The sequence below is a fragment of the Rhinoraja longicauda genome, chromosome 26 (genome assembly GCF_053455715.1).
Source record: "Rhinoraja longicauda isolate Sanriku21f chromosome 26, sRhiLon1.1, whole genome shotgun sequence".
Taxonomy (NCBI): domain Eukaryota; kingdom Metazoa; phylum Chordata; class Chondrichthyes; order Rajiformes; family Arhynchobatidae; genus Rhinoraja; species Rhinoraja longicauda.
The window spans coordinates 29690613-29834791 of record NC_135978.1 but is presented as its reverse complement, the minus strand read 5'-3'; the positions used below and the strand labels follow the sequence as shown (position 1 = coordinate 29834791).

At 49.3% G+C, this 144179-nt stretch overlaps 1 protein-coding gene across 6 annotated transcripts; it reads left to right on the top strand.

Annotated features, from left to right (window-relative positions):
- Positions 1-23951: 23951 nt before the first annotated feature.
- Positions 23952-142889, top strand: cluha (CLUH binding protein of NUMT mRNA a). 6 transcript variants are annotated; one of them, XM_078422779.1, is made up of 27 exons: positions 26505-26552; positions 30330-30396; positions 55333-55523; positions 68769-68940; positions 71015-71158; positions 76624-76751; positions 78656-78810; positions 81089-81214; positions 84568-84715; positions 86455-86547; positions 92105-92799; positions 94886-95037; positions 95557-95661; positions 98322-98422; positions 99513-99665; positions 101020-101082; positions 104089-104333; positions 105292-105376; positions 108828-108981; positions 111991-112130; positions 114553-114633; positions 117001-117126; positions 120919-121040; positions 121648-121741; positions 129010-129144; positions 138431-138504; positions 141232-142889. In XM_078422779.1, the coding sequence occupies exons 1-27, from the start codon at positions 26514-26516 to the stop codon at positions 141392-141394; spliced, it is 3951 nt and encodes a 1316-aa protein (XP_078278905.1). In that variant the 5' UTR covers positions 26505-26513; the 3' UTR covers positions 141395-142889. The 6 variants fall into 6 exon arrangements, with proteins under 6 accessions (XP_078278907.1, XP_078278905.1, XP_078278908.1 ...); XM_078422781.1 differs by lacking the exons at positions 26505-26552; positions 30330-30396 and adding an exon at positions 23952-24217; XM_078422782.1 differs by lacking the exons at positions 26505-26552; positions 30330-30396 and adding an exon at positions 42826-42932.
- The last annotated feature ends 1290 nt before the right edge of the window (positions 142890-144179 follow it).

Here is a 144179-nt window from a genome sequence, read left to right as displayed (position 1 = left end):
TGGGTCCCGACCCGAAACGTCACCAGCATTTTGTGTCCACAGGATTTGCGGATGCTGGCTTATTTTTTTAAAAAGACAGAAAATGCTGAACACAAAGTGATGTGTCTCCAACATTACCCCTCCTCTTGGACCCCCCCCCCACCCCCATCCCCCACCGGCCTTCTACACTCCCTGGGCCCTTTCATTTCCAGCTGCCAACACCACATCAGCCATCTTGACTTCTCTACCCCCCCCAGACACTTGAACCTCACCCAGTATGAACACACAGAGTCTGCAGAAGAGTCCCGACTCGATACGTCACCTATCCGTGTTCTCCAGAGATGCTGCCTGAGCCGCTGAGTTACTCCAGCACTTTGCCTCCTTTTCACAGAGTGACTCAGTGGGTCAGGCAGCATCTCTGGATTTGAATTGAATTGAAACATGGAAACAGGCACTTTGGCCTACCGGGTCCAAGCCGACCATCAATCACACTAATTCCATGTTCTCCCACTTTTTCATCCACTCCCTACACACGAGAGGCAACTTTACAGGGGGCCAATTTAACCTACAACCCCGCACGTCTTTGGGATATGGAAGGAAACCCGGAGCACCCGGAGGAAACCCACGCGGTCACAAGGGGAACGTGCAAACTCCACACGGACAGCAACCGAGGTCAGGATCGAACCCGGGTCTCTGGCGCTGTGAGCCAGCAGCCCTACCCGCTGCGCCACTGTGTGTCACTTTTTACCTTTTAACCACTAGTTACAGTATCTTCACGTGATATCTGGTGACCCATCAAATCCTCTCTCAACAAAATGAATCACTTCCAATGAAGAAGCAGCTCCCTGATAAAGGAGCACTCCACTGGTCGAGAGTTTGTGCCAGGAACTTCTAAACGCGACTTGAAGAGGGGACAAGCTAACCCAAACAATCCCTTCAGCTTCCGTTAACATCAGGAGAGCAGCCAGAAAGAAACCTCACCCTTTATATGATGGAGACTATTTCATCTTTCTCACACACACACACACCTACACACGCCCATGCAAACACACACACATGCACGTACGCCCACACACATACACACTCATGCATGCACGGACACACACATACGCATGCACACACACACACACACACACACACACACACACACTGTTCTTTGTGTCTAAGACCATGTACAAAATCATGAGAGGAATAGATCTGGCAGTGTCTCTTGCCCAGATTAGGGGAATCGAGATCCAGAGGACACAGGTTTAAGGTGAGGGGGGAAAGATTTAATAGGAACCTGAGCGGCAATTTTTTCACACAAAGGGTGGTGGGTGTATGCAACGAGCTGCCAGAGGAGGTAGTTGAGTCAGGGACTATCGCAACGTTTACGAAACATTTAGACGGGTACATGGATAGGACAGGTTTAGAGAGATATGGGCCGAACGCAGGCAGGTGGGACTAGTGTAGCTGGGGCATGTTGGCCGGCAGGGGCATGTTGGGCCGAAGGGCCTGTTTCCACGCTGTATCACTCTACGACTATAAAGTTATTTTTAACTACTTTCTTATTTTGTGCATTTATTGCAACCAACACAATGCCTTATTGGTTTTTTTCAAATTATTTCCAAACAATTAAGACCATGTATATTAATTAATATGATGACAATATCAAATGGGATTCACAGAGGGTGGTGAATCTGTGGAATTCAATGCCACCGAAGGCTGTGGAGGGCAAGTCAATTGATATTTTTAAGGCAGAGACTGACAGATTCTTGATTAGTACGAGCGTCAGATGTTATGGGGCGAAGGCAGGAGAATGGGATTGAGAGGGAGAGATAGATCAGCCGTGATTGAATGGCGGAGTAGACTTGATCTTAGACACAAGGAACTGCAGATGCTGGTTAACAAAAAAGACACAAAGTGCTGGTGTAACTCAGCGTGCCAGGCAGCATCTCTGGAGAACATGGACATGGACTCCAAAGACGTACAGGTATGTAGGTTAATTGGCTGGGTAAATGTAAAAATTGTCCCTAGTGGGTGTAGGATAGTGTTAATGTACGGGGATCGCTGGGCGGCACGGACTTGGAGGGCCGAAAAGGCCTGTTTCCGGCTGTATATATATGATATATGATATGATATGACAGGTGACACAAGAACACAAGAACACAAGAAAATAGGAGCAGGGGTAGGCCAACCGGCCCCTCGAGCCCGCTCCGCCATTCAATACGATCATGGCTGATCCCACCCCAACCCCCTTCCCACTATCGCCCTTCTTCCCACCCAAACGAACCGTGTGATCTCCTGGGAGAGGCGAAAAACCGGATAAAAACCCAGGCCAATTTGGGAAAAGAATCCGGGAAATTCCTCTCCGACCCCAAGCTAGGCGATCGAAACTTGTCCAGGAGATTACTCAGGTTTGAAGTTGGGACTTTTCTTAAACTCATGTGTGCAGTGAAGGGGCAATGCCCTCAGTTTTATGAGGTACTTATATTCAAAATTTTACTCGAGAATGCATTTGTGTTTTTCTTTCAGATGAGAAAATGTACCACGGAACTCCAATGGATAAAGGGGCAACATTTGCCAGGCCGAATGGCCTAATTCTGTGCCTAGAACCTATGGACTTATGGACTTATGAACTTATGAACTGAGAAGCTAGTTTTGTAGTGTTGTAGATTGTATTATTAATTCTGTCAGTTGGTCAGCCAGAGGGCATTGTACCATGTCTCCTGGAGAGGGTGCTCTCTCCACTGAACTCTCAGCTCTATGGTACACTAGACCAAGTGGACCCGTTGGGCCCAAACCTCTCCTGCATTGGTGCAGCACCCTCTCCTCCTCCCCCCCTCTCTCCTCCTCCCCTCCCCTCCCCCACCCTCCCCTCCGTCCCACCCCCTCCCTCCTCCCCCCTCCCTCCTCCCCCTCCCTCCTCCCCTCCCCCACCCTCCCCTCCCTCCCCCCCTCCCTTCTCCCCCCCTCCCTCCTCCCGCCCTCCCCCCTTCCCATCCCTCCCCCTTCCCATCCCTCCCCCTTCCTCTCCCCCTCAACCCCCATTATCCTCCTTCCATCCCCCTCCCTCCCTAGGAGATAGATTTAAACTTTAAAATATGAATAACTCGAAAATTATAACACCGATTTCAATGAAACGTCTTCCATTAGCACCAAAGGGACGACGGTGAGTAAGGTGGGCCAAAATTGTCACGTTATCGTGTACCATTTTGGCTGTAGTTCAGAAACAAACAAACAAACAAACGAGAGTTTCAGTACATAGATAGAAACCAAAATGCAGATCTATCTCAGGGAGATGGAGAAGAGCTTCACATGGTTTGGTTGGGGAGATGAGAACTCTTCACAGATGAACTCTTTGCGTTCCTAACTGCAAAGGCATCAGAGCCCAATGCAACCCTTATGACCCAGGGGAAGGTTCCTCTCCCTGCCGACTCTAAACTCCAATGGCGGCACGGTGACGCAGCGGGTCGAGCCGCCGCCTCACAGCGCCAGAGACCCGGGTTCGATCCTGACCTCGGGTGCTGTCTGTGTGGAGTCTGCACGTTCACCTTGTGACCGCGTAGGTTTCATCCGGGTGCTCCGGTTTCCTCCTACATCCCTTACAAATACTCAGGCACTTCAGGTTAGTTTTAGAGATACGACATAGAAACAGGCCCTTCAGCCCGCCGATTCCATGCCGACCAGCAATCACCTGTTCACACTGGTTCTACCGTATCCTACTTCCTCATCCACTCCCTGCAGACCCGGGGCAATTTTACAGAGGGCCAATTAACTTACAAACCAGCACGTCTTTGGGACATGAGAGGAAATCCATAACACCCTTATTAATCAAGAATGTGGCAATCTCCACCTTAAAAATACCCACTGACTTGGCCTCCACAGACGTCTGTGGCAATGAATTCCACCACCATCTGGCAAAAAAATATCCTCCTCGTCTCCTTTCTAAAAGTACGTCCTTTTAATCTGATGCTGTGCCCTCTAATCTTAGACTCTCCCACTAGTGGAAGCATCCTCTCCGCATCCACTCTTTCCAGGCCTTTCACTATTTAGTAAATTTCAATGAGGTCCCCTCTTCATCCTTCTAAACTCCAGTGAGTGCAGGCCCAGTGCCGTCAAACCCTCATCGTACATTAACCCACTCATCCCCGGGATCATTCTCGTAAACCTGCTCTGGGCCCTCTCCAATGCCAGCACATCCTTCCTCAGATATGGGGCCCATAGACGTATTGAAGAAACGTTACGTTGGGCACATGGATAGGCAGTGAATGGACGGATATGGATTATGTGCAGGTAGATAAGAGTTGGTCTTGGCATCATGTTCGGCACAGACATTGTGGGCCGAAGGGCCTGTTCCTGTGCTGTACTATTCTATGTTCAGTGTTCTCTAACATTGGGATCAGGCAGGATTTCTCCCCCATGTTTGACAATATTGAATTTTGTCATTTTAGTACATCTACGTTTCTATTTCCAATTTCCAGCATCTTCAATATTTTACTGAAAATACTGGGGTGGCAGGTGGTGCAGCGGTAGAGTTGCTGCCTTACAGCACCGGAGACCCGGGTTTGATCCGGACTACTGGGGTGCTGTCTGTACGGAGTTTGTACGTTCTCCCCGTGAACGTGTGGGGTTTCTCCGAGATCTTCGGTTTCCTCCCACACTCCAAAGGCATACAGGTTTGTAAGTGAATTGGCTTGGGGTTGTATACTTGGTATAAGTGTAAATTGTCGCCAGGTGTGTGTAGGCTTGTGTTGGTGTGCGGGGATCGCTGGTCGGCGCGGACTAGGTGGGCCAAAGGGCCTGTTTCCGCGCTGTATCTCTAAACTAAACTAAACTAGAGTAAACAGGCCTGGCTCGCCGCCCGCAGAGGAACCGCGAACCCGCCCAAAGTGGGAAGCTTTTCACTGTACATCGGTACACGTGACAATAAACTAAACTGAACTAAACAGCCGTGGACCCACCCAGAGAGGGAAGAGAGAGAAGTTGGCCCAGCCCAACAACAGGCCCGGGCTCACCGGCCACCGCGAGACGAGGATGGAGCGAGACGATGGCGATCGATGGACAAACGGTTCAGTTCTACAAACCGGTGGGGGTGGGGGGGAGGGTTCTTACCCTCACGGTCGCCCCCACCCCAGGGAACAAGGACTGAAGAGGCCGTGCATGGAAAGGACATCGGATCGCGGGACGACTGGAAGGGAGGTGGCGGAAGTGACGGGCCTTTGCGCCCGGCTGCAGCTGGGACTGTAAAATGACACCAAAATGGCGGCTCTTGCATTTGGACTCAGTGGGCTACTCTGCAAAATCCGGTCTGGCCAGGGGATTGTGCATATATATTGTGATAGTCTTGCTGAGCTAAATGCAATAAAAGTATTTCGCCATACCTTCGTACTCGTGATAATAAATAAACCATTGAGACATCAAGGTCATCGGTGTAACGTGCAGCTCACTGCCCTAGCTGAAGAAGGGTCTCAACCCAAAACGCCACCCATTCCTTCTCTCAGAGATGCTGCCTGTCCCGTTGAGTTACTCCAGCATTTTGTGTCTATCTAGCAGAAGGTAGAGTGAGCTTGCATAATGGTCAATTTTACTAGGTCATCACTTTGAGTACATGTTTCCAGAACCTCATTTGCGTTATTTAGCTGTGAACATTGGCAGTTCAAGGAAGTGTAGACTTGCAAATTATTTCTTACTTTCCTGAATATATTGAAGAACAAGGTAACAGGAATGGCACAGAATGCTGGAGTAACTCAGCGGGTCAGGCAGCATCTCTGGAGAACATGGATAGGTGACGTTTCACAGAATGCTGGAGTAACTCAGTGAGTCAGGCAGCCCCTCTGGAGAGCATGGATAGGTGACGTTTCGGGTGGGGATCCTTCTTCAGACTGATTGTGGGGGAGGAGGGTGTGGGGATCTGGAAGAGGACAAAACTGGGACAAATCGGCCCGGCAACAGATGACCTCAGGCAAGGAGGTTCCCTGATCGAGGAGCTCACAGTCTCGGGTTGAGACCGACGTCGGGAAGCTTCAAAAGTCGCATGAAGTTCGACTAGCCCCGACCCGGGGTAGATCGCCCGGCGTGTGGGGGGGCTGAGATTCCCCCCCCCCCCCTCCCGATGCAGGAGCTGGATCGCCCCGACGAGGAAGGCCCGACCGCTGGCTACGGGAGTCAAGATCGTCCCGTCAACGGAAGGTTCGATGCCCCCGACCGCTGGAGGACAAAGAAGGGAAGAGACTGAACTTCTTTTCCGCCTTCCATCACAGTGAGGAACGCGGAGGAGTCACTGTGGTGGATTTTCATGTTAAAATGTATTTTGTGTGTTCTGTTGCTTTTTATTGGTACGACTGTATGGCAAATTAAATTCCTTGTGCGTTGCAAAACACACTTGGCCAATAAAGTAGGATTATGATGAAAGGCCAATTATTGGCTGGGGACGGGGTGATCCCAAGAGGAATATACCGTTCCCAACTGTGGAACTGGTTAATGGACTTTTAGTGGAAGAAAATGGGAGGGGGGAAAGGGGGGAAAGGGGGGAAAGATGGACGGGAATGGGAGGGATGTACTTGTAGACATTAACTAAAATTGGAGAATTCAACATTCATACTGCTGGGTTGTACGTTGGCCAAACAAACTATGAGGTGCTGTTCCTCCAGTTTGTGTGTGACCTCGTTCTGGCCATGGAGGAGGCCCAGGACAGAAAGGTCAGTGTGGGAATTGGAAGGGGAGTTAAAATGGTGAGCAACCGGGAGGTCCAGTGGGCCTTGGCGGACTGAGCTTAAGTGTTCAGCTCAACGGCCAACGTGTCTGCGCTTGGTCTCGCCAATGTACCACAGAGGCCCCAACGGGATCACTGTATACAGCAGATGAGGTTGGAGGAGGTACGTGTGACCCTCTGCCTCACCTGAAAGGACTGGCGGGGTCCCTGGGTGGTGGCGAGGGAGGAGGTCCAGGGACGGGTGTCGCATCTCCTGCGGTTGCAGGGGAGGGTATCCGGGGAGGGGGATGGTTTGGGGGTGGGAAGGAACGAGTGAACCAAGGAGATGCGGAGGGAGCGGTCTCTGCAGACGGTGGGAAGGGGTGTGGATGGGAAGATGCGTTTAGTGGTGGGATCCCATCAGAGGTGGCGGAAAAGTTGGAGGATGTGGAGGTTCGGATTGAAGAGCGCAACTTGGCCACTCATCAAAGGCAGGGCATGAAACATCAGAGAGGTACAAGAGTTGAGAAGGTGGAATTGGAGGGCTACAGATCTGATGGAGGTTGCATACAGGTCCCTGGTGAGACCACATCTGCAGTACTGTGTGCAGTTTTGGTCTCCTAATTTGAGGAAGGACGTCCTTGCGATTGAGGCAGTGCAGCGTAGGTTGACGAGGTTAATCCCTGGGATGGAGGGACTGTCATATGAGGAAAGATTGGGAAGACTGGGCTTGTATTCACTGGAGTTTAGAAGGACGAGTGGGGACCTTATAGAAACGTATAAAATTATAAAAAGGACTAGACAATCTAGGTGCAGGAAAAATGTTCCCAAAGTTGGGGGAGTCCAGAACCAGGGGACACAGTCTAAGAATAAAGGGGAGGCCACTTAAAACTGAGGTGAGAAGAAACTTTTTCACCCAGAGTTGTGAATTTGTGGAATTCTCTGCTACAGAAGGCAGTGGAGGCCAATTCACTGGATGAATTTAAAAGAGAGTTATATAGAGCTCTTGGGGCTAGCGGAATCAAGGGATATGGGGAGAAGTTGGGCACGGGTTACTGACTGTGGATGATCAGCCATGATCACAATGAATGGCGGTGCTGGCTCGAAGGGCCAAATGGCCTCCTCCTGCACCTATTTTCTATGTTTCTATGAGACCGCTCTGTGAATTAAATGCCTGAGAATTTGGAGTTATAGTATTGTAGGTATAAATTCAAAGCAACTTCTGTTGGATCATTCAATATTAAAAAGAATGTGTTTTACTTTATATTATTCAAAACTATTATTATTGTTTAACAGTGCTATTTAAACTGTTTTGTTAATAAATTAATGTCTTTCAATTGTGCAATTAAGCATATTTTAAGCATAGGAATAGTAGAATTAGGCCATTCGGCCCATCGAATCTACGCCATTCAACCGTGGCTGATCTATCTTTCCCTCCTAACCCCATTCTCCTGCCATAACCCATAACCCCTGACACCTGTTTTGTAATAATGCCAATATGTTCACAGACCCAACATAAAAAATCATTCTTCCTCTTAATTTCACTTACAAAATAAACTGTTCAAAGTTCATATATTTTCTTACCTATTTTGTATTGTTGATGTATTTTAAGCGTTGCTTTCCAAGCCACAGTAATTATTTTAAGGGTTGTAAGTCATCAATTGGAGTTTAAAACATTTTGCACACAAGTTGCAAAATAGAAAGGAAATTGCTGAGAAAATAAATCAATCTCTTCCAGTTTGTTCTGTTCTCTCCGCTGCATCTGATCTAAAGGTGAACAAATAGATGGTACATGGATAGGAAAGGTTTTCGAGGAATATGGGCCAAACGCGGGCAAATGGGACAAGCGAAGATCGGGGGCATCTTGGTCAGCATGGATGAGTTGGGCCGAAGAGCCTGTTTCTGTGCTGCATAATCCTATGACAATATAACTCTACAAGATGTGTGGGAAAGAAAACTACAGATGCTGGTTTAAATCGAAGGTAGACACAAAATGCTGGAGTACCTCAGCGGGTCAGGCAGCATCTCTGGAGAGAAGGTATGGATGACATTTCGGGTCGAGACCTTCGTTGAAATCCTCAGTTTAGGGATTACAATGTAGAGAAACTGAACTCTTGTACAGTTATAGGTAAACACAAAATGCTGGAGGGTCTCGACCCGAAACGTCACCCATTCCTTCTCTCCAGAGATGCTGCCTGACCCGCTGAGTTACTCCAGCATTTTGTGTCCACCTATAACTCTACAAGAGTTCAGTTTCTCTACATTGTAATCCCTAAATTGAGGATTTCAAAGAAAAAGATTTTGATTTCAATACCACCTTTAAGAGTTGTCATGGGTTATGGGGACAAGGCAGGAGAATGGGGTTGGGAGGGGAAGATAGATCAGCCATGATTCAATGGTGAAGTAGACCTGATGGGCTGAATGGCCTAATTCTGCACCTATCACTGAAGAACATGAACTCATGAACTTAATACCATTGTAAACATAAAGCGAATGGTACTTTGTACTTTAACATATGATTATGCCTTTTGGAACTTAATAGTTTATGCATTAAATGCGAGGTTGTCTGCAGATTTAGACACTGCACTTAACACTGCAGAGCTATAATATAATTGTCACTTGCTGAGAATGTACATAGTGAGGCAGCTGGTAGAGCTGCTGCCTCACAGCGCCAGAGACCTGGGATCGATCCTGACCTCGGGGTGCTGTCTGTGCGGAGTTTGCATGTTCTCCTTGCGACTGAATGGGTTTTCTACGGGTGCTCTGGTTTCCCCCCCAACGCCTCATTTTTTTCCAGAGATGCTGCCTGACTCGCTGAGTTACTCCAGCACGTTGTGTTCTTTTTTTGCTATAAATGTGAGGTTTTTGTAGGGAGGTGGTTCAGACTTCTGCCCAAAATTAATAACATAGCAGAAACAAGCAAGTGCAGAAGCTGGTTTACAATAAAAAATGCACTAAACGCTGGAGTAACTCAGCAGGCCAGTCAGTCAGCATTCTGAGGGAACATGAATGACCAGGTGACGTTTTGGATTGGATTGGGGGGAGAAAGCTGGAAAAGAGGTGATGCAGCACTGTGTGTGAATAAAACTATGAAGTATGACACAAAATGCTTGAGTAACTCAGCAGGTCAGGCAGCATCTCTGGAGTAGTCAAGAGTATTTTATTGTCATATGTCCCAAAACGGAACAATGAAATTCTTATTTGCAGCAGCACAACAGATTTGTAAACATAGTACTCTGTAAAATCATTAATACAATACAATACAATATATCTTTATTGTCATTGTACAGGGGTACAACGAGATTGGGAATGCGCCTCCCATACGATGCAATAAATTAATTAGCTAGTCAGTATTAATTTAAACAACCCAATGAAACAAATTAGAACAGTTTTAAAACAGAATAAAACAGAATAAAGTGCAAGTAGATCTGTGCCGGTTCACTGTGCGATGTGACCATCCGGCTCATAGCAGCTATGGCCCTGGGGATGAAGCTGTTCCTGAGTCTGGAGGTGCGGACGTAGAAGGCCTTGTATCGTCTGCTTGATGGTAGAAGTTCGAACAGACTGTTGCAGGGGTGTGAAGAGTCTTTGTGGATGCTGGTGGCTTTTCTGAGGCATCGTGTGTTGTAGATGCCCTCCAAGGCTGGTAGCTGTGTTCCGATGGTCCTCTGAGCTCTATGGACTACCCGCTGAAGAGCTTTCCTCTCTGCCTCCGTGCAGTTGAGATACCACACAGGGATGCCATGTGTTAGGATGCTCTCTATGGTGCAGCGGTAGAATGTCGTCAGCAGCTGTTGGGGTAGACCAGACTTCTTCAGTGTTCTTAGGTAGAACAGTCGTTGCTGTGCCTTCTTGACCAGCGCAGCAGTGTTATTAGACCATGTTAGGTCCTCCGAAATGTGAGTGCCCAGAAACTTGAAGCTGGACACTCTCTCCACACTGTCCCTGTTGATAAAGATCAACGTATTCCCCGTTAAGTGACCTACGGAAGTTGATGATCATCTCCTTGGTCTTGGTGGTATTTAGGGACAGGTTGTTATCAGAGCACCAGTCCGCCAGGTTCTGCACCTCCGCTCTGTATTTTGTTTCATCACCGTTGGTGATCAGCCCGATCGAATGCAGGAACACAGTCGTGTGTGAATAGGGAGTAGAGCATGGGGCTCAGAACACAGCCCTGTGGTGTGCCGGTACTCAGGGTGATAGTGGAGGACAGGTGCGGGCCCAGTCTCACTGCCTGCGGCCACTCCAGCAGGAAGTCCAGGATCCAGTCGCATAATGACGAGCTGAGGCCTAGCTGGTGGAGTTTGGTGATGAGCTTGGTGGGGATGACCGTGTTGAAGGCAGAGCTATAGTCAATGAATAGCATCCTCACGTACGTGCCCTTTCTCTCCAGGTGAGTCAGGACAGTGTGAAGAGCCAGAGAGATGGCGTAACTCAGCGGGACAATATAATAGATAATAAATAACAAATAAGAAGTTATATATATATATATATATGTGTGTGTGTGTGTGTGTGTGTTATATCTATCTATCTGAAGAAGGGTCTCGACCCGAAATGACACCCATTCCTTCTCTCCAGAGATGCTGCCTGTCCCGCTGAGTTACTCCAGCATTTTGTGTCTACCATATATATATATATATATATATATATATATATATACACGCAGTATATATATATGAAAAATACACACACACACACATATATGTATATACTGTATATACATATATATTATACATAAAACGTTTTCTACACCAACCAGCGATCCATGCACACTAACACCATCTTACACACCCCAGGGACAATATACAATTTTATTCCAAACCATTTAACCTACAAACCTGCACGTCTTTAGAGTGTGGGAAGAAACCGGAGCACCCGGAGAAAACCCACACTGGTCACGAGAAGACAGTAAGTACAAACTCCATGCAGACAGCCGTATGGCACGGTAAGGCAGCAACTCTACCGCCACATAAATGTGTCCAAAATTAATAACACTTCCCTATTCAATGAGCAGTGGAAAATAAACGATTCCAGATATATATAAATGCATTGTGAGTGAGTAACATTACATTAGACACCCGAACAGCAGCTGCAATGTCCATTTCAAAGCAAAAGAAGTAGGAGAGCTATAAATGAAGAGGGATAAATATCTTGTTGCCGGGATGTGCAATTATTTTACACTGAAAATATTCACTCCACATCAAAGTCACTGCCTATAACGTCCAGCTATCTGAGGATGAGCCGACACTTAATGGAACTAAATGTGAACAGCAACTCTTTATAGGAGGCCGTTTTGTTCCACCGTATATCACCTGGCATCTTTTCCTTGGAAATAATCAGAGAATACGTCATTTGCTGCAGCCTGCGGGTCACCAAGGCAGAGATTTACTTGAGGTAATGTATTGTTCTTGCAGCCGATTCCTCTCCCTGAAGCAAAAGCATCCATTTTATATCGGGGACATTCCTGTCTCAGTTATATAATGCAAGTGGAACACATCCCATGTGAAAAATGTAGCCCTCTGGAATGCAGTCAAGCCTTCCAATATCTGAATGGTCCTCGACACAAAGAACTGCAGATACTGCAATGTTGTTTAGTTTAGTTTGGAGATACAGTGGTGGTGCAGCAGTAGAGTTGCCACCTTACAGCGCCAGAGACCCAGGTTCTATCCTGACGATGGATGTTTGTCTGTATGGAGATTGTGCCTTCTCCCCATGACTTGTGTGGGTTTTCTCCAAGATCTTTGATTTCCGCCCACACGCCAAAGACATATAGTTTTGTATAAATGTAAAATTGTCCCTAGTGTGTGTACGATAGTGTTAATATGCGGGGATCGCTGGTCGGTGTGGACTCGGCGGGCTGAAGGGCCTGTTTCTGCGCTGTATCTCTAAAATAAAATAAACTAAAACAGGCCCTTCGGCCAACCTGGACTGTGCCAACCAGCAATCCCTGTACACTAGCACTATCCTACACACACTGGGGACAATTTATGATTTTTACTGAAGCCAATTAACCTTCAAACCTGTAGGAGTGTGGGAGGAAACCGGAGCACCCGGAGAAAACCCACGTGGTGACGGGGAGAACATCTTATCTCCTCGCGGCGGCGAACGAGGACCTGCCGCTGCACGTGGATTCAGGCGGCCCTCTCTGCCAGGTCCTCCCTCGTTCTCAATGGCCCCCCTCGCTCCCCCGGGTTGTTCAGCTCCGTGGCGCATCTCAGGAGCCTTCTGCCCTCCTTGAGTAGACTCTGTTTTCTGCCTAAGTTGACTTTGAGGTTAATGAGATCACTTGCTGTGAGCTCAGACACACCCTGCCCCTTCTCCAACTCACTGGCTGACATGTTGCTGTCAAGTTACATGTTGTCTTTCAACATGCCAGCTCTCGATACCATTTCAAGTCAACAATCTATTCAGGGAACATAGGCCAGTACAGGGATGTGGGTTCACTGGTTGACCCACACGGAAGGCGATGACTTGAGGCCCTGCAGCAGCCTGGGGCTCGCCTGGAACAGGCACCACTCAGAAAAACTGGAGCGTGGACTGGACTCTGAAAATGACGCCATAACATGGCCCTTTTTGCATTCGGGCTTAGTGAACTATTTCTGAACAATTTGCTAATCGGGATGTGCTTAGGTATGGCGATACAGGACACTCCAGCCACACCAGCTAGACACGTACGTCAAGAGTCATTGGGTAGCACGTTGGCGCAGCGGTAGAGTTGCTGCCTCACAGCGACAGAGACCTGAGTTCGATCCTGACTACGGGTGCTGTCTATAGGGGGCTTGTACGTTCCCTCCGTGAACGCGTGGGTTTTCCCCGGGTGCTCCGGTTTCCTCCCAAACTCCAAGGAAGTATGGGTTTGTAGGTTAATTGGCGGCACGGTGGCGCAGCGGTAGAGTTGCTGCCTTACAGCGAATGCAGCGCCGGAGACTCAGGTTCGATCCTGACTACGGGTGCTGTACTGTACGGAGTTTGTACGTTCTCCCCGTGACCTGCGTGGGTTTTCTCCGAGATCTTCGGTTTCCTCCCACACGCCAAAGACGTGCAGGTTTGTAGGTTAATTGACTGGGTAAATGTAAAAATTGTCCCTAGTGTGTGTAGGATAATGTTAATGTGCGGGGATCGCAGGGCGGCGCGGACTCGGTAGGCCGAAGGGCCTGTTTCCGCGCTGTATCTCCAAATCTGTATCTCTAAATCTAAACAAATTGTAAATTCTCCATAGTGTGTGTAGGATAGTGTTCGTGTACAGGGTGATCGGCTGGTAATACATGGAAATACATGGGAGCCCTAAAATTCAAATGTTTTAAACGACAGCCTGGTCGCCTGTAGTCGACTAAAAAATCGCCTAAGTGGGCCAGGCCCTTCAGGATCACCAACCCAGTGAGTGCAGAATGCATGGAACAGCCCACTGAGTCTAAATACAAGTAAAACAGGGATTATTCCATTTCTCTTTGCAGCAGTGAAGTCAATTGTAGTTTTTCTGAGTCATCCACTGAGTACATTTGATGGTGACTGATGGGATCACTTCACCATGATTACAGGGCAGGTCAGTGTGATGGAGTGAATCCTTTCTCCTGTCTGCTCTCTGAAGTCTATTTCAATTTCTGCTCCATTCCAACCGTGCAGGAACAACAAGACATCAAAGCAGCAGAACTCTGTGTCATGTCCTGAGGTTCTTAGTCAAAAGATGCCACTTTCCAAACAGTCAGGAGCCAATAATTGTGTAGGAAGGAACTGCAGATGCTGGTTTACACCCAAGGTAGACACAAAGCGCTGGAGTAACATCTCTGGAGAAGAGGCCAGAGGATTTCGATGATATCCAGCTCCTCATCTCCACCAAGTCAATCTCCTCCACCACACACTCTACACTGACAAACTGCATTACTGAAATAAAATCTTGGCTTCAATCAAACTTCCTCAAACTCAATTGCAACAAATCTGAAATCATCATCATTGGTCCAAAAATGCTCACCAAATCCACCCAAAACTTCATCCTCAACATTGATGGTCTCCTAGTATCCACCTCACCTCACATCCGGAATCTTGGAATCATCCTTGATCAAACCCTCTCCTTCGACAAACACATCAAACACATCACAAAGACAGCCTTCTTCCACCTCAAAAACATTGCCCGTCTCCGTCCATCCCTCTCCTCCACAGCTGCAGAAACCCTCATCCACGCCTTCATCACATCCCGTCTGGACTACTGCAACAGCCTCCTCTATGGCGCACCCTCAAAAATCATCAATAAACTTCAATACATTCAAAACTCCGCTGCCCGTCTACTCACACACACCTCGATCCGTGACCATATCACCCCCGTCCTTTATAAACTCCACTGGCTCCCCATCGCCCAGAGAATCCAGTACAAAATCCTCCTCATAATCTACAAAGCCCTCCATAACCTGGCCCCATCCTACCTGACCGACCTCCTCCACAGGCACACTCCCACCTGCACCCTCCGTTCTGCCGCTGCCAATCTCCTATCCCCCCACATCCGGACTAAACTCAGATCCTGGGGGGACAGGGCTTTCTCCATCGCTGCTCCCACCCTATGGAACTCACTACCCCAAACCGTTAGAGACTCCCCCACCATCACCACATTCAAAACATCGCTGAAGTCTCACCTGTTCAGTACTGCCTTCAACCACTGAAGGTCACCTCACCTTCTGTCTCCTTTCTCTGTTCATTTATTTATTTACTTATTTATCTATTTATTCATTTCCCTATGTTCTCAAAATCTCTGTAAAGCGTCTTTGAGTATATGAAAAGCGCTATATAAATAAAATGTATTATTATTATTATTATTAAAATCCTTCTTTGGATTGAGAGTCAGAGGGGAGAGAATCTAGAAGTATGAAAATGTTCAGAACAAATCAGAGCCGGCACCAATGACCAAGAAAAGGTGGAGTCCATTCATTATTGGCTGTGGAAGAGGTGATAACGAAGAGATATATGGATGTGAACAGTGGAAGTGGCAGGACGACTGAGGTGTGGGAGGGACCGAGAGAGGGGGAATGCAAGGGTTACTTGAAATTATAGAAATTAAATCGCATACCACTGGGTCGTGAGCTGGCCAAGCGAAATATGAGGTGCTGTTCCTCCATTTTGCATGTTGCCTCAGTGGAGGAAGCCCAGGACAGAAAGGTCAGTGTGAGTATGGGAGGGAGAGTTAAAGTGTTTGGCAACCGGGAGATTGCGGATAATTGTTGGGCTACAGAGGGATATCAATAGACAATAGACAATAGGTGCAGGAGGAGGCCATTCGGCCCTTCGAGCCAGCACCGCCATTCAATGTGATCATGGCTGATCATTCTCAATTAGTACCCCGTTCCTGCCTTCTCCCCATACCCCCTGACTCCGCTATCCTTAAGAGCTCTATCTAGCTCTATCTACTCCTGCACCTATTTTTCTATGTTTTCTAAGTTTCTATGAAACAGGCCCCTCAGCCCACTCTGTCAAATGCCGATCATCAATCACCCGTTCACATCAGTTAACCTTGCACACATTTTTACTGGTGTCTCTATCCCAAGGCAGAAACCAATATCTTTGGTAAAGGACAGAGGGCAAAAGAAACACTGTAGGGACATACGGATTAGCGGGGGTGTCTCGAACCCTCGATTGGGCTAACGAGTCACGAGATGCGGGAGCGCGAGGTATAGTTGTGTCTGGCGACCAGCTGGAGAGATGAGATTAGATTGTATTGGCTAGTTAAGTAGTGTGTGTCCAAAGTAAGCAGTTGCAGTTTGTTACGGTTACCTACGAATAAAGACCTTTGAACAATAACGCTCGTTTTGGACTCACTACATTGGTGACCCGAACGCGAAGAACACGCAGAATGTCGCAAGTGGGAGCGAGCGCGGGCGAGGTTCACCTACCGCCGTTCTGGGCCCATCAGCCGCACCTGTGGTTCGTACAGGCGGAGTCGCAGTTCCATATTAAAAAGGTGGATAGCGAGCTGGAGAAGTTCCACCACCTCGTGAGCTGTCTGCAGGCGGAGGTGGCGGCGAGGGTCAGTCAATATCTGACCAGTCCACCCCAAACGGAGCAGTACGTGGGGCTCAAGAGGCTCCTACTGAAGAAATTCAGCTGGAGCCAGAACCAGCGGGCTCTGAGGCTGCTCCATCTACCAGCGCTGGGGCAGCGGCTGCCGTCCGAGTTGATGACGGAAATGCTGACCTTGGTGGGCGACCATCAGCCGTGCATGATGTTCGAGGCGGCATTTCGAGAGAAGCTACCCCAGGACGTCAGGCTGGTGTTGGCCGACGTCTCGTTTGACGACCCGGAAACGTTCGCCGAGAAAGCCGACGTGCTCGTCAGGGAGCGGCACACCCGGGACGACTCGGTCAATCGTGTCTCGAGGCCCAGCGGCAGTCGGGGGAGCGGCCGGGAGAGCGACGGCTCGGCCACTATTTCGCAGTCTGCCAGGCAAGAGGAGGCTGCAGAACATGTTTATTGGTCGCGGGCGCAACCAGCACGGCAGAATAAAAGCGTCTGGTTTATCTTCCATCGGCGGTGGGGCAGTGACGCCCGAAGTTGCAGAGCCCCGTGAACGTTTCCGGGAAATGCCTGGGGGAAGGGGGCCGCCCCTTATTGCAGTGAACGGTAGCGCCATCCGCACTTACGGTAAGAGGACTATGTCCCTGTCCTTTGGGTCTAGGACCTACCGTTGGAATTTCATCGTGGCGGATGTGGGCCAGGCCATTTTGGGTGCAGACTTCCTATGGGCGTTTTCGTTGGTCGTAGACGTCCACGGTAGCGGCCTGCAGCCCTCGGCCGACGTACGGCCCCGAAGTACGGGGCCTGCGGCCCCTCCAAGCGCCGCCCCACACAGTTTAGCGATCCAGGCCATCACGGCCCCCGGTCAGTTCGATGCGGTCCTAGCGGAGTTCCCGCAGCTCCTCGTTCAGCGGTTCGATGCACCTTCCGAGAAGCATGGGGTGGTGCATTTCATTCCGACCGAGGGCCCGCCAGTTTTTGCCCGGGCACGGCGCCTCCCACCCGAAAAGCTGGCCATGGCTCGAGAGGAGTTCTTGAGCTTGGAGAGGCTGGGAATTGTGCTGCCTTCAAGTAGTCCGTGTTCCTCACCCTTGCACATGGTTTCCAAAGCATCTGGGGGGTGGAGACCATGTGGGGATTTCCGACGACTTAATGCGGCAACACGGCCGGACCGCTACCCGATTCCGCACATACAGGACTTCTCAGCTAGCCTGGAGGGGGCTACAATTTTTTCGAAGTTCGATCTGGTGCGGGGGTATCATCAGATCCCGGTCCATCTGCCGGACATCCCAAAGACGGCTACCATTACTCCGTTCGGATTGTTTGAGTGGTTGCGCATGCCTTTCGGCCTTAAAAACGCAGCTCAGGCATTTCAGCGTCTCATGGACCGTGTGGGTCGAGGTTTGCCGTTCGTGTTTATTTATCTCGATGACATTTTGATTGCCAGCCGTTCGGTCCAGGAGCACTTAGTCCACCTCCGCACTATATTCCAGAGGCTGCAGGACCACGGCCTGAGTCTGCACCCGGACAAATGCCAATTCGGCCTGTAGGTGGTAGATTTTTTGGGTCACCGGGTTACATCGGCCGGAGCCACCCCTTTGCCAGCTAAGGTGGAGGCGGTCCGCTCTTTTCCACGTCCTACTACCATCAAGGGATTGCAGGAATTCGTAGGCATGGTGAACTTTTATCACCGGTTCGTGCCCGCAGCAGCTCGGGTCATGCGCCCCCTTTTTCTATGCCTCGCGGGTAACCCCGCAGAGTTGGTATGGTCCGCATCTGCAGAGACGGCTTTTGTCGCGGTCAAACAGGCCCTCGCCAACGCCACCATGCTGGTGCACCCGCGCTCCTCCGCCCCCACGGCGCTGACGGTGGAAGCCTCAGACGTGGCGGTGGGTGGGGTTTTGGAGCAGCAGGTCGAAGGTCAATGGCAGCCCCTGGCGTTTTTCAGCCGGCAGCTCTCGCGAGCCGAGCTCAAATATAGTGCGTTTGATAGGGAGCTCCTGGCCCTCTATTTAGCAGTCCGCCACTTCCGCTATTTTTTGGAAGGCCGTTCTTTCGTTGCCTACACGGATCACAAACCTCTGACATTCGCTTTTGTTAAGGTTTCTGATCCGTGGTCAGCTCGCCAGCAGCGGCACCTCACCCTAATTTCGGAGTTTACCACCGATGTCCGTCATATTGGAGAATAGCAAATGTTATCCCACTTTTTAAGAAAGGAGGGAGAGAGAAAACGGGTAATTATAGACCAGTTAGTCTGACATCAGTGGTGGGGAAAATGCTGGAGTCAATTATAAAAGACGAAATTGCTGAGCATTTGGATAGCAGTAACGGGATCGTTCCGAGTCAGCATGGATTTACGAAGGGGAAATCATGCTTGACAAATCTACTGGAATTTTTTGAGGATGTAACTAGGAAAATTGACAAGGGAGAGTCAGTGGATGTGGTGTACCTCGACTTTCAGAAAGCCTTCGACAAGGTCCCACATAGGAGATTAGTGGGCAAAATTAGGGCACATGGTATTGGGGGTAGGGTACTGACATGGATAGAAAATTGGTTGACAGACAGAAAGCAAAGAGTGGGGATAAATGGGTCCCTTTCGGAATGGCAGGCAGTGACCAGTGGGGTACCGCAAGGTTCGGTGCTGGGACCCCAGCTATTTACGATATACATTAATGACTTAGACGAAGGGATTAAAAGTACCATTAGCAAATTTGCAGATGATACTAAGTTGGGGGGTAGTGTGAATTGTGAGGAAGATGCAATAAGGCTGCAGGGTGACCTGGACAGGTTGTGTGAGTGGGCGGATACATGGCAGATGCAGTTTAATGTAGATAAGTGTGAGGTTATTCACTTTGGAAGTAAGAATAGAAAGGCAGATTATTATCTGAATGGTGTCAAGTTAGGAGGAGGGGGAGTTCAACGAGATCTGGGTGTCCTAGTGCATCAGTCAATGAAAGGAAGCATGCAGGTTCAGCAGGCAGTGAAGAAAGCCAATGGAATGTTGGCCTTCGTAACAAGAGGAGTTGAGTATAGGAGCAAAGAGGTCCTTCTACAGTTGTACCGGGCCCTGGTGAGACCGCACCTGGAGTACTGTGTGCAGTTTTGGTCTCCAAATTTGAGGAAGGATATTCTTGCTATGGAGGGCGTGCAGCGTAGGTTCACTAGATTAATTCCCGGAATGGCGGGACTGTCGTATGTTGAAAGGCTGGAGCGATTGGGCTTGTATACACTGGAATTTAGAAGGATGAGGGGGGATCTTATTGAAACATATAAGATAATTAGGGGATTGGACACATTAGAGGCAGATAACATGTTTCCAATGTTGGGGGAGTCCAGAACAAGGGGCCACAGTTTGAGAATAAGGGGTAGGCCATTTAGAACGGAGATGAGGAAGAACTTTTTCAGTCAGAGGGTGGTGAAGGTGTGGAATTCTCTGCCTCAGAAGGCAGTGGAGGCCAGTTCGTTGGATGCTTTCAAGAGAGAGCTGGATAGAGCTCTTAAGGATAGCGGAGTGAGGGGGTATGGGGAGAAGGCAGGAACGGGGTACTGATTGATAGTGATCAGCCATGATCGCATTGAATGGCGGTGCTGGCTCGAAGGGCTGAATGGCCTACTCCTGCACCTATTGTCTATTGTCTATTGTCTATTGTCTATATTGCGGGTAGGCTTAATACTGTTGCTGATGCCCTGTCCCGGCCGGCCATTCCCTCCGTTGCCGTGGTAGGCGGACAGGTGGATTTCCAGGAGCTAGCGGAGGCTCAGCGCCTGGAAAAAACGGCCGAGGTATACGCCTCCACAGCCTCGGGACTGCGTTTGGAGCAGGTGGCGTATGGCCCCACAGATACCAAGTTGTGGTGTGACGTTTCCCTTCAACGCCCTCGCCCGGTGGTGCCTGCCGCCCTGCGGCGTAAGGTTTTTGAGGCCATTCACGGCCTGGCACATCCGTCCATCAGGGCGACTTCGGCCATGGTGGCCGCCCGGTTTGTCTGGCATGGCCTGCGGAAGCAGGTGGCGGCCTGGGCACGTGCCTGCATTCCGTGCCAAACCTCCAAAGTTCATCGCCATGTCCAACCCCCATACCAGAGTTTCGAGGTTCCCCCAGTCCGTTTTTTCCACATCCACGTGGATTTGGTGGGTCCATTGCCCTATTCCAGGGGTTATACTCATCTCCTGACGGTGGTGGATCGGTTTACACGTTGGCCGGAGGCGCTCCTATTGTCGGACACCTCGGCGGCCTCCTGTGCACGGGCCCTGGCGTTGCATTGGGTGGCCCGTTTCGGCGTACCGGCTATCATCACCACAGATCGGGGAGCCCAGTTCACCTCCTCCCTCTGGGCCGCGCTGGCACAGTTGTATGGGTCTCACTTACAGCAGACCACCGCCTACCATCCCCAATCCAACGGGATGGTTGAGCGCTTCCATCGGCAGCTGAAGGCGTCCCTCTGTGCCCGACTGACCGGCCACGATTGGGCTGACCAGCTGCCTTGGGCCTCCTCGGCATTCGTACGGCCCCAAAGGCCGAGCTAGGCACATCCTCGGCCGAGCTCGTCTACGGTTCGCCCCTGCGGGTACCAGGTGACAGCCTCCCTTCCGCCCCCGCTTTGCCGCCACCTGTTACGTCGGTGTTGGGTTCCCTCCGGGCACGGGTAGGTTCTCTGGCTCCAGTCCCGACCTCCTGGCACGGAAGCGCGGCGGTCCACGTCCCGTCGGACTTGCGGGACTGTGATTTCGTGTTCCTGCGGAAAGATTCCCACCGCCCCCCTCTTCAGCTGGTTTATCAGGGCCCGTTTCAGGTACTGAAGAGAGGGGCTGTCACTTTTACCTTACAGGTGGGTAATCGCCAGGAACTCGTTTCCGTATCCCGGCTCAAGCCGGCCCATTTGGCCCAGCCGCCGCGCAGGGGCCGGCCTATGGCCTATGGCCGCCCCCCTGGTGCCGCCAGCGGCGCCTTGTTTGCCACCCCTCAGCCCCCCGCCGCCTATCGTTGGGCCCGGGCCCCCGTTCCCGATCAAGCGCTCTCCGTCGCCTACGCCCTCCGCTTCCGGGGGCCCTCCATCGCCTCCGGCGGCGGCGCCCTCCCCGCCTCCCGTCACATTGGCGGTATCGGTTTCCCCCCTCCGTACGCGTTCCGGGAGGGAGGTCCGGGCACCCGTGAGGTACGGTTTTGAGGGTTCGGGGGGGGGGGTCATGTAGGGACATACGGATTAGCGGGGGGGTCTCGAACCCTCGGTTGGGCTAACGAGTCACGAGATGCGGGAGCGCGAGGTATAGTTGTGGCTGGCGACCAGCTGGAGAGATGAGATTAGATTGTATTGGCTAGTTAAGTAGTGTGTGTCCAAAGTAAGCAGTTGCAGTTTGTTACGGTTACCTACGAATAAAGACCTTTGAACAATAACGCTCGTTTTGGACTCACTACAACACAAATAAAAAGTAGTAAGTGACATCTTGGTTTAGTTTGAAGACACAGTATGGAAACAGGCCCTTCGGCCTACCGAATCCATGTCGATCACTCGTTTACACTAGTTCTATGTTATCCCACTTTTGCATCCACTCCCTACACACCAGGGGTAATTTTACAGAGGCCATTTAACCTACAAACCCGCGTGTCTTTGGGATGTGGGTGGAAACAAAATAATTGTCTCAATAAATATGCAATGATTTCTTTTTTTGGACGGGAGTGATATTTGATTGTGCGTTGCACGCAATTTGTTTGCTTAGAAAAATGACATAAGGTGCCAATAAATTTACAATTATTTTTGTTGTGGTGTTTGATATTGTAGGGCATCTCATTTGTTTGGAAAAATCGTGCAGAAGGTCGCAATAAACGTGGAATGACTTATTTGGGGATTGGTATTTGATTGTGCAATACACACAATATATTTGGAAAAAAATAAGCATAAGATCTCAAAAAAAAACTTGCGAAGATTTGTTTGGGTGTAGTGGTATTTGTGCATTCATATAATTGGTTTGTAAATTTGCAGAAATGATAGATGGTCTCAATAAATGTGCCACTAGGGTGAGGGTGCCACTGAGGGTGATTGAATGGTGATTTGGTGGTGATTGATACGTGATTAATTTGTAAAATCTATATACGGTTTCAATAAATGTGACATTATTTTTGCAGGGTGGGGGGGTGGTGGGTAATACTGCCTTGCAGACAATTTGTGAACAATACATTAGGTCTCAATAAGTGTGCAAATATTTATATGGGGGTGGTGATTGATATTTAGTTACAGACAATTTGTGAAAATTACATAGACAATAGGTGCAGGAGTAGGCCATTCGGCCATTCGGCCCTTCGAGCCAATAAATGCGCAATTATGTTTTGGGGGGGGGGGTGATTGATACTGGATTGCCGACAATTTGTAAAAATTACACAAAGTCTCAATAAATGTGAAATTATATTTTTGAGGGGTGGTGATTAATACCGACAATTTGTTAAAATTAAATAAGGTCTCAATAAATATGAAATTATTTTTAAAGGGATGGGGTTGATTGATACTGCGTTGCTGACATTTTGTAGAAATTACATAAGTTCTCAATAAATGTAAAATTATTTTAATTTGGGAGGTGCCGATTGATACTGTATTTCAGATAATTTGTAAAAATTACATAATGGCTCAATAAATGTGAAATTAATTTTGGGGAGGTGCTGATTGATATTGAGTTACAGACAAATCGTAAACATTGCACAAGGTCTCAATAAATATGCAATTTTGTTTGGGGGGGGTCATTGATACTGAGTTCCGGACAATTTGTGAAAATTACATAAAATCTCAATAAATATGCAATTATTATGGGGGGGGCAGTGATTCATACTGACAATGCTAAAATTACATAAAATCTCAATAAACATGCAATTATTATGGGGGGGTAATGATTCATACTGACAATGCTAAAATTACATAAAATCTCAATAAATGTGTAATTATTTATTTTGAGAGGGGTTGATTGATACTGAGATGCAGAAAATTTGTAAAAATCACATAAAATCTCCACAAAATGCGCAAATTTTTTTTGGCTGCGATTTAATTGTAAAAGATACATACATAAGGTCTCAAAAAATGTGCAACTACTTTTTGGTGGGCGGTGAGCGATATTGAGTTGCGGACAATTTTGTAAAGAAATATATATGAGGTCTCAATAAATGTGTTTTTTTTTTTGTAAGTTGCTGAGTTGCACACAATTTGTTTGCAAGATCAGGGCAAACTTTAAGCGTGGTTTCGAAAGGAGCAAGGTTGGGACGTCTCGCCAGCCGTATCAGACCCACCCCCTTGGTAGATGAGAGGGAGGGAGGGAGGAAGAGAGGGGAAAGAGAGAGAGAGAGAGGAAGGAAGAGAGAGAAATCCTCCTTGACAGCACGTGTGTTGGCAGCCGAGCAGAGCCGGCGCTGTGCTTCCGTGCACTGCTCAGCTTGCAGTGTGACAGTGTGTCTGTGAGCATCTTGCAACCAGCCCAGGAGCAGCAGAGGGGAGATGGTGAGCAAGACAGACGAAATGTGCCCGGCGGCGGCGGCGGCGGCGGCGGAGGACACTGGCGACAGGGGCTGTGACATTAAACGGGAGGCAGGTGAGTTAAAGGTCACACAGCACACGAGTGAGACCCCCCAAGGGTTGTATGTGTGTAACTGGGGCTTGAATGGGGGGAGAGACACAGAGGCACACACACACACACACACACACACACACATATAACCCTTGGTCGTGCAAAACACACGAGGTTTACAATTCGGTTACAGAAGCCAGCAACGTTTCAACGTGTACCTGGTGAAATACAGTGACCCCAGAAGTGCAATGTTAGTGCCATAGATAGAGACAGAGACATGATGAACAGACTCAGTGCAGCCTTGTTGGCAGGCGAAAGGAGGACAAGTCCTTGTAGGTTTGTGTGTGTGTGTGTGTGTGTGTGTAATGGGGAAGAGGTGAGATCTGGGGGGGGGGGGGGTTAGGTAAGTGGAAGGTAGGTCGGGCGGTTAGGGGGGAGGTAGTGGGGCAAGGAGGTTAGGGGTGGGTGAGAGGGGCAAGGAGGTTAGGGGTGGTGGGTAAAGGAGTGGATCAGGGGTCGGTAAGGGAGGAGGGTGCATAAAGAAAGGGGTGAGGTGGGTAAAAGGGGGGAGGGGGTGAGGTTGGTAAAAGGGGGGGTTAGGAGGGAGGTGGGCAAAGGACATGGTGGGGGGAAAGGGTGTGAGGAGAAAGGTGGATGAGAGATGGGTAAAGGGGGTAAGGGGAGGAGGGGGATAGGAAGTGGATAAGGGAAAGGTGATTAAAAGGGCTTAGGAGGGAGGTGGATGAAGGAGAGAGAGTCACTGTGTGGGGAGGGGCAGGTGGTAGCTCGGGGTGTAATGGGGTAAGGTGAAGGTGATTTAAAAGAGGCGAAGGTGGGTTGGGGGAGGGGAGGATGGGAGTGGATAAGGGAAAGATAATTACCAGAGATTAGGAGGTGGGGAAGGGGAGTGTGGGCAAAAGGCAGGGGGATCTGTGAGTAAAAGGGGGCGATTGTGATGGGGGCTTGTTTATCTGTCTGTGGGGGACTGCAATGGGTTTGGGCTGTAGTATGGTGCAGGGAAGGGGGTGGTGTGAGTGAGGAGTGTGTGTGGGGGGGGTGTGAGTGTGTCAGGTGTGTGTGGGGGGTGAGTGTGTGTGTGGGGGGTGAGTGTGTGTGATGGGTGAGTGTGTGTGGGGTGTGTGAGAGGGGTGAGTGTGTGTGGGGTGAGTGTGTGTGAGGGGTGAGTTTAAGGGGTGAGTGTGTGTGTGGGGTGAGTTTAAGGGGTGAGTGTGAGTGTGTGTGGGGTGAGTGTGTGTGAGGGGTGAGTTTAAGGGGTGAGTGTGTGCTGTGTATGGGTGTGTGTGGGGGGTGTGAGGGGTGAGTGTGCCAGAGGTGAGTGTGTGTGAGGGGTGAGTGTGTGTGGGGGGTGAGTGTGTCAGAGGTGAGTGTGTGGGGGGTGAGTGTGTCAGAGGTGAGTGTGTGTGAGGGGTGAGTGTGTCAGAGGTGAGTGTGTGTGGGGGGTGAGAGGGGTGAGTGTGTCAGAGGTGAGTGTGTGTGAGGGGTGAGTGTGTCAGAGGTGAGTGTGTGTGGGGGGTGAGTGTGTCAGAGGTGAGTGTGTGTGAGGGGTGAGTGTGTCAGAGGTGAGTGTGTGTGGGGGGTGTGAGGGGTGAGTGTGTCAGAGGTGAGTGTGTGTGGGGGGTGTGTCAGAGGTGAGTGTGTGTGGGGGGTGTGAGGGGTGAGTGTGTCAGAGGTGAGTGTGTGTGGGGGGTGAGTGTGTGTGGGGGGTGTGAGGGGTGAGTGTGTCAGAGGTGAGTGTGTGTGGGGGGTGAGTGTGTCAGAGGTGAGTGTGTGTGAGGGGTGAGTGTGTCAGAGGTGAGTGTGTGTGGGGGGTGTGAGGGGTGAGTGTGTCAGAGGTGAGTGTGTGTGGGGGGTGAGTGTGTGTGGGGTGAGTGTGTCAGAGGTGAGTGTGTGTGGTGTGGTGTGGTGTGGGTGTGCACGGGGAGGCGGCGGCACCCCTCAGCCAGGCCGGGCCGGGCCGGGCCGGGCGCGGGGGACAGTCCGGGGCTGGAGCTGCGGCCTAGGGGGGGGGGGGGGGGGGACACGGACAACCAGCCCCCACGCCCGTCCCCGCTCTCCACCTCCCCCTCAGTCGGAGCCGGGGAGCGGCAGCTCGGCCCTGGGCTAGGCCGCCGGCTGAAGGTCACCTTCACCGCCGCCGCCGCCGGTGGACGGGACAGCGGCCTGAGGGGGACGGGGAGACAGGGGAGACGGGGGGGCCCGGGCCGGGCGACGGGGCACAGACCCCCCTCCCCCCTCACCGGGCAGCTCCGCAGCCCCTCATCTCCCCCTCTCCCCACTAAATACAGCGGCCCGGAAGCGAATGGCGGCTCCTTCACGACCAGGCCGGTTGCTGGGGAAGGTGATGGGGGCGGGACAGTCAGTGGGAGTGGGAGTGGGAGTGGGAGTGGGAGTGGGAGTGGGAGTGGGAGTGGGAGTGGGAGTGGGAGTGGGAGTGGGAGTGGGAGTGGGAGTGGGAGTGGGAGTGGGCCCAGACAGTCGCTCCCCCTCCCTCCCTCCCTCTACAACAATATAAACCCACCTCCCCCTCTACAACAATATAAACCCACCTCCCCCTCTACAACAATATAAACCCACCTCCCCCTCTACAACAATATAAACCCACCTCCCCCTCTACAACAATATAAACCCACCTCCCCCTCTACAACAATATAAACCCACCTCTCCCTCTACAACAATATAAACCCACCTCCCCCTCTACAACAATATAAACCCACCTCCCCCTCTACAACAATATAAACCCACCTCCCCCTCTACAACAATATAAACCCACCTCCCCCTCTACAACAATATAAACCCACCTCCCCCTCTACAACAATATAAACCCACCTCTCCCTCTACAACAATATAAACCCACCTCCCCCTCTACAACAATATAAACCCACCTCCCCTCTAGAACAATATAAACCCACCTCTCCCTCTACAACAATATAAACCCACCTCTCCCTCTACAACAATATAAACCCACCTCCCCCTCTACAACAATATAAACCCACCTCCCCTCTAGAACAATATAAACCCACCTCTCCCTCTATAACAATATAAACCCACCTCCCCCTCCCTCTACAACAATATAAACCCACCTCCCCCTCTAGAACAATATAAACCCACCTCTCCCTCTACAACAATATAAACCCACCTCTCCCTCCCTCTACAACAATATAAACCCACCTCTCCCTCTACAACAATATAAACCCACCTCCCCCTCTATAACAATATAAACCCACCTCCCCCTCTAGAACAATATAAACCACCTCTCCCTCTACAACAATATAAACCCACCTCTCCCTCTACAACAATATAAACCCACCTCCCCCTCTATCATATCATATCATCATATATATACAGCCGGAAACAGGCCTTTTCAGCCCTCCAAGTCCGTGCCGCCCAGCGATCCCCGCACATTAACACTATCCTACACCCACTAGGGACAATTTTTACATTTACCCAGCCAATTAACCTACATACCTCTCTATAACAATATAAACCCACCTCCCCCTCTATAACAATATAAACCCACCTCCCCCTCTAGAACAATATAAACCACCTCTCCCTCCATAACAATATAAACCCACCTCTCCCTCCCTCCCTCTACAACAATATAAACCCACCTCTCCCTCTACAACAATATAAACCCACCTCTCCCTCTACAACAATATAAACCCACCTCTCCCTCTACAACAATATAAACCCACCTCTCCCTCTACAACAATATAAACCCACCTCTCCCTCCCTCCCTCTACAACAATATAAACCCACCTCTCCCTCTCTATAACAATATAAACCCACCTCTCCCTCTCTCTATAACAACATAAACCCACCTCTACAACAATATAAACCCACCTCTCCCTCCCTCCCTCTACAACAATATAAACCCACCTCTCCCTCCCTCCCTCTACAACAATATAAACCCACCTCTCCCTCTCTATAACAATATAAACCCACCTCTCCCTCTCTCTATAACAACATAAACCCACCTCTACAACAATATAAACCCACCTCCCTCTACAACAATATAAACCCACCTCCCACTCTACAACAATATAACAACTATACACAACTACCCCACCTCCAACAATATAAACCCAGCTCCCCCTCCCTGTGACAATATAAACCTAATTCCCCCCTATATAACCATATAAACCCATCTCCCCCTCACTCTAGAACAATATAACACAACTACCCACTCCCTGTGACAATATAATCTACTCCCCCCTCCCTTCCTGTGACAGTATAACTCCATCTCCTCCTCCCTCTATATCAATATAGACAATAGGTGCAGGAGTAGGCCATTCGGCCCTTCGAGCCAGTGCCACCATTCAATGTGATCATGGCTGATCATTCTCAATCAGTACCCCGTTCCTGCCTTCTCCCCGTACCCCCTGACTCCGCTATCCTTAAGAGCTCTACCTAGCTCTCTCTTGAATGCATTCAGAGAATTGGCCTCCACTGCCTTCTGAGGCAGTGAATTCCACAGATTCACAACTCTCTGACTGAAAAAGTTTTTCCTCATCTCCGTTCTAAATGGCCTACCCCTTATTCTTAAACTGTGCCCCCCCCCCCCTATAAACCATCTGCCCCCTCCTTGTGACAATATAACCCTTCTCCCTGAAGAAGGATCTCGATCCGAAACGTCCCCCGTTCCATCTCTCCAGAGATGCTGCCTGTCCCGCTGAGTTACTCCAGCATTTTGTGTCTACCTTCGATTTAAACCAGCATCTGCAGTTCATTCCTACACATAACCCTTCACCCGCTCAATATTAACCCATCTCCCCCTCCCTGTGACAATATAACTCAACTACCCCCTCCCTGTCATAGTGTGACCCAACTACCCCCCTCCCTGTGGGCCCATCCCATCCACCCCCTCCCTGCCAGTTTATGACCCTGCTACCCCCAGTAGCAGCAAACCCCCCTGACCCAACTGCCCGCTCCCTGCCAGTGTAGGATGTGCCTGCCCCCTCCCTATCAACCCCATGAGACAGCCTCCCCGCTGATCCGGCCTCCCCTCCCCCTCCAGTATACGGCATGGCTGCCTACCCCTCTCCCTCCCCTTTGGGCTCCAGTCCCAGCTGTGGACCTTTCCCGTCGGATTACAGTCCGACTATCCATTGAAGTAGCTGCCCCCTCCCCGACCAACTACTCCCCTCCCCACCGGTATATGATCCGACAACCCCCCTCCCCCTGGCTGCCCCTGAAGCAGCTGTCCCCCTCCCCATCAGTATATGGCCCAGCTGCCTCCCTCCCTACTTGTTCACAAGTTCACAAGTTATAGGAGTCAAATTAGTCCATTCGGCCCATCGAGTCTACTCCGCCATTCAATCATGGCTGATCTCTGCCTCATCCTATTTTCCTGCCTTCTCCCCATAACCCTTGACACCCGTTTTAATCACGAATTTGTCTATCTCTGCCTTAAAAATATCCACTGACTTGGCCTCCACAGCCCTCTGTTAACCTCCACAGGTTAACTACCCTCTGACTAAAGAAGTTCCTCCTCACCTCCTTTCTAAAAGAGCGTCCTTTAAATCTGAGGCTATGACCTCTGGTCCTAGACTCTCCCACCAGTGGAAACATCCTCTCCACACCCACTCTATCTGTGCCTTTCATTATTCTGTAAGTTTCAATGAGGTCCCCCCTCAACCTTCTAAACGCCAGCGAGTACAGGCCCAGTGGCATTAAACACTCGTCATATGCTAACCCACCCAACTCCCCCCTTCCTCCGGGCCCCAGTCATAGCTGCCCCCCTCCCTGTTGGATTATTCTTCCCCTGACCCAATTTACCTCCCCCCCCGTCACAATGTGACCCATCTCCCCACCCCCCTGCAGGTATATGACCCAGCTGCTCTCTCCCTCTCTCCGTGGGGCACCTGTGCCAGCTGCCCCTCCCCGCCTGCCCTTGGAGCAGCTGCCCCCTGACCCGATCTCCCCTTCCCTGTCGGTATAAGCCCCAGCTGCCTCTTAGATGTGCTGCCTCCCCTGTGTGTGGGCCCCTGACCCAGCCCTCCCCCCCCCCCCCCCCCATCATCTCCTGACTCTTTTCCCCCCTCCACATCAGTCTCTGACCCAAGTTCCCCCTCCCTGTCAGTGTCTAATACAACTGCGTCGCAGCAGGGAAATCTAGATGCTGGTTCACACCAACGGACACAAAGTGCTGGTGGAGACGTTGCCTCAAAGCGCCAGAAACCCAGGTTCGATGCTGACTACAAGTGCTGACTGTGTGGAGTTTGTATGTTCTCCCTGTGACTGCGTGGGTTTGAACAAATTTGGAGCATGGGATTCATTTTGCAATGGATGAATTCTTATATTTGACACCTGATAGAAGTATATGGAATGCAGGAAGTTGGGGGAAGAACCGGCAGAATTATATTAAATTACGAGAGGCATGGTGGTGCATCGGTAGAGTTGCTGCCTTACAATGCCAGAGACCCAGGTTCAATCCTGACTACAGGTCTGTACTGAGTTTGTACGTTCTCCCTGTGAAATGCTTGGGTTTTTCCACTTTCCCCTCACTTTGCAAAAATGTGCAGGTATGTAGGCTGATTGGTGTCGGTAAATTGCTGCTAGTGTGTAGGATGGGATAGCATAGAACTAGTGTGAATGGGTTAGCATTGGTCGTGTTGGCCGAAGGGCCTGTTTCCATGCTGTATCTCTAAACTCTAAACTCAGTGGGTCAGGCAGCATCTCTGGAGAACATGGATAGACGACGTTTCAGGTCGGGACGAAGGGCCAGACTGAAGAAGGGACCCGACCCGAAATGTGGCCTATCCATGTTCTCCAAAAATGTTGCCTGTTCTGCTGAACTACTCCAGCACTTTGTGTCCTTTTATATTACTCAACTACCCCTTTCCCATCAGTTTATGACCCAGATGCCCTTCCCCGTTAGAATATCGCCATGCCTTCCCGTTCCTGTCAGCCCCTGACCCAACGCGGGCGGTGACTCCTGGCTCCTGCCCTTCATGAGATGGGGTTGGATGCCACCAGTGCCAGGCTTTGTGGCAGCTCTGCCCCTGAAGGTCAAGTTTAGTTTAGCTTAGAGAAACAGCGTGGAAACTGCCCCTTTGGCCCACCTGGCACCTTGAGCAAAAGAAAGCTGGAGGAACTCAGCGGGTCTGGCAATATCTGTGGAGGGAAATAAGCTGACATTTTGGGTTGTGACAATTCTTTAAGATTGATGGAGTGGAAGGAAGGGGAGCCTGGTAAATGGTAGGTGGACACACGTGTGGGGAGATTTTGGCAGATGGGTGCAATAAGTCTAGAGGTGAAGAGACAAAAGGGTATCACATGAGGCGCAGCACAGTGACACAGCAGTGCAGATGCTGCTTTACAGGGCCAGAGTCCCGGGTCCAACCCTGACTACAGCTGCTGTCTGTGTGGAGTTTGCACGTTCTTCCTGTGACCACGTGGGTTTTCTCCGGCTGCTCCGGTTTCCTCCCACACCAAAGACTTGCAGGTTTGTAGGTTAATTGGCTTTGGTAAAAATTGTAAATTGTCCCTAGTGTGTAGGATAGTGCTAGTGTGCGGGGATCGCTGGTCGGCACGGACGCAGTGGGCCGAAGGGCCTGTTTCCGCACTGTATTTCTAAACTAAACTAAGTAAAGAAAGAAGAGAAGGAGTGAAATGTAAAGCTGGAAGTAGGGATATGGGTGGAAGGGGATGTTGGGGAGGGGAAACAGGGGGGATGTAAAAGGAAAATATTTAGGGATTGGAAATAAGCCTTTGGAGGAGGGGAAAGGAGTAGGGTGACCGTATGGTGGGAGAAATGTGTTCACACTGGGGTGAGGGCAGGTGCAGGGAGTAACTTGAAATTGGAGAATTCAATGTTCATACCATTGAGCTGCAGGCTATTCAAGCAGAATGTGAAATGTTCCTCCATTTTGTATGTGACCTAGCTCTGACAATGAAGGAGGCCCAGGACAGAAAGGTTTGTGTAGGAATGGAAAGAGAAGTTCAAATGGTTAGCAACCAGGAGACCCAACAGACCTTGGCAGGCAGGGCAACTGTTTAGCAAAATGGTCGCCCAGACTACGTTTGGTCTCACCCATGTAAAAGAGGATACATTGGGAGGAAACCGGAGATCCCAGAGAAAACCCACGGGGAGAACGTACAAACTCTGTATAGACACCACCCGTAGTTGGGATCAAACCCAGGTCTCTGGTGCTGTAAGGCAGTAACTCTACAGCTGCGCCACTGTGCCCTGAAGGTAGCAGAAATCTTTATTTTTAATTTTGTCTATCAATGGTGTAAAGACATATTTGCACTGGGTAATATAAAGATAGTGGACTATATTTAGGTAGTATGGACTGGAGGGGTGCCTGTCGTTCAGTGAGTTAGGCAGCCCTTTATGCCACATGTAAAGGCAAAACTCAGAACTAGTGTCCGGGTCATTGTTGATCGGCGTGGACTTGGTGGGCCAAAAGGCCACTTTCCATGCTGTATCTCTAAACTAAAATAAGCATGCACAGGTGAGGAATTGTGAAGCCAGAGGAAGGAATGTAGGTGGAAGGGGAGGGCAGGAAACTATGGAGACGCAAGGAACTGCAGATGGTAGTTTACATAAAAAGACACAAAGTACTGGGGTAACTCAGAGGGTAAGGCCGCATCCCTGGAGAACATGGAGAGGTGACGTTTTGGGTCGGGACCCTTCTTCAGACATTGTTGTGGGGGGGGGGGGGGAGAAAGCTGGAAGAGAGGAGGGGCCGATTATAGGTAACCACAGGCAAGGGGAGGGGTTCAATAGGCAGATGGTGGACAGAGGCCAGAGATGAAAAAAAAAGGTATGAGACAAAAGGATTGAAGAGTTGTGAATTGTGAAGCTAGAGAAAGGAATGTACGTGGAAGGGGAGAGGGAGGGGAGCAATGGGTCCAAGTCCAGATGGGGTACAGGGAAAGGGGGGGGGGAGGGTTAAATTGGTAGATCTCCTAACAAAAAGTGCACGTGTTGCTCACAATAGACCTGTGTGTACTCTAAGGAGGATGAATGGCTGAGATCTATGATGAGACCCATGCTGACCTCCCTCTGTACAGCCAAGGCTTCTGACTTGCAATCTGAAAGGGGAATCGTGGATAAATGTGTCCACTGAGCCTGGTTGCCACCCTCTCACCGCCTCCCCCTCCCTCCCTCCCCCACCTTCACCCCTAACCCCCATCCCTAACTAGGGTTGCCAACTATCCCATATTAGCCTGGACATCCTGTATATTGGGCTAAATTGGTTTGTCCTGTACGGGGACTGCCCTTGTCCTGTATTAGGGCCGTAGGCCCGGACAGCGTAGGCCCGGAAAGCGTAGGCCCGGACACTGTAGGCCCGGGGGGCACTGTAGACCCGGACACTGTAGGCCCAGACACTGTAGGCCCGGGGGGCACTGTAGGCCCGGATACTGTAGGCCTGGACACTGTAGGCCCGGAGGCTCGGGCACCGGCAAACGGAGGTTGCGTAGCAACCCGCCTCCCAGCCCGGGCGGCCGCCATTGGTGGAGCGGGAGCACGTGGCCGCTGGCTGGGCGAGGTCATGTGGGGCGCGGGGCGGTGACGTCACCTTTTGTCCCTTATTTGGGAGTGAGGAAGTTGGCAACCCTACCCCTAACCCCCAATTGAACCATTAGTCAACCTAAAAGAAAATGAAGTTCCATTTCCAATCTTGATACCACAATGCAGAATTATAGTTGCTTCCAATGAAGTGACACAATGCTTAAAGTCACATTTGAAAAGCAGATGGTGCGTACGGATTAAATGGTGATTATATCTCTCAAGGTCTTCGGAGGGCGATTGAGTGTTCCGTTGAACATTATATACTCCAGGTCCACCACCGATTTTCTGGCAACCAGTGGTCACGGCACCTCATTTAATCCGGACAAAATTACGAGAACGCACTTTAAATCGCCGCCCCCTCGAGAATGCGGTGCCTAGACCGGTGAAGCGGCAGATCTCAACCTCATCGGGACTTCCATGGTCAATCGGTGGGTTGAATCTGCCCCCTGCGGCCGGGTCTCTGGAACTCCGGCCCAGCCGGAGCCGGCACATCCGTTCCCATTGCCGACTTCCGAGGCCGACTTTGCGGGCTGGTATCTCGGCCCCTCGGCGGCCTAGGCGGAACGTTCCGGTACCGTTGGACTCCTCTCGGAGGCCGTGACCTCTGTTGGTCCGGCAACACGGATAATCTGGCACGGCTCTGGAACCAAGGGTGCCGTAAAATTGGTGGTGGAGCTGTAAAATGCATGCCGTATACGAGTACAAGACATTTGTGAGGCTGCATTTGGGGTATTGTTCAGGTTTGGTCACTGCAATAGAAAGCACGATATTAATCTGGAAAGAGTGCAGAGAAGATTACGAGGAGTCTGCCAGGAATCAAGGGCCTGAACTCCAGTGAAAGATTGGCCAGGCTAGGACTTTATTCCTGAAGCACAGGAGGCTGAGGGGTGATCTTATAGAAGTATATAAAATCATGACGAGAATGGATAGGGTTAGGCACAGAGTCTTTTACCCAGAGTAGGGGAATCAGGAACCAGCGAACATAGGTTGATGGTGAGAGGGACAAAATTTAATTGGAACCTGAGGGGCAACTTTTTCACTCAGAGTTGAATGGGTATATGGAATGAGCTGCCAGAGGAGGTGGTTTAGGCAGGCACTATAAACGTCATTTAAAATACACTTGGACAAGTACATGGATAGGAAATATTAAGACGGATAAGGGCTAAATGTGGAGAAGTGTTCACAAGTCATAGGAGTGGAATTAGGCCATTCGGCCCATCGAGTCTACTCTGCCATTCAATCATGTCTGATCTCTTAATCCTATTTTCCTGCCATCTTCCCATAACCCTTGACACCCATTCTAATCACGAATTTGTCTATCTCTGCCTTAAAAATATCCACTGACTTGGCCTCCACAGCCCTCTGTGGCAATAAATTCCACAGATTAACTACCCTCTGAGTAAATGTGTCTAGCTTAGTCACCATGGGCAAGTTGGCTGAACAGCCTGGTTCTGTGCTGGATGACCCCTTGAGATTGTTTTGCACTGAGGGTTTGGGTGAGAGTATGTACCTTTTATCACGAAAGATTCTTTATAGTTGTGAAGCCATTTATTGATACCATTGATCTTTAAGGCAGTCAGATTACCACATTTCTTTTCCCCATTCATTTGAATGAAAAAGTTTACAATATAACATAAAATACAGATAACCACACTGATAGAGTCGTGCAGCGTGGAAACAGGCCCTTCGGCCCAACTTGCTCAAACTGGCCAACATGCCCCAGCTACACTAGTCCCACCTGCCTGCGTTTGGCCCATATCTTTCTAAACCTGTCCTATCCATGTACCTGTCTAAATGTTTCTTAAATGTTGCAATGGTCCCTGCCTCAACTACCTCCTCTGGCAGCTCGTTCCATACACCCACCACCCTTTGTATCAAAAAGGTTGCCCCTCAGATTCCTATCAAATCTTTCCCCCTTCACCGTAAACCTATGTCCACTGGTTCTCGAACATGTTAACCATAAAACTATAAACTCTAAAACTCAATCTGTCTGGTGGTTTTTCCATTCATTGGTACAAAGTAGTGAAAGGAACATTGAGGCCATGTTGTTCCTGCTTCTTGCTAGTCATGTGGACAACACAAGTCTGTCTTTACCAAATCTAATTGTTCCACCCACAACCAAGTGCATTATTCTGTCCGCCTGGACCTACCTGATCTCCCGGTTGCCAAACACTTTAATTCCTCTTCACATTCCCACACTGACCTTTCTGTCCGAGGCCTCCTCCATTGTCAGAGTGAGGCTAAATGCAAATTGGAGGAGAAGCACCTCATATTTCGCTTGGGCAGTTTACAGCCCAGTGGTATGAATATTGATTTCTCTAACTTCAAGTAACCCCTGCATTCCCTCTCTCCACCCCTCCCCCATCCATGTAGCACCAGCTTCTTGTTCTCACCTAGCAAACAGCTAATGATGGCTTGTTTCATTTATCATCGTCACTTTTTTTGCATATCTTTCATTTATTTGTTCTATATAGTGCAGGCGTGCAGCGTAGGTTTACTAGGTTAATTCCCGGAATGGCGGGACTGTCATATGTTGAAAGACTGGAGCGACTAGGCTTGTATACACTGGAATTTAGAAGGATGAGAGGAGATCTTATCGAAACGTATAATATTATTAAGGGGTTGGACACGTTAGAGGCAGGAAACATGTTCCCAATGTTGGGGGAGTCCAGAACAAGGGGCCACAGTTTAAGAATAAGGGGTAGGCCATTTAGAACTGAGATGAGGAAAAACTTTTTCAGTCAGAGAGTTGTGAATCTGTGGAATTCTCCTGCCTCAGAAGGCAGTGGAGGCCAATTCTCTGAATGCATTCAAGAGAGAGCTAGATAGAGCTCTTAAGGATAGCGGAGTCAGGGGGTATGGGAAGGCAGGAACGGGGTACTGATTGAGAATGATCAGCCATGATCACATTGAATGGCGGTGCTGGCTCGAAGGGCCGAATGGCCTCCTCCTGCACCTATTGTCTATTGTATATCTCTCATTCCTCTTTTCCCTGATTCTAGTCCGAAGAAGGGTCTCGACTCCAAAACGTTCCCCAATCCTTGTCTCCAGAGATGCTGCCTGTCCTGCTGAGTTACTCCAGCTTTTTGAGTCTATCTTCCATTATTCTTTCAATAGATGAAAACCATCAGATAAATAGCATTTGTAATTTTACAGTCTTATTATTATAATGCAGCCTGAAACACCAATGGTAAGAGGGACAATATTTCATAGGAACCTGAGGGGCAACTTTTTTTACTCAGAGGGTAGTGGGTATATGGAACGAGCTGCCAGAGGAGGTAGTTGAGGCATGTGCTGTAGCACCATTTAAAAGACACTTGGACAAGTACATGGATAGGAAATGTTTAGCTGGATACAGAGCCTTGTATTTTCTTTACAGCTTTTTCAACTCAATTAAGATGGAGAGGGAAATTTCAGATCCTTTAGACGTACAGCATGGAAACAGGCTCATCGGCCCAACAAGTCCATTAGTATAAATGTGGTTTAATCCAGATCTTGTACAGCTCTAGCACGACCTCCAGAGAGGTGGAGGAGTTTTATTAGCCAGAGGGGTGGTGAATCTGTGGAATTCATTGCCACAGTTAGCTGTGGAGGCCAAGTCTTCGGATATTTTTAAAGCGGAGATTGATAGGTTCTTGATTCGTAAAGGCGTCAAAGGTAACGGGGAGAAGGCAGGAGAACGGGATTGAGAGGGAAAGATAGATTAGCCATGGATGGAGCAATTCTACTCCTACATCTTATGGTTCCAACTCCTGTACTCGCAACCTTTACCGTTGCATGCCAGACACATTCTACATCACCTGTGGTGTCACTGTCAGGGAGCCGTGTGTCTGAAGAAGGGTCTCGACCCGAAACGTCACCCATTCCTTCTCTCCAGAGATGCTGCCTCACCCGCCCGCTGAGTTACGCCAGCATTTTGTGTCTATCTTTGGTTTCTACCCATCCCAATTGATCTTGCTGCTCTGCAACATTCTCAAAGGTATTCATTGTGTAAGTCCTGCCCTAATTTGCTTAGGGAAACTAGGCAGATTCAAATTCTATTTGCCTGCACGTCCTCTTGTAATTCGGATATGGTCCAACACATTGTTACTCATTGTCCTCAGTTCCGTTGTGTCCCTGTCATTTTTTAATGAAATAAATGATTCTAAAAGTGTTACTTGATACAAATAATCCCTTAAATGTACTTTTTGTACAAACATATATACTATACCACTTCTCACAATTCAAACAATTACATGTACAGATTTATGTAATTGGTTCATTATTGAAGCAATTAGCAATAAAAGTTTCCAAAGGTGATTGGAAAGACTGGAGGAAACACTAGGTGCTGAAAGCTCTCTTATACCTGCATTAAGGAGGCAATTAGCCACACCTGAGCAATTACAAACGCCTGTGAACATGGATAGGTGACATTTCGGGTCGGGACCTTCCTTCAGACCTGATTATTATGGTGCCCTGAAATGGGGGGACTACAGTTGTCAGCTGTAATTTCTACGTGGTGAAACCAAAATGTATAAAATTACCCTTTGATAAAATCTGATAATGTGCACTTTAACCACATGTGATATTTTTTTTATTACAAATTTCAAATTGTGGAGTACAGGGGCAAATAAATAAATGATGGGTCTTTGTCCCAAACATTATGGAGGGCACTGTAGATCAGCCATGATTGAATGGCAGAGTACTCGATGGGCCGAATGGCCTAATTCTGTTCCTAAAACGTATGAACTTATGAAATGGACAGATGACATTTCGGAAACATCTGAGGAAGCATCCGGTCTCGAGATGTTGTCTGCCCATTCTCTCCACAGATGCTGCCTGGCCCCCTGAATTCCTCCAGCACTTTGTATTCTGCTCCAGTTTCCAGCGCCTGCAGGCCTGTGAATCCGTATGACTCTGTATAGTTTAACCCCTCTTCCCCCGTGAAATATATGCAATTAGAGTCCCTTTCCGTGGTTCACTGGCTGTCTTTGGCAATATACACGACAACGTCTTTCATTTCAAACTGTCCTACCAGATCTACTATAGACACACAATACTGGAGTGACTCAGCGGGTCAGGCAGCACCTGTGGAGGGAATGGGCAGACGACATCTCGAGACGGGATGCTCGCCTCGAGATGTGTGAGTGGGCGGATGCATGGCAGATGCAGTTTAATGTGGATAAGTGTGAGGTTAACCACTTTGGTGGTAAGAATAAGAAGGCAGATTATTATCTGAATGGTGTCGTTAGGAAAAGGGGACCTACAACGAGATCTGGGTGTCCTAGTGCATCAGTCACTGAAAGGAAGCATGCAGGTACAGCAGGCAGTGAAGAAAGCCAATGGAATGTTGGCCTTCATAACAAGAGGAGTTGAGTATAGGAGCAAAGAGGTCCTTCTGCAGTTGTACAGGGCCCTTGTGAGACCGCACCTGGAGTACTGTGTGCAGTTTTGGTCTCCAAATTTGAGGAACGATATTCTTGCTATTGAGGGCGTGCAGCGTAGGTTTACTAGGTTCATTCCCGGAATGGCGGGACTGTCATATGTTGAAAGACTGGAGCGGCTAGGCTTGTATACACTTGAATTTAGAAGGATGAGAGGGGATCTTATCGAAACATATAAGATTATTATGGGGTTGGACACGTTAGAGGCAGGAAACATGTTCCCAATGTTGGGGGAGTCCAGAACCAGGGGCCACAGTTTAAGAATAAGGGATAGGCCATTTAGAACAGAGATGAGGAAAAACTTTTTCAGTCAGAGATTTGTAAATCTGTGGAATTCACTGCCTCAGAAAGCTGTGGTGGCCAATTCTCTGAATGCATTCAAGAGAGAGCTAGATAGAGCTCTTAAGGTCAGGGGGTATGGGGAGAAGGCAGGAACAGGGTACTGATTGAGAATGTTCAGCCATGATCATATTGATTGGTGGTGCTGGCTCGAAGGGCTGAATGGCCTACTCCTGCACCTATTGTCTATTGTCTATCTCTGGAGAGAAGGGATGGGTGACGTTTTGGGTTGAGATCTTTCTTCAGACTGAAGTCTGAAGAAGGGTCTCAACCCGAAACATCACCCATCCCTTCTCTCCGGAGATGCTGCTTGTCCCACTGAGTTACTCCAGCATTTTGCGCCTATCTTTGGTTTAAACCAGTGTCTGCAGTTCCTTGCTACCAGACGTATTGTTGCACATCGCCATTTTAATTAGAGATCAATATATCGCCTTTTACGGTGATCAGATATTTGTGAATTCCCCTGCAGTAATCTTTGAAAGAGATCGCATCCCATTCTCTCCTTTTCTTCTCCAAAGAAAGCAAGCTGGGCTTTGGCAGTCTCTCATCGCAGGTTTGTGATAACCTTGAATCAGCCTTGTTGCACCCGTAACGGTTCAAGGACAGTCTCGTCAGGTGGCCAGTGTATGACACCCATTTTCTTTCATTGGCTCTCTTTCACTCTGCAAATAAAACCCTGCGTCAACTTAAAAACAAAATCCCCACAATAACATTTTAGTGGTCGCTAGTAGGACAAGGACAGCCACATAAATTCTAATTTGCTCCATAAATTTGCCTCCTTCCTATCTCCAAAATCTCCCCTCGCCCCTCTATCTTTGCAAACCTCCCGTTCTGGCCTCCTGCACAACCCTGAATCTAATTTATGGCCAAGCCGTAAGCTGCCAAGGACCACTGTCCTGAAATTCCCTCGCTCTTTGTCTTCCATAGAACTTCATAGGTTCCAGGAGCAGAATTAGGCCATTCGGCCCATCAAGTCTACTCCGCCATTCAATCATGGCTGATCTATTCCTCCCTCTCAACCCCATTCTCCGGCCTTCTCCCCACAACCCCTGACACCTGCACTAATCAACTTGATAGTGATAAATCATAAATAAATGATGTCCCACTTGAGAAGGATAAACTAAATGAATAGTATAAGAAAATAACTGCAGATGTTGGTACAAATCGAAGGTATTTATTCACAAAATGCTGGAGTAACTCAGTAGGTCAGGCAGCATCTCAGGAGAGAAGGAATGGGTGACGTTTTGGGTCTTCAGAAGAAGGGTCTCGACCCGAAACGTCGCCCATTCCTTCTCTCCTGAGATGCTGCCTGACCTGCTGAGTTACTCCAGCATTTTGTGAACTAAATGAATAAATCAACTCATCCTGTTCTAGTGAAGAATCTATCAGTCTGCTTTCTATGGTGCATCTGTAGAAGTGTGTAAATGTCATGGAAGACATTGCAAATTCCTAGAGTCTCCTCAGGAAGTAGCTTTGTGAATGTAACATTATTGCATTTCGCGATGCCAATGCATAGATATTCATTGTGGTTCTTGCATTTTAAATGTATAAAGCTCATTTATCATTGTGTTCCAATTGTCTTGAGCGGGATTCTATGAGTGCTACATCAAGAATACACCGATCAGCCAAAACATTATGACCACTGACATGCGAAGTGAATAACATTGGTTATCTTGTTACAATGGCACCTGTCAAGGGGTGGGATATATTAGGCAGCAAGTGAACAGTCAGTTCTTGAAGTTGATGTGTTGGATGCAGGAGAAATGGGCAGGAGTAAAGACCTGAGCGACTTTGACAAGGGCCAAATTGTTATGGCCAGACGACTGGGTCAGAGCATCTCTGAAACGGCAAGGCTTTGGCTTATGGGGTGCTCCCGGTCAGCAGTGGTGAGTACCGACCGACAGTGGTCCGAGGAGGGACAAACCACAATCTGGCGACAGGGTATTGGGCGTCCAAGGCTCATTGATGCGCGAGGGCAATGAAGGCTATCCCGTCTGGTCCGAACCGACAGAAGGTCGACTGTGGCACAAGTCACAGAAAATTTTAATGGTGGTCATGGGAGGAATGTGTCACAATACACAGTGCATCGCACCCTGCTGCGTATGGGGCTGCACACGGAGGACCAACAGCATATTGGGCAGGTGGTCATAATGTTTTGGCTCATCAGGTCATAATGTTTTGGCTGATGGGTGTATATCCAACTTTACTGATGTTGATGTTGTTGGGTATTTGGAACATGCATTCTGACGTGAGAGGGTAGTTGTTCTGAGGTCCCATAAACGTGCATAAATCTCTGTGTGCAGGCAGAACACATCCAGGGACAAAGCCATAAATCAGTGCCTCGGGCACGGGTGACCTATGCAATGCAGGGGCTCTGAAGAGAGGGGGCAAATATCTCTACAGGAAGGTGAGGGGGAGATAAGGGGCAGAGGCAAATGCTTCTACATGAAGGGGAGAAAGAGAGAGTGGTGTGTGGAGGAAGGAACTGCAGATGCTGGTTTAAATCGAAGATAGTCACAAAAGGGTGCAGTACCTCAGCGGGACAGGCAGCATCTCTGGAGAGAAGGAACGGGTGACGCTTCGGGTCGAGGGCAGTCTGAAGAAGGGTCTCGTCCCGAAACGTCACCCATTCCTTCTCTCCAGAGATGCTGCCTGTCTCGCTGAGTTACTCCGGCATTTTGCGTCTATCTTCAGGATAAGACTTTAGGCTTTAAAGATACAGTGTGGAAACAGGCCCCTTGGCCCACCAAGTCCACCTTGACCCACCAAGTCCACCTTGACCAGCGATCGCCCCGTATACTAGCACCATACCTACACACTGGGGACAATTTACAATTTTTATCAAAGCTAATTAACCTACAAACTTGGTACGTCTTTGGAGTGTGGGAAGAAAGCAGAGCAACCAGAGAAAACCCACGAGGTCACAGGGAGAACTTACAAACTCTGTACAGACAGTGCCCGTAGTCAGGATTGAACCCGGGTCTCTGGGGCTGTAAGGCGGCAACTCTACCGCTGCGCCACCATGCCGCTCACTATTTTATATAATTCTACCAGTTCTCCCCGCAACTTCCTGCCTTCCATATACTTCTGTCAGGTGTCTCAAATGTAAGAACTCATCCACTGGAATTAATTTCATGCTCCATATTTGTTCAAATATATATTTCTTGGTTTAAATTCCAATCCTTGCCCCCATTCACATGATTGTTGTTATGTAAAACGATCCTGACCTTGTTTTTGGTTCGGTGGCGTTCAAAGATTTGTTTTGCCTGCCGTTACGTGACCAATAGATCGCAGGCCATTGATATGAAATGGTCTGGTTGTTATAGGAACAAGCTTGTGTCTCTCAGAGGAGGGGGCGAGTGGGGGCCTGAGATGGCGCGGCCGAGTCCAGTCGCTATCCTGGTAGCTCCACGGAGACTGAGCGTTTTTTTGACTTGTATGTTCATTTTTAATTTATTTTTAAGTACTAACACACTAGCACTAATAACGTACGACCGGAAAACTCTCGTAAAACTAAACTTTTAGCGTAACCGAAGACTTATTAGACTGTACTCACCGATCCAGCGTGGCCGACAGAGATCAAGAGAGCGCCGCGGCAACAACAATGGGAGCGTGACTCCGAGAAAGAGTCGGAGAAAACATCGAGGAAAGCGGGGGGGGATTGGGAATGGGCTGAGAGCCTAAGCCTTCCATCCACCACTGCCCAGCATCCTTCTGGCCAACGTCCAGTCCCTGGAGAACAAGCTGGATGACCTCAGGGCGAGGATCGGATTCCATAGGGACATAAGAGACTGCAACATCTTCTGTCTGACCGAGACATGGCTGACCCCGCTGGTGCCGGATCAGGTGATCTGCCCAACCGAGCGCCTTTACCACCTTAGACAGCTGAGGAAATTCAGAGTCTCTCTGGGGATCCTTCAGTGCTTCTACTCTGGGGCTGTAGAAAGCATCTTGTCCGGCAACATCTCAATCTGGTTTGGGAACAGCTCTGCCCAGGACAGGAAGGCCCTACGGAGAGTAGTGCGTTCGGCTGAACGCACTATGGGAACTACACTCGCCCCCCTGCAGGGCCTATACATCAGAAGGTGCAGTTCCAGAGTCAGTAACATTATGGGGGACCCCTACCACCCCAGCAACGAACTGTTCCAGCTGCTACGGTCAGGCAAACGCCTCCGCTGTGAAAACAGAGAGGATGAGACGGAATTTCTTCCCACAGGCCATCAGGACTGTTAACTCTTATATCGCCAGGGACTAATTTACTGTATTAATTTCTTTTTTGTGTTGCGTCTTTTGTTTTCTTTTAAAAAAAAATTCTGTTCTGTTTTGTAGTTTTAGCACAATCCGCAGGCATTGCTACTTTCATTTCACTGCACATCTTGTCTGTGTATGTGTCAAATAAAGTAGACTTGACTTGACTTGAAATATCCGTGTAGCTTTCAGTGAGCAGAGGGTGGCAGTGTGCTAGAAACTCTATGCGCAGCTTGCTTGGGTAAGGGGACTGAATTTGATTTCCGGTCCTCATTGGCACTTGTTATGTTTTCCCGACAGGGAGAGGTTTTGCAATTCTCAGCTGCGTTTGTGGTGTGAGGAAAATAAATCTGTCTGTTTCTGACTGGAAGGGAGAAACAAAGCAGTTTGACCTTAATTCGCACCTAACGCACGCTGAGTTTTACTTTGTAAAGAGTAAGTCGATTAACTGGAAATTTGTATTCTAACCTCTGATCTGCCCACACCAGGAGATAGTAGACCAAGTAGCAGATCTGTACAATATTAATGGAGGCACAAGGAACTGCAGATCCCGCAGTTTACAACAACAAAAAAAGCACAAAGTGCTGGAGGAACTCAGCGGGTCAGGCAGCTTCTCTGAGAACATGGACAGGAGGTGGTTCAGGTCTGAAGGAAGGTCCCGACCTGAAACGTCACCTATCCATGTTCTCCAGAGATGCTGCCTGACCCGCTGAGTTACTCCAACACCCTGTGAAACGTCACCTATCCATGTTCTCCAGAGATGTTGCCTGACCCGCCGAGTTACTCCAGCACTCTGTGAAACGTCACCTACCCACGTTCTCCAGAGATGCTGCCTGACCCGCTGAGTTACTCCAGCACTTTGCTTCCACTTATTTAGTTCAGTTTGGAGATACAGCATGAAAAAGGAACTGCAGATACTGGTGTACAGAAAAGAAGGCACAAAGTGCTGGAGTAACTCAACGGGTCAGGAAGCATCTCTGGAGAACATGGAAAGACGATGTTTCAGGTTAGGACGGGACCATTTCACTGACTCTGTAGGAGAGAAGAGAGCTGGAATATCAAATTGAAATGAAAAAGAATCACCTCTCCATGTCTGTATAAAGAAGGTTTCCGACCTTAAACATTACCTGTCCATGTGCTCCGATGCTGCCTGACCCGCTGAGTTACTCCAGCACTTTGTACAATATTAATGTTTGTTACTGTGTGTTGTCATTCTATTTGTTTTTTTTCAATCGTCAAACAAGATTGCACCAGACCTGAAAGTTCACTATATTTTTTCGGCCCTTTGACCCTCAGCAACAGCCTAATACCGCTTCACAGTTGCCTAGTATCCATTTTACAGACACTCGAAGATATTTTAGCCAAAGATGTTCCAAAGAAAGGGTGGCAGGGTGGCACATCGGTAGAGCTGCTGCCTCACGGCGCCAGAGACCCAGGGTTTGATCCTGACTGTGGGTGCTTGTCTGTACGGAGTTTGTACATTCTCCCTGTGACTCAACACCTTCGCTCAGTCCACCTTAACCTACCTGATCTCCCGGTTGCTCAGTACTTCAACTCCCCCTCCCATTCCCAACCTAACCTTTCTGTCCTGGGCCTCCTCCATTGAGGAAAAACTTTTTCAGTCAGAGAGTTTGAATCTGTGGAATTATCTGCCTCAGAAGGCAGTGGAGGCCAATTCTCTGAATGCATTCAAGAGAGAGCTGGATAGAGCTCTTAAGGATAGTGGAGTCAGAGGGTATGGGGAGGGCAGGAACGGGGTACTGATTGAGAATGATCAGCCATGATCACATTGAATGGCGGTGCTGGCTCGAAGGGCCGAATGGCCTCCTCCTGCACCTATTGTCTATTGTCTATTGTCAGAGTGAGGCCCAGCGCAAATTGGAGGAACAGCACCTCGTATTTCGCTTGGGCAGCTTACACCCCAGCGGTATGAACATTGACCTCTCTAACTTCAGATAGCCCTTGCTTTCCCTCTCTCTCCATCCCCTTCCCCTTCCCAGTTCTCCCACTAGTCTTGCTGTCTCCGACTACATTCTCTCTTTGCCCGCCCACTCCCCAGACATCAGTCTGAAGAAGGGTCTCGACCCGAAACGGCACCCATTCCTTCTCTCCAGAGATGCTGCCTGACCCGCTGAGTTAATCCAGCATCTTGTGTCTACCGCAGGTTTATTGGTTAATTGGCCCGACTCTAAACTAAACTAATTAAGACACGTTAGCAGCGGCTGGCTTTAGAATTAATTAACACAAAGTGTTGGAGTAACTCAGCGGGTCAGGCAGCATGTCTGGAGAACATGGATTGGTGACGTCTCGGGTTGCGACACTTCTTCTAACATAGAAACGCACGTAGCTGTGGTAACGAGTCCAAACATGGATGCACATGTGGCTGTTGATTACTGTGCCTTGTTAATCTTTTCATTAAGTTGTTGATTCTTGGAGCTTGAACCATTTTTGGGCTCCCTGTTTTTATACCGTAACAATTAACCTTTTTAGTTTGACCTGCACAAAGTCAATTTTATTTAGTTAACTAGACCAAGTAGACCCATTGGGCCCAACGCCCCCTCCCTCCCTCACCCCCTCCCGCCCATCCCCCCCCACTCCACCCCCCCTCCCTCCCCCACTCCATGCTCCCTCCCCCCCATTGACCCACTCCATCCCCCCTCCCACCCTCACCCACTCCATCTCCCCCCCCACTCCACACCCCCTCCCTCCCTCCCCCGCTCTCCCCATCCTCCCCCACTCCACCCCCCTCCCTCCCCCACCAATCCACTCCCCCCACTCCACCCCCCCCTCCCTCACTCACTCCATGCTCCCTCCCCCCCATTGACCCACTCCATCCCCCCCCTCCCACCCTCACCCACTCCATCTCCCCCCCCCCCACTCCACACCCCCTCCCTCCCTCTCACCCACTCCATCCCCCTCCTCCTCCTGCCCCACCCCCCCTCACCCAGATAATGTGTAGGGAGGAACTGCAGATGCTGGTTTAAACCGAAGACAGACACAAAAAGCTGGAGTAACTCAGCGGTTCTGGCAGCATTTAGTTAATGATTTCACACTCACTCTCTTTCACAAAATAGCAGATTTTAAATACAGAGTTTGCTGAAAAAGTTTTTTTTCAATTATTTACCAGGGCGACTTCAGCGTGCATGTTTTTGGACTATTTTGAGTTTTTCAGATGTGAGATTATTTGACCGTTTTCTGTTCCTACGACCGATTTGTTTCACTCAAGCCAGGCTGTGTGCAAATGTTCTCCCATTTATTGTATTAAGAGTCAAAGAGTCATTCAGTACGATACAGCCCTTCGGCCCAACTCGTTCATGCTGACCAAGGTCACCCATCTCAGCTAGACCCATTTGCCCATGTTTGGCCCATATATGCCTCTAAACCTTTCCTGTCCATGTACCTGTCCAAGTGTCCTTGAAATTGTGTTATAGTACCTGCCTCAACTACCTCCTCTGGCAGCTCGTTCCATAGATTCAGTTGATATAGTTACCCAAGGAAAAAAAACTGCAGATGCTGGTTTAAATCGAAGGTAGACACAAAATGCTGGAGTAACTCAGCGGGTCAGGCAGCATCTCAGGAGAGAAGGAATGGGTGACGTCTCAGGTCGAGACCCTTCTTCAGACTGAATATAGTTGCCTCTTGGGTTCCTATTAAATCTTGCCCCTCTCACCTTAAACCTATGCCCTCTGGTTTTTGTTTCCCATAAAAGACTCTGAACATTCGCCCTATTCATCGGACAGCATAGTGGCACAACAGCAGAATGCTGCCTCACAGCGCCAGAGACCTGGGTTCCATCCTGACTACGAGTGCTATTGGTACGGAGTTTGTACGTTCCCCCTTGTGACTGCGTGGGTTTTGTCCAGGTGCTCCGGTTTCCTCCCACATTCCAAAGACGTGCAGGTTTATAGGTTAATTAACTTCTGTAAATTGTCCTTGGTGTGTGGGATAGAACTGGTCGTTGGTGGGCATGGACTCAGTGGGCCAAAGGGCCTGTGGGCCAAAGGGCATTGTATCTCTAAAACCTAACTGAATCTATTCCCCTCATGATTTTATAAGAGCATGCCTCATCCTTCTGCGCTGCAAGGTATAAAGTCCTAGCCTGCCCAACCTCTCCCTGTAGCTCAGGCCCTCGAGTCCTGGCAACATCCTCGTAAATCCTCTCTGCGCCCTATTCAACTTCCAGGGGCAGCACAGTGGCGCAGCGGTAGAGCTACTGCCTTACAGCGCCAGAAACCCGGGTTCGATCCCGACTGCGGGTGCCGTCTGCACGGAATTTGTACGTTCTCCCCTTGACCTGCGTGGGTTTTCTCCAAGATTTCCGGTTTCCTCCCACACTCCAAAGACGTACAGATTTGTAGGTTAATTGGCTTGGTGCAAATGTAACATTGTCCCTAGTGTGTGTAGGGTGGTGTTAATGTGCAGGGATCGCTGGTCGGTGTGGAAACGGCCTGTTTCCACGCTGTGTCTCTAAAACTAAAACTCAATCTATTCCCCTCATGATTTTATACGCCTCTAAAGATCACCCCTCGTCCTCCTGCGCTCCAAGGAACAAAGTCCTGGCCCGCCCAGCCTCTTCCTGTAGCTCAGGCCCTCGAGGCCTGTCAGCATCCTTGTAAATCTTCTCTGCACCCTTTCCTGCTTAAGTTGGAAGACCTGTGGAAGTCTTGTAGTCAGGCTCAGTGTAGGTGCAAGTGGGCGCTGGTGTGACTGAGTACCACTGATGGTTCGTGAAGCTGCCTTTGACATTTTCTCACAGTTGCTGCCAAGCAAGAGCTTTGAACAGGCTGCTTGTAATGAATGTCACGCTGCATGAAAGAGCAGCCTTTATTCCCATCAGAATCTCAGCTTGCTCGGAGTCTCCGGGTGGAACAAATCGGCACGCATCCCACTTTCCCCAGGGCCCGAGAGATTGATGTCAACGCTGCCTTACAGCCGGCTGTTTCACAAGCGATAGCATGAGGTTTTTTTTAATCTTCACAACATGCCGGTTGCAAAGAGGTGGGATGTTGGGCCGGGGCCTGTGTCCTTGATGGCCACAGTCAACGGGCATCGACACGCCAGAAATCCGCTCATAGGCACGTGGGCAGCTTGGCTGTCACAGCTGCGTGGGGTTTCACTGGGTCACTGGAAATATTCAGGATGCTTTGTCCTGCTCTGTCTCAGACCTCGGCTGCCTTCAGTCTGCATCGCAAGCTCGGTGTGGGCCGCTGGTGGGAGCGGGTTTAACTCTGAGTCCCGTTCATTGTGGACATCTGTGGCAGCCAGGCTTTCCATCGTCCTGTTCCCAGGTGTGGTCCTCGTCGGTCTCGTCCCTCGTCCTCTCTGTCCTCCTGTTCCCAGTCTTCTTGTTCCTCATCGGTCTCGTTCCTCGTCCTTTCTGTCCCCCTGTTCCCAATCGTGTTGATCCTCATCGGTCTCGTCCCTCATCCTGTTCCCAGTCTTGGTGTTCCTTGTCCTCTCTCCTGTTCCCAGTCTTGGTGTTCCTCGTCCTCTCTCCTGTTCCCAGTCTTGTTGTTCCTCGTCCTCTCTCCTGTTCCCAGTCTTGTTGTTCCTTGTCCTCTCTCCTGTTCCCAGTCTTGGTGTTCCTCGTCCTCTCTCCTGTTCCCAGTCTTGTTGTTCCTCGTCCTCTCTCCTGTTCCCAGTCTTGTTGTTCCTTGTCCTCTCTCCTGTTCCCAGTCTTGGTGTTCCTCGTCCTCTCTCCTGTTCCCAGTCTTGTTGTTCCTCATCGGTCTCGTCCCTCATCCTGTTCCCAGTCTTGTTGTTCCTCGTCCTCTCTCCTGTTCCCAGTCGTGTTGTTCCTTGTCCTCTCTCCTGTTCTCAGTTGTGTTGCTCCTCGTCGGTCTCGTCCCTCGTCCTGTCCCCGCTGTGGTTCCACAGCAGTGACTCGGCTGAGTTGCCCCTCGGTTGACGGGCCGTCCGGTGATGGGAAACCGGGTTTTCACCTGTTGCAAACTCCTCACGGACTCGGTGCTGATGAGGCCGCGGGGTGAAGACCACCCACACGCATCGCTGCTGCCCGACCCTGCGGCAGAACCACCTTCCCGTGCCCACGCCTCGGATAAACCCGTGGAGGCGGGAGTGCAGTCTTCGCAGGTTTACCCTGACCTCATCTTGAGCAGCACCACAGCCCACGGCTTCAGCCCGAAGCGCGGTGCGTCTCCGGCCTTTGACGTTGCCGACTCCGAGGGCGGCCTTGGGGGAGATGCAGTCCCATCGGGCCAGGGAGAAGGTGGTGTGAACAGGGAGACGCCGCGCCCGGGGGACTCCGAGCCGGTGTCTGGCGGCCTCCCTCCCGCCCTCGAGGAGATCACGGGGCAGGTGGAAGACTGCGACTGCCCCTGGCTTTGGCTCTGGCAAGCTGAACACAGGCCGGAGTACACGGACTGCAGCGAGGACAGCACACTGTACTCTGAGGAGAACCCCCTGGAAACAGCTGAGCTGGCAGATGTGGCAGAGGAAGAGAAAATGGCCGGCCTGGGCTCGTGGTGCGAATTATCGAGCTGCGGCCAGCAGCGTGGTCTTCCACAGGAAGGTGGCAGGAGAGAGGGTCGGACGAAGCAGTCTTGCGGAGAGCTGGTGGCCAGCAACGATCATCCTGCCAGACACAACAACATCACAGGCTGCTTGTCCTGCCGTTCATCATTAGACCAAGGGCTTGCTGCCTCGCCGGCACTCGACTGTGAGGCCCTGCGCCTCGAGTGTACGAGAAGAGGTGGTGGAAAGCGGGATTCACCGGCGGGCTCGGCCCCGCCACCAAAAAATGGCCGTGGCTGGAAAGGAAGGAGGAGGCAGCCGGATGGAAAAGTGGCGGGAATATTGAGCGGCCACCCCCCGCCTAGCTGCTCGGAACTCCCCGTCACTGCAGAGGGGTCGGGCCAACGGCCAACAACTCTACGCAAGAGAAGCAAGAGAAAGAGACTTCTTCATGCGGAGCCAGGTGGATGTGGAAAGGATGTGGAGAAAGGCAAATCAAAATAAAGTCTGAAGAAGGGTCTTGACTAGGGTTGCCAACTTCCCGTATTAGCCGGGACATCCCGTATATCGGGCTAAATTGGTTTGTCCCATGCGGGACCGCCCTTGTCCCGTATTAGGCCCGGGAGCCGCTGTAGGCCCGGACACTGTAGACCCGGACACTGTGGGCCCGGGAGCCGCTGTAGGCCTAGGCAGTGTAGGCCCGGACACTGTAGGCCCGGGAGCCGCTGTAGGCCTGGGCAGTGTAGGCTAACGGAGTGTGTTTGGGGAGCGGGGCCAAGTGCGATCGCCTAACGGAGATTGCGAAGCAACCCGCCTCCCAGCCCGGGTGGCCGCCATTGATGGAGGGGGAGCATGTGGCAGCTGGCTGGGGAGGTCACCTTTTGTCCCTTATTTGGGAGTTATAAAGTTGGCAACCCCAAACGTCACCCATTCCTTCTCTCCAGAGATGCTGCCTGTCCCGCTGAGTTGCTCCAGCTTTTTGTGTCTACCTTCGGTTCAAACCAGCATCTGCAGCTCCTTCCGACACAAATCAAAATAAACCCTCTGTTCTTTGCAGAGAGTGGCCAGTTAATTATATTAATTGTGCATCTGAAACCGCTGATGCTGAAAGCTGGCAGCTGTAATTCTGGCCACCACCGATTTATTCAGTGTGATATTTGACAGCGTTTAATTATTTTCTAGTGTTGGGTAGCACATTTTAACCCGTGGAAGACTGAATCGCTCTGTAACTCCCCGACTGAACTAGACGGGACTGTTTTGTCCCGGAGGTAGGAACGAGGAACTGCAGACAGTGGTTTACAAAAAAAGACACAAAGTGCTGGAGTAACCGAAGGCAGATCAGGCAGTATCTCTGGAGAACACGAAGATTCAGGTCGGGACCCTTCTGCACATTAGCATTGAGCATTGTTATATCATTTTAGGAGAACAGGTTAGTTAGAGTATAAACGGGAGTAGGACAAGTGACAAGCAATTGGAAACACAACGGGTCACTGAGACCGAAGAAGGGTCCTGACCCAGACCGTCACCGATCCACGTCCTCCAGAGATGGTGGTCAAAAAGGTTTTTGGCACTTTGACCTTCATCAGTCAGAGTATAGAGTATAGAAATTGGGAAGGTCATGTTGCTGGTTGTATTAGACGTTGGTGAGACCGCATTTAGAATATTGTGTTCAGTTCTGGGTACCATGTTATAGGAAAGATGTTGTCAAGCTGGAAAGGGTTCAGAGACGATTTACGAGGATGTTGCCCGGACCAGAGGGTGTGAGCTATAGGGAGAGGTTGAGTAGGCTGGGTCTCTATTCAATGGAGTGCAGGAGGATGAGGGGAGATCTTATAGAGGTGTACAAAATCCTGAGGGGAATAGATCGGGCAGATGCAAAGAGTCTCTTGCCCAGAGTAGGGGAATCGAGGACCAGAGGACATAGGTTTAAGGTGAAGGGGAAAAGATTTAATAGGAATCCGAGGGGTAACATTTTCACACAAAGGGTGTATGAAGCAAGCTGCCGGAGGAGGGAGTTGAGGCTGGGACTATCCCATCGTTTAAGAAACAGTTAGACAGGTACATGGATAGGACAGGTTTGGAGGGATATGGACCAAGCGCAGGCAAGTGGGACTAGTGTAGCTGGGACATTTTTGGCCGGTGTGGGCAAGTTGGGCCGAAGGGCCTGTCTCCACACAGTATCACTCTATGACTCTGTGACTCCAGAGAGGCTGGCTGACCCGCTGAGTTACTCTGGCACTTTGCGCCTTATTTTGCCTCAGATCCTGGTGACATGGTTCGTCGAAGCACATAAAGAGAAAATGTTAGCGTGAAGTTGAAAGATGGACTTTTAGTTTAGTTTAGTTTTGAGATACAGCGCGGAAACAGGCCCTTTCGGCCCACCGGGTCCGTGCCGACCAGCGATCCCCGCACAGTAAAACCATCCTACTCCCACTCGGGACAATTTTTAACATTTGCCCAGCCAATTAACCCACATACCTGTACATCTTTGGAGTGTGGGAGGAAACCGGAGATCTCGGAGAAAACCCGCGCAGGTCACGGGGAGAACGTACAAGCTCCGTACAGACGGCGCCCGTAGTCAAGATCGAACCCGGGTCTCCGGCGTTGCATTCGCTGTAAGGCAGCAACTCTACCGCTGCGCCACCGTGCTGACTTCTAACGATCTTTAGCAAGAATATCTTCGTAAAGATGTGTTAAGAAATATCGTCATGGGTTTTCGGAGCAGAATTAGGCCATTAGATGCATTGTCCACTCCGCCATTCAATCACGGCTGATCTATCTTTCCCCCCCTCTCAACCCCATTCTTCTGCCATCTCCCCTTAACCCCTGGCACCCATATTATCAGTTAAGAGATGGTCTTGGCATCATATTCATAGCAGGCATTGTGGGCAGAAGGGCGGTTCCTGTGCTGTTCTGCTCTATTTTAACTGGATCTAATGACCTAGTTTTGCCTTTAACACAGCACTAACGTAAGAAAGCGAACAGATGTTGAGCCGTATGGCCCAGAAGGCCTCAGTAAGCTCACGTTTACCCGACCTTGGCCTTTACCCCACTTCCCTTCCTGCTCCATTTATAGCGCAAAAATGTCAGGGTAGGATTGGAACTAGAGTCATTCATCAGCCCTGGCCTTTGGCTCACCCGTCCAATAACTCATAGTCATAGAGTCCTACAGTGTGGAAACAGGCCCTTCAACCCAACTTGCCCACACCGGCCAAAAAGTCCCATATACCTGCCCGCCTTTGGCCCATATCCCTCTAAACCTGTTCTATCCATGTACCTGTCTAAATGTTTCTTAAACATTGCAATAATACGTGCCTCAACTACCTCCTGTGGCAACTCGTTCCACACACCCACCACCCTTTCTGCGGAAAAAGTTACCCCTCAAGTTCCTATTAAATCTTTCCCCCTCTCACCTTAAACCTCGTAACCACTACCGCATCATATCCCTTAGGCTGTGCCGGCTAAGATAACACGGAAAATAATCTTTATTGCCTCCAGTAAAGTTGTATCATTATCTGCGATGTTTAGGTTAACGCGTATGAGGAGCGTTTGATGGCTCTGGGCCTGTACTCGCTGGAGTTTAGAAGGATGAGGAGGGATCTCATTGAAACAATGAAAGGCCTAGATAGAGTGGATGTGGAGAGGATGTTTCCAGTAGTGGGAGAGTATAGAACTAGAGGGCACAGCCACAGAATAAAAGGACTTACCTTTAGAAAAGAAATGTGGAGGAATTTCATTAGCCAGAGAGTGGTGAAACTGGAATTCATTGCTCCAGATGACTGTGGAGGCCAAGTTGTTGGGTATTTTTAACGTGGAGATCGATAGGGTTCTTGATTAATAAGGGCGTCAAAGGTTACAGGGAGAAAGCTGGAGAATAGGGTTGAGAGGGTATAACAGGGCAGACTCAACAGGCCGAAAAGCCTAATTTTGCTCCTGTGGTCTCATGGTAATAATCCCCCACAAGCTCTGCTGAATTAAACCTGTTAATGTGGCCTGTGTGTCTGAAGTGGTCTGTGCTCAATTGCATTCACAATGTCATAGAAACATAGAAAATAGGTGCAGGAGGAGGCCATTCGGCCCTTCGAGCCAGCACCGCCATTCATTGTGATCATGGCTGATCATCCACAATCAGTAACCCGTGCCTGCCTTCTCCCCATACCCCATGTCTCATTAACGTGCATGAATATAAGTAGTTAGTTCCTTGCAGTCTGGTTTAGTTTAGAGATACTGCCCGGAAACAGGCCCTTTGGCCCACCGAGTCCGCGCTGACAAGCAATCTCTGCACACTAACACTACCCTACACACTAGGGAACAATTTACCATTTTTACCAGAGCCAGTTAGCCTACAGACCTGCAGGCCTTTGGAGTGTGGGAGGAAACCGGAGCACCCGGAGAAAACCCACGCAGGTCACGGGGAGAACGTACAAACTCCCCTACAGACAGCACCCGTAGTCGGGATTGAACCCGGGTCTCTGGCGCTGTGAGGCAGCAACTCTACTGCTGTGCCAGCGTGCTGCCCGATCATCAAATGGTTAATGTGCACGTTTGTTGTGGAGAACAGATGAATATAATTTTGCAGGAAGCATCGGAGTTGCAATTAACTGGATACTGTGCCATGGGTGAAGTCTGTATTGATTGACTGGTGTTTCATTATCCCATAGAAGGAGGCAGCTGTCTGTGGTCATGTATTCCCTTCCCAGTATTCACCCCAAGATCAAAAAGATAAATATTATGCGGTCTCTCGTTTAATTTTTCCCTGAAGCACCATTAAAAGGTTTGTACAATTGAATATATGTGTGTATATATATATATATATATATATATATATATATATATATATATATGTATATACTAATCAGCCAAAACATTCTGACCTGATGAGCCAACACATTATAACCACCTTCCTTTATTCACAAAATGCTGGAGTAACTCAGCAGGTCAGGCAGCATCTCAGGAGAGAAGGAATGGGCGACGTTTCGGGTCGAGACCCTTCTTCAGTCTGAAGTAATCTGAGTTGCTCCAGTTACTTTGTGTCTTGTCTTCTGTTCCTGTGACTGATGGACTGGAGCAGAGCCGGCTGTTTTTCCCATTCATTCGATGTCTTCTTGTTGCAGCCCATTCCTCCGGCATGCCACTGGTGAATGGGGACAGTGGGCACAGCCACGCGGAGGCAGAAGACCACAACGAGAAGGGAGAAGGGGAGACTCGCGCCGACGATGGCAACGATCAAGAGGTCATCGTCATCCAGGATACGGGATTCACCGTCAGAATGCACGCCCCCGGGATAGAACCGTTCGATCTACAGGTGAGTGCGGTGGCAACTCATGATCCCGATTCAGCTGGTTTAGTTTTGTTTAGTTTAGAGATACAGCGCAGAAACAGGCCCTTCAGCCCACCGGGTCCGCGCCGACCAGCGATCCCCGCACGTTAATACTATCGCTATATTAACACAAAGGACAATTTTTACATTTACCAAGCCAATTTACCTACGCACCTGCACGTCTGTGGAGTGTGGGAGGAAACTGAAGATCTTGGAAAAACCCACGCAGGTCACGGGGAGAACGTACAAACTCCGTACGGACGGAGCCCGTAGTCGGGATCGAACCCGGGTCGACGGCGCTGTAAGGCAGCAACTCTACCGCTGCGCCACGGTGTTAAAGAAACCCACTGGATTTCACAAGCATTGCTGCTGATCGTAGAACAGGGAGCAGCGTTGGAACTGAAGATAGGCACAAAAAGCTGGAGTAACTCAGCCAGTCAGACTGCATCTCTGCGGAAAAGGAATAGGTGACGTTTCGGGTCGAGACCCTTCTTCAGACTGAGAGACAGGTGAAAGGGAATCGGGAGATAGAAACGGTGATCGAGAGAGATATAGATCAAATGAATGAAAGATATGCAAAAAAGTAACAATGATAAAGGAAACTGGCCATTGTTAGCTGCGGGCCAGATGAAAATGAGTTACAGACAATGAGATTCAAGACCACTTTAAAACTTGGACAATGACTTGGGTGGGGGAGGAACGGTGTGCGAGTGGATGCAAGGGTTACTTGAAGTTAGAGAAATCAATAATCATACCGCTGGGGTGTAAGCTGGGTTGTAATGCTGTTCCTCCCACTTGCGTGTGGCCTCATTGACAGTGGAGGATGCCCAGGACAGAAAGCTCAGTGTGGGAATGGGAAGGGGAGTCCAAATGTTTGGCAACCGGTAGATCAGGTAGGCCCAGGCGGACTGAGCGAAGGTGTTCAGTGAAACGATGATATAATCCCTATCCCTCCTACTGTTTTACTGTCTTCATGTTGAGTTCCTCTGCCTGTATATTCATTGTTACCTATCCCACAGCCAACAATTGCCCATTGTGTGCCCCACATTTCCCTGATTATCGTTGCTGTATGCGTATCTTCCATTCATTTCTCCTAAGCACCGTTTACACCTCTCGTTCCACTTTCCCCTGACTCTCCGTCTGAAGAAGGGTCTCGACCCGAAACGTCACCATTGCCTTTTCTCCAGAGATGCTGCCTGACCCGCTGAGTTACTCCAGCTTTTTGCGTTTGTCACTCCAAGTACAATTAGTCTGAAGAAGGGACCCGACCTGAAACGCCACCTGTCCAGAGTGCTGCCTGATCCCCCACCCCCACCACCCCTTGCTGAATTACTCCAGCACTTTGTGTCTTATCTTTTGTAAACCAGCTTCTGCAGTTCTTTGTGTCTATATGTGATTTGAACTAAAGAACTGGACATCAACAAAAACTGGAGATTACATTTTCACACATCCAGCACAGCTGGGGCAACAGTGCCAAGCAACTTATGAAAGAAAAGAGAATCCTTCTGTTCTTGGAGGCGATTTTCGGCTCCAAAACAACAATGAAGACTGATTGTGTGATGAGTTTATTTTTTAATGTGAATAAATAAGCTTCCCGTTAAAATCTGCACAGTGAGAGGGCGGGAAGGCTGGGACTCTATTCCTTGGAGCGCAGGAGGATGATCTTATAGAGATGTATAAAATCATGAGAGGAATAGATCGGGCAGACGCACAGTGTGCCTTGCCCAGAGTGGGTTTAAGGTGAAGGGGGAAAGATTTAATAGGAACCTGAGAGGTAACCTTTTCACACAAAGGGTGGTGGGTGTGTGGAACGGGCTGCCCGAGGAGGTAGTTGAGGCAGGGACTAGTGCAGCGTTGATGAAACAATATGACTCTATCTAAGACTCTATAATAGATCATTGGTCTATCTCCCCTCCAATTCTCTTTCCCCATTTATCTCACTTTGCACCCTTTCTTAATATTCTTGTCAGCATCATTTTGGGTCACAGAGTGATACAGCGTGGAAACAGGCCCTTCGGCCTAACTTGCCCACATCGATCAACATGCCCCAGCTACACTAGTCCCACCGACCTGCATTTGGCCCATATCCCCCTAAACCAGTCCTATCCATGCATCTGCCCAAATATTTCTTAAATCTTGTGATAGTACTTGCTTCAACTACCTCCTCCGGCAACTTGTTCCTTACACCATACACCCACCACCCTTTGTATGAAAAAGTTACACCTAATTAATCTCCCCCCCCCCCCCCCTCACCTTAAACCTATGTCCTCTGGTTCTCTGTTCCCCTACTCTGGGCAAGAGACTCTGTGCATCTACCCAATCTATTCCTCATATCATCATATATATACAGCCAGAAACAGGCCTTTTCGGCCCACCAAGTCTCTCATGATTTTGTACTCCTCTGTAAGGTCACCCCTCACCCCCCCCCCCCCCCTTTGCACCAAGGAATAGAGTCCTATCTTTCTGAGGGTAGTTTAAGTCATAGAGTGATACAGAGTGGAAACAGGCACTCCAGCCCAACTTGCCCTCACCGGCCACCATGTTCCAGCGGCCACCAAATCCGACCAGCCTGCGCTTGGTGCATATCCCTCCCAACCTGTTCTATCCATGTACCTGTCTAACTGTTTCTTAAATGTTGGGGTAATCCCAGCCTAAACTACCTCCTCTGGCACCTGGTTCCATACACCCACCACCCTTTGTGTGAAAAAATTACCCCTCGGAATCTTTTCCCCTTCACCTTGAACCCATGTCCTCTGATCCACGCAAGGGTTACTTGAAGTTAAAGAAATCAATATTAGTGGGCAATAAATGTTGGTATTTTGACCTTGTATCTTGTGAGGAAACTGATTTTATTTTTGTTAGAAGACTTGAATTTCTCGTACAGACAGTGATCTAATCCTTCATTTTTCTTTGCAAGTGCATATGACCTTCACATTTACAATTGGTGATTATGATCTACAAGAACTCAGAGTGTGGAATGAACAAGAACTCAATGTTATGTAAACAGAGCTCCAGGTTCAGAATGTTAAATTGCGCTGAGAGTGCAAAGTTTAAAGAGGTTTCGTTGCATTTCCCTCCCCTGCCCTCTCCTCTTGTTATCTTTAGACATTTAGCACAGCGCGGTGGCGCAGCGGTAGAGTTGCTGCCTCACAGTGCCAGACACCTAGGTTCCACCCTGATTACGAGTGCTGTCCGTACAGAGTTTGTACGTTCTCCCTGTGACCGCATAGTTTTTCTCCGGGCGCTCCGGTTTCCTCCCACATCCCAAAGACGTGCTTGTAGGTTAATTGGCCCGCCGCACATTGTCCCTAATGTGCGGGTGATCGCTGGTCGGCGCGGACACAGTGAGCCGAAGGGCCTGTTTCGCGCTGTACCTCTAAACTAAACTAACCAGACTTTGCACTGGAGGGTATTGGGGTAAACTTCACCCAGTAACTGGTTGTTTCACTAGAGACCAGGGCAACTAGGTTTGAATCGGTAAGGAATGCTTGTAGTTAGAGAAACCAATATACAATACAATACAATACAATACAATATATCTTTATTGTCATTGTACAGGGGTATAACGAGATTGGGAATGCGCCTCCCACCACTTCATACCATTGGGTTGTAAGCTGCCCAAGCGAAATCTGTAAGCATTCACCTAAACCTTGCAGCTTGGTTTACTGTACAGATTGCAAACAGGATTGTAAACCATGGAGCCTGATATCGGCTAGGAAACCCCTTTACAGCAACTTTAGACAGCGTGGTGGAGTACATGCCCCAATCAGCGTCAAGGGAAAGTGGAAATGGTTGAGGGCTTCAAGTTCCTTGGTGTTAATGATCTGCCATAGTCATCTGTCGTAATGTTACCACTGATCTGTGATAGTTTAGAACATGTTACAGACAATAGACAATAGGTGCAGGAGTAGGCCATTCGACCCTTCGAGCCAGCACCACCATTCAACGTGATCATGGCTGATCATTCTCAATCAGTACCCCGTTCCTCCCTTCTCCCCATACCCCCTGACTCCGCTATCTTTAAGAGCTCTATCTCTCTCTCTTGAAAGCATTCAGAGAACTGGCCTCCACTGCCTTCTGAGGCAGAGAATTCCACAGATTCACAACTCTCTGACTGAAAAAGTCTTTCCTCATCTCTGTTCTAAATGGCCTACCCCTTATTCTTAAACTGTAGCCCCTGGTTCAGGGCTCCCCCAACATTGGGAACATGTTTCCTGCCTCTAACGTGTCCAACCCCTTAATAATCTTATATGTTTCAATAAGATTCCCTCTCATCCTTCTAAATTCCAGTGTATACAAGCCTAGTCGCTCCAGTCTTTCAACATACGACAGTCCGGCCATTTTGGGAATTAAGCTACGCTGCACGCCCTCAATAGCAAGAATATCTTCCTCAAATTTGGAGACCAAAACTGCACACAGTACTCCAGGTGTGGTCTCACTAGGGCCCTGTACAACTGCAGAAGGACCTCTTTGCTCCTATACTCAACTCCTCTTGTTATGAAGGCCAACATTCCATTGGCTTTCTTCACTGCCTGCTGTACCTGCATGCTTCCTTTCAGTGACTGATGCACTAGGACACCCAGATCTCCTTGTACGTCCCCTTTTCCTAACTTGACACCATTCAGATAATAATCTGCCTTCCTATTCTTACCACCAAAGTGGATAACCTCACACTTATCCACATTAAACTGTATCTGCCATGCATCCGCCCACTCACACAGCCTGTCCAAGTCACCCTGCAACCTCATAGCATCTTCCTCACAGTTCACACTGCCACCCAGCTTTGTGTCATCTGCAAATTGGCTAATGTTATTTTTAATCCCTTCATCCAAGTCATTAATATATATTGTAAATAGCTGCGGTCCCAGCACCGAGCCTTGCGGTACCCCACTAGTCACTGCCTGCCATTCTGAAAGGGACCCATTTATCCCTACTCTTTACTTTCTGTCTGCCAACCAATTTTCTATCCATGTCAGTACCCTACCCCCAATACCATGTCAGTACCCCACCCCCAGGCTCAGCGATGTTGTTACTTGCTGACAGGCCCTTCGGCTCACCGAGTCCACACCGGCCAGCAGCCACATTGCTACGTCAGCCAAGAAGGCAGTCCAACCCCTCCACTTCCTTGGGAGATTGAGGAAATTCGGGCGCGTCTCCAATGACTTTTACAAACATCTACAGATACACTGTAGAAAGCATCCTGTCGGGTTGCTCCACAGCTCGGTCTGGGAACAGCTCTGCCCAAGACCGCAAGAAATTGCAGGCAGTTGTAGATGTAGCCCAGTCCATCGCACAGACCAGACTCCCCACCACTGACTCCATCTACACCTCACGCTGTCTCGGAAAGCAGCCGACACGATCAAAGATCGTGATTACAATCGAGCCATCCACAGTGTACAGATGCAGGATGAAGGGAATAGCATTTAGTGCAAGATAAAGTCCAGTAACGTCCGATTGATGTTATGTTGGAAGGAGCTGCAGATGCTGGTTTAAACCGAAGTTAGACACAAAATGGTGGAGTAACTCAGTGGTCAGGTAGCATCTCTGGAGAAAACGGAATAGGTGCGGTTTGGGTCGAGACCCTTTTTCAGACATGTCAATCCGAAATGTCACCTATTCCTTTTTCTCCAGAAATGCTGCCTGACCCGCTGAGTTACCCCAGCATTGTGTCCGATTAAGGATAGTGCGAGGGTTTCCAATGAGGTAAATAATAGCTCAGGACTGCCCTCTAGTTCTCGATAGGATGATCCAGTTGCCTGATAACAGCTGGAAAGCAACTGGCTCCAGGTTTTGGTCAGGAAGGAACCTGCAGATGCCGGTTTACACTGAAGATAGACACAAAACGCCAGAGTCACTCAGCGGGCCAGGCAGCATCTCTGGAGAGAAGGAATGGGTGACGTTTCGGGTCGAGACCCTTCTTCAGATTGAGAGTCAGGCGAGAGGGAAACTAGAGAAATGGAAGGGCAAGGTGTGAAACAGAAGATGATCAAGAAAAGGTAGAATGGTTCATAGTTGGCTAAGGGGAAGGTGACAACGAGGCATACAATCAGTAAAAGTAATCAGTGGGACTGGTCAGAGAACTAGGGTGCGGGAGGGTCGGGGAGAGAGAGGGAAAGCAAGGGTTACTTATTTCTACCTCCATGCTTTTTGTCATCATTGGTGTACATGTAGAGAAGTAGCAAAGCTCCTGCGAGCTTCGATCCAGATGGGGCTTGTTCCATGTTTGGTGTTAGTCGGCAAGCACATACTTAAAGTGAGTGCTCATGGAACATTCCTCACTGCCCTTGTGATGAAGTCTACAGCAAATGTTGCGAATAAACTCTGCAGCCTTGAAGGTTAACTCTTTCACAGGGGCGGCGCAGTGGTAGAACTGCTGCCTTACAATGTCAGAGACCCGGGTTCGATCCTGACCTCGGGTGCTGCCTGTGCGGAGCTTGCACGTTCTCCCCGTGACCGTGATGGTTTTCTCCAGGTGCTCCGGTTTCTTCCCACATTTCAAAGACGTGCAGTTTATAGGGTAATAGGTGTCTGCAAAATCTTCCCTATGCGTGTTGGGTAGAACTAGTGTCCAGTCGGTCGCCGGTCAGCACGGACTCAATTTCCACGCTGTATCTTTAAGGCAGATATAGATAGATTGTTGATTAGTTTGAAAGTACACATGACAATAAGCTAAACTGAAGCTAGTATGGGTTTCAGGAGTTAAGAGGAGGAGGCAGGAGAATGGTGTTGAGAGGGAGAGATAGATCAGCCATGATTGAATGGCAGAGTAGACTTGATGGGCCGAATGGCCTAATTTTGCTCTTATCACTTTTGAACTTAGGAACTTATGAACTATCTCTAAACTAAACTAAACTAGAAGTTGATTTTGCTGGGATTAGTTAGTGACCGTATGGATCAAATCAATGCTCCGTATTTCTCAGTTCCACTACCACTGGAATGCCAATAGGACAAAGGACAATATTCAGGCAGGCAGAATGGTTTAGACACCATATCTACAAGTGTAATCGTGGCTGTTGTTGGCTCCCAGGGTTTTTCAATGGTATTTTATTGTCCTCGGTACATTGAAATTCCTTTTTTGCATACTGTTCAGTAAAAAGATCTTGCTGTGCACAGGCACAATCGTACTTAAAACAAGCGTGCAAGAACTGTAGGTCACAACGTGACAACACATTTGAGCGGCGCAGTGGTGGAGTCGCTGCCTCACAGCGAATCTCGAGTCCCGGGTTCGATCATGACTACGGATGCTGTCTGTATGGAGTTTGCATGTTCTCCCTGTGACCCCGTGGGTTTTCTCCGGGCGCTCCGGCTTCATCCCACACACCAAAGTCATGCAGATTCGTAGGCTAATTGGCCCATGTAAATTGTCCCCAGTGTGTCAGATAGAACTAGTGTACAGGCGATCGCTGATCGGAGTGGACTCGGTGGGCCAAAGGCCTTGTTTCCATGCTGTATCTGTAAACTAAACTGACTGTGCCTGGGTACAGTGCAATTCATTATTTGCAGGCAGTTCAGTAAAATATTTTACTGTACAGAGGCACAATCGTACGTGAAACAAGAGTGAAGAACAGTAGATGACACCTGAGACTGGACACCAGAGTGGCCACGTTTCCGTCGCCATTTTGTGTGAGCCAAGTCCAGCGTTGCTTCAGATGGATGTTGCTGTGTGGAGCTCGATGCAGGGTTAGTGAAGGAAGGGATTGCAGGCAGGTGTAGCCACGAAACACTGCTGCCTTTCATTCGGGGAACAGCTGTACTGCGGCAGCCTTGCTCAGCTGAGAGTCTTCAATGTCACCTTGGTTTAAACCGATCACATTTTTTTTTTAATGGGTGTTAACAGGCCAGGCTCAGCCCACAGTCCACGGCTGGCATATCCAGCTCTGGCTGAGTTGGCCTCAGACTCCAAACTTTGAGTCCACTCCCCACCCCCCCACCCCCCACCACCCACCCTTCCTCTGCAGAAAGGTGGTGCCGTATTGTCCAAGGTATCTTCATTTGCAACGTGCCGTCAAAGTCAGTCTGACGAAGGGTCCCAGCGCAAAACATCGCCTATCCATGTTCTCCAAAGGTGCTGCCTGACCTGCTGCATTACTCTAGCACTCTGTGCCTCTTTTCATGAAAGCCTGTCTGTTGAGTGAAGGCAAACTATTCCACGCACTGCCAAAAGGAGCGGGGAATCACATATGGTTGCCGTAGCCTCTCTTGAGAATTGCCTGGTCATTATCGCTGCTGTTTGAGGAGGTTTGCGGTATAGACAATAGACAATAGGTGCAGGAGGAGGCCATTCGGCCCTTCGAGCCAGCACCGCCATTCAATGTGATCATGGCTGATCATTCTCAATCATTACCCCGTTCCTGCCTTCTCCCCATACCCCCTGACTCCGCTATCCTTAAGAGCTCTATCCAGCTCTCTCTTGAATGCATTCAGAGAATTGGCCTCCACTGCCTTCTGAGGCAGGGAATTCCACAGATTCACAACTCTGACTGAAAAAGTTTTTCCTCATCTCAGTTCTAAATGGCCTACCCCTTATTCTTAAACTGTGGCCCCTTGTTCTGGACTCCCACAACATTGGGAACATGTTTCCTGCCTCTAACAGTATAACAGTATAACAGTATAACAGAACTTTATTGTCATTCGGTATAAATACCGAACGAAATTTCAGCAGTCACAAGACACAGCAAAAAAGAAAAGAACACAGGACACACGACCCCAACACAAACATCCATCACAGTGACTCCAAACACCCCCTCACTGTGATGGAGGCAACAAAACTTCCACTCTCTTCCCCCCCCGCGCCCACGGACAGGCAGCTCGACCCCTACCGAGGCGACCGACACAATACAATACAATACAATACAATACAATATATCTTTATTGTCATTGTACCCAGGGGTACAACGAGATTGGGAATGCGCCTCCCATACGATGCAATAATTTAGGTAATTTAGACAGCAGCAACCCAACGAAACGAACAGTTGTAACAGTTTTGGACAGGGTAAAGTGCAAAACTGCCCCCGCAAGCACACACAGCCCCCGCAAGGGGATGGAAGGCCCCGCGGCTGAGCCGCACCGGGCACTGAAACGTGTCCAACCCCTTAATAATCTTATAATCTTATACGTTTCGATAAGATCTCCTCTCATCCTTCTAATTTCCAGTGTATACAAGCCTAGTCGCTCCAGTCTTTCAACGTGTAAATATGTAAATAATTCCTACAGAACTATTGGAGGAAGATGCAGATAATCCCTATATTGGGATTGTGTTTAGTTTAGTTCAGAAATAGAGCATGGAAACAGGCCGGTGTGGAAGAAGGAACTGCAGATGCTGGTTTACACTGAAGATAAGACACAAAGTGCTGGAGTGACTCAGCAGGACAGGCAGCATCTCTGGAAAGAAGGAATGGGTGGCGTCTGAAGGAGGGTCTCGACCCGAAACGTCACCCATTCCTTCTCTCCAGAGATGCTGCCTGTCCCGCTGAGTTACTCCAGCATTTTGTGCCTATCTTCGATGGAAACTGGCCCTTCGGCCCATCGGATCCACGCCGACCATCAATCACCCGTTCGCGCTAGTTTTACGTTATCCCAATTTCTTATCCACTCCCTACACACCAGGGGGCACCTTGCAGCGGGCCAATTAACCGACAATAAACCCGCACGTCTTTGGGGAGTGGGAGGAAACCGGAGCACCCGGAGGAAACCCACGCGGTCACAGGGAGAACGCGCAAACTCCACGCACGAGGTCAGGATCAAACGTCTCTGGCGCTGTGAGGCAGCAGCCCGACCCGCTGCGCCTCTTGGCCGCTCATTCCTCCCATTCAACATGAATTTCCCCATGTTGCAGCAGAACGGTTATAATGTCGGACATGCACATTTCTGAAGCTAAGGCGATGATCTTTTCATTGACTGTAAAGCAGGTTTTTCCATCTGTTGAGCTCACAGTTTTTCCTGCAATCCGTCCACTGTTGATGAGTAATGGAGACACAATGTGATCAGGGACTGACCGCAGCTGCTTTTGATCTATAAAACGCCTCTTCCAGTTGCCCGGCAAGTCTGTACCCTTTTTGTCTGTTGCAATTTCCCCCCTTTTTTTTCCCCCTGCTGGCAGTGAGGCCATAAGATCCGGCCAAAGGAAAGGCGTTAAAATAAAATGGAGGAATGTTGAGCTTGTGGAGAGAGCGGAGTGCAGGGGATAACGTATCAGATCCCTGACTACCTCCCATTCAGATGGCGGGAGGCTTGTGATCAGGCAGGCAGCGGGAGATGATTAAATATCAAAGTGTGGCACCACGAGGCAAAGGGAACTATAATTAAAGAAAGAAAAGACCAGCTGAAGGGAAGGGCAGATACAGCCGCGTTGTGGTGATTGTTTTCTCTGGAACACCAGAGTTGTGGCGAGCGAGACCTTTAATAGGGATCTGAGGGGCTTAATAGGGATCTGAGGGGTAACTTTTTCACACAGAGGGTGGTGGGTGTATGGACCGAACTGTTCACCTCTATAGGTTGTACACCTCTCTAAGATCACACCTCATCCTCCTGTACACCAGTAGAGTCCTAACCTGCTCACCTTCTCCCTATCCAGTTGCGGGAGGAGGTAGTTGAGGCAGGGCCTGTTGCAATGTTTGACAAACAATTAGACAGCTACATGGATAGCACAGGTTTAGAGGGATGTGGGCCAAACGCAGGCAGGTGGGACTAGTGTAGATGGGACATGTTGGTTGGTGTGGGCAAGGTGGGCCGAAGGGCCTGTTTCCACGCTGTGTGACTCTATGACCTCATAGGAGTATATAAAATATAAGAGCGGCACAGTGGCGCAGCAGTGGAGTTGCTGCCTTACGGTGCCAGAGACCCGGGTTTGACCCTGACCACGGGTGCTGTCTGTGTGGAGTTTGTACGTTCTCCCTTGGGGTTTTTCCCATCTGGTCAGGTTCCAAAGATGTGTGGGACCGTAGATTTATTGGCTTCTGTAAATTGCCCCTAGTGTATAGGATAGAACTAGGGTACGTGGTGATCGCTGGTCGGTGCGGACTCGGTGGGAGGAAGGGCCTGTTTCCACGCTGTATCTCGAAGCGAAAGGCATCCTCATTGAAACGTACAGAATAGTGAAAGGCTTGGATAGAGTAGACGTGGAGAGGATGGTTCCACTAGTGGGAGAGTCTAGGACCAGAGGTCATAGCCTCAGAATTAAAGGACGATCTTTTAGGAAGGAGATGAGGAGACATTTCTTTTGTCAGAGGGTGGAGAATCTGTGGAATTCTTTGGCACAGAAGTCTGTGGAGGCCTAGTCAGTGGATATTTTTAAGGCAGAAATAGATAGATTCTTGATTAGTACAGGTGTCAGGGGTTATGGGGAGAAGGCAGGAGAATGGGGTTGAGAGGGAAAGATAGATCAGCCATGATTGAATGGCGGAGTAGACCTGTTGGGTCGAATGGCCTAATTCTGGTCCTATCACTTATGATCTTATGACCTTAACTACAGATTGAATGGGAATGTGAAGTTCCACTGTCTTCCTGTCTCCACCTATATTCTTCCTTTATCCTGCCCTCCTGACAGCAGTCCGAAGAAGGGTCTCGACCCGAAACGTCACCCATTCCTTCTCTCCTGAGATGCTGCCTGACCCGCTGAGTTACTCCAGCATTTTGTGAATAAATACCTTTGAAGTTGAGATGACATTCGTAACTGCTATAATATCAAGTGGTGGAGCTGGGATAAGGGTCGAAGTAGTTTATTGCTGTTGCTAACACCTATGTGCTTATTACGACTCCGATCTTCAGTTACACCATTGATGAATCTGATATCAACTGTTGGGGCCACAATTTCTAGAGTTCTCCATCAAAACCTTCTCTTGCTCCACGATCATAGACTTTAAAACTGTGCTTTAGCATGTGCACCTCCTTACAGTCCAGTTTAGAAAGTTTTTTTAAAAATTCCCCAAAAAATAATTGTTATTTAAAATCCATTAAAGATTTTTTTTAAATTTGAAAATTCCAGGAATCTCAAATAGACGCACCAAATGCTTTAAACCACCAGTACGTCAGGACAGAGAATCAGATCATAAGATCATTAGGCATTGGAGCAGAATTAGGCCATTCGGCCCATTGAGTGTGCTCCACCATTCAATCATGGCTGACCCACCTTTCCCTCTCAACCCCATTCTCCTGCCTTCTCCCTGTATCCTTTGAGCCCCAAACAGATTAAGAACCTATCAATCTCCACTTTAATAATAACTATTGATTTGGCCTCCAACAGCTGTCTGTGGGAATGAATTCCACAGATTCATCACCCTCTGACTAAACAGGTTCCTCCTCATCTCCATTTTAAAGATCCATCCATGTATTGTGAAGCATTCAAAAACTTTTCATGACAATTCCGGAAAAAAGAGAAAACTAATTTGCTGACATGTCAGCCTGGTTTCTTTTCCCGCGTTCGCTGTCTGACCTGCTGCTTGCTTCCATTTTAGTTTTAGTTTAGTTTTGCTTAGAGATACAACACGGAAACAGGTCCTTCAGCCCACCGAGTCCACACTGACCAGCGACCCCCGCACATTGACACTATGTGATCAGGGACTGACCGCAGCTGCTTTTGATCATTGGCACGGTGGCGCAGCGGTAGAGTTGCCGCCTTACAGCGAATGCAGCACCGGAGACTCAGGTTCGATCCTGACGACGGGCGCCGTTGGTACGGAGTTTGTACGTTCTCCCCGTGACCTGCGTGGGTTTTCTCCGAGATCTTCGGTTTCCTCCCACACTCCAAAGACGTACAGGTATGTAGGTTAATTGACTGGGTAAATGTACAAATTGTCCCTAGTGTGTGTAGGATAGCGGGGATCGCTGGGCGGCGCGGACTCGGTGGGCCTAAGGGCCTGTTTCTGCGCTGTATCTCTAAATCTAAAAATCCCACACACGAGGGCCAATTTACATTTGCACCAAGCCAATTAATCTACAAACCTGCACGTCTTTGGAGTGAGGGAGGAAACTGGAGATCTCAGAGAAAACCCACGCAGGTCACGGGGAGAACGTACAAACTCCGTACAGACAGCACCCGTAGTCGGGATGGAACCCGGGTCTCTGTGAGGCAGCACCTCTACGAGCTGCAGCATTTTCTGTTTTATCATATTTGATTTATAATGCATTTGTTGCACTTTTTAGGGCCGTTTTACCTCTTGTTTTAACAAAGGATATCTTGACAGAAACATAAGCCGCTGTTCCGTTTCCTGATGTGTTTCCTCTCGCTGGCAGGTCTCTCCCCAGGAGATGGTGCAGGAGATCCATCAGGTCCTCATGGACAGGGAGGACACCTGCCATCGCACCTGCTTCTCCCTGCAGCTGGAAGGCAACGTTCTGGACAACTTCTCCGAGCTCAAGTCGATCGAAGGCCTGCAGGAGGGCTCGAATCTGAAAGTAGTGGAAGGTACTCATAGATGATAGGAGCATTCGGCCCATCGAGTCCACTCCGCCATTCAATCATGGCTGATCTATCTTTCCCTCTCAACCCCATTCTCCTGCCTTCTCCCCATAACCCCTGACACCCGTACTAATCGAGAATCTGTCAATCTGCTCCTTACAAATATCCACTGACTTGGCCTCCACAGCCGTCTGTGGCAATGAGTTCCACAGATTCACCACCCTCTGACTAAAGAAATCCCTCCTCATCTCCTTTATAAAGGTTGTCCTTTTATTATGAGGCTGTGGCTTCTGGTCCTAGACTCTCCCACCGGTGGAAACATAGAAAACATAGGAAAATAGGTGCAGGAGTAGGCCATTCGGCCCTTTGCCCCAGCACCGCCATTAAATATTATGGCTGATCATCTCAAATCAGTATCCCTTTCATGCTTTTTCTCCATATCCCTTGATTCCTTTAGCCCTAAGAGCAAAATCTAATTCTCTCTTGAAAATATCCATTGAATTGGTCTCCACTGCCTTCTGTGGTAGAGAATTCCACAGATTCACAACTCTCTGGGTGAAGACGTTTTTCCTCATCTCAGTCCTAAATGGCCTATACCTTATTCTTAAACTGTGACCCCTGGTTCTGGACTCCCTCAACATCGAGAACATTTTTCCTGCATCTAGCCTGTCCAATCCTTTAAGAATTTTATATATTTCCCCTCTCATCCTTCTAAATTCCAGTAAATACAAGCCCAGTCGACCCATTCTTTCTTCATATGTCAGTCCCGCCATCCCGGGAATTAACCTGGTGAACCTACGCTGCACTCCCTCAATAGCAATAATGTCCTTCCTCAAATTAGGAGACCAAAATTGCACATAATACTCCCAAGTGCGGTCTCACCAGGGCCCTCTGCAATTGCAGTAGGACCTCCTTGCTCCTAAACTCAAATTCTCTCACAATGAAGGCCAGCATGCCATTAGCTTTCTTCACTGCCTGCTGTACCTGCGTGCTTACTTTCAGTGACCGATGTACAAGCACACTCAGGTCTCGTTGCACCTCCCCTTCTCCTAATCTGACACAATTCAGATAATAATCTGCCTTCCTGTTCTTGCCACCAAAGTGGATAACCTCACATTTATCCACATTATACTGCATCTGTCATGCATCTGCCCACTCACCCAACTGATCCAAGTCACCCTACAGCCTCGTCTCAGCTTACCCTGCCACCCAGCTTTGTGTCATCCGCAAACTAGGAGATGTTACATTTAATTCCTTTGTCTGAATCGTTATTTATATTGCAAATAACTGGGGTCCCAGCACCCCCTTGCGGCACCCCACTAGTCACTGCCTGCCACCAGATTGATCCCTGGGATGGCAGGACTTTCATATGAAGAAAGACTGGATAGACTAGGCTTATACTCGCTGGAATTTAGAAGACTGAGGGGGGATCTTATAGAAACATATAAAATTCTTAAGGGGTTGGAGAGGCTAGATGCGGGAAGATTGTTCCTGATGTTGGGGAAGTCCAGAACCAGGGGTCACAGCTTAAGGATAAGGGGGAAGTCTTTTAGGACCGAGATGAGAAAACATTTCTTCACACAGAGAGTGGTGAGTCTGTGGAATTCTCTGCCACAGAAGGTAGTTGAGGCCAGTTCATTGGCTCTATTTAAGAGGGAGTTAGATGTGGCCCTTGTGGCTAAAGGGATCAGGGGGTATGGAGAGAAAGCAGGTACAGGTTACTGAGCTGGAGATCGGCCATGATCATATTGAATGGCGGTGCAGGCTCGAAGGGCCGAATGGCCTACTCCTGCACCTATTTTCTATGTTTCTGTTTCTATTCTGAAAAGGACCAGTTAATTCCTACTCTTTGCTTCCTGTCTGCCAACAAGTTCTCTATCCATGTCAATACCCTACCCCCAATACCATGTGCTCTAATTTAGCACACTAATCTCTTGTGTGGAACCTTGTCAAGGGCTTTTTGAAAGTCCAGATACACCACTACATTAGAAATGCACCTGTCTCTGATTGTAAGGGACCTACATTTGTCTTCGCTGACCTGGAGCAGATTAATCATTTTGTTCCTTTTTTGTTCCTTCAGAACCGTACACAGTCCGGGAAGGCCGAATACACGTGCGACACATCAGAGACCTCCTCAAGAGCTTGGACCCGTCAGATTCCTACAATGGCATTGACTGCAATTCCTTATCATTCCTGAGCACGTTCACCGAGGGCGATTTGGGAGGTAAGACACTGGACGGTGGTGTGTACCGGCTGGACAGTGAAGGGAACAAAGGCACCCACAAACCTCTCTCAAAATCCAGGCTGGTATTAGAGAGGGACTGTGCGCTGCCCACGGGCACCCTGGAGGGTTTAGATTAGTTTAGTTTAGGTTAAAGATACAGCATGGGAACAGGCCACTTCGGCCCACCGAGTCAGCGTCGACCAGCGATCCCCGCACACTAACACCATTGTTCACCACACTAGGGACAATTTACACATACGCCAAGCCAATTAGCCTACAAACCTGTACGTCTGTGGGGGGAAACCGAAGACCTCGGAGAAAACCCACCCACGGGGAGAACGTACAAACTCCGTACTGACAGCACCCGTGGTCGGGTTGGAACCCGGGTCTCCGGTGCTGCAAGCACAGTAAGGCAGCAACTCTACCGCAGCGCCACCGTGCCGCCCTCCGGGACCCTCGGCCACCGGGGGGGGGGGGGGGGGGTTGGAATGCATCCTCAATAAGTAGGAGATTTAATTAGTAGAGCTCTTTTAATTAGTAGAGTCATTTAATTAGTAGAGCTCTTAATGTTAGCAGAATCAGTGGGTATGGGGAGAGGGCAGGCACGGGGTACTGATTGTGGATGATCAGCCATGATCACAATGAATGGCGGTGCTGGCTCGAAGGGCCGAATGGCCTCCTCCTGCACCTATTGTCTATTGTCTATATTCATTATTTAAGAATGTTTGCTTTATGTTGTATTATGGTGGTGGGTCTGTTTGTATTTTTGTACTGTACGTATCATTTTTGTAAATAGTCGATTGAAATTATTTTTGGTTTAAAAAGAAGACTTGTCTCAAAAACTCTTTGTTGGAGAGATCTCTCTTGCAGAAGTGCGTCAGTGTGTTCGCCATGGGCCGACATCAAAAATACATCTCTGGTTACCCTCATTTAGACGGGAGATGTTTCAAAGGTCTTTTATTGTCACCTGTACCAATTAAGGTGCGGTGATATTCGAATTACCTGTAACTACCTTTCACCTGGGACCACGCCTGAAATGATTTATAAAATATGTAGGAACAGTCGTAGGAGTTAGACACTGAATGCTGGAGTAACTCAGTGGGACAGGCAGCGTCTCCGGAGATGTTTCGGGTCTAGACCCATCTTCAGACCTGTTTCCACACTGTAAAACTCTAGTCATGATCTGCAGAGCCATGCAGCGTGGAAACAGGCCCTTTGGCCCAACTTGCCCACACCATCCAACATGTCCCTTCTACACTCGTCCACTAGCCTACATTCGGCTCAAAGGGCTGAATGGCCTACTCCTGCACCTATTGTCTAATGTTTGGCCCATATCCCTCTGAACCTGTCCTATCCATGTACCTGTCCAAATGTTTCTTAAACGTTGCGATAGTCCCTGCCTCAGCTACCTCCTCCGGCAGCTCATTCCATACACCCACCACCCTTTGTGTCATACCCCTCGGGTTCCTATTAAATCTGTCCGCCCTCAACTTTAACCGATGTCCTCTGGTTCATGGTTCCCCTACTCCAGGCAAGAGACTCTACCCGATCCATCCCTCTCATGATTCTGCACACCTATTATTTTGTAGAAACGACATTACTTTGTAAAAACAGATCATAGACCAGAGGAACAGCACCTCATAGCTCGCTTGGGCAGCTAACAACCCAGTGATTTCTCTCATTTGAAGTAACTCCTGCATTCCCTCCCCTCCCGTCTCTTCCCCTACCCTAGTTGCCCTACCAGTTCCCCTGGTTGTTCCCCTCTTGTTACCGCACTTTCCCCAGCCAACAAATACCATTGTGGGCTCCGCCGTTTTGTTCCGGCTTTTTCTCTCCTCCAGTCCTATTATTCCGAGGCTGCGCCCTCTGGTCCGAGACTCTCCCACTAGTGGAAACATCCAGTCCACATCCGCTCTAACCAGGCCTTTCACTCTTTGGTCATTTCAATGAGATCCTCCCCCTCCCCCCTCACTCACAAATGGAAGGTTTAGAGATACAGCGCGGAAACAGGCCCTTTCGGCCCACCGGGTCCGCGCCGCCCAGCGATCCCCGCACACTTGCACTATCCTACACTCACTAGGGACAATTTTTACATTTGCCCAGCCAATTAACCTACAAACCTGTACGCCTTTGGAGTGTGGGAGGGAACCGAAGATCTCGGAGAAAACCCACGCAGGTCACGGGGAGAACGTACAAACTCCATACAGACGGCGCCCGCAGTCGGGATCGAACCTGAGTCTCTGGCGCTGCATTCGCTGTAAGGCAGCAACTCTACCGCTGCGCCACCGTGCCGCCCTGGAAGGGGGGAAATGAGTGCGAGTTGGACAGGGGAGGGGAGGGGAGGGTGGGGGGGGGGGGGGGGGGGGTGTTTGTCGGTTAATTACCCAAAATTGGATAATTCAATGTTGATGCCGTCCGGTTGTAAACTACCCAAGCGTAATATCCATCGTGATGCGGTGATACTCTATGGTCTCAGGTACCGAGGTACAGTGAAGTGCTTTGTTTTGTGTACAATCCGGTAAAATCACACAGCAGACCTCACCTCGGCAGTGCACAAGTCACCACGTTTCTGGTGCTAATAAAGTTACAAAAAGTTCACCAAACAGTCCTGTCTACGACCGCCCACTGCATGTGGCAGCACCCTCCATCCTCCCCTGCCCCAACCCAGGTCCCCTTTCATTCTCAGCCCCCCTCTCTCTCCGACGCCCCCCCCTCTCTCCAACAGCCCCACTCTCTCTCCAACAGCCCCCCTCTCTCTCCAGCAGCCCCCCTCTCTCCAACAGCCCCCCTCTCTCTCCCACTGCCCCCTCTCTCTCCAACAGCCCCCCTCTCTCTCCCACTGCCCCCCTCTCTCCAACAGCCCCCTCTTTCTCTCCCACTGCCCCCTCTCTCCAACAGCCCCCCTCTCTCTCCACCAGACCCCCTCTCTCCCACTGCCCCCCTCTCTCCCACTGCCCCCCCTCTCTCCCACTGCCCCCCTCTCTCCCACTGCCGCCCCCTCTCTCCAACAGCCCCCTCTCTCTCCAACAGCCCCCTCTCTCTCCCCCACTGCCCCCCTCTCTCTCCCCCTGCCCCCTCTCTCTATTCCTGTCCCTCTGCACTGCCCACTGTACATCTCTCTCCACAGGTGAGAGGGTGTACAAGTATCCACTAAGAGTCTCCAAAACACCTGCCTGTCTAGCAGGTGAATAATTGTCACCCAGGTAACTGCATTTAGACCTGTAGTCGAGCAAGTCCCTTGTGTAAAGCAGAGAATGGTCAGTAATATTAATTCTTGTGATTGGAGAGAGCTTTATTAAAGTTAATAGAATTCCGCAGACTGACGGGTTTCACGGTTTACAATGGCGGACCAGGTAGGCCGAGGGTTGCTTCTCGTTCCCATGCAGATTGAACTGTTGACCGCAGTTTGATTACACTTTATGATGGGGTGGTGGGGTGGGGGGAGGGAGATCATGGCTCCTGGCTGGTATTATCCAGCTGTTGCAAACATGTACAGATGTTTGGATTCTGCGCCGATCTTCTGCTAGTTGATGATTGATGCATTGTGACAGCTGTGACAGGAGGTGGCCTGTGACAAGGACATCATAACTACGAATAAATGGCACAGCGGTAGAGTCGCTGCCTCGCAGCGCCGGAGACCCGGGTTCCATCCCGACCACGGGCACTACCTGTACGGAGTTTGTACGTTCTCCCCGTGACCTGCGCGGGTTTTCTCCGAGATCTTCGGTGTCCCCCCACACTCCGAAGACGTGCACATATATTCGCCTGGGCAGTTTGCAGCCCAGCGGTATGAACATCGACTTCTCCAACTTTAGATAGTTCCTCTGTCCCTCTCTTCCCCTCCTCCTTCCCAGATCTCCCTCTATCTTCCTGTCTCCACCTATATCCTTCCTTTGTCCCGCCCCCCCCTGACATCAGTCTGAAGAAGGGTCTCGACCCGAAACGTCACCCATTCCTTCTCTCCCGAGATGCTGCCTGACCTGCTGAGTTACTCCAGCATTTTGTGAATAAATAGGTATGTAGATTAATTGGCTTGGTGTATGTGTAAATTGTCTCTAGAGTGTGTAGGATAGTGTTAGTGCGCGGGGATCACCGGTTGGTGTGGACTCGGTGGGCCAAAGGGCCTGTTTCCACGCTGTATCTCTAAATTTTTAAAAAAGAAACTAATCTACAGAGTATCCCATAATATAAATTTAACTTTGTCCGTCATTTATGTCCTGTTGAAGTCTGGATCCTTGGCGAAAGGCAGCACGAGTTTTAGATTCATTTGGAGATACAGCATGGAAACGGGCCCATCGAGTCCGCGCCAACCATCGACCACCCGTTCACATTAGTTCTACGTGATTCCACTTTCCCATCCACTCCCTACACACTAAGGGGGGGGGGGGCAATTTACAGAGGGCCAATTAACCCACAAATCCGCAAGTCATTGGGGTGTGGGAGGCACCCGGAGGAAACCCACGCGGTTACAGGGAGAACATGCAAACTCCACACACAGACAGCACCCGAGGTCAGGATCGAACCGGGTCTCCGGGAGCTGTGAGGCAGCGGCTCATAAGTCATAGGAGCAGAATTAGTCCAATCTACTCCACCTCGTCTACTCCGCCATTCAATCACGGCTGACCCACCTTTCCCTCCGTTCTCCTGCCTTCTCCCCATTACCCCTGACACTCGTACTAATCAAAAATAGGTAGGCACAAAACGCTGGAGTAACTCAGCGGGTCAGGCAGCATCTCGGGAGAGAAGGAATGGGTGACGTTTCGGGTCGAGACGATTCTTCAGACTGATGTCAGGGGAGGGGGCGGGATAAAGGAATGGGTGACGTTTCGGGTCGAGACCCTTCTTCCGACTGACGTCAGGGGAGGGGGTGGGACAAAGTCCCGCCCCCTCCCCTGACATCAGTCTGAAGAAGGGTCTCGACCCGAAACGTCATCCATTTCTTCTATCCCGAGATGCTGCCTGACCCACTGTTACTCCAGCATTTTGTGTCTAACTTTGATTTAAACTAGCATCTGCAGTTTTTTTCCTATACTAATCAAAAATAGGTTCTCGCAGCTGCGCCACAGTGCTGCCCTAAGGAGAGTTTATACTTTCTAATGGAAAACAATAAATTCACGCACAGTTTAGTTTAGTTTAGAGATACAGAGCGGAAACAGTCCCTTCCGCCCACGGGGTCCACGCCGACCAGCGATCCCCGCACACTAACACCGTCCTACACACACCAGGGGCAATTTACTATTTTACCAAAGCCAATTAACCTACAAACCTGCACTTTTCTTTGAAGTGCAGGAGGAAACCAAAGCCCTTGGAGGAAACCCGCACTGGTCGCGGGGAGGAACGTACAAACTCCGTACAGACAGCGCCCGTGGTCAGGATCGAGCCCGGGTTCCCTGGCACTGTGAGGCAGCAGCTTTACCGCTGCGCCCTTCTTTGTTAATTGAAGTTTTAAATTCATTTCTTCTCAGAGACTGGAAAGCGTAAAAGGAAAGGCTCGGAGCTGGAACAGGTAGACTGCACGCCCCCCGAGCACATTCTCCCCGGAAGCAAGGAGCGGCCTCTGCTCACCCTCCAGCCCCAGTCAAAGGATGCAAAGGTCAGTCAAAGCACAACGCCCGGAATGCTAGGTTCAAAAGTCACAGGAGCAGAACGGCCCATCGAGTCCACTCCGCCGTTCAATCATGGCTGATCAATCGTTCCCTCTCAAACCTCATTCTCCTGCCTTCTCCCCATAACCCCCGACACCCGCACTAATCAAGAATCCATCAATCTCCGCTTTGAAAATACCCACTGACTTGGCCTCCACCGTCTTCTGTGCCAATGAGCACCACAGACTCACCGCCCTCTGAGAAAAGGAATGTAACCTCAGAGTCACGATTATACAGCATGGAAACTGGCCCATCGGCACAACTTGCCCACACCGACCAACATGTCCCATCTACATTAGCCCCGCCTGCCTGCATCCCACCCACCTCTCTCTAAACCTATCCTGTCTGTGTGGACACAAAATGCTGGAGTAACTCAGCGGGACAGGCAGCATCTCTGGAGAGAAGGAATGGGTGATGTTTCGGGTCGAGATCCTTCTTCAGACTGATGTCAGGGAGGTGGGCAGAACAGAGATAGAATGTAGTCGGAGGCAGTAAGACTGGTGGGAGAACTGGGAAGGGGAAGAGGATGAAGAGAGAGGGAAAGCAAGGGCTATTTGAAGTTAGAGAAGCCAATGTTCATACCGCTGGGGTGTAAGCTACCCAAACGAAATATGAGGTGCTGTTCCTCCAATTTGCGCTGGGCCTCACTCTGACAATGGAGGAGGCCCAGGACAGAAAGGTCAGATTGGGAATGGGAGGGGGAGTTGAAATGCTGAGCCACCGGGAGATCAGGTTGGTTAAGGCGGATTGAGCGAAGGTGTTGAGCGAAACGATCGCCGAGCCTGCGCTTGATCTTGCCGATGTACAGGAGTTGGCACCTGGAACAGCGGACACGGTGTCTACCTTCGATTTAAACCAGCATCAGCAGTTCTTTCCTACAGATATCCTGTCAATGTCCCTGTCCAAAGATTTCTTAAACATTGCGATAGTCCCTGCCTCAATTAACTCCTCCGGCAGCTCGTTCCATATACCCACCACACACTTTGTGTGAAAAAGTTACCCCTCATGTTCCTATTAAACCTTTCCTTCCTCACCGTAAACCTGTGTCCTCTGGTTCGCGATTCCCTTTCTCTGAGCAAGAGATTCCGTGCGTCTACCCGATCTATTCCTCTCATGACTTTGTGCACCATTGTCCGTTGTACTCGTCTCCATTGTAAAATTACGTCCTTTTATTCTGGGGCTGTGCCCTCTAGTCCTAGACTCTCCCACTACTGGAAGAATCCTCTCCACATCCACTCTAACTAGGTCTTTCCCTCTCTGGTCGTCTTTAAAGAGATCCCACCTCATTCTTAAGTTACAGTTCAATAACTTTTTGATCCTCATACTAAAATATTACGGTTGAGGTGTTGAGGTTAAGGTTGAGTTGGTGAATGGGATCGGGGGGTGGGGGAGGTTGTTATTGTGTTGTGGGAAGTGACAGCACCCGAGACTGGTCTGGTTTGATCCTGACCCCGGGTGCTGTCTGCACGCAGTTTGTACGTTCTCCCCGTGACCTGCGTGGGATTTCTCCGAGTACTCCTACATTTCCCCCCACTTTCAAACGACGTGCAGATTTGTAGGTTAATCGGCTTCGGCAAAAAAATTGTAAGATGTCCCGAGTGTGTGTGTGTGTGTGTGTGTGTGTGTGTGTGTGTGTGTGGGATGGTGCTCATGTGTCAGGGGGGACCGCTGGTCGGCGCGGGCTCGGTGGGCCGACGGACCTGTTTCCGCTCAGTATCTCCATAACTATGGATACGGGGCCTGTTTCTGCGCAGTTGGTTCAGGCTGCGTCTCTGGGGAAAAGATCGATGGAAGGGGGAAAGAGAGAAGCTGTGCGTGGCTTTTAATGCCCTTTGTTCCTTCTATTCCTCAGCCCCTGCAGTGCCTGAAAGTATTGACCATGAGTGGCTGGAACCCTCCGCCGGGCAACCGTAAGATGCACGGTGACCTGATGTACCTGTACGTGGTGACTGTGGAGGATCGGCACATCAGCATTACCGCGTCGACACGGGGCTTTTACACCAATCAGTAAGTATTGTGCGCTTCGCCACCCGCTGGGAATTTTCTTTCCTGCCCTCGCTGCCTCCGAATGGGCGGAAACGGTTTCTGCTTTGGTGGCGTGGTGGTGGAGTCGCTGCCTCACGGCGCCAGAGGCCCGGGTTCGATGCTGAGTACGGGCGCTGTCTGCACAGAGTTTGTGCGTTCTCCCCGTGGCCGCATTGCTTTCCTCCGGGAGCTCCGGTTTCCTCCCACGTTTCAATGACGTGCAGGTTTGTAGGTTAAATGGCTTCTGTAAATTGCTCCTAGTGTGTGTAGCATAGAACTAGTGTAGAACCGGTAGAACTGCTTGTTGGTCGGCATGGGTTCAGTGGGCCGAAGGGCCTGTTTCCACGCTGTATCTCTAAACTAATCTCCACATTTATGGGTGTAGTTAGAAACTTGGTCAGTGGAGGACTCACAGTACGGTTCAATCATAGTGTAGACCTGGCCATAAAGGCCCGTTGTCCGTAGGTCATGCAATGTTGTCGGTGTCCTCCTCCACCACTCTGCACTGCTACAGGCCACGTCCGACCCACGAGCTCAGCCTCTTAGAGCAGGCGTCCCATCTAATCGAGCCCCAGGCTATTGCAGGGCCTCCAGCGGCCCACTCCACTGACACCTCGATCCGGGCACATCGCGCCCACAAGGCGGCACAGTGGCGCAGCGTGTAGAGCCGCCAGGGACCCGGGTTCGATCCTGACCTCGGCTTCTGTCTGTCAGTGTGGAGGCTGCAGGTTCTCCCTGTGGGTGAACCATGTGGGTTTCCTCCGGGTGCTCGGGTTTCCTCCCATATCCCAAAGACGAGTTGGCTTGTAGGTTAAATGGCTCTCTTGTAAATTGGCCCCCCCTGGTCCGTAGAGAGTGGGTGAGAAAGTGGGATAGCATAGATAGGTGACCTTTCAGGTTCGGACTCTTATTCAGACTGATTGTGGGGTGGGGGGAAGAGAGGTGGGGTCCAGCGATCATCCCTTACACTAGCTCTATCCTACACACACTTGGGACAACTTACAATTGTTACCGAAGTCAATTAACCAACAAATCTGTACGTCTGGAGTGTGGGAGGAAACCGGAGCACCCAGAGAAAACACACGCTGTCACAGGGAGAGCGTACAGACTCTGTAGAGACGGCACCCATAGTCAGGATCAAGCCCGGGCCTCTGGCGCTGTGAGGCAGCAACTCTACCGCTGCGCCACTTTGCCGCCCTGGGACAAAGATAGACACGGAGTGCTGGAGTAATTAGCGGGTCAGGCAGCATCTAGAGAACATGGATAGGTGACGTTTGGGTCGGGACCCTTCTTCAGACTAAAACAGACGACCTGTTTTTTCTCGACACAAGACGTCACCTATTCCTTCTCTCCAGAGATGCTGCCTGTCCCGCTGAGTTACTCCAGCATTTTGTGTCTGTCTTTGGTATAAACCAGCATCTGCTGTTCCTTCCCACACATTTTGTCCAGTTGGTGGAGTGCAAAATGAGATCTCCCGTTTATGTAACTGTCTGTAAAAGGCTTTATTCAGAAAAAAACGATATGAAGGCTTCTGACTCTGAATCCTGTGTCCTTTGCTCTGAGTTTAGTTTCGGTTTAGTTTATTGTCACGTGTACCGAGGTACCGTGAAAAGCTCTTGTTGTGTGCTATCCAGTCAGCAGAAAGACAACGCACGATTACAATCAAGCCATTTTACTGTGTGTAGATACATTAGACAATAGACAATAGGTGCAGGAGGAGGCCATTCGGCCCTTCAAGCCAGCACCGCTATTCAATGTGATCATGGCTGATCATTCTCAATCAGTACCCCGTTCCTGCCTTCTCCCCATACCCCCTGACTCCGCTATCCTTAAAAGCTCTATCCAGCTCTCTCTTGAATGCATTCAGAGAATTGGCCTCCACTGCCTTCTGAGGCAGAGAATTCCACAGATGATACATGATATGGGATCAATGTTTCGTGCAAGGTAAAGCCAGTAAAGTCCGGTCAAGGATAGTCTGAATGTCACTAATGAGGTAGACAGTGGTTCAGCACTGCTCTCTGGTTGTGGTAGGATGGTTCAGTTGCCTGGGTTGTTTACAGATTGATAACAAGGAACTGCAGATGTTGTTTCAGTGTGAAGAAGGGTCCCTACCCAAAACGTCACCTGTCCACGTTCTCTGGAGAATGGTGCAGTGGGATAGAGTTTTAAACTCACGAAGTACAGTGCTATTGCAGTATGTTTTTTGGGTGCCTTTTCTTTCTTGCCTGTGGTACAACACTGATTTGTTTGCTTTCAACAGGTCTACAGCCTACAGCTTCAACCCCAAGCCAGCAAGCCCCAGCTTTCTCAGCCATTCCCTGGTGGAACTGTTGAGTCAGATCAGCCCTACTTTCAAAAAGAACTTTGCTGCCTTGCAAAAGAAGAGGTGAGAGGCTTGCACTTGTAACGTTTTCATTTTGGCGTGACTGTTGTGCGTTGAAAGTGAATATCTACCATTTCCATATGCAGCATATCTGTAGTATAAGAAGATAACTGCAGATGCTGGTACAAATCGAAGGTTTTTATTCACAAAATGCTGGAGTAACTCAGCAGGTCAGGCAGCATCTCGGGAGAGAAGGAATGGGTGACGTTTCGGGTCGAGACCCTTCTTCAGACTGATGTCAGGGGGGCGGGACCTTTGTCCCGAAACGTCACCCATTCCTTCTCTCCCGAGATGCTGCCTGACCTGCTGAGTTACTCCAGCATTTTGCAGCATATCTGTGTTTTAGTTCAAGGATACAGCGCGGAAACAGGCCCTTCGGCCCACCGAGTCCACGCCGACCTGCGATCCCTGCACCTGAGCACTATCCCACACACACGAGGGAACAATTTACAATGAAACCAAGCCAATTATCCCACAAAACCTGAACATCTTTGGAGTGTGGGAGGGATTCCGAAGAAAACCCACGCAGGTCACGGGAGGAACGTACAGACTCCGTACGGACAAACACCCAGAGTCAGAATCGAACCCGGGTTTTTTGGCGCTGGGAGGCAGCAACTCTACCACTGCACCACCGTGCCTCTGATCGTCTACTCTCATGTGCAATGCCAATTATATTGGTCAAAACCTTTGTACGTCACGACATTAAATGACTGTCAGAGGGACATTTCCTTTCATTTCTGCGTGAACTTTGGTCCCCATATCTGAGGGGGGATGTGCTGGTGTTGGAGGATTTCAAGAATGATCCCGGCAATGATTGGGTTAATGCATGATGAGCGTTTGTCGACACTGGGCCTGTACTCGCTGGAGTTTAGAAGGATGAGGGGGGACCTCATTGAAACTTACCGAATAGTGAAAGGCCTGGATAGAGTGGGTGTGGAGAGGATGTTTCCACTAGTGGGAGAGCCTAGGACTAGAGGTCACAGCCTCAGAATTAAAGGACGTACTTTTAGGAAGGAGATGAGGAGGAATTTCTTTAGTCAGAGGGTGGTGCATCAGTGGAATTCACAGCCACAGACGGCTGTGGAGGCCAAGTCAGTGGATATTTTTAAGGTGGAGATTGACAGATGCTTGAATAGTCAGGATGTCAAGGGATTATGGGCAGGAGAATGGGGTTGAGAGGGAAAGATCGATTAGCCATGATTGAATGGTGGAGTGGACTTGATGGGCCGAATGGCCTACATCTGGTCCTATTACTTGTAAACTGCACAATATTAATGCTGCACTGTGGTGAAAACGGGAACTGTGAAAATCAGGGAGATTCTTCCAATTTCAAATTATGGGTTCTTGCTTTGCATAAGTTACAACAGAGTTGGTGTTAATGTGTTTTGAGATATGAAAGGCATAAAGGAACAGATTGAAGGGGGCATAAACTGCTGGTGATAGAGGTCATAGTCGGATTGATGCATTTTCAAATCCTCACCTCCTCACAGAGACGGCAGTGTGGAAACCGGCCCAAACAGACCCAACTTGTCCACACCGGCCAACATGTCCCAGCTACACTAGTCCCACCTGCCTGCGCTTGGTCCATATCCCTCCAAACCTGTCCAATCCATGTACCTGGCTTGACTGTTTCAGAAATGTTGCGATAGTCCCTGCCTCAACTACCTCCTCTGGCAGCTTATTCCATACACCCACCACCCTTTGTGTGAAAAAAGTTACCCCTCAGATTCCTATTAAATCTTTTCCCCCCTTCACCTTAAACCTATGTCCTCTGGTCCTCGATTCACCTACTCTGGGCAAGAGACTCTGTGCATCTACCCGACCTATTCCTCTCGTGATTTTGTACACCTCTATAAGATCACTTCCTCATCTTCCTGCGCTCCAAGGAATAGAGACCCAGCCTACTCAACCTACAAGAAGTGTGCGCTGAACTCCGCAAGCACAATGATGGTGAAGTGATTCCAATTCTCCGTCAGGTGCCACGTTCGCTGCTCCATTCCCTACGCGAACCCAGCCTTGGCAATAATTACAGGGTGAGATTGAGCCTTGCTGCCTTGGAGACAGCAGCCGACTAAAGCTCATTATAAAAAATGTCGACGTCTCGAGGAAAGAAAAGGGATTCTCAACTTTGTTTCCGGCAGCATTGAAAACAGAATGAAAGAAGTGGTAAAAGACCTGTGTTGAATGTTGTGCAGGAAGGAACTGCAGATGCTGGTTTAAATGGAAGATAGGCACAAAGTGCTGGAGTAAGTCGGTGGGGCAGTCAGCATCCCTGGAGGTCTCTGGCCCATCCTTTTTCTCCGGAGATTCTGCCTGACCCGCTGAGTTACTCCAGCACTTTGTGTCTCCCATTCAGTTTGTAGTCACCTATCAGCGGCAGGGTGGCGCAGCGGTAGAGCTGCTGCCTTACGGCGAATGCAGCGCCTGAGACTCGGGTTCGATCCTGACTACGGGCGCTGTCTGTACGGAGTTTGTACGTTCCCCCCGTGACCTGCGTGGGTTTTCTCCGAGATCTTCGGTTTCCTCCCACACTCCAAAGACGTACAGGTATGTAGGTTAATTGATTGGGTAAAATGTAAAACTTGTCCGTAGTGTGTGTAGGATAGTGTTAATGTGCGGGGATCGCTGGGCGGCGCGAACTCGGTGGGCCGAAGGGCCTGTTTCCGCGCTGTATCTCTAAAATCTAAAAAAAAATATTTAAATCTAAGAACGAGAAATGCATAAACCTATTGATTGATTGATTGATTGATTGAAAGATACAGTGTGGACACAGACCCTTCGGCCTGCCGAGTCCAGGCTGACCATCGATCACCTCGTTCACATTAGCTCCGGGTTATCCCACTTTCGCATCCATGCCCGGCACACGAGAGGCAATTTACAGAGGGCCATTTAACCCACAGGCCCGCACGTCTTTGGGATGGGGGAGGAAACCGGAGCACCCGGAGGAAACCCACACGGTCATTCATCAGTTCTGCCTGTCTGTGCGATGTCTGTGCATCGTGAATTAGCCGCATTACTGCAGTGCAATGCATGCCACGGCCCATTGCATTGAAATTAACCCACATGCTACTTGGTGTGGTGGGGTCTGTATGTTGGCAATGTGGTGGGTGGGTGGTGGGGGCGGTGGGAGTGAGAAAAACAGTATAATTTCTGGGATAGACACAAAATGCTGGAGTGACTCAGACTCTGAAGAAGGATCTCGACCTGAAACGTCACCCATTCCTTCTCTTTAGAGATGCCACCTGTCCTGCTGAGCCACTCCAGCATTTAGTGTCTACCTTCGGTTTAAAAACCTGCAGTTCTTTCCTACACAGTATAATTTCTGGGTACTGACCTGTGCCCCAATTGATTTCTAGGGTTCAGAGGCACCCCTTTGAGAGGATAGCAACTCCGTTCCAGGTGTACAGTTGGACAGCACCAGCAGTGGAGCATGCCATGGACTGCGTCCGTGCCGAAGATGCATACACCTCCCGCTTGGGGTACGAGGAGCACATACCAGGCCAGGTACTGTTGAGCAGTGTTCCCGTGCACGGGACTACACAGAGCATGTGGCAACTTCACAATGCTCCCATCACCACATACACAAGGTGCCGGAGTAACTCGGCAGGTCAGGCAGCATCTCTGGAGAACCTGGAGAGGTGACATTTCGGGGTCGGGACCCTTCCTCAGACTGATTGCAGCAGAGGGCAGGAAGCTGGATGAGAGGTGGGGGCGGGGCAAAGCCTGGCAGGCGATGGGTGGACACAGGCGAGGGGAGGGAGGGTTGATGGGAAGATGTTTGGAACAAAGGCCAGACGGCACGGTGGCGCAGCGGTAGAGTTGCTGCCTTACAGACCTGGCTTCGATCCCGACTACGAATGCTGCCTGCAAGTTCCCCGTGACCTGCGTGGGTATTCTCCAGGTGCTCTGGTTTCCTCCCACACTCCAAAGACGTACAAGTTTGTTGGTTAATTGGCTTAATAAAATTGTAAATTGTTCCTAATGTGTGGACAGGGTTACGGGGGAGTGTCGGGGGAACGGAGGGGTGGGTTATGGAGTCATCGATATAGTCATTCAGTGTGGAAACATGCCCTTTGGCCCAACTTGCCTACACCAACCAACATGTCCCATCTACACGATTCCCACCTGCCTGCATTTGGCTCTTCTTCCTCTAAACTTGTCCTATCCATGTACCTGTCCAATTGCGATAGTCCCTGCCCCAGCTCCCTCTTCCAGCAGCTTGTTCCATACCCCCACCACCCTTAATCTATTTTAAATATTATAAAATATTAATAATATTTTAGGTTATTAGGGGTGACCCAAAATTGGAGAATGAAAACTGTGTTCTCCAGAGACACTGTCGAGCCTGCTGAGTTACTCCAGCATTTTTTAAATAAACCAGCATCTGCAGTTCCTTGTGACTCCCATTACTAACTTCCACTCTCAGTGGTCCAATCCCAACTTACTTTGTTGCCGCTTTAGTTTAGTTTAGTTTAGTTTAGAGATACAGCGCGGAAACACCGAGTCCACACCGACCAGTGATTCCCACACATTAATGCCACCCTCTACACACACTAGGGACAAATTTACATTTACACATTTACACCAAGCTAATTAACCTACACGTCTTGGGAGTATGGGAGGAAACCGAAGATCTCGGAGAAAACCCACGCTGGTTAGGGATAAGGGAAACGAAAGATATAGACGGTGATGTGGAGAGATAAAGAACAGTGAATGAAAGGTATGCAAAAACGTTACGATGATAAAGGAAGCAGGCCGTCGTTAGCTGTTTGTTGGGTGAGAACGAGACGCTGGTGCGACTTGGGTGGGGGAGGGTTAGAGAGAGAGGGAATGCCGGGGCTACCTGAAGTGAGAGAAATCAATCTTCCTCCCACTGGGCTGTAAGCTGCCCAAGCGAAATATGAGATGCTGTTCCTCCAATTTGCGTTTAGCCTCACTCTGACAATGGAGGAGACCGAGGACAGAATGGTCAGTGTGGGAATGGGAAGGGGAAAAGTGTTTAGCAACCGGGAGATTAGTAGGTTCAGCAGCCTTTATCTGGCTTGTTGGCGTCATGTTCAGCACAGAACAGAGCCTGTTCCTGTGCTGTACTATACAGATTCCACGATTGGATAACTAACCTTGCCCAACATTGTTGAGTCAAATAATTGAACTTAACAGTGGGATAGCAGCAGAGAAAAAGCACAACCAGATACTGTACTTGCCATAAATGTCTCTTTACAAATCGTTGCCTGTGTTTGCAGACCAGGGATTGGAATGAAGAACTACAAACTACCCGAGAGCTTCCCCGCAAGAACCTTCCGGATAGACTTCTCCGTGAGCGTGCCATCTTCAAGGTAACATAGCGACAAGTGTTGTTATTGTCATGTGTCCCAAAAACGGAACAATGAAATCCTTACTTGCAGCAGCACAACAGAGATGTAAACATAGTACATCGTAAACACCATAATAAACTACAAAAGGGTTGTGTGTATGTGTGATTGTGAGTGTGTATATATACACACACAAACACACACAACATTTGTATGTATATGTGTGTGTGTATATGTTTTTATGTACAGGAAAGAACTGCAGATACTGGTTTAAATCAAAGGTAGACACAAAACGTTGGAGTAACTCAGCATCTCTGCAGAGAAGGAATTAGTGACTTTTCGGGTCGAGACCCTTCATATTTTTATGTATATGTGTGTGTATATATATATATATATATGTGTATATATGTATGTGTGTGTGAGCGCGTGTGTGTATACACACACATATATATACACACACATATATCTATATATACTGAACCCTTGTTTATTATGAAAAAGAGTACTATGTTTACATCTCTGTTGTGCTGCTGCATGTGTGTGTGTGTGTGTATATATATATATATAATGCAAGACAAAAATAATGCCTATCAAGTCTATATAGTTCGGAGCCTATTTGGAGGTTGTAGTGTTTACTAACTTGACGATTGTAGTGAAGAAGTTTAAGATGCTGGTACAAATCGAAGGTATTTATTCACAAAATGCTGGAGTAACACAGCCGGTCAGGCAGCATCTCAGGAGAGAAGGAATGGGCGACGTTTCGGGTCGAGACCCTTCCTCAGACTGATGGGAGTCTGAGGAAGGGTCTCGACCCGAAACGTCACCCATTCCTTGTCTCCAGAGATGCTGCCTGACCCGTAGTGAAGAAGCTGTTCCTGAACCTGGACGTTACAGTCTTCAGGCTCCTGTACCTTCTTCCCGATGGCGGGAGTGAAATGAGAGCGTGGCCAGGGTGGCGTGGGTCTCTGGTGATGCCGGCTGCCTTTTTGAGGCAGCGCCTCCTGTAGATCCCTTCAACAGTGGGGGGGGTCAGTACCCGTGACGGACTGGGCAGTGTCCACCACTCTCTGTAATCTCCTTCCTTCCCGGTCGTTTGAGTTGCTGAACCGGGCCGTGGTACAACCGGTCAATACGCTGCCTACCGTACGTACACCTGAGGAAGTTCAAGAGCGTACTTGTTGACTTACCGAATCTCCTCAACCTTCCACGTAGAGACATTGATGGGCTTTCTGTATTAGACAATAGACAATAGACAATAGGTGCAGGAGGAGGACATTCGGCCCTTCGAGCCAGCTGATCATTCTCAATCAGTAATTATTGCAGCAATGTGCTTGTGCTCTGATCTCTGTGCCCAATTACCACCTAATCATAGTTTGCACTTTTGTGCATTTCCTTTTAGCCTTCTGCTCGATATCAAATTATTTTGATAATTTACGTTATTTGAGTAGTTTATTTTCCTCTCTGCATGTTGTTCAGGGTGATGGGGGAAAAAAGCAATTTGTGTGTAAAGGAAATAGCCTGGGGATGTTATCTGTAGTACTTGACATCCATCACTGTGGAGCTTGGTGATGGTCTGGGCCTGAATATTAATTTGCCACAGGGAGCAATCGTAAAAGGTCGGATTCAAAAGTCAAAGGGACTTTTATTGCAATGCTTTTTACTGAGATTGTGTCCAGGTCTTGTGGTCTGAACTACAGGGAGGCTAGGACTCTGTGTGGGAAACAAACTGCAGATGCTGGTTAAAATCGAAGGTAGACACAAAATGCTGGAGTAACTCAGCGGGACAGGCAGCATCTCAGGAGAGAAGGAATGGGTGACGTTTCGGGTCGAGACCCTTCTTCAGAGTGATGTCAGCGGAGGGGCGGGACAAAGAAAGGATGTATTCTATCTTTGTCCCGCCCCCTCCCCAAACATCAGTCTGAAGAAGGGTCTCAACCCGAAACGTCACCCATTCCTTCTCTCCAGAGATGCTGCCTGACCCGCTGAATTACTCCAGCATTTAGTGTCTATCCTCGAGGCTAGGACTCTATTCCTTGGAGCACAGGAGGATGAGAGGTGAATTTATAGCGGTATATAACGTCATGAGCATTCTCATTTAGAGAAAGGAGGTGAGGAGGAACTTCTTTACCCAGAGGTAGTTAATCTGTGGAACGCATTGCCACAGAGGGCTGTGGAGGCCAAGTCAGTGGATATTTTTTAAGGCAGAGATAGACAAATTCCTGATTAGAACGGGTGTCAAGGGTTATGGGGAGAAGGCAGGAAAATGGGATTAAAAGAGTTCAAAGGTTCAAAGGTCAGTTTATTGTCACATGTACCAAGTAGGAGGCAGAGATCGGCCATGAATGAATGGCAGAGTAGAGTCGATGGGCCGAAAGGCCTAATTCTACTCCTATAACTTGTGAACTTATGAGGGGAATAGGCAGGGTGAATGTACAGAGTCTTTTACCCACGACGGGAGAATCAAGAACCAAAAGACATACTTTAAGGCGAGAGGGGAATGTTTTAATAAGAACTTTCTCACACAGAGTGGGAGGGTGTATGGAACGAGCTGCCGGAAGAGGTAGTTAGGTAGTTGAAGCAAGTACTATAACAACATTTAAGAGACATTCAGACAGGTGCATGGATAAGAAAGATTTAGAGGGGTATATGGCAGATGCAGGCAGGTGGGACTAGTGTGGATGGGACATGTTGGCCAGCATGGGCAAGTTGGGCCGAAGGGCCTGTTTCTATGCTGTATGGCTCTCTGTCTGGGTAATCCTACTGCCTCTAATAAAGCAACAGAGGTTTGAGAGCTGGAAGAACATATATTATGCCAGTGTGCCATTTTGGTTAGTAGGCACAACGAAGGTATGGACAGGCACATGGATATGCAGGGAATGGAGGGATATGGATTATGTGCAGGCAGATGAAGGTTGGTTTTGGTATCATGTTCGGCACGGACATTATGGGCCGAAGGGCCTGTTCCTGTGCTGTACTGTTCTATGTGCAAAACTGAGCGCGAGGAGATTTCCCATTTTCATCGAATCACTCGTATTCCCTGCAGTTTTGTGTTTTGACTTTTGAAGTGTCCAAAAGACCCTGCCGTCATGTGCTGTCTGTACGGAGTTTGCTCGTTCTCCCCATGACCGCGTGGGTTTTCTATGGGTGCTCCGGTTTCCTCCCACACTCCAGGGAGTAGGTCAATTGGCTTCAGTAGAATTGTAAATTGTCCCTAGTGCATAGGATAGTGTTGGTGTACTGGGTCGCAGGTCAGCGCAGAGTCCGTCTGCAGAAGGGCCTGTTTCTGCGCTGTCTATTTAAAGTCTACAGTAAATTGTGGGGAGTGGATGCGAAAGTGGGATGACATAGAACTAGTGAGAACGGGTGGTCGATGGTCGGTGTGGACTGGATGGTTTCCATGCTGCATCTCTAAACTAAATGACCAATTTACATTGTAACCTTGTGTTGACCTACCTCATTGTGATTAGTGTTAGTTTACTGTAGAGAAACGGCGCGGAAACAGGCCCTATGGCCCACCGGAAACAGGCCCTATACACCAGCACCATCGTACACACACAAGGCTTCAATTTACAGTTTTACCAAAGCCAAGTAACCTACAGACCTGCACGTCTTTAGAGTGTGGGAGGAAACCAGAGCACCCGGAGAAAACCCACGCAGATCACGGGGAGAACGTACGAACTCCGCACAGACAGCACCTGTGGTCAGGATCGAACCTGGGTCTCTGGCCTGTAAGGCAGCAACTCTACCGCTGCGCCACCCTCAAGATGTTCTCGAAGTTGTATTTGTTTATTCCCTACTTTGTGCGTCGAGGCCTTAGATGAAGGGATTAAAAGTACCATTAGCAAATTTGCAGATGATACTAAGCTGGGGGGTAGTGTGAATTGTGAGGAAGATGCAATAAGGCTGCAGGGTGACTTGGACAGGTTGTGTGAGTGGGCGGATACATGGCAGATGCAGTTTAATGTAGATAAGTGTGAGGTTATTCACTTTGGAAGTAAGAATAGAAAGGCAGATTATTATCTGAATGGTGTCAAGTTGGGAGGAGGGGGAGTTCAACGAGATCTGGGTGTCCTAGTGCATCAGTCAATGAAAGGAAGCATGCAGGTACAGCAGGCAGTGAAGAAAGCCAATGGAATGTTGGCCTTCATAACAAGAGGAGTTGAGTATAGGAGCAAAGAGGTCCTTCTACAGTTGTACCGGGCCCTGGTGAGACCGCACCTGGAGTACTGTGTGCAGTTTTGGTCTCCAAATTTGAGGCAGGATATTCTTGCTATGGAGGGCGTGCAGCTTAGGTTCACTAGGTTAATTCCTGGAATGGCGGGACTGTCGTATGTTGAAAGGCTGGAGCGATTCGGCTTGTATACACTGGAATTTAGAAGGATGAGGGGGGATCTTATTGAAACATATAGGATAATTAGGGGATTGGACACATTAGAGGCAGGAAACATGTTCCCAATGTTGGGGGAGTCCAGAACAAGGGGCCACAGTTTAAGAATAAGGGGTAGGCCATTTAGAACGGAGATGAGGAAGAACTTTTTCAGTCAGAGAGTGGTGAAGGTGTGGAATTCTCTGTCTCAGAAGGCAGTGGAGGCCAGTTCGTTGGATGCTTTCAAGAGAGAGCTGGATAGAGCTCTTAAGGATAGCGGAGTGAGGGGGTATGGGGAGAAGGCAGGAACGGGGTACTGATTGAGAGTGATCAGCCATGATCGCATTGAATGGCGGTGCTGGCTCGAAGGGCTGAATGGCCTACTCCTGCACCTATTGTCTATTGTCTATTGAGGCCGGTGTCTCACCATCTCCAGGGGTGTGGGCCTGCTGCAGGGCCTGGTCCCTGTCAATAAACAATAGACAATAGGTGTAGGAGGAGGCCATTCGGCCCTTCGAGCCAGCACCACCATTCAATGTGATCATGGCTGATCATTCTCAATCAGTACCCCATTCCTGCCTTCTCCCCATACCCTCTGACTCCGCTATCCTTAAGAGCTCTGTCTAGCTCTCTCTTGAATGCATTCAGAGAATTGGCCTCCACTGCCTTCTGAGACAGAGAATTCCACAGATTCAGAACTCTCTGACTGAAAAAGTTTTTCCTTATCTCAGTTCTAAATGGCCTACCCCTTATTCTTAAACTGTGGCCCCTTGTTCTGGACTCCCCCAACATTGGGAACATGTTTCCTGCCTCTAACGTGTCCAACCCCTTAATAATCTTATATGTTTCGATAAGATCTCCTCTCATCCTTCTAAATTCCAGTGTATACAAGCCTAGTTGCTCCAGTCTTTTAACATATGACAGTCCCGCCATTCCGGGAATTAACCTAGTAAACCTACGCTGCATGCCCTCAATAGCAAGAATATCCTTCCTCAAATTTGGAGACCAAAACTACACACAGTACTCCAGGTGCGGTCTCACTAGGGCCCTGTACAACTGCAGAAGGACCTCTTTGCTCCTATACTCAACTCCTCTTGTTATGAAGGCCAACATTCCATTGGCTTTCTTCACTGCCTGCTGTACCTGCATGCTTCAAGTGCAGGCCCGTTTCCGTGGCAACGGTGACATTTTACCCTCTTCCTTGCCTTTCCCAAGGTGCACAGCGACTTTGCAGCCGCCGCCACTCGCGGGGCGATGGCGGTGATCGACGGCAACGTCATGGCCATCAACCCGGGCGAGGAGACCAAGATGCAGATGTTCATCTGGAACAACATCTTCTTCAGCCTGGGCTTCGACGTCCGCGACCACTACAAGGACCTGGGTGGAGACAACGCGGCTTACGTGGCCCCCACCAACGACCTGAACGGCGTCCGAGCCTACAACGCGGTGGACGTGGAGGGACTTTACACGCTGGGGACGGTGGTCGTGGACTACCGAGGCTACCGCGTGACCGCTCAGTCTATCATCCCCGGAATTCTGGAGCGGGAGCAGGAGCAGAGTGTCATCTATGGGTCCATTGACTTCGGCAAGACGGTGGTGTCCCACCCCAAGTACATGGAGCTACTGGAGAAGACGGCGCGGCCCCTGAAGATCCAGAAGCACAAGGTGCTGAACGAGAATAGCGAGGAGGTGGAGCTGTGCTCCTCCGTCGAGTGCAAGGGCATCATCGGCAACGACAGCCGCCATTACATCCTGGACTTGCTGCGCACCTTCCCGCCCGACCTCAACTTCCTCCCGGTGGAGGGCGAGGAGCTTCCCGAGGAGTGCACGAACATGGGCTTCCCAAAGGAACACCGACACAGGCTGTCCTGCCTCAGACAGGAGCTCATCGAGGCCTTTGTTGAGCACAGGTAAAGCACTGGGTTAACATATGATGGCTCTCCCACTGGTGGAAACATCCTCTCCACATCCACTCTATCTACTGTACGCCCTCTGGTCCTAGACTCTCCCACTGGTGGAAACATCCTCTCCACATCCACTCTATCCAGGCCTTTCACTGTTCAGTAAATTTCAATGAGGTCTCCCCTCATCCTTCTAAACTCCAACGGGTAGAAGTCCAGTGCCGTCAAACGCTCATCGTACGCCAACCCAATCGCTCCTGGGATCATTCTCATAAACCTCCTCTGGACCCTCTCCAGAGCCAGCACGTCCTTCCCAGATACCTGGGGCCCAAAATTGTTCACAATACTCCAAACGCAGTCTCACCAGCGCCTTATAGAGCCTCGGCATTACATCCCTGTTTTTAATATTCCAGTCCTCTGTAAATAATTGCTAGCGTTGCATTTGTCTCCCTTGCGACCGCTCTGACTTGCAAATGAACCTTTTGGGAATCCTGCACCAGCGGAACGAATCTCTCTCGTTGTGTAGCGCGGCGGCGCAGCGGGTAGTGCTGCTGACTCACAGCACCAGAGACCCGTCCTGACAGGGTTCGATCCCGACCTCGGGTGCTGTGTGTGTGGAGTCTGCACGTTCTCCCTGCGACCGTGCTAGTTTCCTCCGGGTGCTCCGGTTTCCTCCCACATCCCACAGGCGTGTGGGTCTGTAGGTTAATTGGCTTTCTGCAAATTGACCCTGGTGCGTGCAGGGAGTGGATGAGAGAGTGGGACAACGTGGAACTAGTGTGAAGGGGTGATCGATGGTACACAGATTACAATAATCTAAACTAAACAGTCTCGTAACTTGTAATCATCAGGAAATTGTACATGGGGAGAAGGCAGGAACGGGGTACTGATTGATAGTGATCAGCCATGATCGCATTGAATGGCGGTGCTGGCTCGAAGGGCTGAATGGCCTACTCCTGCACCTATTGTCTATTGTCTATTGTCTATTGACTGCCTAAAGAGGGGTCACAACCCCAAAACGTCACCTATCCATGTTCTCCAGAGATGCTGCCCGGCCTGCTCAGTTAGTCCGGCACTTTGTGTCTTTTTTTTGTAAGCCAGCATCTGCAATTCCTTGTTCATAAGTTGTAGGAGCAGAATGAGGCCACTCGACGCATCAAGTCCACTCCACCATTCACTCATGACTGATCGATCTTTCCCTCTCAACCTCATTCTTCCTAAAGGAATGCCCTTTAACCATGAGGCTATGACCTCTGGTCCTAGAACCTATACTGAGTACCTTTTGACTATTCATCTGCCCGCGTTTTGCTAAACCTCAGCCAGAAATGTAATAATAATTCATGTTCATTAACCAAATACCCACCAACCTCTGAGTGAAAAAGCTGCCCTCAAGTTCCTATTAATTCTTTCACATTAAACTTATGTCCTCTGCTTCCTGATTCCCCTACTCTGGGCAAGAGACTCTGTGCATTTACCCAACCGATTCCCCTTGCAAGTTCGTCGGTGATAGGAGCAGAATTAGGCCATTCGGCCCATCAAGTCTACTCCGCCATTCAATCACGGCTGATCTATCTCTCCCGCTCAACCCCATTCTCCTGCCTCTCCCCGTAACCCCTGACACCTGTACTAATGAAAAACCCATCAATCTCTGCTTTAGAAATACCCACCGACTTGGCCTCCACTGCCGTCTGTGGCAATGGATTCCACAGACTCACCACCCTCTGACGAAAGAAATTTCCCCTCATCCCCTGCCTCAAGGAACTTTCTTTAATCATGAGGCTATGACCTCTGGTCCCTTGACCTATGCTTTTTTTAAATTAATCTGCCCACGGTTAATAAAGCCTAGCCAGAAATATAATAATAGTTCATGTTCATAAGTGATAGGAGCAGATTTAGGCCATTTGGCCCATCGCATCTACTCCGCCATTCAATCATGGCTGATCTATCGTTCCCTCTCAACCCCATTCCCCTGCCTTCGCCACGTAACCCCTGACGCGCTTGTGTCTCCATAATTGGTGTCCATTGCTTTCAACGATCAGTTTGCGCCTTTCCCCGCGGGCCTCTGGGGCTGACCTGCCCGCTGTGATCTCTCCAGGTATATCGTCTTCATGAAGCTCGCTGCCTTGCAGCTCATGCAGCAGAAGGCCAACAAGCAGGAGAAGGAGTGCCCGGCAGTGACAGAGAACGGCGGCTCCAGTCCAGCCGACGGCAACGCCACAGAAAGCAGCAAAGCCCTGTCTGAGGATGGTAAGGCTGAGGGGACCCTCTGTGGCTTAGATCAAGCTAGAAACCTTGCCAAGTCCATTGCGGCGGAGGACGAAACAGGTACTTGATTGGAAGCTGCCCTGCGGAGCGGCGGACATCGTAATGGGTGTGGTGGTGCTCTAACCCGGATCTCACTGAATGCTTTCAACACCAATCTTGCACTCAAAACCTGTAGCCTGGACTCCCCCTCCTCCTGTCTGTGATTCTGTCTGCATTCGCTCTAAAGACTAGCATCTCAGGCTTGTTGAAATTCATTCAAACGTAATCCACCAGTGAACCTCAATCTTAGTACAATTAACACCAACGTTTAATTTTTTTTTTCCTTTTGTCGCATCCTTTCCATTCATTTGTTGTTGTATCCATTCCACAATTTTGCATGCTCAGGTTTTTAAACGGTGTTTGGTTGATTCTGCGCCTTTCACCGACCGGGGGGGGGGCATTTGCTGCATTCCTTCTCGTGTTTGATCGGAAGGTCTGACATTTTGTGCTTGTCGTCCACAGTTGACCCCAAGAGCAAGGAGGTGATTCTGAACGCCTGCAAGGCTGTGGGTTCCATCAGCAGCACGTCCTTTGACATCCGCTTCAACCCGGACATATTTTCCCCAGGTTTGTACACGGCTAATCTTGCGGTGCCTTTCTGAGCTGTGTCAGTTTCGACAGCACATGATCTTACACCAGGAAGCGCCGTACCGACAGTTTTATCATCGTCCGCGCTTGTTAAGGGTTTCGAGGATGTCATTGTTTAGTTTAGTTTAGAGATACAACGAGGAAACAGTCTCTTCGGCCTACCGGGTCCGCGCCGACCAGCGATCCCCACGCATTAACACTACCCTACACACACTAAGGACAATTTCACATTCATACCAAGCCAATTCACCTTCAAACCTGTACGTCTTTGGAGTGTGGGAGGAAACCGATGATCTCGGAGAACACCCATGCAGTCACGGGGAGAACGTACAAACTCCGTACAGACAGCACCCGTAGTCAGGTTCGAACGTGGGTCTCTGGCGCTGTAAGGCAGCAACTCTACCACCGTGCCGCCTCCGTTAAGGGTATCGAGGATGTCATTGTCTCTTCCATCATTTGCAAGTCCTATAGTTCCTCGAACTAGGGCTTTTCACTCAAGTCGTCTGCTTGCCCATCAGGGTTGAGGAATCTATTAAAATGCCTCGATGTCTGCTTCAGCCACGTTAACAAAATGTGGTAGTCGAAGAAAATATGAAAAAAATAATAGGAAAACCAAACTCTTTGATACACTTTGGTGGCGCAGCGGTAGAGTTGCTGCCTCACAGCGCCAGAGACCCGGGTTTGATCCTGACTACGGGTGCTGTCTGTATGGAGTTTGTATGTTCTCCACCTTGACCTGCGTGGGGTTTTTTCCGGGATCTCTGGTTTCCTCACACACTCCACAGGTTTGTAGGTTAATTGGCTTGGCATAAATATAAATTGTCCCTAGTGTGTGCAAGATAGTGTTAGTGTGCGGGAATGGCTGGCCATCGGCGACTCTGGGCCGAAGGACCTGTTTCTGCGCTGTATCTCTAAACTAAACTAAACTAAACTAAAGCATCAGATGTCACGCTAATATGTCCATGGGGAGAAAGAGGTCTGCCTAATTAAGTTTAGTTAAATTGTTATATCGTGGTGGTATATGTCATTTTACCAATGTTACATACAGTACCAGTGTAGAGTGGTAGAGACTTTACTTTAGAGATACGGCACAGAAACAGGCCCTTTGGCCCACCGAGTCCACAGTGACCGATGATCACTAACAATGTCCTGCACACAAGGGATCAGTTACAATTTTACCAAAGCTAAATAGCCTGCAAACCTGCATGTCTTTGGAGTGTGGGAGGAAAACGGAGCACCCGGAAAAAACCCACTTGCTCACGGGGAGAACGTACAAACATACAAACAGCAACCGAAGTCAGGATCGAACCCGGGTCTCTGGTGCTGCGAGGGAGCAACGCTATTGCTCGCCACCGAACCGCTCTTCCCCGCCCCAGAGACCCGGGTTTGATCCTGACTGTGGGTGCTGTCTATGTGAAGCTCGTACGTTCTCCCCGTGACCAGGTGAGTTCTTTCCAGGTGTTCCAGTTTCCTCCCACATCCCAAAGACGTGCGGGTTTGTCGGTTAATTTACTTCTCTAAATTGCCTCTTGCGCGTAGGATGTGAAATTGGGATAACATAGAATGAGTGTGAATGGGTGATCGATGGGTGACGTGGACTCAGTGGGATGAAAGGCCTGTTTCGGCACTGTATCGCCAAGCAAAAGGAAAACAGTGCCACAAGGATTTAAACAGACACATTGGAATTAGGTTAGAAACAAAGAGCGGCACGATGGCGCAGCGGTAGAGTTGCTGCCTTACAGCGAATGCAGTGCCGGAGACCCGGGTTCCATCCCGACTACGGGTGCTGTCTGTACGGAGTTTGTACGTTCTCCCCGTGACCTGCGTGAGTTTTCTCCGAGATCTCCGGTTTCCTCCCACACTCCAAAGACGTGCAGGTTTGTAGGTTAATTGACTTGGTAAAATGTAAAAATTGTCCCTAGTGGGTATAGGATAGTGTTAATGTGCGGGGATCGCTGGTCGGCGCGGAACTAAACTAAAGAACTGCCGATACTGGTTTTGACCAAAGATAGATGCAATGTGCTTGAGTAACTCCAGCACTTTATGTCTATCTTTGGAATGGGTTTAGTTTAGAGATACAGCATGGAAATGTGTCATTCAGCCCACCGAGTCCACCCCGACCATCGATCGTCCGTTCACACTCGTTCTATGTTATTCCACATTCACATCCATCCCTACACACTAGGGGCGATTTACAGAAGCCAATTAACCTGCAAACTGGCACGCCTCTGGGATGTGGGTGGAAACCGGAGCACCTGGAGGAAGCCCACCCGGTCACGGGGAGAACGTACAAACACCGTACAGACAGCGCCCGAGGTCAGGATCGAACCGGGGTCTCTGGCGCTGTGAGGCAGCAGCTCTACCTGCTGTGCCGTCTTAAATTGGTTTAGTTGAGAACCTTGCATGCAGCTGAACAAAACCGTCTCCATTAATTTTAATGATCCAAAGAGTGAAGCCTACCTTTGTGAAGTGACCTGTAGGGGGGTGGGAAGGAGGTGATGTTCACAGCTAAGGATGCAGGTTAGTGATGTGTAGGTAGTGAGAGGTGTGGAAGTGTTGGGCCTATGCTCCAGGATTCCTCACTCTGTGTGTGCTGTAGGCACATTTCCTTTCATCTTGATGACTTTCCTTCATCCTAGGTGTTCGTTTCCATGACACCAGCTGTGACGAACTCGAGAAGCAGAAGCAATTGTTGAAAGACGCCGCGGCCTTCTTGCTTTCCTGCCAGATTCCATCGCTGGTAAGAACCGAACGTGGTGAATTAGTTCAGTTCAGAGATACAGCGCGGAAGCAGGCCCTTCGGCCCACCAAGCCCGCACCGACCTGCGATCACCCCACACTCGAGCACTATCCTACACGCACTAGGGACTATTTACAATTATACCAAGCCAATTAACCTACAAACCTGCACGTCTTTGGAGTGTGGGAGGAAACCGAAGATCTCGGAGAAAACCCACGCAGGTCACGGGGAGAACGTACAAACTCCGTACAGACGGCGCCCGTAGTCGGGATCGAACCCACATCGCTGTAAGGCAGAAACTCTACCGCTGTGCCACAGTGCCGCCCCGCTGTTCCTGGAGTCTACATTCTATGTCACCTGGTTCTTGCCCACCCCAACACTGGGGTCAGTTCCCCTCGATCCACTGTGCTACGCCCTTCATGTGTTGGTAGACTTGTACATCTGATCTCCCAGCAACCCATTAATCCCAAGAAAAATAACCACACTTTCTCTGGTCTAGACACATAACACCTCCTCATCTGTGAAATCGTCTTCTGTACCGACAGAATGTGCAGGAAGGAACTGCAGATGCAGATTGTAATCGTGTACAGTCTTTCCGCGGACTGGTTAGCACGCAACAAAAGCTTTTCACTGTATGTGACAATAAACTAAACTAAACTAAACATGTATCTGTAATTTTGATTCCTTGTGTAATCACAAGGGCAGCACGGTTGCGTAGTGGCAGAGCTACTGCCTTACAGCGCCAGAGCCCCGGGTACAATCCTGACTATGGGCGCTGTCTGTACGGAGTTTGTACGTTCTCCCCATGACCTGCGTGGGTTTTCTCCGAGATCTTCGGTTTCCTCCCACACTCCAAAGACGTACAGATTTGTAGGTTAATTGGCCTGGTGTAAATGTAAAATTGTTTCTAGTGAGTAGTAGGGTAGTGTTTATGTGCGGGGATCGCTGGTCGGCACGGACTCGGTGGGCTGAAGGGCCTGTTACCACGCTGTATCTCTAAAAACAATGTATTGAGCAATGTATTGATGTTTTGGATTGTTGGGCCTTGCATTGTATCAAGGGGAGAAACGTGTGTCTTCTTTCATTGTAGATTAAAGACTGTGTCGATCACACTGTGCCTCCAATGGATGGAGCCACGTTGGCAGAAGCCGTACATCAGAGAGGCATCAACATCCGTTACATGGCCAAGATAGTGGAGTATGTGTCAAAGAGCCAAGCAAGGCAGCAGCTGGATCATATCCACGTACGTACCGTTTATGTACAGTGACTATTTAGTTCAACAAACGTTCATATTACAAACATAGAAAATAGGTGCAGGAGTTGTCGTTGATTCATTAGTCCCTGAAGGAAGGAGGTTTGCTGTATTTATAGTCTTGGTATGTTTGTAACTATAACTTCTCAACAATGAAGTTGCCTCAGAACAGGTCCAGCAAGTTGTGCAGAAGGTATTCAGAACGCTCAATAACTAATGGCCCATTTTTGCCCACGTGCTGGAAACGAACAGCGAAAACATTAGTAGAAATAAAGAACTGCAGGTGCTGCTTTATACCAAAGATAGACACAGAGTGCTGGAGTAACTCAGCGGGTCAGGCAGCGTGCTGAGATCAATCCGCACGTCAATGTGCGATAGTGATTGGGGCGGCATGGTGGCACAGCTGGTCGAGCCACTGCCTCTCAGCGCCAGAGACCCGGGTTCGATCCTGACCTTGGGTGCTGTCTGTGTGGAGTCTGCACGTTCTCCCTGTGACAGCGTGGGTTTCCTCCGGTTTTCTCCCACATCCCAAAGGCGTGCTGGTTTAATGGGCCCCTGTAAATTGCCCCCGTCGTGTAGAGAGTGGATGAGAGAGTGGGATAACATGGAGCTAGTGTGAACGGGTGATCGCTGGTCAACCTAGACACAGTGGACTGAAGGACCCGTTTCCATGCTGAGCCTCGAAATGAAACTAAGTTGATTTTTTTGCGATAAACTAGTCATCCCATGGTGACTGTTGCCAAGATATTTTTTAATTCCAATTTATTTAATCACTGCGATTTAAATCCACCAGACTCCACGGCAGGGCTTATAATTGCCTCACGATTAATAATCCAGGCTTCTGGATACTGGCTCAGTATTTAAACACAATGTAGTGTCCCTTCCACACCAAACAATGAGGAATACTGCAGGTTTGTAGGTTAATTGACCTCCGTAAATTGCCCCTAGTGTGTAGGGAGTGGATGAGAAAGTGGGATAACGTAGAACAAACAAAAGGCTGGAGCCTCCTTTTGCTTTGGTATTTTATTTCTTTAATGTTTATTCTTAATGTTTCAATGTTTTATGTTTTATTCTTGATTGTTTACTGTATGTCGTGTTGTTATTTGTAAGCAAAGCACCAAGGGAAATTCCTTGTATGTGTACATACTTGGCTGATAAAATTTATTCATTGCAATTCAATTCAACTGGTGTGAACGGGATGATCGATGGTCGGCGTGGACTCGGTGGGCCGAAGGGCCTGTTTCCGTGCTGTATCTCTAAACTAAACGAAACATGACTACTTGTGTTGACGTTCAAAGAAGTATTTTTATTGACATGCTTTCAATTTATTTTTTAAACCCACTAGAAACTTGGAATAATGGAACTAATCACCCGGTCTGCTAAACATATCTTCAAAACATATCTTCAGGTGAGTGGAAAAGGTGCGCGTATAAATTTGAACTTTCAGCCAGGCGGTCGGATGAATGGAGCAGAGGTGAAGCCACCCAGGTAAGTATGTTGCCCGAAAATGAAGCTGGAGGCTGGAGAAAGGGTCTATATTGTGAGGGTTTTAGGGATAGTGGGCGGAAAAGCCATGTTCTGTCCATTTATTTTCTGATCATAATCATAATAGTTCTTTATTAGCCGAGTATGTTTTGCAACATACGAGGAATTTGATTTGCCATACAGTCATACCGATAAAGAGCAACAAGACACCCAGATAAATGTTCAACATGAACATCCACCACAGCGACTCCATCCACATTCCTCACTGTGATGGAAGGCAAACAAAAAGTCCAACCTTCTTCCCTTCTTTGTTCTCCCGCGGTCGGGGCACTAGAACCTTCTGCCGTCGGGGCGATCTTGGCTCCCGCAACCGGCGGTCGAGCGCTCCGTGTCGGGGCGATCAAGCTCCCGCATCGGGGGTATCTCAGCTCCCCCGCGCCAGGCAATCGGCCGGGGCTGGTCGAACCTCCTGGAGCTTCCCGACATCATTTATAGTCCTACAGGATGGACACAGGCTCTTTGGCCCAACTTGCCCACACCGACCAACATGACCCATCTACACTCGTCCCACCTGCCTGCATTTGGCCCATATCCCTCTAGACCCCACGGTGGCGCAGCGGTAGAGTTGCTGCCTTACAGCGAATGCAGCGCCGGAGACTCAGGTTCCATCCTGACTACGGGCGCCGACTGTACGGAGTTTGTACGTTCTCCCCGTGACCTGCGTGGGTTTTCTCCGAGATCTTCGGTTTCCTCCCACACTCCAAAGACGTACAGGTATGTAGGTTAATTGGCTGGGCAAATGTAAAAAAAATTGTCCCTAGTGTGCATAGGATAGTGTTAATGTCCGGGGATCGCTGGGCGGCGCGGACCCGGTGGGCCGAAGGGCCTGTTTCCGCGCTGTATCTCTAAATCTAAAAACCTGCCCTTTCCATGTACCTGTCGAAATGTTTCGTAAGCATTGTGATAGTACCTGCCTCAACTAGCTCCTCCGGCAGCTCGTTCCACACACCCACCACCCTTTGTGTAAAAAAAGTTACCCCTCAGGTTTCTATTAAATATTTCCTCCCACACCTTAAACCTATGCACTCTGGTTCTCGATTCCCCCTCTCTGGGCAAGAGACTCTGGGCAATTGTCTACCCGATCTTCACCTCGAAAGATCCCCCCCTCATCCCCCATAATTTATTAGCAAAAAACGACAAAGTGCTGGAGTAACTCAGTCCTAGCACAAGCAGCTAAAACAATTAGACGTGTTAGTCTTTAGTGTTTGGAAGAACAAGTGGTGATCTTGTTCAAATGAAATAGTAAATAAAATCGTAAGGGGACGTGGCGGGATATTTGTTAAAATGTTTCCACTGCAGGATAGTCTCAAACAAGAGGACACAGGTAGAAGGTGAGAGGGCAGTAGTTGCCAACTGAGGTGCATAGGAATAGGTTTTAGAAAAGGTTGGCAAATCATCTGCCCGTCAAGTCTACTCCACCATCCAATCACAGCTGGTCTATCTTTCCCTCTCAACTCCATTCTCCTGCCTTCTCCCTGTGACCCCTGACGCCTGTACTAATCAAAACATTGTTTATCTCCGCCTTAAAAATATCCATTGACTTGGCCTCCACAGCTTTCAGGGGCAATGAATTCCACTGATTCACTACCCTCTGACTGAAGAAATTCTTCCTCACCTCCCTTCTAAAGATACATCCTTTTATTCTGAGGCAGTGCCCTCTGGTTCTCCCTCTAGTGGAAACATCCTCTCCACATCCACTCTATCCAGGACTTTCACGACTTGGTAAGTTTCAATGAGGATCCCCCTTATAATTAAACTCCAGCGAGTACAGGCCCAGTGCCAACAAACGCTCATCACATGTTCACCCAATGATTCATGGGATCATTCTCGTAAACCTCCTCTGGACCCTCTCCAACGCCAGCACATCCTTCCTCCGATATGGGGCCTAAAACCACTCACAATACTCCAAATAAACCTCAATGTTGTTCCTTTGTTTTTGTTTCATTTTCACAGGTATGTGAATTTTCCTCGTTTCCGCGGATTTCCGCGTTTTTAAAATCCATTTCCCCGCGCCTTTTGCATGGTTTCCCCGTTTTTCACTTTGCCAAATAAACGGAGAAATCGGATCGAGAAAAAGAAAGAGAAAAAATAAACGATGTGTAATGAACACCAGGGTTCCACTAGAAGTCGCTAGGGGTTCCGCAAGAAATCCCTCCCCCCCTCCATGCCCTGGAAGTCTCCCCGAAAATGTGGCACTTAGGCTGGGCAAGGCAGCCAATCTCGGCCTCATCGGGACTTCCACGGCCAATTAAATTTGCAACCGGCGGCTGGGGCTCTGGAACTCCAGCCCAGCTGGAGCCAGCACATCTATCCCCATAACCGACTTCCTTGGCCTGCTAGATAAACCAGCAAAGCTCTGGAACCAAGAGTGCCAGAAAATTAGTGGTGGAACTGTAATGAGTAAATATTAAATTTAAGTGCAAGATTACATAACTAAATTAATTAAGACAGGGTTAAAATATATAAATACAGCAGAAAAGCCACTTTTTTGGGCTGATTATGAATTAATGTGTTAATTTACTTCAAAATGTTATTAGTGTACAGTGACATATTCACATTATTTTGTAATGTCTGTTTTTTACTTTGAAATGCACTAAAAGAGGCTTGAAACTGGTAATTTTGTGTGTAAATGTTTCCAATTTTTTGACCCCCGTTGTAAAATACAACGTTGTAAAATAAAATTTAAAAATACAAGGAAATAATGATCGAAGAACATTAAGCAAACTCGCACTGAAAGTTTATCTGTTAAATAAAGGTCAGCAATTTCATTCACCAATATTAAATAGACCCGCCTGCTTCCATGACAAATGTACCTGGGTGCGCCCGACGACACTAAACCTATTGACTTTCCACTCGTTTATTTCTCCAGGGCGTGGAGCTGTCGGGGCTTTCTGCGGCCATCAGCCATTTCCTAAACTGCTTCCTCAGCTCCTTCCCCAACCCCATCGCTCACCTCCCGACCGACGAACTGGTCTCGAAGAAAAAGAGGAACAAGAGGAAGCCCCGGCATTTGGGCAACGCGGACAACACAGCCTGGGCCAGCACCACCCCACAGGAGCTGTGGAAGAACATCAGCAACGAGACCAAGAGTTACTTCAACTTCACCATAGAGTGGTACGGACATTGGGCTACAGCGGTGGAGTGTAGAGACTGAGTGAGATCCACATGCTCTACATGACGAGGCGGCAAAACCACCTGTCACATTTAGTTCTAGTTTTACTTTCAGGCCCATCGGCCCACCAAGTCCACACCGACCAGCGATCCCCGCACACTAACACTATCCTACACACACACACAAGAGACGGTTTTTTACATTTATACATTTATATCAAGCCAATTAGCCTACAAAACGACGCGTCTTTAGAGTGTGGGTGGAAACCGGGGATCTCGGAGAAAACCCACGCGGGTCACGTTCAAATTCCACACTGACAGCACCCGGAGTCAGGGTCGAACCCGGGTCTCTTGCGCCCTAAGGCAGTAGCTCTACCGCTGCGCTACCGTGCCGCCCTCAATGTTGGTAAAGAACAGTGGCGCAGCTGGTAGAGCCGTTGCCTCACAGCGCTAGAGAAGCGGGTTGGATCCAGATCAGTGCTGTCTGTATGGAGTTTGCCCTGTGTTCTCGCTGTGTGCTGCTCAAAGATACTAGAGGAACAAGATGGACCACTCCGTTGAAATCGCCTATACTGAAGTGTAGTACGCAAAGGAGCCATTTTAGTAGGCAAAACCCGCCGTCTGTTATGCCTCTCGCAGTGTAATCAGTGTTTTGGGGGAACAGTATGTGTGATGATACCATTAAAATGCAGAATATACCTCATCTATCAATTCACAGATTTTTGTTATTTTTCTTTTTAAAATGTTTCTGCAAGTTTCTGCCTACTAAAATGGCGCCGTGACATACTACGGTTTTTAGCGTCGAGTGGTCTATCTTGTTCCTCTAGTATCTTTGTGCTGCTCAAGGTTCCAGTGCCTCTTGCCTGAGAGGAGAGCCGAGCTCAGTTTGTTACCTGCAATAACTGTTAGACTGCTGATGGAATTTTCATTGATTATTAATTATAATTTCTCTTTTGTACAGTGAGAGTGTGGATCAGGCAGTGGAGAAGTATGGCCTGCAGAAGATTAGTCTATTAAGGGAAATATGCCTGAAGTCGGGAATACAGGTAAGAATATAGTATTTGGTCCACAATGTCTATGTTAGCTCCTTGAGAGAGCCAAACTCAAAGTTTAGTTTGAAGATAAACAAAATGCTGGAGTAACTCAGCGGGACAGGCAGCATCCCTGAAGAGAAGGAATGGGTGACGTTTCGGTTCGAGACCCTTCTTCAGACCCAAAACGTCACCCATTCCTTCTCTCCAGACATGCTGCCTGTCCCGCTGAGTTACTCCAGCATTTTGTGTCTGTCTTCGGTTTAAACCAGCATCTGCAGTTCATTCGTACGCAAAGTTTATATAGTTTATCGGTACAGGGCAGAAACTGGCCCTTTGGCCCACCGAGTTCGTGCCAACCAGCAATCACCCCGTACATTAACACTATCCTACACACGAGGGACAATTTACATGTTACAGAAGCCAATTAACCTACAAACCTGCACGTCTTTGGAGTGTGGTAGGAAACCAGAGAAAACCCACGCAGTCACAGAGAGAACATACAGACAGCACCCACAGTCAGGATGGAACCTGGGTCTCTGGTGCTGTAAGGCAGCAACTCTACCGCTGCTAGACACAAAATGCTGGAGTAACTCAGCGGGTCAGGCAGCATCTCAGGAGAAAAGGAATGTGTGACGTTTCGGGTCAGGACCCATCTTCAGACTGATGTCAGGGGAGAGGGCGGGTCAAAGATAGGGTGTAGTCGGAGATAGTAAGATTAGTGGGAGAACTGGGAAGGGGGAGGGGATGGAGAGGAGAAGCAGGGACTACCTGAAGTGGGAGAAGTCAATGTTCAAACCGCTGGGGTGTAAGCTGCCCAAGCGAAATACGAGGTGCTGTTCCTCCAATTTGCACTGGGCCTCACTCTGACAATGGAGGAGGCCCATGACAGAAAGGTCAGACTGGGAGTGGGAGGGGGAGTTGAAGTGCTGAGCCACCGGGAAATCAAGTTAGAGACGGATGGAGCAGAGGTGTTCGGCGAAATGATCGCCGAGCCTGCGTTTGGTCTCGCCGATGTAGAGAAGTTGACATCTGGAACAGCAGATACAGGTTGTAGGAGGTGCTGGTGAACCTCTGCCTCACCTGGAAAGACTGTTTGGGTCCTTGAATGGAGTCGAGGGGGGAGGTAAAGGGACAGGTGTTGCATCTCCTGCGGTTGCAGGGGAAAGTGCCCGGGGATGGGGTGGTTTGGGTGGGAAGGGACGAGTGGACCATGGAGTTACAGAGGGAATGGTCTCTGCAGAACGCAGAGAGGGGAGGGGATGGGAAAATGTGGCCAGTGGTGGGGTCCCGTTGAAGGTGACGGAAATGTTGGCGGATGATTTGTTGGATACGCTGGCTGGTGGGGTGGAAGGTGAGAACGAGGGGGATTCTGTCCTTGTTACGAATGGGGGGAGGGGGAGCAAGAGCGGAGCTGCAGGATATAGAGGAGGCCCTAGTGAGAGCCTCATCTATAATGGAAGAGGGGAAGCCCCGTTTCCTAAAGAATGAGGACATCTCTGATGCCGTAGTGTGAAACACCTCATCCCGGGCGCAGATGCGGCGTAGACGGAGGAATTGAGAGTAGGGGATAGAGTTTTTACAGGAAACAGGATGGGAAGAAGTGTAGTCCAGATAGCTGTGCGAGTCAGTGTGTTTATAGTAAATGTCAGTCACTAGTCTGTCCCCTGTGATGGAGATGGTGAGGTCCAGAAACGGGAGGGAGTTGTCGGAGATGGTTCAGGTAGATTTAAGAGCAGGATGGAAATTGGAAGTGAAGTGTATGAAGTCAGTGAGTTCTGCATGGGTGCAAGTGGTAGCACCAATGAAGTCGTCGATGTAGCGGAGGTAGAGTTCGGTGATGGGGCCAGTGTACGCCCGGAACAGGGATTGTTCGACGTACCCGACAAACAGGCAGGCATAGCTAGGGCCCATGCGAGTGCCCATAGCTACGCCTCTGGTTTGGAGGAAGTGGACCTTTCTGTCCTGGGCCTCCTCCATTGTCAGAGTGAGGCCCAGCACAAATTGGAGGAACAGCGCCTCACCCCTTCCTAGTTCTCCCACTAGTCTTCCTGTCTCCGTCTACATCCTATCTTTGCCCCGCCCCCTCCCCTGACACCAGTCTGAAGATGTGTAAGAAAATAACTGCAGATGCTGGTACAAATCGAAGGTATTTATTCACAAAATGCTAGAGTAATTCAGCAGGTCAGGCAGCATCTCAGGAGAGAAGGAATGGGTGACGTTTTGGGTGGAGAAGGGTCTCGACCCGAAACATCACCCATTCCTTCTCTCCAGAGATGCTGCCTGACCCGTTGAGTTACTCCAGCATTTTGTGTCTATGATTTAAACCAGCATCTGCAGTTTTTTTCCTAACTCTACCGCTGCGCCACTGTGTCACGGCACCCACTAGGTCAAAGTACTGGAGGAAGGCAGCATCGGTGGAAGGATTGGATAAGCGACGTTTCGTTTTGGGACCCTTTTTCCAAAAAGAAGTCCTGACCCGAACATTAGCTGTCCACTCCCACAGATGCTGCCTGACCCGCTGAGTTTACTTTTGTTCAGAAATACAGCATGGAAACAGGCCCTTCACAATTCTCTGTGGGAGAGTGAAGCACCTGATTATCATGCTGGTATTCTCTCCAAAACCTCGACATCCATTTTAATGTGTTCCTCCCAGGGTCCGACGAGCGATTTGTGCAGGTTTAGCTGGCTTTATTTGCGTAAGCACCCTGTCTCAGAGGCCCCTGCAGCAGTGCCTTGACCAGCATTTGAAAGGGCACACGTGTGTAGACCATTGAACAGTACAGTGCAGGATCAGGCCCTTCGGCCCACCATGTTTGTTCCGCACACGATGCCAAGGCCAACTTGAGTTTTAGTTTAATTTAGAGATACAATGTGGAAACTGACCCACATCGAGTCCACACTGACCGGCGATCACACGTACACCAATTCAATCCTGCACACTAGGGACAAACGTTACAGAAACCTATTAACCTACAACCTCACAGCGCCAGACACCTAGGTTCGATCCCGACTACGGGTGCTGTCTTTGTGGAGTTAGTATGCTCCCCCTGTGACTGCATGGGTTTTCTGCGGATAACCTACGACCGGCATGTCTTTTGGCGTGTGGGAGGAAACCGGAGCACCCGGAGTAAACCCACGCAGGTCACGGGGAGAACGTACAAACTCAATACAGACGGCACCCGTAGTCGGGATGGAACCCGGGTCTCTGATGCTGTAAGGCAGCAACTCTACTGTGCCATCATAGGTCTTACCTGCCCGCACATGATCCGTATCCCTCCATCCCTACATATCCACATGCCTGTTCAAAAGCCTCTGAACCCCACTATTGCTCCTGCCTCCTCCTCCTCCACCACCACCCCCGGCAGTGCGCTCCAGTCAGAATTGCAGAGGGTGTCATTTGAAGATGTCTGCTCCTGGTTTACTGTTGTTTTTGCTGATGAAAAACGATTTGTTCTCTTGGTAGATTTTACTGAAGGAATACAACTTTGACAGCCGGCACCGGCCGACCTTCACCGAGGAGGATATCCTCAACATCTTCCCCGTGGTCAAGCACGTTAATCCTAAGGCATCGGATGCCTTCCATTTCTTCCAAAGTGGACAATCTAAAGTTCAACAAGGTACAGTATCCACAGTGAATTTACTTTAGAGATCCAGCGCAGAAACAGGCCCTTCGGCCCACCGAGTCCACGCCGATCAGCAATCCCCGCACGCTAACACTATCCCACACACACACACACGAGGGACAATTTTACAATGATACCAAACCATTTAGCCTACAAACCTGTTCGTCTTTGGAGTGTGGGATGAAACCGGAGCACCTGGAGAAAACCCACACAGGTCACGTGGGAGAACGTACAAACTCCGTACAGACAAGCACCCGTAGTCAGGATCGAATCAAGGTCTCTGGCGCTGTGAGGCAGCAACTCTACTGCTGCGCCCGTGGGTCTAAACATATTTCTTTATTCAGATCTTCACGAGCTCTGATTTCCTATTTTACCAACAGCAAAATGGCCTGGTCAACGATATTCCACCGGCCGCCAAAGCAGCGTGCCGCATGGTGGCTTAGCGGTCGTTCATACCACTGGGCTGCAAGCTACCCAAGTGAAATATGAGGTGCTATCTTCTTCTTGAGATCACACCTTCCCTAGCCAACAATGGACCTATCAGGGCGACAAGGTGACGCAGCAGTAGAGCTACTGCCTTACAGCGCCAGAGACCCGGGTTTGTAGTCTGTACGGAGTTTGTACGTTCTCCCCGTGACCTGCGTGGGTTTTCTCCGGGTGCTCCGGTTTCCTCCCGCACTCCAAAGACGTGCAGGTTTATAGGTTAATTGGCTGGGTATAAATGTGAAATTGTTCCTAGTTTGTGCGGGGATCGCTGGTCGGTGCGGACTCGGTGGGCCGAAGGGCTGGTTTCAGTGCTTTATCTCTAAACTAAACTAAACTAAACTAAAGTTACGGTGAATTAGCAAGGGCGGGCACGTGGGATGTCGGGTGCAGATTATAAATCAGTTTGTTTCTTGTTTGCTGACTGGCGTGGGGCCAGGGTGAAGGCTGGCTTTAATCATTTGGCAAGCTCCTGGCCTCAGCTGCGTTATCCCCAGGCACAACGCCCCACTCCACGCAACGGGAAGGAAGTTAACCTTGCGAATCCTATTGCCGCCAGACGGCAGTGAGCATCTCATCGCCTGGCTTCTCAGCTGGGCGCTGCAGTGAGCTTTGTCTCGGAAACACTTGCACAGTGCTGCCTTTTTTAAAACCCCATCATCAAGATACACAGACTTTGTGCGATGGAAAGGAAATGTTAATCTCATCAAAGTGGAAAATCTCCTCACCCTCATCATAGAAGGTGGTAGATCAGGGGCATGTTCAGTTCAGTTTATTATCATGTGTACCGAGGTACAGTGAAAAGCTCTTGTGGCGTGCCAGCCAGCCAGCCAACGGAAAGACAATACATGATTACAATCGACCAACCCACAGTGGTAAGGGTATATTGTTTAGTGCAAGTTAAAGCCGATAAAGTCCAATCAAAGGTAGTCTGAGGGTCTCCGATGAGGTCGATAGTAGGTCAGGACTGCTCTCTGGTTGCAGTAGTTTGGTCGGAGTGGGCACGTTGGGCCGCTGGGCCTCTTTCCGCGCTCAGGGCTCTGGGCACAGGAACAGGTCTTTCGGCCCACAATGTCTGTGCCCATCATAAATGCCAACAAGCCCAACCCTTATCTGCCTGCCCCAAATCCATATCCCTCCATCCCCCATATCCCTCCATCCCCCATATCCCTCCATCCCCATTCCCCATATCCCCCCATCCCCCATATCCCCCCATCCCCCATATCCCTCCATCCCCCATATCCCCTCATTCCCCATATCCCCTCATTTCCCATATCCCCCATTTCCCATATCCCCCATATTCCCCATATCCCCCATTCCCCATATCCCCCATTCCCCATATCCCTCCATTCCCCATATCCCTCCATCCCCCATATCCTTCCATCCCCCATATCCCCCCATCCTCCATATCCCCCCATCCCCATATCCCTCCATCCTCATATCCCCCCATTCCCCATATTCCTCCATTCCCCATATCCCTCCATTCCCCATATACTTCCATTCCTCACATGCCTATCCAAAAGTCTCTTGAAAGCCACTATTGTATCTGCCTCCACCACCACCCCCAACAATGCGTTCCAAGCCCCCACCACCCTCTGTGTAAAAACAAAACAAACTTTCCCCACACATTTCCTTTAAACTTTGCCCCTCTCACCATAAAGCTATGCTCACGATTATTTGATATATCTCTCCTGGGGGGAAAAGGTTCTGACTGTCTACCCTATCTATGCCTCTCATAATATTGTATACTTCTGTCAGCTCTTCCCCCACATGTCTGGCTGTCCTTTCCGAGTTCAGAGTATAAGGGAGTCCAGCTCCACCACCAGCACTGACAGGTGGAATCTCTATACAGCACTTAAACCCAGCGAGCCTCTCAGTCCAAGTGCAAGAAGGGTCAGGCTATCAACAATACAAACGGCCCCTCCGACACCATACGGTGGCACTGTGGCGCAGCGGTAGAGTTGCTGCCTCACAGGTTGGATCCTGACAATGGGTGCTGTCTGTACAGAGTTTATATGTTCTCCCCGTGACCTGCGTGGGTTTTCTCTGGATCTCTGTTTTCCTCCCATAAAGACATACAGGTTTGTAGGTTAATTCGCTTGGTGTAAGTGTAAATTGTCCCCAGTGTGTAGGATAGTGTTAGCGTGCGTTAGTGTTAGCTGGTCAGTGCGGACTCGGTGGGCCTGTTTCCTCACTGTATCTCTGAACTAAACTAAACTGATCACACTTACCCTGGCCAACAATGGACCAACCAGGCCGGCCCTGCCTGAGGTCATTTGTGGCCGGCCTTGATTTGGTCCTGGTCTCTTCTTGCCTTCAGCTCTTCACCCCCCCACCCACCCCCCTACTTTCAGTCCAACGAAGGGTCCCGACCCGAAACGTCAGCCATCCTTTTTCTCCAGAGATGCTGCCTGACCTGCTGAGTTATTCCAGCGCTTTGTGTCTATCTTAGGCTAACTTGATTGTCCTCCTAATATGGTATCTACGCCATAATGTGAAACAAATGCCTGTTCTTTACAGGGTTCTTGAAAGAAGGCTGTGAGCTCATCAACGAGGCATTAAATCTTTTCAACAACGTTTATGGAGCAATGCATGTGGAAATCTGTGCCTGCCTGAGGCTCCTGGCTCGGTTAAACTACATCATGGGCGATAACAACGAGGTAAGTCTTTCAATGGCACTGCTGCTCGAGTGCAGAATATTGTTAAGTACACGTGTTGTTAAGATGGAAAGGGCGCAGAGATGATTTACCAGGTTGTTGCCAGGACTTGAGGGCCTGAGCTATAGAGAGAGGTTGGGCAGACCTGGGAACCTATTCCTTGGAGCGCAGGAGGATGAGGGGCGATCTTATAGAGGTGTACAAAACCATGAGTGTCAGGGGTGATGGGGAGAAGGTAGGAGAATGGGGTTGAGAGGGAAAGATAGGTCAGCCATGATTGAATGGTGGAGTGGACTTGATGGGCCGAATGGCCTAATTAGTCAATGACCGCTGTCCGCAGAAGACTTCATGAACAGAAATGCAGAGGCTACACTGCAAGATGCAAACCACTGGTTAGTCGCGAAAATAGGATGGTCGGGTTACAGTTTGCCAAGAAGTACTTAAACGAGCAATCGCAGTTCTGGAAAAAGGTCTTGTGGATAGATGAGACAAAGATGAACTTATATCAGAGTGATGGCAAGAGCAAAGTATGGAGGAGAGAAGGAACTGCCCAAGATCCAAAGCATACCACCTCATCTGTGACACACAGTGGTTATGGCCTGGGCATGTATGGCTGCTGAAGGTACTGGCTCACTTATCTTCATTGATGATACAACTGTTTATGGTAGTAGCATAATGAATTCTGAAGTGTATAGACACATCCTATCTGCTCAAGTTCAAACAAATCCTCAAAACTCATTGGCCGGCGGTTCATTCTACAGCAAGACAATGATCCCAAACATACTGCTGAAGCAACAAAGGAGTTTTTCAAAAGCTAAAATTCAAAGCCTTTTCAAAGCCTTTCAGAATGGCAGGCAGTGCTAGTGGGGTACCGCAAGGCTCTGTGCTGGGACCACAGCTATTTACAATATACATTAATGTCTTGGATGAACGGAATTAAAAGTAACATTAGCAAATTTGCAGATGACACAAAGCTGGGTGGCAGTGTGAACTGTGAGGAAGATGCTATGAGGTTGCAGAGTGACAGAGGGCAGTGGAGGCCAATTCTCTGGATGCTTTCAAGAGAGAGTTAGATAGAGCTCGTAATGATAGCGGAGTCGGGGAATATGGGGAGAAGGCAGGAACGGGATACTGATTGTGGATGATTAGCCATGATCATGGTAAATGGCGGTGCTGGCTCGAAGGGCCGAATGGCCTCCTCCTGCACCTATTGTCTATTGTCTAAAAAATAGTCAATTCTTGAGTGGCCAAATCAATCACCCGATCTGAACCCAATTGAGCATGCCTTTTATGTGCTGAAGAGAAACATGAAGGGGACTAGCCCCCAAAACAAGCATAAGCTAAAGATGGCTGCAATACAGGCCTGGCAGAGCATCACCAGAGAAGACACCCAGCAACTGGTGATGTCCATGAATCGCAGACTTCAAGCAGTCATTGCATGCAAAGGATATGCAACAAAATACTAAACACGGCGACTTTCATTTACATGACATTACTGTGTCCCAAACATTATGGTGCCCTGAAATGGGGGGACTATGTATAAACACTGCTGTAATTTCAACATGGTGAAACCAAAATGTATAAAAATGGCCTTAATTAAAATCTGACAATGTGCACTTTAACCACATGTGATTTATTTCTATTACAAATCTCAAATTGTGGAGTACAGAGGCAAATAAATAAATGATGGGTCTTTGTCCCAAACATTATGGAGGCCACTGTATAACAGCATGCAAAGGAATCGAGCTGGAGGACATAGGTTTAAGGTGAGGGGGGGGAGATTTAATAGGAACTTGAGGAGCAACTTGTTCAGAGGGTGGTGGGTGTATGGAACGAGCTGCCATAGGAGGCAGTTCAGGTACCATCACAACGTTAAAAAAACATTTGGACAGGACAGGTTTAGAAGGATATGGGCCATACGCAGGCAGGTGGTACTAGTGTAGGTGGGACATGTTGGTCGGTCTGTATTTGCCAATTGTGTGAACATTCAGGAATACAGGTTGAAGAATTGTGGCCTCCAGTGTTATGACTGCATCTGTATGGGTGCATCTGCATCAGCGGTAGAGTTGCTGCCTCACAACGCCAGAGACCCGGGTTTGATCCTGACTACAGGTGCTGTCTGTACGGAGTTTGCAGGTTCTCCCAGTGACCCTGCTGGTTTCCTCCAGGTGCCCCAGTTTCCTCACACGCTCCAAAGACATGCAGGTTTGTTGGTTAATTGGTCCTCTGTAAATTGCCCCTGGTGTGTGTAGGATAATGTTAGTGCGCGGGGATCGCTGGTCGGCGCGGACTCGGTGGGCTGAAGGGCCTGTTTCCGCGCTGTGTCTCTTAAAACATAAAATAAAATCTCCAAACCTTCGCAGGAAGTGGATCTTTTTCTAGTACGGTTTTCATCATTTTCTTTTCTTAATGTTTATTTTCTCAGGCCTTGAACAATCAGCAGAAGGCAGTGTTGATGAGTGAACGAGCACTGGGAGTGGATCACCCCAACACAATCCAGGAATATGTGAGTCCTATCACTGTTAACCCTCGCTATAACCCCAACCACCATCTACCTCATTGGTGACCCTCGGTCTATCTTTGATCGGACTTTACTGGCTTTACAATAGACAATAGGCAACAGGTGCAGGAGGAGGCCATTCGGCCCTTCGAGCCAGCACTGCCATTCAATGTGATCATGTCTGACTCTCTCTTGAAAGCATCCAGGTAAAGGGCATACCCTTAAACATTATTCCCTTATCATGTATCTCTACACTGTAAATGGCTCGATTGTAATTGTGTATTGTCTTTCCGCTGACTGGCTAGCACACAGCAAGAGCTTTTCACGGTACCTGGGCACATGTGACAATAAACTAAGCCAAACTAAACTCAGAGCTAAGGACACAAGACTCAGAGTCATCATCCTTCGTATCGTTTATTTTCCTGAATAAAGCCTCTTACAACCAGTTACATAAACGGGAAATCTAATTTCCCACTCCACCAACAATATTGAGCTGGACAAAATAGCACGCAACAAATCTTTTCACTGTACACGCGATAATAAACTAAACAAAACTAAGCCACCACAGGGGGAGTGGTATGGTGTCCGTTATTGCAGATTGTCCACTATAACTGCGTGGGGGGGTAAAGTTCAACCCGAGGCCGGGAGGGGAGAAGCGCGTTGTCGGGTGGGGGAGGGGTTAAACCAGGGGCGTTTGACAGCAGGGGAGCGGCAAAGCCCCAGGACCCACACGCGGCGCGCCGCGGACGGGCCCGGTACTGACGCCTTGTCACGCTGCTCACTCTCCCCTCCCGCAACCGGAAGCTCCCGCCCCCGCGGGGCACCTGGCGGAGGTGGGGGGGCGGGGGGGGGCAACAGTCCACTGTGTAGAGGTCCATCATTGTCAGGGTTTACTGTACTTTAATACGTAACTGTGCCAATGTGGCCATGTTGCTCTCTATTCCATAACCAAGTTCTTCCTTCTGATCTGCAAAGATATTGTAGGAGCGTAGTCAATCTGTTACATGGAGTGACAGGGACACACAGTGGATGAGATGGGCCTATGGTCCTGTTTCCCTGCTGTGCCACACTATGAAAAGCAAAATTCTACATTCCCTGTCTTAGTCGATTCTCAGTCTGAAGAAGGGTCTGGACCCAAAACGTCACCTCTTCTCTCCAGAGATGCTGTCTGACCCACTGAGATACTCCAGCTTCCTGTGTCTGTCCTCGGTTTAAACCAGCACCTGCAGTTCCTTCCCACAGGTATTCTCCTCATGTGGCCAGGACAGTTTTTTGCACGGGACCTTCGTCCACTCTTTGCAGTATTCAATCAAAGAGTTGGAGCGGTATGACACAGAAATAGGCCCTTTGGCCCAGCTTTCCCATGCTGGTCCATATGCCTCTACACCTTTGCTATCCATGGACCTGTCAAGAGTGTTTTATTGTCATGTCCCGGAACAGAACAATGAACTTCCCATAATGAATAACAAAAACCTTTTTTTAATATATACTAGACTAAATGGACCCGTTCGGCCCAAACCTGCATTGGTGCAGCACCCTCTCCTCCCTCTCCCCTCTCCCCCTTCCTCTCCCCACTCCCCCTTCCTCTCCCCACCTTCCCCTCCCCCCCACCCAATCCCCCTCAACCCCCCTTATCCTCCCTCCACCCCCTCCCTCCCCCTCCTCCCTCCACCCCCTCCCTCCCTCGTAGGAGATAGATTTAAACTTTAAAATGTGAATAACTTTAAAAATATAACACCGATTTCAATGAAACTTCTTCCATTAGCACCAAAGGGACGACGGTGAGTAAGGTGGGGCTAAAATTGTCACGCTATCGTGTACCGTTTTGGCTGTAGTTCAGGAACAAACAAACAAACAAGAGTTTTAGTATACAGATATTTATATGTGTGTGCATATATATATATACACTGAAACTCTCGTTTGTTTGTTTGTTTGTTCCTGAACTACAGTCTCCTCTGGTGCTCCCGTTTCCCCCTTCATCCCAAACCTGCGGGTTTGTAGGTTAATTAGCCCTCTGTAAGATTGCCCCTCGTGTGTAGGGAGTGGATGCAAAAATGGGATAACTTAGAACTAGTGTGAACGGGTGATCTAATGGTTGGCATGGATTTGGTGGGCCGAAGGGCCTGTTTCCATGCTGTCTCTCCAAACTCAGCTAAAGTATGTTTTGCAGTGACTCAGCGGGCCAGGCGGCATCTCGGGAGAACATGGACATGGGTTGTGAAGAAGGGTGCCGATCTGAAACGTCACCCATCCATGTTCTCCAGAGATGCTGCCTGACTGGCTGAGTTCCTCCAGCACTTTGTGTCTGGTTTTGTGAACAGGCATCTGCGGTGTCTTGTGCCTAAAACAGGCTTTGTGTCGTTTGCCTTACAGATGCACCTTGCCCTGTACTGCTTTGCCAATGGCCAGCTCTCCACCGCATTGAAGTTACTGTACCGATCTCGCTACCTCCTGATCCTGGTGTATGGTGAGGACCATCCAGAAATGGCCCTGTTGGACGTGAGTATTTGCACTCTGGAAAATATTTTCCCAGTCGCTCGTGCGTTGCTGAAGGAGCAGAATAAAAGCTTTCCACTGCCGTGACCAGCAAGGCGGCTCTGACTTCAACCTTGCTTTTACAATCGGTTTGGCCTGGTTTAGTTTAGAGATACGGCGCAGAAAAAAAGGCCCTTCGGCCCACCGGGTCCACGCCGACCAGCGTTCACTACTAGCACTATGCTACACACACTGGAGACAATTTACACTCTTTACCGAAGCCAATTAACCCTACAAACGCCTTTGGAGTGTGGGAGGAAACCGGAGCACCCGGAAAAAACCCACGCAGGTCACGGGAAGAACGTACAAACTCCATACAGACTGCACCCGTAGTCAGGATCGAACCCGGGTCTCGGGCGCTCCCTTGCCACTCATGTGGCCGCCTGGGGTGATAACTCTTCCCTTCTTTGAGGGGTTTCCCCACCGGACTCTGCCCCCCCCCCCCCCAATGTCCAGCAGTGGAAGGACCCTAGACTCTGGTCACCTCTGCTCTAGGTACATGGATATAAAAGGCTTAGCGGGATATGGGGCAAATGCGGGCAAATGGGACTAGTTTAGATGGGGCATCTTGGTCAACGTGAACGAGTTAGTGTTCAATAGTGCTGTAATTGTCACGTGTGCAACTGCGCAGTGAAATTATTTTTGCATATATTACACATGCGGGCGCCGCCATTTTGTTACGCCATTATTCAAAGTCTAAAGACCACTCAGCCTGCCCGGCCTCCTGCAGCCCACCTTGAGGCATTACCCCGGCTCACCCACCTATCGGCCCACGCCCCTCACATCTCACGTCTCCAGCGGGTTCCCGATCCCACCGTCCAACAAGTCTTTGGACGGGAAGGTAGACACAGATTGCTGGAGTAACTCAGTGGGACAGGCAGCATCCCTGGGGGGAAGGAATGGGGGACGTTTCGGGTCGAGACCCTTCTGTCCGGCCGACCGACGAGCCTTCGGGCGGGTTCCTGCTCCTGCTGACCGATGAACCTTCCACGGGAGCACCGTGGGCGAGGGCACCGTGGGCGGGGGCACCATGGGCGCGGGCACTGTGGGCGCGGGCACTGTGGGAAGGCCTCCACCACGATGAATCCGTTGGGCCAAAGGGCCTGCTTCCACGCTGCATGACTAGTTTAAAGAGAACTTCAGAAAAAAATATTAACTTAAATCCTTTATTGAGATTGCTAAACAGGTACGAGACAGATGCTAGACAGGTCCATGGACAGGACAGGTTTGGAGGCATATGGACCGAGCCTGGGCAGGTGGGACGAGTGTAGATGGGACATGTTGGCCGGTGTGGGCGGGTTGGGCCGAAAGGCCTGTTTCCACACTGTATCACTCTGTGGCTCTTAATTGCTGAATATTTGTAACTGGCTTTCGGTGTGGATATCGGGTTCACCCGTACATCTATATACTAAAACTCTTGTTTGTTTGTTTGTTTGTTTGTTTGTTCCTGAACTACAGACAAAACGGTTCACGATAGCACAACAATTTTAGGCCCACCTTACTCACCGTCATCCCTTTGGTGTTAATGGAAGAAGTTTAATTGAAATCGGTGTTATATTTTTAAAGTTATTCACATTTTAAAATTTAAATCTATCTCCTATGGGGGGGAGGGAGGAGGGAAGGAGGGGTTGGAGGGGAGGGAGGGAGGGGGAGGATAAGGGGGTTGAGGGGGATGGAGGGGAAGGGGTGGGGGAAGGGGGAGGCTGGGGAGAGGGTGCTGCACCAATGCAGGAGTGGTTTGGGCCCAACGGGTCCACTTGGTCTAGTCTCCTATAAACCTTGCCCCTCTCACCTTAAAGCCATGGCCTCCAGTATTTGATATTTCCCTCGCGAGAAACAGGTTCTGACTGTCTACCCTATCTATGCCTCTCGTAATTTTATATCCCTCCCTCCAGTCTCATCTCGACCTCCGTGACCGGCCTGAGTTGTAATCTCACCATCTCCTTCCTCCCGCACAAAGTTCACACCTTCCTTCCATGGTTTCGTTTATTCTTAGAATTTTGGTCAATTTTAAACACTTGTCAGCAGAGACCTTTAGACTTTAGAGAAGCTGTGCGGGAAACAGGCCCTTCGGCCCACCGAGTCCACGCCGGCCAGCGATCGCCCCATACACCAGCACAATCAGACACACACTAGGGACAATTTACAGTTTTACCAAAACCAATGAACCTACAAACCTGCACGTCTTTGTGGAGTGTGGGAGGAAACTGGAGCACCCGGAGAAAACCCACGCGGTCACAGGGAGAACGTACAAACTCCGTACAGACAGCACCCATAGTCAGGATCGAACCCGGGCCTCTGGCGCTGTGAGGCAGCAACTCTACCGCTGCGCCACTGTGCTGCCCTAGCATTTTGAGTTTCTAGTCAGACTCCATGTATATGTAGTTCACACTTTACATGGCTGGCATGGTCTGCTCACATTGATCACATTGTTTAATGATTCACATTTTAAAGTTTAAATCTATCTCCTAGGGAGGGAGGAGGGAGGATAAGGGGGGTTGAGGGGGCTGGAGTGGGGGGGAGGGGATGGGGGGATGGGGAGGGAGGTTGTAGGGGGGATGGAGAGGGGGAGCGAGGGGTGGGGAGGGTAGGGAGGGGGGAGGGGAGGGAGGGGTGGAGAGGGGAGGGGGCTGAGGGAGGGGTGGAGGAGAGGGTGCTGCACCAATTCAGGAGAGGTTTGGGCCCAACGGGTCCACTTGGTCTAGTATTCCTCTAAACCGTTCCTGTCTGTGCACCTGTCCAAGTATGGTATCTGTAGAAAAGAACTGCATAAATTGTCCCCAATGTGTAGGATAGTGCCAGTGTACGGGGCGATCGATGTCGGCACAGACTCGGTGGGCCGAAGGGCCTGTTTCCACGCTGTATCACTAAAATAACCATGTCCATGATAATGCAAAAGACGGTCTATAGTGTTACTTTGCGGAGGTAGGATTAGGGTTGTGTAGGTCATTTCAAGAACCTAGATACCAGGAACTGCAGATGTTCGTTTTCACAAAAAGATACAAAGTGCTGGAGTAACGCAGTGGATCAGGCAGCATCTCTGGAGAACATCGATAGGTGATATTTTGGGTCGGGACCCTTCTTTAAAGTCTAATGAAGGGTCCTGACTCAACATCGCCCATTCATGATCTCCAAAGATGCTGCCTGGCCCACTGAGTCACTCCAGCACTTTGTGACCTTTCGGATCAAGCACCTGACGGTTGTTGAATCATGAAGATGGTGGTGGAAGACTTCATACCTCCTGCCCAATGGTGGCAGCTGGAAGAGGGCACGGCCAGGATGGTGGTATCCTTGACGATAGATGCTGCCTTCTTGAGTGCATTGAAGATGAACCAAATCAAGACGGCACTCAAGTTCAGAGAGAAATTATGTTGTAGACCAATGTAGCCAACACTAGTCTTAGTTATATTCTAACCTAAATAAAGGTGGCGCAGCGGTAGAGTTGCTGCCTTACAGCGCCAGAGACCTGGGTTTGATCCTGACTACGGGCGGAGTTTGTACGTTCTTCCCGAGACCTGCGTGGGTTTTCTCCGAGATCTTCGGTTTCCTCCCACACTCCACAGACGTGCGGGTTTGTAGGCTAATTGGCTTGGCATGAGTGTAAATCGTCCCTAGTGTGTAGGATAGTGTTAATGTGTGGGGATCGTGGTCGGCGCGGACCCGGTGGGCCGAAGGGCTTGTTGCCGTGCTGCATCTCTAAACTAAACTACATCAGTGCAGTCAACATACTCACATTTTCGTATGCTTTCTCCACAGAGTAACATTGGTCTTGTGTTACACGGGGTTATGGAGTACGACCTTTCCCTCAGGTTCCTGGAGAGTGCTCTGACCATCAATGAAAAATACCACGGAACAAAATCTCTAAAAGTTGCCATGAGGTAACAAATAGTTATTGTCACTTGCGTTTTATGATTGAAGAATTCTTTCCTCTGCTGACTTTTTGTGAACATGATATTTAAAAACAAAGAAAGCTGGAGTAACTCAGCGGGACAGGCAGCATCTCTGGAGAGAAGGAATGGGTAACGTTTTCGGGTCGAGACCCTCCTTCAGACTGGGGATTGTCAATGGCAGATGATTGGACAAAGGTCAGAGGTGAAAAGACAAAATGTGTGAGAAAAAGGGAATAAGGATAGAACAGGCAAGAAATGTGAAGCCAGAGGAGGGAATATAGTCTCAAAAAATACACAAAGTGCCGGAGTAACCCAGCGGGTCAGGCAGCATCTCTGGAGGTAATGGATCGGTGACCTTTTGGGTCGGGACCCTTCTTCAGACCCAAAACATCACCGATCCACGTTCTGTGGAGATTGCTGCCCGACCTGCTGAGTTACTCCAGCACTTGGCGGCTCTTTTTTTTTAAACCAGCATCTGCCGTTCCTTGTTTCTGACACGATGTTTTTGACAATCAGTTTTTGTTTTAATGCAATTCTGTCTTTTTGTTTCTGTTCCTTTCTCCCCGCCCTCCCCCTCCCCTCCACCATTTGCCAGCCACCATCTGGTAGCGCGAGTCTACGACAGCAAGGCGGAGTTTCGATCAGCGTTGCAGCACGAGAAAGACGGGTACACCATCTACAAAAACCAGGTCAGTCTCACAGCTTCAGTGCGATCCACACCTCTCGCTTGCACCTTGTCACTGTCTGGCTCAGTGTTGATGATGCCATCTGCAGTCCCCATTTGCCAGTGTGTTTCCAGCTGATGGGATATGCCGCGTTATTGATCCCACAATGTGTCGGGGATCCGTGGGATTTGCCGTTTGTTTTTAGATTAATTTCTCAGGCGTTTTTGGATTTCCCTCCCGCGTGTTCGACGGAGGTCCTTCTGGGCTTGTCCTTGATGTCGCCCTCTCCTCCCTTCTCCCGGCCAGTGCTCGGAAGTAGAGTTAGCAGGTTTTTAAGGATGCAGGAGGCCCACCGAATCCGTGCCGACTATCGATCACCCTTTAGATTGTAGGGATACAACAGGGAAACAGGCCCTTCGCCCCACCGAGTCCGTTCCGACCTGTGAACAACCTGTACATTAACACCCTCCTACAACACCGGGGAGGATTTACATGTTTTTTTTACCAAAGCTAATTAACCTACAAACCCGCTAGTCTTAGTGGGAGGAAACCGGAGTCCCCGGGACGAAACCCACGCAGTCACAGGGAGAACACAGGGAGGCGGCACGGTGGCGCAGCGGTAGAGTTGCTGCCTTACAGCGAATGCAGCGCCGGCGACTCGGGTTCGATCCTGACTACGAGCGCCGTCTGTACGGAGTTTGTACGTTCTCCCCGTGACCTGCGTGGGTTTTCTCCGAGATCTTCGGTTTCCTCCCACACTCCAAAGACGTACAGGTTTGTAGGTTAATTGGCTGGGCAAATGTAAAAAATTGTCCCTAGTGGGTGTAGGATAGTGTTAGTGTGCGGGGATCGCTGGGCGGCGCGGACCCGGTGGGCCGAAGGGACTGTTTCCGCACTGTATCTCTAAATCTAAATCTAAAAAAAAAAAGTACAAGCGCTGTTCAGACAGCACCAGTGGTCAGGATGGAACGCAGGTCTCTGGCGCTGCACGGCAGCGACTCTACCGCCGCGCCACCGTGCCCCGCTCACTCCACTTCTACGTTGTCTCACTTGCTCATCCACTTCCTACACACTAGGTGCCAGTTAACCTGCAAACCTGCAAGTCCACGGGATGTGGGAGGAAACCGGAGCACCCGGAGGAAATCAACGCGGTCACAGAGAGAACGTACAAACGCCACACAGACAGCACCAGAGGTCAGGATCGAACCGGGGTCTCTGGCGCTGTGAGGCAGCGGCTCTACCCGCTGTGCCACCGTGCCGCCCAAAGGTGTGCTGTAGGATTGTGTGGAGTTTGTACGTTCTCCCTGTAACCGGCTGGGGTCACTGCACCATCTGGCGTCGTTTCCAGGGGACAGCACGAAGCGGAGGGGTGGTCTTATAGATGTGTGTAAAATCATGAGGGCATGAATAGGGTGATCGCACAGAGTCTTTTGCCCAAAGCAGGGAAATCAGGAGCCAGAGGAAATCAGTTTAAGGTGAGAGATGAAAGTTTTAATAGGAACCTGAGGGGCAACTGAGCCAATTTCTTGATTAGTACAAGTGTTATGGAGGGAGAAGGCTGGAGAATGGGGTTAGGAGGGGAGATAGATCAGCCATGATTGAATGGCGGAGTAGACTTGATGGGCCGAATGGCCTAATTCTAGTCCTATCACTTATATGACCTTATTTCACCGGTATCATTTATATTTGATCTCCACTATTTTCCCGACACGTTCTGTCAGATTAGAGATGCAAATAGATGTCTCCTCTGATGCTGGCTGCCTGCCCAACAGTCCACTCAGTGTTTTTTTAATCAGCACTGGCATCCAATGATTTCAGAACTCACTGATTTATTTTACGAGCCGCCCCCTCTGTGTCAGGGACGGTCAGATCCCCTTTATTTTGGGTGAATGCGTTGAAAACACCGCTGTGGTTTTCAACAGAACGACATTGAATGCAAACAGGGGGACAAAAGTGCCAAGGAAAGGGATGGATGGAAGCATTACAAACACGATGTGAAGGGAGGCACAGGATTATCCCAGTGTCCGTTTACATACAGCGTGGTCTGAAGAAGGGTCTCGATCTGAAACGTCACCCATTCCTTCTCTCCAGGGATGCTGCCTGACCCGCTGAGTTACTCCATCTTTTTGTGTCTGTGCGCATTTGACTCATCAGGTTTGCAATTTAGTTTAGAGATGCAGTGCGGAAATAGGCCCTTCAGTCCACTGAGTCCGTGCCGACCAGCGATCACCCCTGGGTGATCAATGTTCAGCATTGACTTGGCGAGCCGAAAGGGCCCTGGATCCATGTTTTATCTGTAAACTCTTAACTCACCTGCCTGCACGTAAGCTACATTCCTCCATTCCCCACATATCTATGTGCTTATCTCAAAATCTCAAATATTTCAAAACCAAGGCATCTGCGCGCAACATCTTTAGATTTTACTTTAGAGATGTAGCACAAAACAGGCCCTTCGGCCCACCGAGTCCGCGCCGAGCAGCGATCACCCCATATACTAGCACTATCCAACATACTAGCGACAATATTATACATTTGTACGTCCTCCCCGTGACCTGCGTGGGTTTTCTCCGAGATCCTCAGTTTCCTCCCACACTCCAAAGACGTATAGGTATGTAGGTTAATTGACTGGCTAAAAATGTAAAAATTGTCCCTAGTGTGTGTAGGATAGTGTTAATGTGCGGGGATTGCTGGGCGGCGCGGACCCGGTGGGCCAAAGGGCCTGTTTCCGCGCTGTATCTCTAAAAAAACAACTTATAGAGGCCAATTAACCTACAAACATGTGCGCCTTTGGAGTGTGGGAGGAAGACGGAGCACCCGGAGAAAACCCACGCGGTCACGGGGAGAACGTACAAACTCCGTACAGACAAGCACCCTTAGTCAGGATCGAACTGAGGTCTCTGCAGCACTACCGCTGCGCCACTGTGCTGCCTCTCCTTTAAACTTTGCCGCTCTCATCTTAAAGTTATGCCGTCTAGCATTCGACATTTCCATGGACATGCAGGGATCAGGTGCAGACAGAGACGATTAGTTTAACTGGGCAACATGTTTGGCACAGACACCGTGGGCTGAAGGGCCTATTCCTGTGTTGTACTGTTCTGTGTCCAGTCACTCTACACTTCCATCCCCCACAAGGGTGGTCTCGAAGCCCTCCGTTTCTTCCTCGACCGTAGAACCAGCCAATCCCCATCTACTAACACTCTCCTCCGCCTAGCAGAGCTGGTTCTTACCCTCAACAACTTCTCCTTTGACTCCTCCCACTTCCTCCAAACCAGAGGCGTAGCTATGGGCACTCACATGGGCCCTAGCTACGCCTGCCTCTTTGTCGGGTACGTCGAACAATCCCTGTTCCAGACGTACACTGGCCCCATCCCCAAACTCTACCTCCGCTACATCGACGACTGCATTGATGCTACCTCTTGCACCCATGCAGAACTCACTGACTTCATACACTTCACTTCCAATTTCCATCCTGCTCTTAAATATACTTGGACCATCTCCGACATCTCCCTCCCGTTTCTGGACCTCACCATCTCCATCACAGGAGACAGACTAGTGACTGACATCTACTATAAACCCTCTGACTCGCACAGCTATCTGGACTACACTTCTTCCCCACCCTGACTCCTGCAAAAAGTCTATCCCCCACTCCCAATTCCTCCGTCTACGCCGCATCTGCGCCCGGGATGAGGTGTTTCACACTAGGGCGTCAGAGATGTCCTCATTCTTCAGGAAACGAGGCTTCCCCTCTTCCATTATAGATGAGGTACTCACTAGGGTCTCTTCTACATCCCGCAGCTCCGCTCTTGTTCCCCCTCCCCCCATTCGTAACAAGGACAGAATCCGCCTCGTTCTCACCTTCCACCCCACCAGCCAGCGGATCCAACAAATCATCCGCCAACATTTCCGTCACCTCCAACAGGACCCCACTACTGGCCACATCTTCCCATCCACTCCCCTTTCTGCGTTCCGCAGAGACCTTTCCCTCCGTAACTCCTTGTAGATGGGGCATGTTGGTTGGTGTGGGCGTTAGGTCTGTTTGGGCGCTGCATGACTCTGTGCGGAGGCGAGGATTTGAAAACGCAAACAATCCGTGTTGAAAACATTTATCCACTAACGGCTTAAACTGCTGTCATCCTCTTGCCCTTTAATTCTTTAATTTCTGATACAAAAAAAACAAAACAATCTGCAATCTAAGTGGTGTGACATGGAGAGCATTGTTGCACAGAATGTGAGCTCTGCGAGGCTCGCTGCCGTGTGCCAGGGCAGCAGGGCGAAGGCCGCGGACGTCAACAGGACGAACAAGCTCTGCGGCGAGGCTGGCTCGGTCCTGGGGGTGAGGTTGGATTCACTATAGAGGGTCTACAGTGGGGGGGGAGGGGAGGATGCTCCTCAAACTGCGGAGCATCTTGGACAATACAGCTCACCCCTCCCTCCATGACACACTGGTCAACCTGAGGAGCACCTTCAGCAACAGACTGGTTCCACCAAGATGCAGCACAGAACGCCACAGGAGATCCTTCTTCCCTGTGGCTATCAAACTGTACAACCCCTCCCCCTTCTGTCGTGGGGTAGACTGACTACCCTTCTCCCCCCCCTCCCCCACCCAATCTTTGCAATCCAGGACTTTCCACTCGTCACTTTAATTTCATGTATCTTGTTGTGTTTTGTGACTGCTGTCAGACCAATTTCCCTCCTGGGATAAATGAAGTTCTGTCGTATCGTATTGTTAACTAATGTTCTCCCACACACTGGCACAGCTGTTGTCTGGTAGAGCTGCTGCCTCACGGAGCCAAAGACCCCAAATTTGATCCTGACCTGGGGTCCCGTCTGTGTGTAGAGTTTGCACGTTCTCCCCGTGACCGTGTGGGTTTCTTCAGGGTGCTCCGGCTTCCTCCCGCATCCCAAAGACGAGCGGGTTTGTGGGTTATCTGGCCCTCTGTAAATTGCCCCGAGTTTGTAGGGAGTGGGTGAGAAAGTGGGATAACATAGCACGAGTGTGAAGGGATATTTGCTGGTCGGCGTGGGATCGGTGGGCCGAGGGGCCTGTTTCCCACCTGCATCCATCAATCAAAAATCAATCAAACCAATCGCATCAGAATAATGGAGAAACAAGGAACTGCAGATGCTGGTCTACAAAGAAAAAAGACAAAGTGCTGGAAGAACTTCAGTCTGAAGAAGGGTCCCAAAACCAAACATCACCTATCCATGTTCTACGGGGATGCTGCCTGACCCGCTGAGTTACTCCAGCACATTGTGTCTTGTTTTGTAAAGCAGCATCTGCAGCTGCTTGCCTTGATGATCCTACGATTGGAAGCAGAAAGGTTTACGTGCAGATAAATTTGACATTTAGGTTAAAGATCTTCTAAGGTACTGGAGTGCACCTAAGAAGATTGTCATTCAACAGGCTTCACTTGTAGGTTTGGTTTAGTTTAGTTTAGTTTGGAAATACAGTGTGGAAACAGGCCCATGGAGCCCACGCCGACCAGCAATCACCCATACACTAGTTCCATCCGACACACCAGGACAATTTTATCGAAGCCAATTAACCTACAAATCGACACGTCTTTGGAGTTTGGGAGGAAACCAGAGCACCCGGAGAAAACCCACGCAGCCAGAGGGAGAAGGTGCAAACTCCGTACAGACAGCACCCGTGGTCAGGATGGTACCCGGGTCTCTGGCGCTGTGAGGCAGCAACTCTACCGCTGCGCCAACATGCCGCCCTGACCCCTGTTCCTGATCACTGTGGTCACTGCTGGTGCTCTGGAAACTGTCTTCGAGAGGGAATAGAATTTGAGGTATTCATAATATAATTTGTGAAACGTCTGCTCAAAATGGCATGTAATAAAATGAATCCAGTCCCCTATGAAATCTACATGGAACAGGAAACACTTGGAGGTTATTGAGGTATCTCTTTTTCAAACAAATGGGCTTCTTTTGTCTTGCTTGATGCTGAAGGGTTTTCTCTAGTTATCACACAAGGTTACGGGGAGATCGTGAAATGCAATTAATTTCACCAGCAACTCGTCACCTCAGCTAATTCGTCCATTTAAATTGGCCAAGAAACTGGGCTAGATTGTGTTACTATAACGGCTTCTTCCCCTCTGTTATCAGGCTTCTGAACGGTCCCTCCATAAGCTAGAGTACTGTCCGATTCACCTCTACCCCATTCCCGGAATGGCGGGACTGTCATATGTTGAAAGACGGGAGCGACTAGGCTTGTATACACTGGAATTTAGAAGGATGTGAGGAGATCTTATCGAAACATATAAGATTATTAAGGGGTTGGACACGTTAGAGGCAGGAAGCATGTTCTCAATGTTGGGGGAGTCCAGAACAAGGGGCCACAGTTTATGAATAAGGGGTAGGCCATTTAGAACTAAGATGAGGAAAAACTTTTTCAGTCAGAGAGTTGTGAATCTGTGGAATTCTCTGCCTCAGAAGGCAGTGGAGGCCAATTCTCTGAATACATTCAAGAGAGAGCTAGATAGAGCTCTTAAGGATAGCGGAGTCAGAGGGTATGGGGAGAAGGCAGGAACGGGGTACTGATTGTGAATGATCAGCCATGATCACATTGAATGGCGGTGCTGGCTCGAAGGGCCGAATGGCCTCCTCCTGCACCTATTGTCTATTGCGGACATTGGACTTTGTCTGTGGAACTGGTGCGCTACAATGCTGAGGACTATATTCTGCACTCTGTACCTTCCCCTTTGCTCCACCTCTTGTACTTGAGTTTGACGATTGTATTTTTGTATAGTATTATCTGACCTTTAGACTTTAAAGATACAGCGCGGCAACAGGCCATTGGCCCACCGAGTCCGCACCGATCAGCGATCATCCCGCACACTAGCACCATCCTACACACACTAGGGGCAATTTACAATGTTTTTTTGACCAAAGCCTACAAACCCTGTGCATCTTTGGAGTGTGGGGTGAAACCGGAGCACCTGGAGGGAACCCACGCGGTCACGGGGAGAACGTACAAATTCTGTACCCACAGCACCCATAATCAGGGTCGCACCCGGGTCTCTGGTGCTGAAAGGCAGCAACTCTACCGCTGCGCCACCGTGCCACCCCAAACGGACAGCATGCAAAACAAAGCTTGAAGAAGGGCCCCGACATGAAGCGTCACCTCTCCACAGATGCTGCCTGACCCGCAGAGTTACTCCAGCGCTTTGTGTCAACCTTTGGTATAAAGCAGCAACTGCAGTTATTTGTTTCTAAATGAATTCCTTAATCATCTCTCTCTTTCTCTCTCTCTCTCTCTCTCTCTCTCTCCCTCCCTCCCTCCCCAGTTTGGTGAGAATCATGAAAAGACCAAAGAGAGCTCGGAGTATTTGAAGTACCTCACGCAGCAGGCAGTGGCTCTGCAGCGTACCATGAACGAGATCTACAAGAATGGATCCAACGCCAGTATTCTTCCACTCAAGGTAGGCCAGGCGCCGCGCAGAGAGCGGGCAGATTGATCCGCTGGTGCTTTGTCAGCATCTCCCCACACGGTCTAGTGGCCAACTCTGGATCACTCGTGTGTTCCAACGGGATGTGAGGTGTTTAATCGTTTCCCTTTGTTGAGGGAACTGGTTTCCGTGGTCCATCGGGGTGAATCACAGCACGGTTTGGCAACAGTCTGGGCAGGAACGAACTGCAGGTGCTGGTTTAAACCAAAGGCAGACACAAAAAGCTGGAGTTACTCAGCGGGACAGGCAGCGTCTCTGGAGGGAAGGAATGGGTGACTTTTCGGGTCGAGACCCTTCGTCAAACTAGGTTTTTTGAAGGCCATTGTTAGCAGTATGTTGGGTGAGAACGAGAAGCTGGTGCAACTTGGGTGGGGGAAGGATGGAGAAAGGGAATGCCGGGGTTACTTGAAGTTAGAGAAATCAATATTCATACCACTGGGCTGTAAGCTGCCAAAGCAAAATATGAGATGCTGTTCCTCCAATTTGCGTTTAGCCTCACTCTGACAATGGAGGCCTAGGACAGAAAGGTCAGTGTGGGAAAGGGAAGGAGAATTAAAGTGTTTAGGAACTGGGAGTCTGAAGAAGGGTCTCGACCCGAAACGTCACCCATTCCTTCTCTCCAGAGATGCTGCCTGTCCCGCTGAGTTACTCCAGCATTTTGTGTCTATCTTTGGGAACAGTTTACACAAGAACACAAGAACACATGAAATAGGAGCAGGAGTAGGCCAACCGGCCCCTCGAGCCCGCCCCGCCATTCAATACGATAATGGCTGATCCTACCCCAACCCCCTTCCCACTATCACCCTTCTTCCCACCCAAAAGAACCATGTGATCTCCTGGGAGAGGCGAAAAAACGGATAAAAACCCAGGCTAATTTGGGGGGAAAATCTGGGAAATTCCTCTCCGACCACTAGCTAGGCGATCGAAACTTGTCCAGGAGATTACTCAGGTCTTACTATACTAACCATAGCTCATGTCCACTTCCCTGCCCGCTCCTCGTAACCCCTAATTCCCTTGTCTATTAAAAAACAATCTATTTCCGTTTTAAATTTATTTAACGTTCCTGCTTCCACAGCTCCCTGAGGCAGCGAATTCCACAGACTAACCACCCTCTGAGTGAAGAAGTTTCTCCTCATCTCAGTTTTAAAAGAGCCCCCTCTTATTTTAAGACTATACCCCCTAGTTCTGGTCTCCCCGATCATCGGAAACATCTTTAGCGCATCCACCCGATCAAGGCCCCTCACGATCTTATACGTTTCAATAAGATCACCTCTCATTCTTCTGAACTCCAATGAGAAAAGTCCCAACCTACTCAACCTTTCCTCATATGTCAACCTCCTCATCCCTGGAATTAACCGTGTAAACCTTCTCTGCACTGCCTCCAGAGCAAGTACATCCTTCCTTAAATATGGACACCAAAACTGCACACAGTAGTTTAGTTTAGAGATACAGCGGAGAAACAGGCCCTTCGGCCTACCGAGTCCACGCCGACCAGCGATCCCCGCACATTATCAGTATCCTACACACACTAGGGACAATTTACAAGTTTACGGAAGCCAATTAACCTACAAAGCTGTACGTCTTTGGAGTGTGGGTGGAAACTGAGGATCCCGGAAAAAAACCCACGCTGGTCACGGGGAGAACGTACAAACTCCCTTCCATTGACGCCATTAAAGTCCGATCAAAGATAATCTGAGGGTCTCCAATAGGTAGATAGTGGTTCAGGACCACTCTCTAGTCGGTGGTAGGATGGTTCAGTTGCCTGATAACAGCTGGGAAGAATCTGGAGGTGTGTGTTTTCAAACTTCTGTACCTTCTGCCTGATGGGAGAGGGGAGAAGGGGGAGTGGCCAGGGTGCGACTGGTCCTTGATTATGCTGCTGGCCTTGCCGAGGCAGCGTGAGGTGTAAATGGAGCCAATGGAAGGGAGGTTGGTTTGTGTGATGGTCTGGGCTGCGTCCATAATTCGCTGCAATCGCTTGCGGTCTTGGACGGAGCTGTTCCCAAACCGTGCTGCGATGCATCCCGATAAAATCCTTTCTGCGGCGCATCTGTAGAAGTTGGTGAGAGTTGTAGGGGACGTGCCGAACTCCCTCAGCCTTCTGAGGTAGTAGAGGTGTTGCTGTGCTTTCTTGGTCGTTGCTTCAGTATGGGTGGTCCAGGGGAAGTTGTTGGTGATATTGACTCCGAGGAATTTGAAGTTTTCAGCCATCTCTACTTGGAACCATCAATGCAAACTGGGGCGTGTGGACCGACCGCTTCACGTCCTGAAGCCCAGCACTATCTCCTTTGTCTTGTTGACGCTGAGAGAAAGGTCGTTGTCTCGACACACGAGGTTCTCAATCTCCTTCCTATGTTCCGTCTCATCGTTACTCGTGTCTGTGTGTGCATGCATATATAATTATGAGAGGCATGGATGGGCGAGGCAGTCAGACCCTTTTCGCCCAGCATGGAAATATCAAACACCAGAGGGCAAAGATTTTAGGTGAGAGGGGCTCAAATTTAAAGGAGACTAGACCAAGTGGACCCCGTTGGGCCCAAACGTCTCCTGCATTGGTGCAGCACCCTCTCCTTCCCCTCTTGCCCTCCCTTCCCCCCCTCCCTCCTCCTCCCTCCCTCCCCCTCCTTCCACCCCCCCCCCTCCCCCTCAACCCCCCTTCTCCCCCCCTCCCTCCCTAGGAGATAGATTTAAACTTTAAAATGTGAATTTCTTTTAAAATATAACACCGATTTCAATGAAACTTCTTCCATTAGCACCAAAGGGACGACGTTGAGTAAGGTGGGCCTAAAAGTGTCGCGCTATCGTGTACCGTTTTGGCTGTAGTTCTGGAACAAACAAACGAGAGTTTTAGTGTATAGATGTACAGGCAAATGTAATACACAGAGGGTGGTGGGTGCCTGGAACATGCGGGCAGAGATGGTGGTGGAGGCAGATACTATAGTGGCATTTGGATAAGCACATGGATATGCACGGAATGGAGGGATATGGATCATGTGCAGTTGGTCTTGGCATCATGTTGGGCACAGACATTGTGGGCCGAAGGGCCTGTTCCTGTGCTGCACTGTTCTATGTTCTGAAGATAGTCACCCTGTGGTCTCCAAACAAAATGCGATTTTGGCATCGTGAACACCAGTCATTCTGAAGTGATTTGAAGTGCTTTAAAATCCCCGATTGCTGGCTGTGTACCACAGACTAATTACCACAGAGTAATTTCGGGGGAAATTGCTGCAATTCAGGGCCCCTTTTTAATATTGATGTCAAGTGGTTAATCCTGTTTAGATTATGCAGTATTATGGAGACTGTGTGATTGTAACATCCCCTGTAAACTCTCGAAGAGAAGGCCAGATCGAGACATCGCGGTTTAATGTTTCTGCTGGGACAGAGGGAGCAGTGGTTTCAATGGTTCAATGATGCTTTATTGTCACATGTGCAAGGTGCAAACACGGTGAAATTATTTTCTTACAAACAGTCCAGTAGAGTATCACCATATCACCATTGATTAACAGTTGTACAGAAATAGTCTACTGAGCCCACATGCAAGAGACGCCATGTTTTGCCGCCATTTTCCAAGTCCAGTCGGCGCTCTAGTTGTTATAAGCGGTGCCTGATCCAGGCGAGCCCCAGGCTGCTGTGGGGCCTATAGCGATCGCCTTCCTTGGTCGACCAGGGAACCCACGTCCCTCTCCTCCCCCGTCCACCTTTGTTTCCCGGGGATAGAAACAAAAAGCTGGAGTGACTCAACGGGACAGGCAGCATCTCTGGAGACCGGGTCGAGACCCTTCTTCAGACCGGCATGGGGGTGGGGGTGGTAGAGCCTCCTGCGGTCGACCTCGAGGGCGCAGTGGGCCAGGCCTCGGTTCCCCCTCCTCTCCCACCGGCCTCGCTCCTCGCCTGTCCGTCGTTATCGCCGGCTCTGGCCTTTGGGGGACGAGCAGGGGCCGGCTCGGCGGGCTCCCAACTTCCAGGCCCCGGGTCCGATGGGCCCTGGGACCGTGGGCCGGCTCGGTGGCTCCCCCTGCAGGCCGTGAGTGGCTGGGTTCATGGAAGAGCGTGGAACCACTGACAAACCACAGGGTCATTGACGACACAGACTGTGCCCAGAGAGACCTGATGCAGGGGAGAGATGTCCACACGCCTCCTCCACCTCTTCCCAACCCCACAGTAGTCCGCTCTAGTTTAGAGATACAGCGTGGATACACCGAGACCATGACAACCAGCATTCAACGTTTCAAGGTCTGTTTATTGTCACATGTACCAATTAAGATACAGTGTCCCACATCCCAAAGACGTAGAGGTTTGTAGGTTAATTGGCTTCTGTAAGTTGTGTCTGGTGTGTTGGATAGTGCTAGATGGCATGGACTCGGTGGGCCGAAGGGCCTGTTTCCACGCTGTATCTCTAAAGTTAAACGAAAGTCTGCCTTATGTGTATGAGACACTTTCTTGCTGGTTAATTCTGAACCCCATTTCTTGTGCGTTGGTGGGGTGCTCTGTTTAGTTTGGAGATACCGCAACGAGACAGGCCCTTCGGCCCACCGAGTCTACGTCAACCATCGATCACCCATTCACACTAGTTCAATGTTGTACCACTTTCCCATCCACTCCCCACACATTGGAGGCAATTTACAGACACTAATTAACCTTGATTAGTTAACTAACCAAATTAATTCTTGATTAGCACGGTATCAGAGGTTATGGGGAGAAGGCAGGAGAATGGGGTTAGGAGGGAGAGATAGATCAGCCATGATTGAATGGTGGAGTAGACGATGGGCCGAATGGCCTAATTCTGTTCCTATCACATAAACTTATGAACCTACAAACCTGCAGTCTTTGGGATGTGGGAGGAAGCTGGAGCACCCGGAGGAAACCCACGCGGTCACGGGGAGAACGTACAAACTCCACACAGACAGCACCCGAGGTCAGGATCGAACCTGGGTCTCTGGTGCTGTGAGGCGGCAGCTCTACAAGCTGCGCCACCGTGACGCCCTCAATTATCATCTGGTTTAGAATCACTTGAACTGTGCCCTCATTACAAAACGATAGACCGGAGAGAGCTTTATCAACCCAAAACATCTGCAATTCCTTCTCTCCAAAGATGCTGCCTGTCCCGCTGAGTTACTCCAGCATTTTATGCCTATCTTCGGTCTAAACCAGCACCTGCGACTCCTTCCTGCACATTTAACTGTATATATATATTGTTTACAACTCTAAAACCATTTCATCGTTTGAGCAAGAATACTTTTCCTTCTTCTTGGAGTTGCACTTCATGTCCCAGGTTGTGTGGTGCATCCCAGCCCACAGCTGCCTGGAATGGATCGTATTGGAGTCGGCGTGGGGCATTTGGGTTGAAATCTCACCGATAATGAACCACAAGAACAGAGCTTGACATTCAACTCTCTGGATAGGATTACTGCCTGCCCCAGAGATGTTTGAAGCAGCATCTCAACGTCTCTGCAGCCAAAAGCACCGACAAAGCACCTGTGATGAGAACAGAAATCAGACACTGTGGTAGTTCATTGAAGGGTCTTTCCGTGCATGAGCCCGGGTTCAGGTGGTCCTGTGATTGTGTAAACTGGGTTTGTTCAGTGCTCTGTTTAATGCCGGTTTCTCTCCTGCTGTCTTTGTCACTTGGCAAGAATACCCAGCAAACAGCTGTTTCCATTACCATCGTAGATAGACACAAAATGCTGGAGTAATTCAGCGGGACAGGTAGCATCTCTGGAGAGAAGGAATGGGGGGGGCGTTTCGGGTCGAGGCCCTTCTTCAGACTTCTTTATCGTTGTTACTTTTTTGCATATTTTTCATTCATTTGTCCTCTATCTATCTGCATCATCATCTACATATCTTTCATTCCCCTCTCCCCCGACTCTCAGTCTGAAGAAGGGTCTCAACCCGAAACGTCAGCCATTCCTTCTCTCCAGAGATGCTGCCTGACCCGCTGAGTTACTCCAGCATTTTGTGCCTGGTCTTTTATTATTTAAGCAAGGATCTGCCAAACTAGCTGTCTCGGGCGTGAACCTTTTGCCTGATCGGTTCCGCAGCCTGGCGGTCCTGAGTTAATTGTTTCTGGATGTCTATGCGGAGGACTCGTGCAGGGGCAATTTCACGAGCACCAGAACAGTTGCAGTCAGTCATTTTCTCCCTGCCTGTCCCTTGATCGTTCACCAAGGAGCATTGACGGCTTCATGTTGCCATGGCGACGCCAGCTTTCCTCCTCTGCTCTGTGTCCATTTACCACAAGCCCGAGGGAGAGATGTAGGCCAGGGGAAGCCCTGTGCGTAAGTGAGAGGGGCAGAATTAGGCCACTCGGCCCATCGAGTTGTTGACACTATTACCTCTACTGACGTGTCGAACAAAAGACTCTCAACCAAGGTTTAGATTTTTTTAGATTTATAGATGCAGCGCAGAAACAGGCCCTTCGGCCCACCGAGTCCGCGCCGCCCAGCGATCCCCGCACATTAACACTATCCTACACACACTAGGGACAATTTTTACATTTACCCAGTCAATTAACCTACATACCTGTACGTCTTTGGAGTTTAGTACAACTTAATCATCATTAACACTCACGTATCTTGAACATACATGCAAACAATTGACTTCTAATAACTTCCCATTTACTTTACTATTTCAGCTTATCACGTCTAAAACTAAATCACAAAACTCGTGCTGTGGAGTCAGATATTACTCGTGTGAATGAATCGGCCAGATTCACTCTGTTTGCCTTCTCTGAGCTTCCAACTCAGGTCCCTGCCTCTCGCCACGGCCGTTCCCTCGTTGTTGCACCCTTCTTTTAGACTAATTTTCCTTCAATGTTGGAAAGGAAGCCTTCGTTCTAACCCAAGGCTCTCATGACCTTAAAGTCAATCGTTTCACGTTGTCACTCCTCCAAGGGCAGAATAAGCAAAACACATCTTCGTTCTTATCAGGACAGAGAGTTCTTAATTGCATGGCCTTAATTTATTTCTCGTTGTAGAGTTATTTTGCAAAATGGTCGTTCCAGGCACCTTATCTTCACTGCCTAGCCGTGAAGTTACCTTCAGCTCTGCTCCCGCCAGATGTCAATGACGTGACCGTTTTCACCACACTCCTTTGTTCTCCTGGCTCCAGCGTTTCGCTCTATCTGTCTCTAGCTAGTAGCATCCCCCCCCCCCCCCCCCCCATAAAGCCTGTCGGGATACTTGACATCCAGTCCCAGGCTGTAACGTCTACGCTGCCATTCAATCATGGCTGATCTATCTCTCCCTCTCAACCACATTCTCCTGCCTTCTCATGCACGGTGGCGCACGGGTAGAGTTGCTGCCCTGCAGCGAATGCAGTGCCGGAGACTCAGGTTCGATCCTGACTACGGGTGCCGTCTGTATGGAGTTTGTACGTTCTCCCTGTGACCTGCGTGGGTTTTCTCCGAGATCTCCGGTTTCCTCCCACACTCCAAAGACGTACAGGTTTGTAGGTTAATTGACTGGGCAAATGTAAAAAGAAAAATTGTCCCTAGTGTGTGTAGGATAGTGTTAGTGTGCGGGGATCGCTGGGCGGCGCGGACCCGGTGGGCCGAAGGGCCTGTTTCTGATTGGGTAAATGCACAGAGTCTTTTACCCAGAGGAAGGCAGTCAAGAAGCAGAGGATGTAGCTTCAGGTGAGGGGGGAAAGATTTAACGGGAACCTGAGGGGCAGCTTTTTATTGTACAAAGGGTGGTGGGTGTATGGATCGAGCCCCCGGAGAAGGTAGTTGTGGCAGGTACTGTCACAATGTTTAAAACACATTTGATTAGATTCATGGATAGGAGAGGTTTAAAGGGATATGGGCCAAATGGTGGGACTAGTGTAGATGGGTGGTGTTGGTCGAAGTGGGCAAATTGGGCCGAGGGGCCTGTTTCCACACTGTGTGAACTTCACAATTTGTACCTCTTCTCTCCGTTTCTCACACTTGTTGTCTTTTCATCTTTGGACAATCATTTGCTAATCAAACCCCACTCACCTGTCACTTGCTGAGCCTTGTCCAGCCACGACCTCTCTTCCAGCCTTCTCCCCCCTTGTACAATCAGTCCGACCCAAAACGTTACCTGACAATATTTCGGGTCGACACTCTTCTCAAGGACCAGGCAGCATCTCTGCAGAACATGGATTGGTGATGTTTTGGGTCGAGATCTTTCTTTCCCCTCCTCACCATAAACCTATGCCCTCTGGTCCTCGATTCCCCTACTCTGGGCAAGAGACTCTGTGCATCTACCCGATCTATTCCTCTCATGATTTCATGCCCCTCTGTAAGATCACCCCTCATCCTCCTGCGCTTCGTAAATAATATGTATGAAACAAAAATCACTAAATTGATAACCCCAGTATTAGTGCAAAACAAAGTCAAAATCTTGAGTGCAACCAGACTGTGCGTAGTTCATAAGTTAGTGTAGAGTGTTCAAGCGCCTGCTTGCTGTAGGGAAGAAGCTGTTCTTGAACCTGGAGGTCACGGTTTTCAGGCTCCTGTACCTTCTTCCCAATGGCAGGAGTGGAATGAGCACGTGGCCAGGGTGGTGAGGGTCTCTGGTGATGCCGGCTGCCTTTTTGAGGCAGCGACTCCTGTAGATCCCTTCAGTGGTGGGGAGGTCAGTATCCGTGATGAACTGGGCAGTGTCCACCACTTTCTGTAATCTCCTTCATTCCCGGGCGTTCGAGTTGCTGAACCGGGCCGTGATGCAACCGGTCAATATGCTGTCGACCGCACACCTGCAGCAGTTCATGAGCGTTTGATGAGCACAGTGGTGCAGCGGTAGAGTTGCTGCCTTCCAGCACCAGCGACCCGCGATCGATCCTCACTAAGGGTGGTGTCCGTACGGAGTTTGCACGTTCTCCCTGTAACCAACCGCGTGGGTTTTCTCCGGGTGCTCCGGTTTCCTCCCACACTCCAAAGACGTACAGGTTTGTAGGTTAATTGGCTTTGGTAAAAAAACTGTAAATTGTCCCTATAGTGTAGGGTAATGCTCGTGTGCAGGGATCGCTGGTTGGCGTGGACTCGGTGGCCTGAAGGCCTTGTTCCCGCGCTGTATCTTTAAAGTCTAAAGACTCTTGGTGCAAGGCTGTAGGGAGATGTTGGGATTTGGACCAAGCCATTCCCAAACATGGCAAGATTGACCAAGGTATAAATGCGGGATCTCCCTGCTCCACTCCCGTGCCAGGGCACAATGAGTGACGTTGGCTGTGTGCTGAAGGGTGTGTGAATGGCCGCGGCATACCCAGCCAGCCACTAACTGCTCTTTGTCTTCATCAGTTCACAGCTCCCATCATGTCGAGTGTGTTGGAGCAGCTCAACGTGATAAACGGGATTCTCTTCATTCCCCTCAGGTAAGGACCCAACATTTGCACCTTCACAGGTCACACAAAGTCGGTGCAGCAGTAGAGCTGCTGCCTCACAGCGCCAGACACCCGGGTTCAATCCTGACCACCGGTGCTCTCTGTATGGAGTTTGTCCGTTGTCCCCGGGACCACCTGGGTTTTTCTAGCTGCTCCAGTTTTGTCCCACGTGCAGGTTTGTGGGTTAATTGGCTTGGGTAAAATTGTAAATTGTCCCTAGTGTGTGTAGGATAGTGCTAGTGTACGGGGTGATTGCTGGTCGGCACGGACTCGGTGGGCCGAAGGGCCTGTTTCCACGCTGTATCTCTAAAGCAGGGGTGGCCAAACTTGCTTCATGTAAGAGCCACATACGATAAAGTTCAGATGTTTGAGAGCCGCAAGACATGAACAACAGAGCCGCAAGATATGAACTTAAATATTTTTACTAACCATGAACATTAAACTTACGTTTTATTCCAATGGGGTCTCAATTCATACCCAGTAAATAATTATAAAGCTTGAAATTTTTTCTTATTTACCTTTTATATTAACTGTGATGAAAAAAGCTCAGCCAACATATTTCCACAAGCCGCATATTAAAGGTCAAAGAGCCGCATGTAGCTCGCGAGCCGCGCGCGGTTTGGCCACCCCTGCTCTAAAGTCTAAACACTAAAGGCTAAAGATGTTGCCTGCACATGCATTGGTTTTGAAACGTTTGAGGTTTTGAGACAGGCACATGGATGAGCAGAGAATGGAGGGATGGGGATAACGTGCAGGCAGATGAGTTAAAGGTTTAGAGATACAGGGTCATCGGCCCACCGAGTGCACTGACCATCTGTCGATCACCTGTTCACTCTAGTTCTACGTTATCTCACTTTCCCATGCACTCCCTACACTCTGGCGGCAATCTACAGAGGGCCATGAACCCACACACCCGCACGACTGTAGGATGTGGGTGGAAACAGGAGGAAAGCCAGCCACGTGGTCACGGGGAGAACGTGCAAACTCCGCACACAGACGGTCCCTGGAGCCCGTGAATCTGGCGCTGGGAGGCAGCAGCACTACCACCTGCTGTTCTGCAGTGTAGACGTTTAGTTTAACCTGGCCTCATGCAGGGCAAGGCGTTTGTGGGCCAGGGGCCTGTTCCTGTGCTGCACTGAAGAGTGTTTTATTGTCATATGTCCCGAAACGGAGGAATAAAATTCTTACATAGTCTGAAGAAGGGTCTTGACCCGAAACGTCACCCATTCCTTCCATCCAGAGATAGAAACATACGAAATGGGTGCAGGAGGAAGCCATTCGTCCCTTCGAGCCAGCACCGCCATTCAATATGATCATGGCTGATCATCCAAAATCAGTACCCCGTTCCTGTTTTCTCCCCATAACCCTTGATTCCGTTGGCCCCAAGTGCTATATCTAACTCTCTCCTGAATACATCCAGTGAATCGGCCTCCACTGCCTTCTGTGGCAGAGAATTCCACAGATGCATAATTCTCTGGGTGAAAAAGTTTTTCCTCATCTCAGTCCTAAATGGCCTACCCCTTATTCTTAAACTGTTCTGCCAACATAGGGAACATTTTTCCTGCATCTAGCCTCTCCAATCCCTTAAGAAATGGATTTGTTTCTATGAGATCGCCTATACTTCTATGTTCCAGTGAATACAAGCCCCGTTCCAGTCACTGAGGTACAGACGCTGCCTGTCCCGCTGAGTTACTCCAGCATTTTGTGTCTGTCTTTGGTGCAAGCCAGCTTTAACTGCAATCCCTTCCCACAAATACAATCCTTGCCCGAGGGCTCTGCCCGAGCTGGCTGCCTGCCCCTTTTCCGGGGTTACGTCTGTGCTGGGTGGTACTAGCGCGGGCGGGACTGAGCGCTGTCTGCAGGCACCCGTTTTTTTCAATTCCTGACCCTTTTTTTTATATATTAAAATTTTATTCCAAAAAAAAACATACAAACATACAAAGTGAAATGTGATTAAACAAAAGCCGCCTGTATCGGCAAAGTAAAACAATTATCACATTAAAATCCCGCCATCTCTGTCAACAATACATTCGACCCCCCGCGGCGACCAGCGTTCACGGAAGGCCTCGTGGACACTGCGTGCTCCCTATCCGGGGACGCGTGGGCACGGACGTAAGCCCGGAACAGGGGCGGGCAGCCGACCTCTGTGCGGCCTTCGACTGCCCGCTGCGGACGGCCATCTTGGCCAGGCCCAGGAGCAGACCGACAGGGAGACCCCCTCCTCCCTCCCGACCCCCCCCCCCTCCCCCCTCGGCAGGCACCCTGGGGGATTCCCTGGACCGCTGGGGGGGGGTGGAATGCATCCTCAACAAGGATTGTAAGGTACAGGTGCTCCTCAACTTACGATGGGGGTCACGTTCCGAGAAACCCTTCGCAAACCGAAAATATCGTACGTCGAAATGCGTTGAACGCACGCGGTCACGTGGCCGGAAGCGAGCGGCGCGTCGCTGCCGTTTGCACCATCGCAATATCGTAAGTGGAAGCGTCGTAAGGCGGGGAGCACCTGTAGTTGTGTGATATATTTGATGTTTAAGGATATTTGTTTTACTTTGTACTATGGTGGTGGGTTTGTTGGTATTGTTTTACATTGTACATATTATTCGCGTAATAATTGATTCAATTTATTTTTGGTTTAAAAATTTTTTTTAATAAATATTAATAATAATAACAACATGCTATCTTCTCGGTGTCCTGCGTCCTGCGTCCTGCGTGGTACAGTCAGAAGGAGCTGGAGAACCTGAAGGCTGAGGTTCACAGGCGTCAGGCACTGCAGGACACCTTCCGCATCGCCGTGCACGAGGACCCGGCGGAGAGGGCGGGAACTGAGTCAGACCAGGGGAAGGCCATCGTCGAATCGTCCACCGCCCAGGCTTCAGCGTAAAGATGGAGGAGGGGGGGGGGGGGGGGTCTCTCACCCTTCCAGAACCTTCCGGAAGCCGGGGCCAGGAGGAGGAGACCTGTTGCAATAACTGCTGTGTCTCACACCAAATAAATGCACTGGTACCTATTAATGTGTTGCATTTTAGTGTTTCTTTTTATTTTCTTCTTCTTTGGAAATGAAACCTGCCAATTGCAGATCTGACTAATATCAAAGCCTTAGTTGTGGCATCGGCTGCACAATGTGTTTTTTTTTTTAGGGAAAAAAAAACTATTTAAAGAAAAATAGTTGTTTGGGAACTGTCACTTGTAAAGTTATACAACTCACTTGTACAGTCACTAAAGCAATCAGCTCTTTGTAAACTACATGTGTAATAGCCTAAAGAAACTGTACATATAACAAATTCCAGATGAATGAACCTTGGAATACTTAAAATACTCAGGTCATTATAATGTTGTATAAGGGCACCAACTGAAAAAGAAATTGAGACTTTGATATTCAGAACCAACTTGTTCTTTCAATTTTGTTAATGATTTACTGCTGCTACGTCCAACTAGCTCAGCAAACAGGTCCCCTTCACCTGTGCAGGGAAACTATGCTCCCATTTTAATTTTCACCGACAAACGTCCACCTCTTTTTGTTTTTCCCCTCCGTTACAATCCACTTTAAAAAGCTGGTGACTTTCATATCCTGGAAACCGTCCACAATATTTGGAAACTTTGTGTGCTTGCTATTAGTAAATGGATTGTTCTCTCTCGGGGGAAGTCTTCTGCTTCGAATTTGAATTCGAGTTGGAATTGGAATTCGAGTTGGAATTGGAATTTGAATGGGAATTGGAATTGGAATTGAAATTGGAATTGGAATTGGAATTGAAAATGGAATTGGAATTAGAAGAGTCTTTAAAGCCAGTGAATTAGCCACGACCTGTACTAGGGTTTTTGGTTTGTATTGCATTGTGGCAAAGTTTCAGAGCAGTGTGTCTGAGGGACAGTGGGATTTTCTTAGTGCAGTTACAGTCCATGTGATGAGGCCACTTGCATTGAAAGTGCTGGCGTTGCACAGTGCACTCACCGGGAGGACCTTGTACTTTCCAGTAATGAGCTGTGACCAAGAGAGACAATAATGCTATTTTTTAAAATAAATGAATAACCCTCGAGCAGCCGACGTATGTTGTGGTACTGACGATACAGAGATACATTTATGAAGAGAAATAAGTGCTATATAGTATATTCTCAAATTGTATAATCGTATTTCACGTGATGTGATTATGGAATCTTTACACAGTAACTGCCTCTCATTAAGAATGTGTAAGAAGTGTTTGAGTAAGATAAATTTCCTTTTTATCTGAGTGACCACGTGATTTTCCTTGCATTTGCTTCCCAAACTGTAGCCTGGGTGTATCTGAATTAATGCAAAAATCATTCTAAATTGCCGCAGTCTATGCCCCACTGATTGTTAACATTATGCTAAAAGCTTTCAGATTTTTCTCAAATGCTGGAGGGGGGGGGGGGGGGGGGAGGGGGGGGGTGGTGGGCTAATTGTAAATGTGTGGCATTCTGTGTAGATTTGCAAGAAAGGCTGAAGGGGTTTCTTCAATGCAAACCAACTTGTTCTTAAATTATTTGAATTCACCATCAACTGTTCAATAAATGATGAACAAGGTGTGCTGGCTTGTTATTTACCTGTTTATTTCACATTTTGTTTCCAAAAGGAGGTGGGGGGGGTAGAAATCTAAATTAGAACATAGAACTGTACAATAGAGCCATTTACAGTGTATTAGATACATGATAAGGTAGAGCAAGGTAAAGCCAGCAAAGTCCGATCGAGGAAAGTCCGAGGGTCACCAAAGAGGTAGATAGTAGTCCAGCACTGCTCTCTGGTTGTGGTAGGATGATTCAGTTGCCTGATAACAGCTGGGAAGAAACTGTCTCTGAATCTGGAGGTGTGCGTTTTCACACTTCTATTACCTTTTGCCTGAATCTAGAGGTGTGCTGTTTTGTAAGGCACCTTGTGTACGTGAGATGTTGGTAAATGCAAAGGGAAATTGAAGATGTCTGCCAACAAAAGTGATTAAACATGATAGTTGAACTGGAATAATCACTTTGAGGATCCAGGCAAAAGGGTGTTAATGCATTGATAAAGTGTGCAAAAGCTTGGCTTCTCCAGCAAGCCAGCCTGTTATTTTTGTCACAGACCAAATTGACTCAATTTTGTGATTCAGAATCTGGATCGATTGACCCCTTAAACAAGCCTTATGTTGTATCATTCAAGAGGAATCTTTATCTATCAACTATCTCCACATGGTTGACACACGTCACAAGATGATGTCAAAAAGGACACAGAGTGCTGGAGTAACTCAAGGGGTCAGGCAGCATTCTTGGAGAACATGGATACGTGATGTGTGTGAAGGAACTGCAGATGCTGGTTTAAACCAAAGATAGACACAAAAAAGCTGGAGTAACTCAGCGGGACAGGCAGCATCTCTGGAGAGAAGGAATGGGTGACGTTTCGAGTCGAGACCCTTCTTCAGGACTGAAAGATGATGTAGAGAGATATAAAACAGTGAATGAAAGATATGTTTTGGGTCGGGAACCTTGAGATGGGTCCTGACCTGAAACATCACCTATCCATGTTCTCCAGAGATGCTGCCTGACCAGTTGAGTTACTCCAGCACTTTGTGACCTTTTTTTTTGGTAAACCAGCATCTGCAGTTCCTTGTCTCCACATCAAAATAGGATCTTTGGCTGTAAGGCACTTTGGATGTTCAGAGAGGAAAACTGTCTAAATG

What these genes read in the sequence shown, in the direction of transcription:
- cluha (XM_078422785.1), top strand. Translation starts at nt 49,667, where the DNA reads ATGGGAAACCGGGTTTTCACCTGTTGCAAACTCCTCACGGACTCGGTG. An exon ending in CACCGAGGGCGATTTGGGAG is followed by an intron (nt 71,159 to 76,623) that starts GTAAGACACTGG and finishes ATTTCTTCTCAG; the next exon opens with AGACTGGAAAGCGTAAAAGG. An exon ending in ACACCATCTACAAAAACCAG is followed by an intron (nt 121,742 to 129,009) that starts GTCAGTCTCACA and finishes CTCCCTCCCCAG; the next exon opens with TTTGGTGAGAATCATGAAAA.